General features: G+C 40.2%; 2 protein-coding genes and 1 long non-coding RNA gene across 8 annotated transcripts; 2 read left to right on the forward strand and 1 right to left on the reverse strand.

Annotated features, from left to right (window-relative positions):
• Positions 1 to 21,588: 21,588 nt before the first annotated feature.
• Positions 21,589 to 54,494, forward strand: VLDLR (very low density lipoprotein receptor). Of its 2 annotated transcripts, XM_014064493.2 has the most exons (19): positions 21,589 to 21,873; positions 35,429 to 35,548; positions 38,779 to 38,901; positions 40,080 to 40,202; positions 41,094 to 41,474; positions 43,006 to 43,128; positions 43,842 to 43,964; positions 44,185 to 44,304; positions 44,390 to 44,515; positions 44,883 to 45,054; positions 46,431 to 46,655; positions 47,292 to 47,410; positions 47,822 to 47,961; positions 48,469 to 48,610; positions 49,645 to 49,794; positions 50,589 to 50,666; positions 51,777 to 51,857; positions 52,623 to 52,792; positions 53,892 to 54,494. In XM_014064493.2, the coding sequence occupies exons 1-19, from the start codon at positions 21,795 to 21,797 to the stop codon at positions 53,925 to 53,927; spliced, it is 2,631 nt and encodes an 876-aa protein (XP_013919968.2). In that variant the 5' UTR covers positions 21,589 to 21,794; the 3' UTR covers positions 53,928 to 54,494. The 2 variants fall into 2 exon arrangements, with proteins under 2 accessions (XP_013919968.2, XP_013919969.2); XM_014064494.2 differs by lacking the exon at positions 50,589 to 50,666.
• Positions 50,662 to 90,071, reverse strand: LOC148045425 (uncharacterized). Of its 3 annotated transcripts, none has more exons than XR_015696729.1 (4): positions 89,936 to 90,071; positions 89,166 to 89,241; positions 70,805 to 70,937; positions 50,662 to 51,876 (listed from the first exon to the last, which is right to left on the reverse strand). It is a non-coding gene; the product is annotated as an uncharacterized LOC148045425 (long non-coding RNA). The 3 variants fall into 3 exon arrangements; XR_015696730.1 differs by lacking the exon at positions 50,662 to 51,876 and adding an exon at positions 59,559 to 59,745; XR_015696731.1 differs by lacking the exon at positions 50,662 to 51,876 and adding an exon at positions 59,816 to 60,215.
• Positions 90,072 to 90,293: 222 nt separating this feature from the next.
• KCNV2 (potassium voltage-gated channel modifier subfamily V member 2) lies at positions 90,294 to 102,709 on the forward strand. Of its 3 annotated transcripts, XR_015696728.1 has the most exons (3): positions 90,294 to 91,634; positions 98,102 to 99,002; positions 100,013 to 102,709. XR_015696728.1 is itself a non-coding variant. In XM_014064489.2 (2 exons), exons 1-2 carry the CDS (start codon positions 90,294 to 90,296, stop codon positions 98,381 to 98,383), a joined length of 1,623 nt encoding a protein of 540 aa, XP_013919964.2. In that variant the 3' UTR covers positions 98,384 to 102,709. The 3 variants fall into 3 exon arrangements, 2 of the variants coding, with proteins under 2 accessions (XP_013919964.2, XP_087572149.1); XM_014064489.2 differs by having other exon boundaries at positions 98,102 to 102,709; XM_087716023.1 differs by lacking the exons at positions 98,102 to 99,002; positions 100,013 to 102,709 and adding an exon at positions 95,443 to 95,545.
• Positions 102,710 to 106,162: the final 3,453 nt, after the last annotated feature.

Genomic DNA, 106,162 nt, shown 5'->3' on the forward strand with positions numbered 1-106,162 from the left:
CCTCTCTGTGGGCATATACACTGTCACCAGCTGCTCTTCATGCATGCTATCAAGCTGGTCTTCATGGCCTGAAAACGGCCCCCAAACCGGCCATTTTTTGGACTGTTTTTGGACCATTTTCAGACTGTTTTTCAACCATTTTTGGCCCATTCTTCGGGCTGTTTTCAGGGTGTTTTGGGAGCTGTTTTGAAGAGTGTTTAGGCTGTTTTTGGGCTGAAGAAATGTCCAAAAATTGCCTGAAAACAGCCCCAAAACGGCTTGAAAATGGCCCCCAAAACACCTGAAAATGACCCCAAAATGGCTGGAAAATGGCCTGAAAATGACCCGAGAAAGAGCCAAAAAACAAGCATGCATGCACCAGCCAGCTGATCTTTTGAGTTTCTGGCTGGATATTCCCCACCCGTTCTTATTTAGAAGAGCAATGAACACCTGGCTCTTCATCCAGGCCTTTGGTAAGGGAGAGTGAGAATCCTCACTTCATTCCATCTGCTGTGTCATTCTTGCCATCTTTTATCTTTGTTTATCCTCAAATAATTAGCTCCTATGTCATCCAGAGTGTTGGGAGTCAGGAGATGTACAAGTTTAATAAATTATAATTACATAAAACCACTCAGTGTCACTAATAATTTGGATTGCATTTGCAATTAGGATGATGACTTCCATCTGATTCCTTGGCCAATTGGTAGCCACAATATTAACTTTCCATTTATGCCTGAGCAATATTTATCTTAACTCTTAAGGTGAATTCTAGTCTGTATTAATAAGAACTGTAGTTGGATTGTTTTGTTTACTGGAATTCCTGGAAGTTTAGAGGCATTATGTTTACTGCAGACAGAGTGGCCTACTTACCCAAATCAGTTATTTGCTCATTTTCCACAAGTCTGATTTGCATTCTTATTAGAGATTACAGCTTTCATAGAATGATGTGAGAATGTTTATAGTAAAACTGGGCTTTGTTTGTATTTGTAACATAGAGAGTAAAATTGGATACTAGCCAGAGCTGATTGGTGTTGCCTTTTTTATCATTGAGGAATGTTGTATGTAGCATAGATATGATTAAGCTTAGTAACCCAGTCTAGGCTTCTCCATCTTTCTGTTAAGGAAGACATAAAAGTCTCGATTGAACAAAGCCATATCAAATAGCAGAAGTCAACATATGAGGTCTGTCATTTGAAAAATTACATCTTAGACTGGAAATGAATTAGTGGATGAAATAAAGGTATATACATATGTATTTATGAAAGGATATAGCATCTGAATAGCAGAGAACTGCTCTTATGGAGGTATAAGCTTGAATGAATGAATGAAAGGGCTGGAATAGTATGGAAGTCAATATGTTTCTCTGTAGAATGAACTCTACCACCCAAGAAGTAAATCCATGCTTCTCCTGGGTCCTTGGAGCAGCTAGAAAGGGATTACAGCATAGAGGAATTTCACTCCAAGCAGATGGGCCTTGGTTTCTATTACAATGGAGTTAATGGGTTACATAGCTTGCTGATATTGGGAAGGGGCAAGTGTAGCTTCTTTGAAAACGTAGCCCAATCTTATGCAGTGAGCAACATAAAACACTGAGATTCAGCAGCTATAAAGCTTTATTGATTTCAACATTTGAGAAGATCAACTGCATGTTCATTCACTCATACCACTTACATGTCTCCTGCTTGTAGGTGAATTAACCAGCTCAACCTGGGTTAAAGGGTGGGAAAAAGGACAGATTTATAGTTCAGGTGGAAGGTGTGGAGTCTTCCAAAAGGAACGGTACAGGTTATTTTTGTAGTTTAACTCACCTGTGTGTGTGCGTGTGTGTGCGTGTGTGTGTGTGTCTTACTGCTTCAGATTTTTTTTAATCTGTTAAGGTTAAATCTGATTAGCTGCATGTCAGGTAACTTGTTCTTATCTCTGGTTACTGTCCTCTTGTCTCAATTGTATGAGTGTACAACTAATGTGCCCAGCTAGAGACCCCATTATTCCATTCCCAGATAGTGATAACATTGAGATTTTTGGCTTATTACTTTAACTATCACACTTGCAATCTCTGGCAGCTTAGTCATTGTAGTTCAAATGGGGAAAATTGAAAGTGTAGACCAAAAATATTTGGGTTTAGTTGTGACCTCAATCTCCCCCCCCCTTTTGTATTTTGGTTCAGAATTAGGTTATATCAACATCATGTATTTTGGATGCAGACATCAAATCTAGCTTGAACCTTCTACTCTTGGTCAGTTTCTTGCATCCTTTCCCACTGGGAAATAAATTTAACTTAACCTATTAAGTGGTGGTGGTGGGGGAAATCTACTGTGATGCATTCATTTGTTACTGTGCCGAACAATTTTGAACAAATTCCAAGAATTGTAGTAAGCTAAGAACTAAAGCTCAAAGCGCATTTTGTCCACTCTAGCATCATAAGTTGATTAGTACTGAAATGACCTTGTCCAGTTGCGGGTCAGTGCTTATGTGAAAACAGTAGACTGTCATTTTTCTGTAGTTTCTATATACATTGTTGAGCAGTGTTGTGTTTTATATAAAGTCAGTATAGAGAAGTTGTGATTTATAATAGAAGATACCCATTTGCCTATCTGTATTACAATGATGAAAGCAACATGCAGTGCTTTTCTTCCTGTAAGAAACCTAAGTCATTTTTTGTTCCTTTGTACTTCAGAATGCACCCAACCACTAAGCAGGCCTGCATGTCACAATCTGTTAACCTTGGAGAGCTATAGAATTCTTCAGTCTGCTGCAAGATACTAATCCAGCTTTTGTACTGAAAATCATCACTGACAGTGGAATACAACAGGCTTCTTAGTGTTACAGAGGAGCGAACCTGGAGTTTGCATCTAGTATTTTTATTGACCTCTCCATGGCATTGTGGCCGAAGAAGTCTTCCTGTATTACAAAAGGTAGCAAAACTAGAATCTTGGCAAGTTTGTTTATATTTATATAATGGACCAACTTTTGAAACTTTGACTCTGGGCAATATATATCAGGTAAAAAAACAACACAGAAGAATATAATTGCAAATAAAAGACCATACAAAAGTAGAAAGAAAATCCATAAAAAAACACAGAAAATTGGGTCAACCAAAAACATGTTCCATTTTCAAAGATGGGCTCATATATTATCTTAATCTAATACTTGGAGGAAAGTACTAGGTGTTTAAACTTTCAGGAAGGCTAAGAGTTGGCACCAGCCAAGTATTTAGGAATGAGTGGGGAGGAATCTCTCTTAAAGGGCAGGAGCTGCCACAGAAAAGACATTCTTTCAGATGATATTGTATCAAAGTAGGGATCTGGAACATGTCCATCCCATGGGATCGGCAGAGATAGGTACTCCTGCAAATAACCTGTTCTTGTGCCATGTGGGTCTTTATAGGTGACAATCAGTATGTTGAGTTGCAATGAAAAGCCTTTTAGAAGTTCATAAAATAATGGTGTTATTTTACACAACCTGGTGCACCCAGGACTAAGTGCATGAACCAACTAGCAGCTGAAGCTGTCACAGTTGTCTGAGGATTTATGGCAGTTGAGGTCCAGATGTTTTAAAATTGCCAAGTTAAGAACTTCTGCTCCAGACACTAAAAGGGGGGCTTTGATAGCATCACTTGGTTAGCAAAAGGCAATGATGTACAACCAAATATTAACTGATACTTCAGTGCACATAGATTTAACACATGAAGATTCAATTTCATGTGGATGTTTTAAAAAAAAGTGTGAGCCTTTAAGCATCCCCAGAAACAGGGATCCAGGCTAAACTTTTCTGCCAACACTAATTCCTGTCCAGGGGAATTGACTGCAGCCAATTCCAGAGGAAAAACACTATGCCTCCCATTCTAAACCCTGCCAGAAGGATGCCATAACTGATGTATCAAAGATCGCTCAGAAATCAAGGAAGATAAGGATAGATGTACTGCCCTATCTCAAGCTTCCCCCACCCCCATAGGCTATCAACAAGTGAGACCAGTGCTACCTGCGTACCATATCCTGGTCTGAACTCAGACTAAAAGAAGGCAAATCATCCATTTCCTCCAGGATGCAATAAACACACAACTCAATTATCTGCTTTCTCCATTGATTAAATCATTTCCCCTCTTAAAACCATATGGTTGTTTTAAAAAGTGATAATTAAGTTGTTTAGCTAGCTAATATAGGGGATATCTGTAAACTGGCCATTCCATTCCTTTATAGGAAATACCATTACACTCTGAAGCATTCCCACCACAGGACAGCTCTTTCAGTGCCATCTGGGTGTCCCTCAGAATATCTTTGTTTTGCACACCAGTCTGTCTGCTGGAAATGCCAGCTTCTCCTCTTGTAACGTACCATTTAGTCACAAGTATAAAACCTCCCCTTAACCAGCAATTCAACTGTCTGCTGAAGAATCTGTTGGGTGATTCCTATCACTTTGGTTCCTGCTCAGACCTCAATAATTTACTTAGTGTTCTAACTTACATTTTCACTTCCTTTTTCTTCTACTGTCTATCTTGCTAGAGTCTGTCAAAATATTTCTTCAGATGGTGTACTTTAGTTTCTCTACTGTACAGATGTATCATTATACCACCATCTTTTTTAACTGATGTATCCATTCTTGCTAAATAAGTTTCACTTCCTGCTTTTTTTGTTATTCTACTAGTTCATTTCCTTAAAGCAGAGGCATGTATTGGTCTTCTGCTGTCATTGAATCTATTGCTTAGATCTGCTCCAGTTTGGTTCTTATTAAGGAAGCCAAATGATGAATTCCCATCTAACTGATGCCTAGGGTTTTTCTCTGCCATATAAGCTTTATCTTATTTTATAGATTTTGGCATCAGATAAATTTATAAAATAAGATAAAGTAAGACTTTTGCTTCATAAATATATAACAGCAAAGAACATATGTAATAGTGCTTTCAGAAGCTAGGATCTGTCATCTAGGATCACAATAAATTGGCTGCCACTGAATTGTGGACTTGAAAGGGCATTTAAATTTGGTCTCCTTTCCTAGCATTACATGCTAATTCTACTCTGAAAAATATTCATCATTCTCTTTGTCTTTATATTCATCATTCTCTTTGTCTTAATCTTATATTCCCATTCAGAGTTCATGGCAGAATTTTTTTTCTTTCTCTCCCCTTGATCCATTATTAACATTTCTATGCTTAGGCTTCTTTGAGATGCAGCAAGTGGAATACAAATTAAATGAATGCAATAACTTTTAAAAATTGTAAATTACAAGCATGAGCCATGCAAACTGTTCTCACCCAAAGATCTTAAAGAAAACAAATAACAAACTTGGATGGGCACTCTTTGGCCACAGAGCTTTCTCATGGAGCCATTTTGAAGCAAGAATGAACAAAACCTCCCTAAAATTGACTTACTGTACTTTACAAATTAAAGAACTGTCCAAAATCTAGAGAAGTAGACTGAAATTCCTGTATCACCTATCATATGCTCTGATTGTTTTTCATCCTTACTTTGTCCTTTGCAGGCTTAGCCTTGCTCACAAATATCAGAGCCCCAGTTTTTCCACTTGGAGGAAACTGATTGTCACCTGCTGTAATTTGGTTATGATAGGACAAGGCTACTGAAGTTATCCTCATAGCTACATCTTCTGTTGCTGTTCTAGTGAATTCCTAGTAAAATGAAAAGAGCTGGTGCGGAAGGTAGTTTCAAAGGTATTGTTGTTACTACTAATCATATACCACAGTTCTGTATATGGTAGAATGGACATAGACAAAGAATACAAATATAACTTACGCAGAAGTATAGATGTTAAAAATGGGATATTTCAACTAAATGGTTAATATAAATGAAAAACACGGTTGCTTTTATTATATGAGGATGGGTTGGAAGAGGCCTGTATATTTTCATGGCTAATGTAGGATAATTCTGGAGGGAATCCTGATGAATTAGAAGAGGATTGTTGCAGTGTGGCTCTCCACCTTTAGGCAGCTTCTTGAGCAGAAAGTTTCTCCTTGTTGGTGGAAGTAAGTAAGGGAGGGGGGAGCCTTTGCAATCCACCTGTTTCCTTCACAAAAAAATGGCAGGAAATGATACTTCTTGGAAAACCCCAATCAATACTTTAAAAGTCATATTTGGCAGCCAGGATATCATACATGTATGGCTCTTATCTGGCATGCAGACATCAAAAAGGCAAACATGTTAGTAATCCCATAAGAGAAAAAGGTATGTCATGTCAATTTTGTAAGCAAAAGGAGCCACTCTCCAGGATTCTCAAGGGACTAGTAACTCTGCAAGGTCGTTCTTCAATATTATTATTTGATACCAACTGGGAGAAAGTTTTTTTCAGTCATCTTGGCCAGATCCTTCTGCCTGATAGGTCTAAAGTTGGTAAACTAGTTTCAATTGATGTTAGTAGGAGGGTGGATTTTATTTAAATCAACTCGATTTAAATCACAATTCTAAAAGAGCAACTGTCAAATCTGTCCTGCAGCAGCTCCTCTGACCCACTGTTGACTCACAGACAATCCCATTCACTTTAATGGTACGGCTGGTGATGCGGCAGTGACACAACAAGGTGAAGGATGTGACGGGCAACAGGTGAATGGATGCCTGTTAACGAGCTGCAATGATGGATCCTAAATGACAGGTGCTCTTTAAATGTAAAGACTCATTCTTGCCGGTAGTTAGAATTTTTATTATTGTTTCCAAACAAAATGAAGGTTTCCTATTTGGCTTGCACAGCTTGGATTCATTGAATGAGTTTATAACAATTATAACAATGTATACATGTATATTAGATTGATGATACTAATAATGGAAAAAACATGGAATTGAAAATTATTAGAGAATGTTATCAATGCTAAAATAATAGAATGACTTAGAATAGGATATAAAAAAATTACTTATTATTGGATATATTGAAGATGATATAATGAATCATAAATGGATACATATTTAGAATACCTTGTTTAAAATGGAGAAACAATAGTGATAATCTAACAAATGAAGTATAATAATAATGTATAAAAAGATATTTGATTGACAATATGTGATTTTTGATAAAGCTCAAGTGATGACTATGGAAAGGATGCAGAAAGACCTTGTAACCAATCGACACATATGCAGTTGAAGAGGTTTTATGTTATATGTTTTGTGTGTTTGTGTTTGTCTGAAAATAAAATTTTCATTTAAAAAAAAAGAAACTCCACTGGTTTCAAGTGGGGCCAATGGGGTGTTGGGGGCAAGGCATTCAGTTTATAGGCTAGATACCAATATTGTAATAGTCATATTTTTTGTTTTCAATCCCAAAGGCTTGACTTTAAATTTCAAAGCCTTAAATAGGTTGGAACTAAGTTACTTGAAGGAATATCCTCACCTGGCCAGATTTTTAAATGGCCTCTTTTCATTTATTGCTGTGAGCAGGGCAGATTAGCAAATATAATGGAGGTGGCCTATTCCACACACCTTGTGTGGGCTGTTGTATGGGGCCAGGTTGACTCCATTGTTATAGGCTTTAGGTAACCATCTCAATAACTCTTGTTGGGTCATTTCTTAAAACATGCACTTGGTTTTTACCTGCAATTTTGAGTTTACATTTTAGTTTTATCTGCTGTGGATCCTTCTTACTATTACCTCTGTTTATTTATTTGAAGAATCTGTTATGACAACTTTTTTTCTATGAAGCTGAGCTAGAAACACCTAAATAAATCAAACTTTTTTTAGACAGTAGGGTAAACTTTTATAAGCTTCAACTATTGCTGGGAAGTTTTGTATCTTTACACTTTCATGCTGCAACTTTTTATGTTAATTCCTGGATTTCCATTGTTTGAGGGTGGTGGTGAAACAACTTTTTTTTGGGGGGGGGGGCTCTGTTTAGTCTCAATGCTGGCAAAACTGTAGCTTCCTTCTTAATGGTGGCTAGCAATCAGTGACATCCCTGGTGCTAAGCAGTGAATTTGTCCTACAAATCCTTGCCAATAAAAAGGGATAAAAATTCCAGTACGCATTGGGAGTACTGGGGATGTCAAGCCTGGAACAGCTGCTGTTATTAAGTCATTGCTCATCAGTAATCTGCTAATTAACCTTCTAAAAATAGAAACATTTTTGCTTAGTGGGAAATAATTTTCCAGTCATTGTAATGACACACTTGGGAACAGGACTGACATCATTACAAATTTCAATCATTCAGTGTTTAATTGTAGCAGAGTATTTCAAGTTATAAGCTTCTCTTGAGTAATATTATTTGGCTTTCGCCAATCTAACCCACTTGACATATGTACAGAGTGTGACCTCCATAAAGTGAACTATACTCGTGGAAGACATTCACAGCAAACTTAACTGAAATGTATTCAGTGCTCATGGTGTTGTACTGCAACTACAGTTCTATATACATTGCTGGGTTCAATCTGATCTTCAATTTGAAAGCTACTTTTTTTAAAAAGGAGGTAAACATTTGTATATGCCTGTATATAATTAATTTATTAATGGCAGTTTTGTGTAGTTATTAAGGCATAAGGTTACACACCAGGAGACTGCGTTCTACTTCCACCTTAGGCTTAAAGCCAGCTGGGTGACCTTGGGCAAGTCAGTTTCTCTCAGTCATAGGAAGGAGGTAATGATACTCCTTCTAAACCACTTCTAAAAAACCTTGCCAAGAAAATTGCAGGGACTTGTCCAGACAGTCTCCAAGAACCACACACAATTGAACAGAAGGGGGGGGGAAATCTCCAAGCAGGTCAAAGTGTCATTGTTCTTCCTGCAATGTTAAATTTATCACTGTTTTAAATTTTAATTGTTGCAAATCACAAATAGCAATCACTTTGAGTTCATGTGAGCTGATAAACCACTGGTAACATTCCAAAAAACTGAACAGTGGAAAAACCATGGGCAACAGAGGTGAGAGTAATATGATAAAGATGTAGCCCATTAATTGGGGGTGGGGGGTATTAGAAGTGGAGGGGGTGTATCATGTAAATAATACATTGTTGGTGCAAATGATCAGGTGAGCTTTGTGTTTGGGTGATAGTATGAATCCCACACAGACTCTTAATGAAAACATTACAAAAGAGTAAAAGATAGCATTACAGTGACTACAAGCATCAGATTTTGAACATATAATTTATATATCTCCCCTTTGAAGAATTCTGGCATTCAGCCTCAACACATACTAATTCAACTTGAAACCTGAAATATAGTTGACGTTTAGCTAGAGAAAAGTACTACAATTGTATTTTGCAAAGCCTTGTTTATAAATTAAATGCATTCGTATGTTGTGTACCTGTGTGATATTTTATCTCACAATTTCTAATGTTGCTAAGATGGAACTAGATCATTTAGTCTATGTCAGGGGTCAGCAACCTTAAACACTCAAAGTGCCATTTGGACCTGTTTCCCACAGAAAAGATAACACCGGTCTGGGAGCCACAAATCCTTCTGGTGCCTGACTATTTCCTGAGCGGCCACAAAACTAGCATATGTAGATGAATTAAACATTCTGTTTTCTTCTGAAACTTAAAAAAAATTATCCATGGCTGGCTACCGGTTGAAAAGCTCAATAAATTGCATGCCGGTGGGTGTCGCACATTGGGAGTTATGACGCATATTTTGAGCAACCGAGAGCCGCAGCAGAGGGATGAAAAAGCCACATGTGGCTCCACAGCCGCGGGTTGCTAACCCTTAGTCTATGTAATCCAGTATCTTCTACTCCGATTGCAAGCAGCTTTGTATGTTTTTGAGTAGGGACCTCTTCCATCATTTTGGCTACTGTAATGTGCTCTACATGGGGCTGCCTCTGAAAAATAGAATCTTCGATTGGTCCAAAAAGGTGACCCACATGGTTTTGTGCAAGCCTAGATTTGCACATGTACCACCTTTCTTGTGGCTGCCAGTTTGCTTCCAGGTTCAACTCAAGGTGCTGATTGTCTTATTTAAAGCCCTCCCTGGCCTGGGGCCAGATTATTTGAAGGACTATTTTCCCCTAGTTATATCTACCCAATCCACCAGAGCCAGGGAGAGAAGGGATGTTATGGGTCTCCTCTCCTAAGGAGATCCATGTAATGGAACCAACAAGGTTCCCTGTGGTGGCTCACTCCCTGTGAAACTTTATCCTTGCAGAAATAAAATTTCCCCCCACTTGATCCTTTTTTGAAATGCTCTAAAAACATGGTTTTGCCAGGTGGCCTGAGGACTCCAAGATGATGTGTAGCCCATCAAGTGATTGGATGTTGTTGCTAAGGGAGGTGAGGGGGGGGGGTTATTGAGTCTTGTATTGGGGTTTTATTTTTGAAAGACCCCTGGGACCACAATTACTTAGGTGGGCAGCTATATAAATTTCCTTAATAAAAAATCATCTACATCTCAGCATTTAACTTCAGAGGTTGTCTGGATCTTTGGTTTATATGCAGTGGCTGCACCAATATGAAACACACATACAATATGCAAGAGCTCAATTTGGACCTTATGTACCATGGTACATAACTCCTGATGCTTCGGTAAGAAAGAGCAAGACATATGAGAGAAAAGGCTTTCCCACCGTTTGCATTAGATGTCATCTATTAACAAGCCATGACAAAATTGAAATGATGGCTTATATCTCGATGTCATGTTATGTAATTTGTCTTATGAAGTCTCAAGTACATGAAGTATTGGCATGATGTTACAAGACACATGTCATCTTTTACTCCCCTTTGGACTCCCATGCTTCACAACAACTCCATCTATCACACAGCTGGCAGGAATTACTTGACACAGCCATTGATGGAAAATAACTTTCCCCCTTTGATTGAACTAGATTGCAAAAAGTGAACTTAGGACCTTCGGCATGTAAAAATGCTATCAGAGCTAGGCTCAAACAATTAGCATTACTAATGTCTTGTGTTTGCTCCTTCCCCTTGTTGCTTTTTTACAAACACGGGAAAGGTGCTGTGCATGTATTTTTTAATTACAAATTTTATTAGTTTATTGAAATATAAAATACAAAGAAAAATTAAATAATGGAAAAATAGGGAAGGAAAAAAGAAAGAGGAAAAAGTGGGTAAAACAGGAAAGAAAAGCATTGACTTCGAACTCTTAGTGCAATAGAATAAGGTAATAATATACCTCAATGTTTTACTTATGCATAGTAATATATACTAGTCAATTCTATAACAACAAACCTATTTAATCAGCAAAACCCAAAATCAAAGTCTTATTTTTTTCCACCTCAAGCACAGAGTCCGAAAGTGGTTTTCAAGTAAAAGCAAAGTGAATTATCTTCTTTAATTAAAGAGTCTGTTTAAATGACACCATCATTTTTGCAGCCAATTCTCCATTGTGCAGTGCCTGTACTTCTGATGTCAATCCAAGTAAGTCCAATGATCCAAAGCATATGAGAGGAAGTGGGGTTTCTGATGCTGAGCAATTTCCATACTAGTGAATCAATATCCCGAGGAAATGAAGTCATTGTGTGAGGACTGGATGTCAAAGACTGGTGAGAACGCTACATCACCTTTGTGCATATGGAGGAATGTGTATCCAAGATAAGCATTCCTCTAGATGACTGCATTGTATCTTAGCAGTTTTATACCAGAGTCATTTTAACATTTTGGATTCTGGTTATAAATTTCAAAAGTAAAAAAAAAAAAGCATTCAATTTCTCTTTCGTTTGTAGGAGTTAGATCCAGGATCGAAGTTCAACTCTTTTTCCATGTGATCCTATTGTTTTCCTTTGTTTTAATTTATAACAACTAGTTCTGGAACATCTCTCTTGACAGACAGAATAATTGAAAAACTGTTCTTTAAATTCCCTTTCCTCTTAATTATTAATATAACCTGTAATTATGTTTGTGCTCTTGAAAAACAGTAAAGTTTAAATCTTAGCAAAAATGAAAGATAGCCTATGATCCTTTAAGACTTCCTTCTGGGAGATATATGGCTGCTTCTGGGATATATATGGCTGGCCACATAGGTGACTAAAGGTTTTAGAAACTCATCTGTTCTCTCTGCATTTTAATTGAAAAAATGTATTGTATTTGCTGATGACAGGCATTCCAAGGTTGTGTTTTATTGCAACAGGCTGCACTTGAAACTGTTTACAATTAATATCACTGAAGTAGTTTTATGATCTTACCTGCCCTGAAAAGATGCTGATTTTGAAAATAAATCTAAAATAAATACATAGCATCAAATAAAAATATACCCAACAGGGAAATTTGCGGTCAGATTGCTTCTGCTGAAGCAACACATAAGGATGATGTTGAATTGTCTATAAGTCATAAAAGCTTTACTACTGAATATGTAAAGCAAATGAGAGACAAGTCTCAAGCAAATCAAACATAGTGGGAGATGTCTGTGCTCCTATTTTTCATGTAGGAAACATATTAAATACTTATGACTGCTTGACCATATATTCTTTAATATGGGACACACCTTTGATCAATTTATCAAACTGATAAGTAAGTGAAGCTATAAAACAGGCTAAAACAGAAAAGGTGCCTGGACCAAAGAGTTTATTGGCTTCTTATTACAAATGTTTTGAGGGTCAACTCTTAAAAGCTTTACAAAATTTAATGCATTCTATTTTACAAAGGGGAAAGATGCTGGATAGATGAATAGAGGCTAATGAGGCATTAACACTTAAGGGGGTCAAACTTTGACCTAAAAAAATCCCCTATCACCAGATATCATTATTGAATAAAGTTTATAAATTGTTTTAAATAATTGTGGCTATTTTTGAAAATAAAAGAATTTGACATGCTAGCAGATTTTAAGATTAATAATCAGAAGACAGATGTTAAGAAACATAAAAATAGATGATTAACTAGAGCTGGTGGATTAAACTGGTTTTAAGATTGAGAAAGAGTAAAATATTGGTATTGTTATGACAAATATTAATCATATGTTATTTCAACATAATTATGTTAAGACATGGAATGAAATTTAAAAGACATGCTAAGATGGGAGAAACCACAATTGTCACTGTTGGGGGAGAATCTCTGTGGTAAAAATGGGTGTTTTGTATGGAAAGGAAAAATATAACATATACAAGATGCAAGAAAAAGAACTGGTTTACCTGATGTGAAATAAGTTTTCCCAGCTTGTTGTCTGGTTTGGATGAGAGGACGGATATTGCTAAGAAATAAAAGACTGTTAGAATTAAAGGAGCATAATCTGAGATTAAATTAACTATAGCTACATTTCAAATGTCTAATTTATTTGTATTCTTCCTTTATTATTTTTACAAATAACTCAAAGCAGCAAACACACCTTCTTCCTCCTATTTTCCCCACAACAACAACCCTGTGAGGTGAGTGACAGTACCAAAGTCACTCTCAAAGTTGGCTTTCGTGGCTATGGCATGACTGGAACTCATTATCTCCTGCCGTCTAGCCTGCTGTCTTAACCACTAAACCAAACTCTCTCTCATGAAATCTAGTGTAATACTTCTAAGAATCCAGAATGGAAACTGCTAAACAAATATAACAATTATAATGCATTTTATTTTAGAACTTTCAAACAATTATTAAACACTCTCATCAAAGTCTTTGAATAATATTTGTTACACCCCCCAAAAAAACTTAATGCTTAATTAAGTAGCCTCTCCTGTGTACTATTTTTTTTTCACCAAAAAATGTCACCTGAATTGCCTTGTGAGTTTGCTTAATTCATCTTAAGTGAAACTCCCCTAACAGATAATAGCAGTTTTGCTTCTTTCATGTGGAAAATTCTGTATAGGGTTAAGGTTCTGTTTCTATATTTATATGCCTAACCATCTTTCTATACTTGGATGTAAGAATTCAAAAAGCAAAGTGAAAAATAATTATGCATTTCTCAGATGATGCAATATTCCTCCCCCATCCCCATTAATTTCCAAACTGTTTTCTCTGCCCAACAGGTCCATCTTGTTCTTTGTCGATTTCATCTTCTATGATCTGCAAAAAGGTTTTATTAAACATCTAAAAGAAAAGATGGATCATTCATAATGCCAAATTATACTTTAAAAACCCATCAACTTCTGTAGACTAGGAACAAGGAAAATTCTGAACCCTTGATGATTTGGCATGTCAGTTCAGAGATTTTGCATGATGCTTGCTGACAGTTCTTTCTCAACACATACACACATACAAAAGTTGTCTCTGCTAGGATAAAAAGCATACTAACAACTAACATCACATTTTACCTCCAATTGAACAACTGTTTTTTAAGGAGGAAGGAATGCCCTAGACCAGTGATGGGCAACCTTTTTGGCGTGGTGTGTCAAAAATCGGCAAAAAATCGAGCATAACTCGTGTTGTGTGTCACTTCGACAAAAACATAATTTTGCGCAATTTATAGTTTAAACTACAAAAATGTATAATTGCAATATATAATTGTATTTAATAAACCAAAAACAAATTATTTAACATACCTGCTTAGTAACTTCTTTGTTAAGCACTTTTGCATGCTGAGCTATGGAGTGAGCAATGCTCAAACTTGCAGAATTTAAATTTGTAGAGCCTTTCATAAATTTAAGGATGGATTTAGATTGGCTCTTATAAAGGTGTAGCTTCCTGGAAATGTATTCCCTCCTTTCATCCTCACTTTTTTCCAAGATCTGGGAATGATTAGTTTCAAAATGTCTATTTATATTCCACGTTCTGCTTACTACCGTTTCAGTACATAGAACGCAAAATGATCTGCCATTTTTTTCTATAATGCCATACATCTCGCTCCATGTCTCTTGAAAGGGTCGGCCACTGCCACTACCACTCCCTTTACTTAACCTTTGTTTTTTATTTTTTGGGTGCTCCATCAGTGGGCCAGTGACAGCAGATAGAATTATAGATAGCCAATTAGGGGTTAACTAGCCTAACAAGCTAACACAACCTCCCCCTCACTTATCTCAGTTATTGTGGGCAATTACAAGTCCATGGCACCCCAATAGTTGCTGCTAATGGCGCTCACAGTTCCCGTTGGCACTCCGCTGTTCCCTGCTGTGGTGCGGTCATAACCGACAGTCCCAGGAGTAGACTCTCTGTGCCGGCCTGACTGGAGAGAGGTGCGCACTGTTCCCGCGCTCCTCTCCTGCGGGTCCTCCCTCGCCGTGCTGATGACGTGTGTGCGCATGGCACGCACGCCTTACCAGCAGCCCCTGCGCTCAGAAAGGGGCGGCGGCGATACAGTAAGTGAGTGTGGGCGGGGGAGATCACACGTCCCGCCCCCCCGTTCCTCCAGCACAGATTCTTTCATCCTCGGCGGCCGTGCAGGAGCCGAGGATGAATCGCATGATATCCTGTGCATGTCACCCCAAATGGCTACGCGTGTCAGCACTGACACGCGTGTCATAGGTTCGCCATCACTGCCCTAGACTAATTGACAAACACTTGTTTAGCTGAAAATACTTATTTGACTTCTGTAGCCACTCATGTCAACAAATGTCTCTGGGTGCCAAACAGGTAATCCTTGACTTACAACCATTTGTTTAGTGGATGCTTGAAGTTACAACGGCACTGAAAAAGACATATGACCGTCTTTCACACGACCATTGCAACATCCCCATGGTCATGTGATCAAAATTTGGTTGCTTGGCAACTGGCATGCAATTATGATGGTTGCACTGTCCTGGGGTCATGTGGGGTCATTTATAATTTTCCCAGCTGGTTTCCAAAAAGCAAAGTCAATGGGGGAAGCCAGATTCCCTTAATGAGCGCATGCTTCGTTTAACAGCTACAGTGATTCACTTAACGACTGTGGCAAAAAGGTAGTAAAATGGGACAAAATTCACTTAACCGCCTTGCTTAGCAATGGGAATTTTGGATTCAATTACGCTTTTAAGACAAGGATTACCTGTACATTCTAAAATGTAAAAAAACAACAATTAAAAACAATAAAAAATAAATACCTATGGCTGCCAAATACACCTATTGCCATAGATGTTAATATATGCATGAAATAGTGTCCTTAATACATTTGTGGTGCCAGGCCTGAGTACATAACCAAGTCTTCACAGCCTTATGGAAGTCCAGCAGGGTCATCGTGATCTCCGAAGGGAGAATATCCAATGGCGGTGGCTATGGCAAAGAAGGCACATCTCCTGGTCCCCTTCAGCCAACATTTCTTGAATGACAGGGCCTGCAACATGTCCAAGTTGTCAGACTGTATTGGACAGGTAGAAACGACTGGGAGAAGATAGTCCCTTAGATAACCTGCCCCCAAGACATGAAGGTCTTAGAAAGCTTAATTAAAACTAATTAAGAAAACTTAATTAAGAAAATATTTTGTTTATATATCTAATTGTTAGCTACCACCAAACTGGCTCTGTGTTTAATGCTAACATCTAATTGTTAGCATTATTCTGCGAATGGAAAGCTTTTATATTTTATCTACATTTGTCCCCAAAAGAATGTGTGTCACAGAGCTAGAACAAAAGTGTAAACAAACTGCAAGACAATACCCTTTCCTGCCTCTCTCCACATCAAGCAGTCTTATGTAGGAATGTTGTTGTTATACCATCCTATGAAACATAAAAGTCTGGGCTCAAAAAAAATCTCTGCAGAAGGCAGAGTTGGTGTTAACTTTAGGCAAAGTGAAAAAAAGTCTCAGTAATAAGTGAGTTGCTCTCTCTGAGTGGCATCAGAGAAGACAGCTGTGTATCACAGGCCTTCCCTGAATCTACACTATATTGTCAAAAGTATTCGCTCACCCATCCAAATAATCAGAATCAGGTGTTCCAATCACTTCCATGGCCACAGGTGTATAAAAGCAAGTACCTAGGCATGCAGACTGTTTTGACAAACATTTGGGAAAGAAAGGGTCACTCTCAGGAGCTCAGTGAATTCCAGCATGGAACTGTGATAGGATGCCACCTGTGCAACAAATCCAGCCGTGAAATTTTCCCGCTCCTAAATATTCCACAGTCAACTGTCAGCTATATTATAAGAACGTGGAAGTGTTTGGGAACGACAGCAACTCAGCCACGAAGTGGTAGGCCACATAAACTCGTCCAACATCAGTGTGTGACCTCACAAATGCGCTTCTGGAAGAATGGTCACAAATTCCCATAAACATACTCCTAAACCTTGTGGACAGCCTTCCCAGAAGAGCTGAAAAGGGTGGACCGACGTCATGTTGAACCCTATGGATTAGGAATGGGATGTCACTTACAGTAAGTTCATATGCGAGTAAAGGCAAATACTTTTGGCAATATAGTGTAAGTTAGCTACTGCCTTCAAATGCAGAAACTTGCCAGGGCTGTGTTGTGTGTGTATCCACCCGCTTCCCACCCATCCAAGTACCCCCCCCCCCCGTTAATGCAGAAAGAAAGCTGAATTGTTAGTCTAGTGATGGCGAACCTTTCGGCACCAAGTGCCCAAACCGGAACATACATGCGTGTGCACTGGCGCACCATAAACCTGAAGACCAGCTACCCAGTGCAAACATGCCTGGGGTTTTTTGGCCATTTTCCGGGCCCCTTTTTGGCCCCTTTTCAGGCCAAAAACGGCCCACAAACCACCCTAGAAAACAGCATGAAAACGGCCCAGAAAACAGTCTGTTTTGGGGACATTTACAGGCCATTTTCTGGTGCTCCGGTGGCCGGAAACCAGAAGAGACGGTCTGTTGCCACCTTTGTCACATGTGCCATAGGTTCTCCATCACGGTGCTAGTCTATTGGCTTTTGTGACTTGGAGGATCTGTCAAGCAACAATTTGTTATGGACGAGGCCTAGCAGCCAGATGTTCATCCATTAAGTAATGAATTCAGAATTCTTGTTTGCTCTGGCACCAAAATGCTCCCCTGTCCATTGGGTGAGGATGTGAACAAGAATGGTGTCCTCAAACTATTCTAGGCCACCACGAAGTTCCTCTTATTTCCATGCATTTCAGAAAACAGATTTTTCCAGAATGGCCAGTACAAGTCACGTTTCATAAGCTCCAGCAATTAATTCTTGCTATGGAGACTGAAGAAAAGAGTTTCTTTCTAAAGATATCTCTACTTATACATGATAGTACCAAAATGACATGTCACGACATCACAATGCAAATTTTAATCATTTATTTAATGCATTTCCCCCCCCCCTCCATTTCATTATAGTTTGGTTCTCTGACACTACCTGGACAAGTCCCTGCAGGTTTTGTGGAAAGGTTTTTCAGAAGTTTGCCACTGCCTCTTCTCTGGGGTTGAAGCAAAGTGACTAGTCCAAAATTATTCCGTTTCTTCAGGCTAAAGCGGGATTAGAACTCACAGTATCCCAATTTCTAGCCTGATGCTTTAACCACCAGACCTGAGGAGAGGGGGGTGCAGCCGGTACATTGTTCCGTGGCCCATGGAGCCCAAAGGGAGCCCATGAAGGGGAAATTTAAAAAAAAATAGAAAACCAATTTTTTAAAAAGAAAAACAATATTGGATATATACTTTATACTCTATACTTTGTGTATAGCAAAACCGCTTTGCAGCCTTGTTTGACATAACCTTTATTAAATTCATTGCTTATATATATTGTTTTATTATTGTTTATATACTAATGTGTATTATAGTTCTTATTATATTTTACAGAAGTACCTGTCCTCTTTTTAATATATTTGCAAGTATGTTTGAATGTAATTAATAAATGTACAACTATGACCTTATTGATTTATGTGTCCATGTGTAGGTGAGGGGGGCCATATTAGTCTTGTTCCAGCACTTAATAATCCTCTCGGAGGCCCTATTAACTACTACAACCAAACTGGTTCTGTGTTTAATGGATAGGCTACTCCAATTTGTTAGGGGAATTCTGATTGTGCAGCTCACAATATGCAACAATGTAAATCATATTGTAATAAGCTTATATGCAAGTTCAAAGGACAAAGGGGCCCTTGTTGCTCTCTGAGCTTGGTTGTTTTCTAGCAGACATTTTATTACCCAAACTAGGTAACATCAGCAGAGTGCTGATGGTGTTATCTAGTTTAGGTAATGAAATGTCTTCAAGAAAACAATCAAGCTCAGAGAGCAACAAGGCCCCCTCATTTCAACCCTGAACTATAAATATTCTCCTTTACCAATATCAAAGGCCAGAGTTTATATTATGTTGAGTTTATATTATGTTGATTGGGGAAACCTTCCCCAATGTTTCTTTCATTATTCTTAGAATTTGGTCAAATTTTCTGCTTTTCCCCAAATTACTTTCCCATACGGTACAAAAATAAGCAAATTAATGTAACAACATAGAGAGGAAAGCAAATACGTGCTAATCCTGACCTCAGGATGCTTATGAATTCTCAAGCCATTTTAGATATTACATATTCTATAAGTATGCTATGCATACAATTTCCCGTTTATTATATCACAGAATGCCATTGAGGGAAATTTAATTAAAAGGAATTTTGAACTTTATGCATTGTTATGCCAATAACTGCCTTACTGATCACATCTAATTACTGGCTATAAACAAGTAAGTATAAAGTTATCTATAAACATGCAGTTAAGACAGATCGAAGGAGGTAACTGGCTATTCTTGAATTTTTGAAGATGTTTGGCTCTTTCATGTAATACATGTTTTTATTGAAGTACACTGGCACTGTAGCTCTAGCACAGAATGGCTGTGCAAGTACAGTGTGCCTCTAATTCAGAGTATAAAGGTAAAAGGTTCCCCCTGCACATATGTGCTAGTCATTCCCAACTCTAGGGGGCAGTGCTCATCTCCGCTTCAAAGCCGAAGAGCCAGTACTGTCCGAAAATGCCTCCATGACCTCGTGGCCGGCATTACTAAACGCCAAAGGCACACAGAACACTGTTACCTTTCCAACAAAGGTGGTCCCTATTTTTATACTTGCATTTATACGTACTTTCAAACTGCTAGGTTGGCAGAAGTTGGGACAAGTAACAGGAACTCACTATGTTACGCACTAGGGATTTGAACCACCGAACTGCCAATCTTTCTGACTGACAAGCTCAGGGTCTTAGCCACTGAGTCACCAAGTCACCAATTCAGAGTATAGTAGAATCTAATTCCCCCTAAAAGACCAGACTTATTCAATATAATTTAGCAAAATCACTTCAAACTTTAATTTTGTGCTTTTCTATATGCCTTAATAAAACTCAATGGTTCTTCTATTATATGCCTTAAGAGTAAGACACTAAAAATGCAATGGTAAGGCATATTCGTTCTATATTTTTCAACCCTTCCAATAAGTTCAGAATCTGCCAACACAAAATACAGTGGCTGTGTTTAAATGATATACTAAACTATAGTTTGATTAGTCATGGTTTACTACATGAGCCACAATTACTTTCACACAGTATACCAGAAATCCATTATTTTCAGACAATGGCTGGGTTCAGACAACTTGCTGATTGACAAACCTTAGAGAACAATTAACCAGTGGAACGACTTGCCTCCAGAAATTGTGAGTGCTCCATCACTGGAAGTTTTAAAGAAGAGATTGGATAGGCATGTCTGTAAGGTCTCCTGCTTAAGCAGGGAGTTGAAGACTTCAAGACACTTCCAAGTCTGATACTCTGAAAAATCACAATTTGGCATATTGTATTATGTCAAGTCAGTTAATGGAGTACAGAATAAACATGTGCCAATCTATGTCTGCAAGAAACAGTCAGCTGAAAAATTCTATCAAAAGGAGAGGGAAATTTTGCAATTTTCCATCACAGCATTTTCTCCCGAATTTCAGGCTCATGCTTAACCCATATAAGGACCTAAATTGCTGAAGTCTATAGATGACAATCAATGGCTTACCAAACTCCAGAATCTTACTCCACAGCCATACCTTGTCTAAAAGAGAACAATCCTATGAACTCCCCCCCCCCCCAAATCTAAGCTGAATTTAAGAGATTTACTACCAACAGAAAACTACCCTTTAATTTTAACGATTCAATTGCTGAGACTTGACTTTTAAGTAAGCCGCCTTCTAAGTAAACCTAAAATAGAAAAGACTTACAGGACTCCCAGTAAGGTCGCCATCGCATTCTCCGGGGGAATTACGCCCCAGTGCAGCGGGCAAGATTCTCGTCGGAGAAAATGCTCGAAGCATTTGCGTAGCAGCAATCCTGTGCAATATTCACCAGGAAGTAAAAACAAGACGGGTTGGAAATCGCTTCCCTGGAAACCCGCATCGGATCCCTCCGGCGTTGGCAGCGTTACGCCGACATTAATACCAGCGGCACATACCAGTAAGATCCTGCCCCGAGTGCCATCATGCACAGCCCCAGGAAACAGCCGCAAACAGCGCGCAGGAGGCGACAGATCAGACACCTCACCTGCGTGCCTCACCATCAATAACCTCCTCATCCTCCTCAGCTGGTCCACAGGGGCGGCGCCGCTGGTTCGGCCGAGGGATCCAGCGCAGGCAGCGTCTGGTTGCCGGGCGAAACGCTCTCCCAGCTGCGGCGGCAGGTTGCGTGGATCAGGAAATTAGGGCAGCCGGTTGGGATTGGAGGCGCTCGCGAGCCAACCAGAGGCCGCCCAGGAGTCCGTGAGTCACCGGCGCGCAAGGAGAGCGGAGCGGGGAGGCTGGTTATAAGAGCGGCGTTGAGCTGCCCTCCCCTTTGTGTACGTTCTTCTTCGGCTCTTCCTTCACCGGCACCACCGGTGTGTGCGTGCGCGGGTGCACGCGCGTCGCCTTGCCCGAAACCGCCTGGATTTCTGCTTCTACAACCCCCCCCCCGCGCCTGCAACCTTCCCTCTCCCCCCCCCCCCGCGCGCGCTTTTGCCTCGGACTGGAATTGCCTCCTCGCATCGCCGCTGCATTGTCTGCTTCTGGCCGCCCTACCTGGAGCCTTCCCCCCCTCCCGCGGAGGCTCTTTAAATTTCTCAGAAAGGGGAGGACAGCGAGGAAAGAGTCCCCCCTCCCCGCCTGCGCGTCCGCCTTCTGCCCCGAACTTATACAGTGAGGAGGCGCCGCGGGCGCTTGCACGATGGACACGTTCTGGCGGCGGGGACTGAGGCCGGGGCTGCTGCTGCTGTTGGCGCTGGGTTGCCTGCGAGGAGCGCGTGGTAAGTAAAGGGGTTGCCGTTAAGGCTTCGGAAGCTGCCGCGGCTCCCGGTTCTCTCCCCGGGGACGCCTGGCAACCGGGTGGGCGGCGGGAGGGACGCGGCACGCGAGCGAGCCGGCGCGGTGGCTTTGCCTCTGGGGAGCGGCGGACTCCCTCGGTTCTCCAGAAATGCCTCCCGAAGAGCAGGAATTGTAAACCCCCCACCCCACGCGCACACATACGCACGAACGGCTACGTGCCCTTGCGCCCGTAGTCAAAATCCCTTTTTTCTCTCTCTTGCCCGTCCGCCTTGCCGAGACGCCGGGTAGAAAGGCGGCGGCGGGCGGAGGGGGGGGGGTGTTTGGTGCTGCCGCTTTCCACTTGGTCTCGGGTGGCAGTCGTGGGAAGGCTCACAGGTGCCGGAGAGAGAGTGCGTGGTGAGAGGAGCAACCTGGCCTCCTGCGGAGGGTGTCCCGGCCTTTCTTTGTTCTGACAGCTGTTGTGGGCTCCGACGTGGCCTTGACCCTGAAGTTGAGCCCTTTTGCTCAAAGGGGAAGCTCCTCAAGTGTTCCCCTGCTCCCCCCCCCCCTTTCCCGTGGTTTGGTACATCTGAAGGGACCAAGGAATGTTGGTCGCAGAACTTTCCATCTGCCTGGGGATTGGGGGGGAGCAGGCCCTTGAAGAGTTCCTGTCGCACCATATTGAGGACACTAGTGCAAAATGTTTTTGCTTCCTCTGTGCCTCTCTATTCAGGAACTCTAAACTCTGGTTTAATGGCATTTATAACTAACTGACTTGATGGCTGGGGCGGGCACCATTGGGCTCCCAAGTGAGAGGAGGGGGTGTCAGTGGAAGTGTTACACAGAAGAGGAAGGCTGTAGTAGCAGATGCTGAGAATGCTGAAAAGTCAGTGAAGTACTCAAAAAAAATATGCAGATGGTAGATACTAGTGATAGATCCGGGGAACATAGTTTGGGCAATGTTGCATGGCCTGCAGGGACCAGAGACACACAGCGCATTGTTCTCGGCAGTATTTTAGTTGGCATATGGAGCTGGTTTTGAAGGCCAGTGATGTTTTTTAATTAATGCTTGAAGATGTGTTTGAGTGGTTTAATCATGAAATAGCTACTCCCTTAAATAATCCTGGTCTGCTTTTCTCTGCTTGCCTAACTTTCTTGAACTGCTTGAGCAGCTGGAGAAGATAAAAACTGGGAGAAACTCCTCCACACAATTAAGAACTTCCCAATCCTTCATGGTTCTGCTAGTTCCTAGTTCTGTTAAGTCTATGCAAGGAAATTATCAGGAATAGGATTGCACTTCAAGTGCTTTGGATGGTGACTTGCAATAGTTGGTGGCAAATGTTAATTTTATGGCTGGGGGAGGCCATTTAAAGCCAAGCTAAAATTCCAGGTTGTCTTAAAATAGGAACATGTAGGTGAGATTGTTCAATTTATTAGAACAAATTCTTTGGACTCAGCTACATTATGACTAGGATTATTGCAGATGGATTTGCAGTACTTGGCCACATCACTGGTTTGCTTCCTTTCTATAAGTCTAACTTGAGTAACCTTTAAACTTTAGCGCTTGGGAAGCAAAATGCCAATCCACCAAAATGGTAATCCTGCTTCCCTGCCAATTATTCTATTGTAAACATGCTGTGTGTGTATAAAACTTACAATACTTGTAAAACTTACAATACTTGACTGTGGTGTAAACATTTCTAGGCTCTAGTCTTCCATCTGATAGAGAAAGGAATGGAATCTTACATTGTATTTGTTTCCTTGTGTTTTTTTTTTTAATCCCTGCTTCACTGGAAATCAATATACATTGATAAGTTTTCTTTGTGATGTTTTTTAAATATCTACAGTTCCTACTGAAGCAAGCTTTCCTCATCATGCCACTTAAGAACTTTCTTCTTTTTCAAGCATTAGTAATTTGGCCAAGAAACTTGAGTTTCAAGATCAAGTAGTGCCAATACCAAGTTACATGTGTTTCTTCCAAAGGCATTAGAGTAGGAGTCCATATGTACTACATTGCTATCAGTGGAAAGGACAGGCAGTCCTTTTTAATTTAGTTCTAGCCCTAAAGTGGAAAACCCACAGGATTACAGTAAGCATAGATAATGATCAGAAGATAATAAGAATTATGGGTTCCTCATCTTTGTTTTTAGTGTATTTGTTAATGTAAAAGAAAATATTGGATGTGAAAATATTGGATGTGTTCAAAACTCTGTTCAAAATGGTTATTCCAGTTTTCCACAATTGTGATAGTATTTTAACCATACAAGTAATCCTTGACTTGCAACCATTTGTTTAGTACCAAAGTTACAACAGTACTGAAAAAGTGACTTTTGACCAGTTTTCACATTTGTGACCATTGCAGCATCTCCATGGTCACATGATAAAAATTTGAGTGCTTAGCAACAGGTATGTACTTATGGCAGTTATACTGTCCTGGAGTCATGTGATCACCATTTATGACCTTCCCATCTGACTTCCAGCAAAGTCAATGTGGGAAGCTTCCTTTAACAACTGCATGATTTACCGTACTTAATAATTTTGGCTAAAAAAAGTTGTAAAATGGGGCAAGCTCACTTAGTCACCTTACTTAGCAATGGAAATGTTGGAGTTCCATTGAGGTACGTTTGAGGACTATATGGTACTGGAAAGTTTCAAGACCTCAAATAGGGTGTTTTAAAGTTGGAATACCTATTGTCAGAAACAGATCATGCCAGATTAATCTTATTGCATTCTTTGACAAAGTGACAAAAATAGGTGGACCAGAGGAGTGCCGTTGATATAGTGTACTTGGACTTCAGTAAGGCATTTGCTAAGATAGACCATAACCTACTACTAGATAAAGTAGAAAAATGTGGGTTGGACAGCATCACCACCAGATGGATTCGTAACTGACTCAACGTTTAGTCCTCAATGGAACTGCATCTACATGGAGGGAGGTATACAGTGGAGTACCCCGAGGCTCTGTTTTAGGCCCAGCATTCTTCAATATCTTCACCAATGATTTGGATGAGGGAATAAATGGGGAACTCATCAAATTTGCAGATGACACCAAGCTGGCAGGAATAGACAACATTGCAGAAGACAGGCTTAAGATACAGAAGGATCTTGACAAACTTGAACATTGGGCACTATCTAATAAAATGAAATTCAATGTGAAAAGAGTAAGGTTCTACATTTAGGCAAGAAAAATGAAATGCACAGGTACAGTATAGGTGGCACCTTGCTCATTAGTAATAACTGTGAGAGGGACCTTGGAGTCCTAGTGGACAACCATTTAAATATGAGCCAGCAATGTGCAGCAGCTGCCAAAAGCCAACACAGTTCTAGGCTGCATAAACAGAGGGATGGAATCAAGATCACGTGAAGTGTTAATACCACTTTATAATGACTTGGTAAGGCCACACTTGGAATACTGCATTCAGTTTTGGTTGCCACAATGTAGAAAAGATGTGAAGGCTCTAGAAAGAGAAGAGCAACAAAGATGATTAGGGGACTGGAGACTAAAACATATGAAGAACGGTTGCAGGAACTGGGTATGTCTAGTTTAATGAAAAGAAGGACTAGGGGAGACATGATAGCAGTGTTCCAATATCTCAGGGGTTGCCACAAAGAAGAGGGAGTCAAACTATTCTCCAAGGCACTTGAGGGTAGAACAAGAAGCAATGGGTGGAAACTAATCAAGGAGAGAAGAAACTTAGAACTGAGGAGAAATTTCCTGACAGAACAATTAATCAGTGAAACAGCTTGCCTCCAGAAGTTGTGAATGCCCCAATACTGGAAGTCGTTAAGAAGATGTTGGATAGCCATTTGTCTGAAATGGTATAGGGTTTCCTGCCTAGGCGGGGGGGGTTGGACTAGAAGACCTCCAAGGTACCATCCAATTCTGCTATTGTATTGTATTGTGTTATGTTGGAGTTAAGATAGTTTTGGCACTCTTTGATAAGTGCAACACAGCCATCGTGACCAGACCTACCACCAATCACAGTAAACTAATGAAATGAAATATAGTAAGTAGGTAAAAACATATTTAAACAGCTGTCCTGCTTGTGATTAAATTTGGAATACAAGAGTTGATTGCCCTTTGCAGCATCGAATATCATGAGCTAAAGTGTCAGTTTAACATTAGATTTGGCATGAATCTTTGAATTGGGTATCAGCCATCTTTAATTTTTGTGATGTCCAAAACCATATGAGCTGCAGAAGCCTTTCATACATGTTATATGTTTGTCATGTTATTTCCTTACAAAGTAAATGATACTATAAAAAATGCTGACAGAGTAGCTAGTAAGCAAAAGAAACTAAAGGAAAAGAACAAATAAAATCTTACTAAACTATTCCATTGTGTTTATATTGCCATGTGTGACTATCATTGCTTCCACTATACCCATATACTAATGCATTGCTTTGTTCTTTAAGCTTATCTTTTGCTCTCTTTTTTTTGAGAATCATCAACTTTCTCCAATCATGACTTTCTTGATCTTTCTTTTCCTTGCAAGCCATTTTTCTTCATGTATTTGTCATCCTTATACATCTATGTACTCTAAAGGTATACATAGACAATACTTTATATAACAAGGTGAACATACACTTGTTTTCATGTATGTCTACATATTTTCAGTTCTTTCAAGTTTAATTCAATCCTCACAATAAACCATATTTTATGAGTACCTTTTTACTAGGCTTTTTCAGGATTTAGAACAATGTTTTTCAAACTTGGCAAGTTTCAGTTATGTGGCCTTCAACTCCCAGAATTCTCCATGGAGAATTGCTCAGCATGCTGGTTGGGGAATTCTGGGAGTTTGAAAAACACTGCTTAGAATCACTCCCTCATTCTCTAAAGATCTACAAATTCATCCATTTCCTTGCATTTCTGCCATTGTACTGGTAATTGTTCACTTCCCTTTTGACAGGATATTTTCAGAGAGAGAAATGAAAGCCACCTAATAGTTTCATCTCACATTGCAAGCTGTATTTATTCATAGCACTGTACTCTGAAACAAGTGAAGTTAAAGTGAGGATTGTGCATTTAGCAAAACTTTCTGTCTGCTTGTTGGGATTATTCCAATTAATTACACATTCAGAGCTTTACAGGGGAAGGAAGATCAAGACTAGGTCCTTATATGTGCTACTCAGCATATATAAACACTTATTGACTTTCTTCTAGCAGTTTTTGTAATTTAAATTTGGTTTTGACAAGCACATTCCACAAGAGTGGCATTTAAGAAAAGCTATTTAAATTGTGGAGATTAATGTATTCATTGGTTTTCTATTCAGGGAGAAGCAGAGATCTAGCGCTCAGCTTTAATAATAATCAATTTTGAAACAAGCTTATGTATTGTGACAAAAGATGTATATGCTTGTGTGAATGCCTTAACTTGAATTTTAATCACATCTACCTAATGCTTTACTCCAGAGACGTTGCCAATGTTTTAAAAGTCTAAACTTCTAATGTTTTAAAACTTTCAAAACTCCTTAATCTTGGGTGTCATGAGGTGGGATTTGTCCAGTATAACTTTCCCCAAATCTCCATCCTTCAGTTCTGGAAAATAATCACAAGTAACCCTTAACTTGCATCTTGTAACAGTTAGGGTTAGGGTTAGGGATGATGCTGAAAATTATTTTGACTAGTCCTCAACTTATGACCAAAGCAATATTCCCATGGCCATGTGATCAAAATATGAACATTTGATAATGGACACATACTTACAATGGTTGCAACGTCCTGGGATCACATGATTGCCATTTGCAAGATTCCCAGTTGGCTTTTGCACAAGGAATGTCAATGGGAACAGCTGGATTTGCTTAAGGACTCTGTGATTCATTTAAGGTCCACAGTGATTCGCTTATGGACCATTGCAAAAAAGGTCACAAAATTGGACACAACTGCATCATTCTATAATGGAAGTTCTGGTCCCCAATTATGGTCACAAATTGAGGACTACCTGTACAATGTATGTTGACCTTTTGTTAAATACTTGGTGTGCAAGAAAAGTAGAACAACCTTAAGCTGGACCTTGCCAAAAATTCGCTTAAAGACAACTTGTTGTTTTAGTGAGTGCTAAAAATAAATGCAGCCTTGATAACCTTCAGGTGAAAAAAGTAAATATCTACATGATGCAACAAATTAGGAAAGGCTTGCATCATGCTGTGTACTTCCTTGGGCTTTAAAATATTAAATGTCAAGGAATTCCAGACAGATAAACCTGACTGTGAAAACCATGCCTTACTGTATTTCATTCAGATCATCTTAATAGGGGATGAGGTATGGTACAATGGTTCTTACTTATGCCCTGGGTGTAGAAAGCCCAAGCACAAATCCATCCTAAGTTTCACTGTATTCAAAAATAATATTTTTTATTATGGTTAGTTAGTTGCCCAGTGAACCAGAGGTTTAGACAGGATTTGGCATTTGTACTTAATTTCCAATTTCCAATTTTAATAGATTTGTATGCCGCCCAATCCCAAAGGACTCCGGGCGGCTTACATAAAAACAGTTTAAAAGTATTTTAAAAAGTTAAAATACAAGACAGAAACAAATTAAAAGAAGGACACAACATGCACTCGATCTTAATGGGGCTGAAGGTCAATCCAGATCAACAGCCCCAGGCCTGCCAGAACAGCCAGGTCTTAACAGACTTACAGAAGGCCAAGAGAGTGAGGAGGGTCCGGATCTCAGGGGGTAGATCGTCCCAAAGGGCCAGGGCAGCTACAGAGAAGGCTCTCCCTCGAGGAGCCGCCAGACAACACTGTGTAGTCGACGGTACTCGGAGAAGGCCCGCCCTGTGCGATCTTATTGGGCGCTGGGAGGTATCTTGCAGGAGGTGGTCACGGAGATATCCAGGTCCTAGGCCATGTAGGGCTTTAAAGGTAATAACCAGCACCTTGAAGAATGTTTGGAGACCAATAGGGAGCCAGTGCAGCTCGCGGAGGATAGGTGTAATGTGGGTGTACCTAGGTACATCCAGTATCCCTCGCGCAGCTGCATTCTGGACCAATTGTAGTCTCCGAACACTCTTCAGGGGCAGCCCCATGTAGAGCGTGTTATAGTAGTCGAGCCTTGAGGTGACGAGGGCATGAGTGATCATTTGGAGTGCCTCCTGGTCCAGTTAGGGCCGCAACTGGTGCACCAGGCAAACCTGGGCAAAAGCTCCCCTGGTCACAGCTGACAAATGATGTTCTAATGTCAGCTGCGGGTCCGGGAGAACACCCAAGTTGCGGGCCCTCTCTGAGGGGTGTAAGATTTCACCCCCCAGGTTTAAAGATGGAATGTCTGGACTATTTTTGGGAGGCAGCATCCAAAGCCACTCAGTCTCATCAGGGTTGAGCGCAAGCTTGTTCATTCCCATCCAGACCCTGACAGCTTCCAGGCACTGGCGCATTATTTCTACCGCTTTACTGAGTTGGCACGGGGCGGACAGATACAGTTGGGTATCGTCTGCATACTGGTGGCATTTAATCCCGTACTGACGAATGATCTCACCCAGCGGCTTCATGTAGATGTTAAATAGGAGGGGGGACAGGACCAAGCCCTGTGGCACCCCGTATTCCAGGGGCCTAGGGGTCGACCTCTGTCCTCCGACCAACACCGACTGCGACCTGCCAGAGAGGTAAGAGGAGAACCATCATAAAACGGTGCCTCCCGCTCCCACCTCTTCCAGCTGCCGCAGAAGGATACCATGGTCGATGGTATCAAAGGCCGCTGAGAGGTCAAGAAGCACCAGGATAGAGGAATGCCCTCTATCCCTGGCTCACCAGAGATCATCGGTCAGTGCGACCAAAGCGGTTTTGGTGCAGTAACCAGGCCTGAAACCAGACTGAAAGGGATCTAGATAATCCGCTTCATCCAAGGTCCGCTGGAGTTGGGAGCCACCATCTTCTCAACAACCTTCCCCAGGAATGGGAGGTTGGAGACTGGATGGTAGTTTTTAAGGACAGCTGGGTCCAGAGCAGGCTTCTTAAGGAGGGGTCTTACCACCACTTCCTTCAAAGGTTGCGGGAAAGACCCCTCCCGAAGCGAGGTGTTTACAATCCTCTGGATCCAGCCTCTTGTCACCTCTCTGCTGGTCGAAACCAACCAGGAGGGACAGGGGTCCAGTAGACAGGTGGTGGTACTCATCCCTCCATTGGCCTTGTCCACTTCCTCAGGAGTGGCAAGCTGGAACTCACTCCACAAAATTTGATCAAGGCTCTCCCTCGGCATCTCTACTGGTACTGTCCAAATGGAGTCCACGTCCGTCCGAGTCTGAGTGACTTTGTCCGACAGAAACTGAACAAATTCCTCAGCTCTTCCCTGTAAGGGTTCACTCGCATCCCTCCCTTTCAGAAGGGAGCGAGTTATCCTAAACAGGGCAGCCGGGCGAGATTCTGCAGACGCAATAAGGGCGGGAAAATGGGCACATTTTGCCGCCCGTATCGCCACTAAATAAGACCTAATAAAGGTTCTCAGTAGTGTTCGATCGGATTCGGAGTTACTAGCCCTCCAGCGTCGCTCTAGGCATCTCTTTTGGCACTTCATCTCCCGGAGTTCCTCGGTAAACCAAGGCGCCCTCGATCCAGTGCCGTGGAGAAGCTGCAAAGGCGCAATCCGATCTAGTGCCCTAGCCGCTGCAGTATTCCATGCAGCGACCAAGGGCTCAGTCGAATTGTGGACAAGGGAGTCAGGTATCTCCCCAAGCTCCGTCTGAAATCCCAATGGGTCCATCAGGTGCCTGGGACGGAACCATTTAATCGGCTCCACCTCCCTGCAGTGGGGGAATAGCTTCTGGAAATCAAGCCTCAACAGGAAGTGATCTGTCCATGACAAGGGCGAGATCTCAATCCCCTTTAATTCCAGATCACGTCTCCACTGCTCCGAGAGAAACACAAGGCCAAGCGTGTGTCCCGCCACATGAGTCGGACCCTGAATTACCTGGGTCAAGTCCATGGTTGCCATGGAAGCCATGAACTCCTGGGCCCCATCAGAGTGTTCGCCAAGAGATGGCAGATTGAAATCCCCCAGTACTATAAGTCTGGGGAACTCAACCACCAGTCCGGCTACTGACTCTAGGAGCGCAGGCAGGGCTGTTTTGACGCAGCTGGGAGGTAGGTACATCAGCAACAAGCCCACTTGACCCCCTAGGTCCAACCTCACAAGAAGGGACTCACACCCGACATTCTCTGGAGCAGGGATCCTGCGAGGAACTACCTATTGAACTTACCTATTGAACTTACCTATTGAATTCTTCCCAAGTACTTGAGATAGTCAGATGTTGGTGTTTGTTGGTGTTACAAATATTGTTGCAGTATATAAGTTGTTCCAAATACAGCTACCTTTTGCAATTGATGGTGATTTTGTCAATATCAATAGTGTTCAAGTCACGCTCCAGATATTTTGAGATTGCATCCAAGGTAAGGTACCTGTTACCATTATCTTTGCTTTCTTTTTCCATAGTTGTTCTATTTCTATTTGAAGGTTTTGTATTTTTTTTCCTCTAGTTATTTCTCTTCTCTTCTGCGGCCTGCGAGAACTGCCATGTCCACTATCCAGACTATTTTTTTTCTTTTTTTATTGACAGTTTGGGCAGTTGTGTGGCAGGTGCTCATCTACTTGAATTGTAATATTGTTTGTCGCACAGCCAGCCAGATGTTTAGACTGGGTTTGACATTTTTATCCACCTATCAAGGCCTTCCCAAGGTGGTGGTATTTCACTTTTTATGGATTACACAATAGGTAGCTCTTTTTCTGCCAGTGCTGTATAGGTAAGATATGAGCAAGCAGTAGCTCTTCCGCCCCAAGGAAATGAAACTCGTAATTTTGCTATATTGGAAGGACTGTTGCCTCCATGGTGGATACATGCTTCAATTTTATCTGTGAGATGTCTCAATTTAATCTCTGGTATCTTCATATGGGATGGGAACTTTTGTCATAAGAGATTCTGTAAAACTGCTGCCAGTTTGAGATCACTAATCAGTGATCTAAAATTGCTAAGGCAATTTTCTCTTATTCTTATGTATGATGAAACAACAAGCTTGTGTTATGGCAGATATCAAGCACCCATGTGCTATGGAATTGTGTCCTTAATAAATTTATTGCTCTTATTAACAGAATAACAGAGTTGGAAGGGACCTTGGAGATCTTCTTGTTCAATCACTGCTCAGGCAGGAAACTATATACCATTTCAGACAAATGGTTGTCCAATTTCTTCTTTAAATCCTTCAGTGTTAGAGCACTCACAACTTCTGGAGGCAACTCATTCCATTGATTTAATTGTTCTGTCAAGAAATTTCTCCTTAGTTTTAGATTGGTTTTCTTCTTGATTAGTTTCCATCCTTTGCTTCTTGTTATACTTTCAGGTGCTTTGGAGAATAGGTTAATGCCCTCTTCTTTGTGGCAGCCCTTCAGATATTAGAACACTGCTATCATGTCACCCCTTGTCCTTCTTTTCATTAAACGATATGCCCAGTTGCTTCGACTGTTCTTCCTATATTTTAGCCTCCAGTTCTCTAACTTTTTCTTTTCTCTTTTTTGCACTCTTTCTGGAGTCTCACCATCTTTTTTATATCATGGCAACCAAAACTGTATGCAATATTGCAAGTGTGATCTTTTCAAGTCTTATCAAGGCATTATAAAGTGGTACTAACACTTCACATGATCTTGATCTTAGCCATCTGTTAATGCAGCCTAGGATTGCATTGGTTTTTTTGGCAGCTTCTGGCTCATATTTAAGTGATTGTCCACCAAGACTCCAAGATCCCTCTTGCAGTTGCTAGTATTGAGCCAAGTAACATCTACTATACCTGTGTGTTTGTTTTTTCTTGCCTAAATGTAGAACCATACTTTTTTACCATTAAATTTCGTTTTGTTAGATAGGGCTCAGCATTCAAGTCTGTCAAGATCCGTCTGTATCTTAAGCCTATCTTCTGGAGTGTTGACTATTCCTCCTAGTTTGGCTTCTTCTGCAAATTTGATGAGTTCCCATCTATCCCCTCATCTAAATTATTGATGAAGCTATTGGAGTACTGGGCCTAAGGCAGAGCCTTGGGGTACTCCACTGTATACTTCCCTTGATATAGATGAAGTTCCATTAAGGATTACATGTTGAGTGCTGTTTGTCACCAGTCTGGTGGTGATACTGTCTAATCCGCATTATCCTATCTTATCAAGTAGTAGGTTGTGGTCTATTTTATCAAATGCCTTTCTTACTTTCTGAAGGCCAAGTAAACTGTATCCACAACATTTATCTGGTTCGCTGATTTTGTCACTTTGTCAAAGAATGCAATAGACTTGTTTGGCATGGTTTTTTTTTTTTTTGCAAATCCATATTGGCTTCTGGTTATGACTTTCTTTGCCACTAGGTGTTTGCAGATTTGTTCTTGATTTTCTTTTTCCAGAATCTTCCCAGGTATTGATGTCAGGCTGATAGGTCTGTAGTTTCCTGGATCCATTTTTTTTCTTTTTTGAAGATGGGAACTACATCAGTCCTTTTCCAGTTCTTTTATTATTCTATCATACCTTATGAATAATAGTATTTGGTTTTTTCCCTATAGTAGTAATTTATATGTGCATGTTATATATTTATTAAACTTATAGCCCATCCATTTCCCTGATAAGGCATTTTTATCATAATATCCTATGCTTCCTATTATAACCCTCTTCCATATCCTTCTATAGCATAGACCATGTTTTTATAGAAAGTGGTAAAATACAAAGGACAATCTTCACTTTAACCAATACCTTACATGTACATCTCATTTTGTTAGTTTTATGGTGATAATATGAAGTTGGATTTTATTTAGATTCCCCATGAGCTTGTATCCAAGGTGTTGGGATATTTTTGGAGGTGAGTGATGAGGGAAAGAGAGGAGTTAGTAGTTCTTACACTAAAGCAAAGTTTCTAAAAACCAGTCTGTCAAATACTGTAAGTGCTATCAACCCCAAAACGTAATGCCAGAATAAGCAAGTCGTTGGTGCCTCTCATAAGTGCTATGCATCTTCCATATCTAGACATATATGAAGGATGCATTTGTTTCCTTTGTATTTTCATGAGTTTCTAGGTCTAAGATAGATAGTATGTGGATATCTCTGTAATTAAAATCTGAAAAAGGGGGGAAAACATCTCTTTCAAGATCGAAGAAGGGAACAGTTCTTAAGTGTGCCAAGACAATATATTTGATGTCCAATTTATATTTGCACCACAGTGTTGCAGCTATTTTTTTTTCCCTCCAGTGTAGTGTGCTTTCAGCATCAAAAGATAAGTTCTTAAATACTTTTCTGTTTAATCTTTCAAAATGACCTTTAGTTTTTAGTACTTCCTGCTAGAGTACACTTGAAGTACAATTTTGCAAAACAGTTTCTCCATTTTTGTACCAATCACTGACAAATTATGTTACTGGATTCCTTACTTGGCTCAACTTTCTTTCCCATTGCTGAGGAAAGAAAAAACTAGTTTTTTTTAAACCCTTCAATAATTTGTTATCTTCATCAGGATGAATGGGGTACTTTATAAAATATAAATCTTCTTAAAACCCAGGAGTAGGCAGAAGATATATTTAGATTTGCTATTTGTCCTTTGGATGATGCTTTGGTTTATGTTCTGAAATAGCTTTTTCTTGATTGATGTGGAAATGAATGATTTAACTTGAATATCTGAATAAGACTGATTTTCTGAATAAGATCAATTTTCCAAATTGAAATAAAGATTATTTGAATCAGATTTTGCTTGATTCAGATGGTTCATTCATAATTAACTCTAATTTTCTTCTCTTACGCGAATGTTGTTTACAGTATTTTCAGATATTCTCTGCATTTTTTACAAATCCATAATTGTAATGTTTATTTGGTCAATGATCAACCAAATACAACTATGTTTTATAAAGTTTCTCCAAAGAAATTAAAACCTTTCCCCTTAAATGACATGTCACTTTCTCAGCCCTGGGAGTTTTATCAAGTTTTGAGACTGGGTGCTAAGCGTTCCTTGCACTGTATATACAAGTTTAGAATTTAGAAAGGAAATAGTATTTGATTTGGAAAAAACTAAGCTACTTCTCTAAATATTCCATAGATTTCTTCCCCAGTGTTGCGTGTAAGATTCCTTAATAGATTAATACCTCACCTAATTCATTTTTAAAGTATTTAGGTATCTTCTCTTGGAAATGGGGTGATATAGAATTTCTGTATAGATAAATAAATAGAAGTATGTACATATGCCTCCATATGTGATGCTGTTTTATAAAAAAATATTAAAAAGTAAGTCTCTCCAAATTTCCTTATATTATCTCACTAATTATTTGCCCAACATATTGATTCTACTAACTTTTAGAAATAGCTATGTCAATCTTAGCCTAAATCAAGTTTAATAAATAATAGTAATAAATAATGTATCAGAGCTGCTCCTTTTTTAAAACTGCAGTATTAACTGAGATGCATGAAGAATGGCATTTTAGGAGCAATCACTTCATAATCACTTGAAAAACTTTACTTTAGTTCCTAGATGACTGGAATTGTCATTCTTAAACTTTGACATGTTCTGCTGCTTCAAAATCTATTGGATCTAATTGTAATCTGTTTCTTAATTCAAGGTACAAGGGTAACATGTGATGAATCACAATTTCAATGTCACAATGGCCGCTGCATAACTCTGGTGTGGCGATGTGATGGGGATGAAGATTGCTCTGATGGCAGTGATGAACTAGCATGCGGTAAGTTTAACATGGCCACTGACCCAGTCTGTTAGTAGTAGGGTTTGGTTTTTTATATGTATTTGAGTCATCTTAACTCCGATGACTTCCTGGACAAGTCCCTGCAGTTTTCTTGGCAAGGTTTTTCAGAAGTGGTTTGCCATTTCCTCCTTCCTAGGATTGAGAGAGAGAGAGTGACTGACCCAAGGTCACTCAGCTGGCTTTGTGCCTGAGGTGGGACTATGACTCACACTAATCACTACACTGAACTGGCTCAATGCTACTAGCAAGGTATTCTTATAAATAATTCAGCATGGCTCTGACAGCCAACCAGAAAGAACAACAATTATAAAACAACAACAATAGTGGTTCAAATTTTAAGAAGGGTTATCAAAGCATCCAACCATGTAAAGCAACTGTGAGAATAGTAGCCATAATCTGAATAGTTTAGGATAGGAATGCTAGTTATATCAAGTTTCATATTGACCTTGGTATTGAAGCCTACAAGCAGAACTGGGCTTCTTGCAATGCCATTTCTTTGACCTGAGTTAGACAGAAAGAGCAGACATCTAAAAATCTACTCCCAATTGCTAGAAAAACGTCTTTACTTCTTAGTGTCTTTGCTTCTCAGATTTCAGACCTAATTAAAAAGGGTTCTTGTGTAGTGAGTTGAGGCTATCTTAGTTCTGCTCTTACCATTTTCCAGGATGCGGCTGGAAATGCAGGATATTGAAAGAGTATGATTTCCTTCTCATTGTAGATAGAAGAATTGAACATGCATCTCCTTTTTAAAAAGGGTCATAGATGTTCCTATTCTGCATGGTTGCTTTTCCATGATGCTGCTAGACTCTTGTTATATTATTATCTAATATCTAGCATACACAACTCTGGCTGTGTTATCTAAACACTGAAGGAGAATAATTATATTAGTCTATAGGAGCTAAAAACTAGATTTTGACAATGCCTTTTCCAATTAACAAATAATATTTAAAGGTATAACCTCATTTAGCAACAATATTGAGTGAAAATTTGCTGTACTTGTTGCCTACTTGTAGGCAACAAAGGTTTCAGGCTAGTGCTAAAAGTCTCAACAAAGAATGGGCTTTGAATAAATTGTTATTGGAAAAGGCACATACAAACTATATTGCCAAAAGAATTCGCACATACACACTATATTGCCAAAAGTGAAACATAAAAGTCTGGGCTCAAAGAAACCTCTGCAGAAGGCAGAGTTGGTATTAACTTTAGGCAAAGTGAAAGAAAGTCCTAGTAATAAGCGAGTTGCTCTCTCTGAATGGCATCAGAGAAGACAGCTGTGTATCACAGGCCTTCCCTGAATCTACACTATATTGTCAAAAGTATTCGCTCACCCATCCAAATAACCAGAATCAGGTGTTCCAATCATTTTCATGGCCACAGGTGTATGAAATCAAGTACCTAGGCATGCATACTGTTTTTACAAACATTTGTGAAAGAATGGGCCACTCTCAGGAGCTCAGTGAATTCCAGCGTGGAACTGTGATAGGATGCCACCTGTGCAACAAATCCAGTCGTGAAATTTCCTTGCTCCTAAATATTCCACAGTCAACTGTCAGCTATATTATAAGAATGTGGAAGTGTTTGGGAACGACAGCAACTTAGCTATGAAGTGGTAGGTCACATAAACTGATGGAGTGGGGTCAGCGGATGCTGAGGTGCATAGTGTGAAGAGGTCGCCAACTTTCTGCAGTCAATCGCTACAGACCTCCAAACGTCATGTGGCCTTCAGATTAGCTCAAGAGAGCTTCATGGAATGGGTTTCCATGGCCGAGCAGCTACATCCAAGCCATACATCACCTAGTCCAATGAAAAGCATTGGATGCAGTGGTGTAAAGCACGCTGCCACTGGACTCTAGAGCAGTGGAGATGCGTTCTCTGGAGTGATGAATCACTTCTCCATTTGGCAATCTGATGGACGAGTCTGGGTTCAGCGGTTTCCAGGAGAACGGTATTTTTCTGACTGCATTGTGCCAACTGTAACATTTGGTGGAGGGGGGGATTATGGTGTGGGGTTGTTTGTCAGGAGCTGGGCTTGGACCCTTAGTTCCAGTGAAAGGAACTCTGAATGCTTCAGCATACCAAGACATTTTGGACAATTCCATGCTCCCAACTTTGTGGGAGCAGTTTGAAGCTGGCCCCTTCCTCTTCCAACATGACTGTGCACCAGTGCACAAAGCAAGGTCCATAAAGACATGGGTGACAGAGTCTCGTGTGGAGGAACTTGACTGGCCTGCAGAGAGTCCTGACCTCAACCCAATAGACCACCTTTGGGATGAATTAGAGCGAAGACTGAGAGCCAGGCCTTCTCGTCCAACCTCAGTGTGTGACCTCACAAATGCGCTTCTGGAAGAATGGTCACAATTTCCCATAAACACACTCCTAAACCTTGTGGACAGCCTTCCCAGAAGAGCTGAAAAGGGTGGACCGACGTCATGTTGAACCCTATGGATTAGGAATGGGATGTCACTTACAGTAAGTTCATATGCGAGTAAAGGCAGGTGAGCGAATACTTTTGGCAATATAGTGTATCTGTCTCATGTTTATTTTTATCCTGCCTTTATTATTTTTTTACAAATAACTTCAAGGCAGTGAATATATCCAACATATTTTTCTCCTATTTGTCCCACAACAACAGTCCTCTGAGGTGAGTTGGGCTGAAACAGAGTGGCTGACTCAAAGTCATCTAGTTTGCTTTTATGACTACGGCAGGACTAGAACTCACAATCTCATAATGTCTAGACTGGTGCCTTAACAACTACGCCAAACCAACTTTCATATGTAATCTGTATCTTCATAACCAATCTGTGCTCCGTAACTCGCCCTCGTTTAAATCCTACATCAGTTTAGCCATTCTGTAAATCTGATGGTGTAAATTTTAGCTCATAGAAACTTATGCCTTTTAATAATAATATCTGTTGAAAGTCTTAAATCTGTTTTAAAAAGTGCTTTCAGGCTCCTGTGTAGTAACTAGGATAAAATTGGCTACGTGTCTTTCTGAGAAATGAAGCTGTTCCAGCAATTAATTAAAAAAAAAACCTGGCTGTTACTTGTTTTCAGAGTCGTAGGTCTGCTATGCTATCAAATAGGGGTGAGGCTTTGAACAATTCTGGAAGGGAAAATTCGAAATAACTTTTAAGCAGAGCACTTGAAACTATGCAGCAGAGTTTTTCCTATATTTTAGGCAAATTTAACAAAATATTACTCTTATACAGTGAAGAAGACATGTTCTGCAACAGATTTTGTTTGCCAGAATGGGCAGTGTATACCAAACAGGTGGCAGTGTGATGGAGATCCTGACTGTGAAGATGGCTCTGATGAAGGATCTGAGATTTGCTGTGAGTAGGCTGACATCTATGCTGCAGGTCGACTGCACCATCTTCCCTTCTAAAGACAGAACTAAACTGCCTATGCATCAATACATAATTCATCTGTATAAAGGAGGCCGTCAGTAAAGATCTGTTGTTAGATTTATGTCCCTCCTGTCCTTCAGAATTCACACATGCCTTTTCCACCCCATAATGTTCTTCAGATTGAGCTGGCCCATAGATAACAGATAAGTAGGCCCGAAATAATTTCAGGTTCAAGCTTCTATGGCATTATTCAGTCAAAATACTTTCTTTCAATTGAAAGTACAGCTTCACCATTCTAATGTTTTTCAGATTACTTGGTTATGCAAATTTTGTTTGTTTATTTCACTATCAAACTTCCAGACCACCCATCTCATTCACAGAATTGGAAGGGACTAGGCTAAAAGTAGTATATGAGAACTTTCAACTTAATGGGAGAGGCCATAGCAACATGATATTTTGTTTTATGATAGAGATAAAAACAACCACTAAATTTAGATTATATATAAACCTTAATAACAAACTGACTGGTCCCGAAGAGAATCTCTACTTGGTATAATTAGTTCTGATAGCTTATTTTTTAAAATGTCTATAGAGTATTTACACATTTCAAATAGATCCATATAATATTGTATTAAATGAAGATATGTCCTCACTATAGAGATTATTCCCAAAGTATCCTGAAATAGTTAGTATAATGCTACATGGCTTATTTGCCTCTGGATGGGCAATTCCTGCACTTCTGTAGCAGATAATATGCACGTCATTGTGTAGCTTTGCTTTCATGCTAAAACTGTAAAAAAGATGCAAACATCACCATCTAAATGAAGGAGGGGAAACCTTTTGGGGATTGAAGATAACATTTAATACTTTGGAGGTAGACTAATAGGACAAAATGTGTGGGGATGGAATATACAAAGATTGAGGTAAATTTGGGGACTCTACTAAACATTTTAGGTATATTTTACGGGTATGTTGGGCCCCAGAATTGTGAGAAGCTGCTGCAACTTCCAAACAGTTGTGGCAGATGGGGCTCTAGGGAGATTGAGAAAAGGTTTTATGGCTTTTGCATATAGGTCACCCTTGATTTGAAGAAATGTCCTGACTCTTCAGACTGAACTGTCTTCAAAAAGCATCTAAGCAAACCCTTAATCACTTTTCTATAGATAAAAGAAAATGTACGATAGGTGAAATCAGCTGTGGTCCTCTATCAACTCAATGCATTCCTGTATCCTGGAAATGTGATGGAGAAAATGACTGTGGTGATGGTACCGATGAAGAAGGCTGTGGTAAGCCATAGTTACTGGGCATGAAAGGGTTTTAGCTAACTAGGCTGTGCCATAATTTCCCCATAAAAATTAGAAAGTGTTTCATTATACTAATAAGATTCTGAACAGAGATATTATTCCCCCTTCTCTAGTTCCTGTAACTCCTAAAAGTAAATGTTGCTTTGGTTCCCTTGTTAGTGTTAACTCTTGAACTAGGCCTTGCAGTTTACTCGGCAATATTTCAGAAGTGATTTGTCACTACTTCCTTCCTAGGACTGAAAGAGAATGACTGGCTCATAGTCAGCCAGCTGGTTCTGTGCTTAAGGCAGTGGGACTAGAACTCAGCCTCTCAGTTTTTAGCCTCTTGCCTTAACCACTACATAAACTAGCTAAGAGTGTAATTAGGGCTTGCCAAAGTCCCATTATTGTTTTGAGGAACTGGGACATCTTAAGGAGATATGACATTAATTTTAAGCATTAGTGCCTAATATAGCAAGGACATTAGCTTAAATATTATGTAAAAATTGGGCCTTCTGTAATGAGGCCTAAATCACTTGAAAGAAAACTAAAACAATGCTATATCCATTAGAAATAGTTCTTTCAAAATGCTATTTTATAGTAGATTAAGATGTCCTAAAAACAGACATTTTCACTGTATAGGACAGATCATAAATTAGGCAGTTTCATCAGTCATGCAGTTTCTGTGTTGCATACAGTTCTTCCAGTATCCAGCAGCCTGAACCTTGCTAAGCCCTGATTGCCGAAATGTTAGAATGCTAGATTAAATGGCAGTTTGGGCACAGACCTAGAAATTAATCTCACCAGGATAGCAACATTCTGTTTACATTTCTTACTGGCTTCCCAAGAAGCAGCACTGTTTGCTAAATCAAATTATTTCAACTGTTCCTTTAGCCAACATAACATGTAACCCTGAAGAATTCACATGTGCTAATGGGCAGTGCATCTCAAAATACTTTGCCTGTAATGGGCAGGAGGACTGCAGTGATGGGACCGATGAGGAGGGCTGCGCCACTTCTACCTGTGGATCAGGGGACTTCCAGTGCACAAGCGAAAGCGACATCTGCATCCCAATTAACTGGGTGTGCGATGGGGAAGCCGACTGCACTGACAGGTCAGATGAATCTCCGGAACAGTGTGGCCATCAACCTATCCAAACGGCGAAGTGTGGGGACAGTGAAATGCTTTGCGATTCGGGGGATGAGTGTTTTCACAAGAAATGGCGCTGCGATGGCGATACAGACTGTAAGGATGGAAGCGATGAAATCAATTGCCGTAAGTAAGAAGCTGTCACTTGGCAACAGAAGTTTTATTGGAAACCAAAAATGATTGTTAAAAATTTATTAGACTTGTTTCCTACTTTTCCTTCAGAAGCGTAAGGCAAAGTACACAGCGTCTTTTTTGACCTGCAACAACCTTGTAAGATCATCTGGGTAGGGATAGTAATTTGTTTAAGAGTTCCTTACAAACTTTTATGGAGACAGAACTATGATTAAGGACTTTCCAGCCAGATCCTTAGATAGTGTTCACTATTTTCACCCTAAAACAGAGTTTAAACAAAAAAGTAAACAGTGACAGAATCATAAAGCTCTGAATAAAAATGTTGTTGCTTCTATACATTGATCTTGAGATGTACAAACATTTAAAATATCTCTCCTCAATGTTTTGGTACAGAATGGATTTCTACAGAAAGCCCCAAAAACCTATTGGGGCAAAAAAATTCAATGGATCCACAGAGTTATACTTTGAATGTATTTATTGTAGTTTTCAGAAGTCTTTGTAAATATCACTGACTGTATTTTAATTTTCCAGAGTTTTGTGATAATAAACCTAGTAGCTAATACCAGGAATTGTGTAAGTTCATATGTAAAATCAATTTATGTCATTGAAGTACAGTTTAAAAGCAGCATGAATCATTATTGGTGGTTTTTCCAGTTAAATAAAAAGACTTGACTAATTTGGTTTTATCATTAAAGATGGAAAAGTATAATAATTTGCTTGCCTTTTGGTTAATACTATCTGGAATAGTACAATTTATGTTGTGTAATTATAGGACTGGTGTTACCTATCAAAAATCTCCATAATCAGTTCTGATTATCATAAAACATTTAAAATGAATTCTGGGATGAGATTCATCGCATTCATATATATTTGAAAACCTAAACTTTAAAGATGTTTTGTGATATTTATCAGTCCAACAATTATGGTTATATCTCTGTTTGTGGGGTATAGCTAAAAGTATGTATTTTCTCATATTTTGTAGTTCTCTAAAAAAAAAGATTAATTTTAAGAAAGGTTCCTTTCTTAGTAAAAATTAAGTAGAGATGTACTATTCAAATTTTCTTAATAATTTGAATTGAAGAGACATAGTTATTTTATGAAGGAATGATCAAACCTGGCCTATTTGGAACTCAGTTGGTATTGATAATCATTCTTTTTGAAAAATATATTTAGTAGGTTTTCACTTATTGTTTTAATTCCACAAAATTAATTCTCTTCCCATTGTGTGTAGTGAATATCCTTGTCCTTAAAATTCAAGTCCTTGGAAAAGGAGATAAAAAACCAGACACTGGTGTTTATACGATTTCCAAGGTTCTGCAGAATGATGGAACATTTTTAAATGTGCACTTGGGATAATAGATATTAATTTCTTAAGTCAGATATAAATGCCACTCTGATCCTAAGGAATTTCACATTAGCACATAGTAGATATTTAATTTTCTAATGAATAAATTGTTTCAGTTAAAACTATTGGCATGAATAGCTGATAGAAGCGTTGTCCTTAAATGGTATCTCCTCTATTCAGCTTCTCGGACCTGCAGACCTGACCAATTCAGATGTGAGGATGGCAACTGTATTCATGGAACCAGACAGTGTAATGGTGTACGAGATTGTATAGATGGGACTGATGAAGTGAACTGTCATGCTGGTAAGCAACAAGAACTTTAAGAGTTTGCAGATGTCAGTATGTAACCTGAATATGTAGGAGCCATATTCCTTATGCCATGTTCTAGAGAACCTTGTGGTAATTTCCATGAAAGATTTCTTCAGTTGGTTATATTTGCTCCTTGGATCATGCCCTTTGAGACTTTTATATTACTGCAGCTGAGTATTACAACTTTCCTGATTTATCATAAAATACCATATTTTTCAGAGTATAAAAAAGAGGGTGAAAATCTGGGTGTGTCTTATACACTGAATACAGCATTTTTGGCCTCCCAAAACTCAGTCCCTTCACCAAAATGGCCGTGCATAGCCTTTAGGAGGCTTCCAGAGTGGTCCTGGGGGCTGGGGAGGGCAAAAATGAGCGAAAAACATGCCATTTTTTGCTCATGTTTACCCCCCCCCCCCCCAGCCTCAGGAGCACTCTACAAGCCTCCTAAAGGCATACCCTTTTGTTTGGAAAAAATGGGCCCATTTTCGCAAAAAACGGGCTGTTTTTGTGAGGTCTGCAGAGTGCAAAAACTTTTTAAATTTGCCTCTTCAAAATCTTGGTGCATCTTATCCTCCAGTACGTCTTATACTCTGAAAAATATGGTGGTATTGATTCCCTGAAATGGATAATTGAGTTATGCCACAAGGAGGCATTAAGTTGAGCATGGAGCTATTTATTTAATTGTGGCTTTTCTTTCCATCCTCCAGTTAATCAGTGCACTGGACCTGGAAAATTCTTGTGTAGTAGTGGTGAGTGCATAGATTTCAACAAAGTGTGCAACCAGAAACAGGACTGCAGGGACTGGAGTGATGAGCCTCTCAACGAATGCCGTAAGTTGTAATTAAGAAAGCCAACTATAAGTAAAAGTAATGAAACAATTTCTCATCTCAAGGAATAATGTAGCACCTATTGTCAAAGGACCCAATTCCAATCCGGAAGCTCTATAGTTGCACAGAGTTTTACAGTTTTCCCTCTTTGAAATATTTGCATTGCTGATTCATCCAAATAAATAACAACTTGAATGGCATTACTAATTCTTCTCCTTTTCAGATGTAAATGAATGTTTGTTGAACAATGGAGGCTGCTCTCACATCTGCAGAGATCTGGTTTTAAGTTACGAATGTGATTGTCCAGCTGGCTTTGAGTTGATAGACAGAAAAACATGTGGAGGTAAAGATCCTGAAAAAGAAAACATTTCTGAAGTTACCCTTTGTTTATAGTACGTTGCAGCTATGAGTATCTTTTTCCCTCCTAGACATTGATGAATGCCAGAATCCAGGTATCTGCAGTCAGATTTGTGTCAATACCAAACTGGGCTATAAATGTGAATGTAGTCGGGGCTACCGAATGGATCCACAAACAGGAGTATGCAAAGCAATTGGTAAGTAATTGGAAACAAATACCCAACTCAAATTCTGTCATAGAGTCTTAGAAAGGCATGACTAACACTTCTTATACTGATAACTGTTGATCAAATAGGTCTGTTTGTCCAGTCTAAATCTATTGAAATTTGAGAGTCCCATCCAGGCTATCATGTTAAATTTGCATTGCTGACTCCCTCTGGAGCGTTATCAGCATTTGGACTCTTGAATACGCAGTTCCAGTTAAGGTGGCTGAATACATGGATGGTTAAGCCCATGCCTGCATGAGGCTTGCAACTTTATTTCAAGAGCTTTGGGGAAGAGCTGTTTCTTCAGCAATTGACTGTAGGTTTTTATGCCTAGCTTTACACAAATTTACTCTTGCAGGAGGAGAACCAAGCCTGCTTTTTACAAATCGTTGGAACATCAGGCAGTTTGCTCTCGAAAGACAGGACTACACTCAGCTCATAGGAGACCTAAGAAATGTGGTTGCTCTGGATGCCGACATGGCTGACCACAAAATCTTTTGGGCTGACGTTGGACCAAATGCAATCCTCAGGTAAACTAACTGTGTAAGCTCTTTCTGTGTGATGGTGAAAACGTAACGTATCTGCCATATCTTACAAACCAATCTGTGAGTGTCAGTTCTTTATGATAAAAATGCTTCTGATTCATGGTTAACATATACAGCCTTCTTGCTTCCTTTGGGCTAACCTTTGGACTTCCCCAAGCTCATCCTACTGAAATTTAGTAACACGTTTTCAATCTTTGCAGCACAATTGTTCTTTTTAAAAGGGAATAATGTTCATAAAAGTAAGCATATCAAACTTCCAATAGCTTAAAGCACCTATTTTGAGTAGAGGGAGTAAGTCAAAGCTCCCCTCCCAATTTAAAAAGGACTAAAGAAATTGACCCTTCCACCTTCACTGCTTTGCCTTGGAATACCTTTCTTAATTCAGTCTCTAAACGGGAGCGAATTCCTGCCAGTCTTTAAAGATTTATGGCTTTTCTTAGAGACACTGTACAACATCTGATCTGTACCTGGGTCTTGTCAGTAGTCTGAAGTGGCCTATGTATTTCATTTATAGCTCTAGTTTTTATAGGTCCAAGCAGAGAGGGTAACGTTTTGGTTTCTTCTTGGCAGTGGAGTGAAGGCAGCTGCTAATGGTGGGACAGGATCTAAATAGTTCTGTGGGAAATGACATGCTTGGCTCTTGTCTGCTAGCAGTTGGGTTAATCTAAATCAGGCATGTTCAGCCTTTTGGCTTGCCTGAGCTGCATTGAGTAAAGACGAATTGTCTTGGGCTGCATATAATAAAACATGTAATATAGTTAATGGATATAAATGCACAAAATATTGTTAAAGGTTTATGATCTTGTGGGGCCATATTACTAACTGTCTAGGGTCACATGCCTCCTGAGGTTTGGAGGTTGGACACACCTGATCTAAATAGAAACATCTGCAATGTTCTCCTTGCTTTCTCCCAAAATCTTGCTTTCTACCCTGCCAAATGTCTTTTGCATTAACCAGCCATCACTAAAATAAAAATTAACAATATGCCTTGTTTCAACTGCTGTTATAATTGATGAGCTTTTTACGCTGATCTAGGAGAACTCTAGCTGTAATAATTGGCCAGGTAAACTTTGAAAGCACCATAGAAGCTCTTGGCCAACTATATATTCTTGACAGATTTTATCCTAAAAAGCCTTGTTTGAACACAACTATCTGAATGTTGTAGGAAGCAGTTTTGGTGGAAAAACATTTAAAAAGGTAGATAAAAATTGAACAGTAGCTGAAGCTAAACTTCAAGGGAAGATCTAGGATTAGCTTAGAACCAGACATGACCTGTTCTTTGTGCCTTTGCCATATGCTTACATATGCTTAAATATAGGCTGTTCCTTGGTGACTGCATTTAATGAAATGTTTCTCCCTAGTGCCTCAATTACTTCTAGTAACAAACCAGTGCGACATCGCCGGATTGTAGACAATGTACTAAGTCCTGGAGGAATCGCTGTTGATTGGATTTATAAGAACATCTATTGGACCGATTCCTCCCTAAAGTCCGTTTTGGTGGCCAGCCTTGATGGCATTAAAAGGAAAGTCTTATTTAACACTGACTTAAGGGAGCCAGCGTGTGTGGCTGTCGATCCACTTTCTGGGTAAGCCCATATTTACATACTTAATATGGAAGTATCTGAGCATTAATTCTGAGAACCTTTAAGCCTCTTTAGTAGAATTGTCCTTCACTAATAGGCAGCCTCCTGAAATTAAACACTCCTGGATTCCTGTGAGTCCTGAATCACATAATTTGAGGAGTGATATTGGAGGGTCTTCTAGGGGAGGGCCCATGCAGTTCAGAAGAAATCCTAAAGTGATTGTAATTTCACTTCAGAATCTCTTTCACAGCTGTGCTAACACCAGAAGCAATGTTGACAAAGATATAGCAGGAGGTGGCATAGCAAGAATTGCTAGTTTGTAATATTAGATACTTGCCAGTGATGCTTACACATCTTACTTGAGTGTCTCTATTAATAGCTGCTGAGAAAGCATTGTGTTTCTTCAGAACATAGAACAATGCACCCACACAATAGAAAGCCTTAAGAGAAGTGAACTTTGTCATTCAGTTTCTATAAGTGACATTTGAGCTCTAAGGATAAATAATATATTGGAGGGGGAGGTGGCTCAAATTTAAGATTCAGTTGAAGAAGAAACATGCTTGGAAGGAGACGGTAGAAATAAAATAACTGTCTCACAAGAGTAGACTGATGACAGCTCTTACCTGGTTTCTCTTACAGCTTCATGTATTGGTCTGATTGGGGTGAACCAGCCAAAATTGAGAAAGCAGGGATGAATGGACTTGACAGGCAGCAACTTGTGACAACAGATATTGAAAGGCCCAATGGGATTGCACTAGGTATATTAATGTTATTCATACCACGTTGGAGTTCCTTTCTTAAGGAATTCTTGGAGTTATTGGTTAAATTAGACTAGTATATTAAGGGTTGAAGGCAAGTGACCTTCTGTAATGAAATTCCATGTTAAAATGTTCTCTTTTCTTCCCACCCAAAATATCACTAATGCCTAGCTAGGTGGTATTGACCTACCTATATCTTGGCTTTTGAATGGCCGTGGCCATCTTCTTCTGGCTGTGATAAGAATTCTTTCAATCACTGTTTGTCATGGCTTTTATTTACCCATTGTGTAGTCAGGAATGCTACTTCATAACTTCCCTAGACCTCCAGGTTTAAAGAGAGTTGAAGCAAGTAAGGAAGTTGCTAAATCATGGTTCTTCGGTTCTTCTAATTACTGACGTGTTTTTGTTTAGATCGCGTAAAAAATCGCGTTTACTGGGTTGACTCCAAACTGCATAAACTTTCCAGCGTGGATATGAATGGGCAAGACCGCAGGATTATATTTGCATCCCACGAATTTCTTGCTCATCCTCTTAGTTTGACAATATTTGAGGTAAGAATCAATGTTTGCAGATATGTATTTTGAGAGGTTGCAAGATCTAGTTCTTTTGAGGGGTGGGGAAATTGCATTGCTAAAATTTAATAGACATATGTGAAATCCTTGCATCATCTTACCTTTTTTTCACATAAGAATTTCAATGAAAAGAAGTTGGAGAAGCTAGACTTAGTATTTTTTTAAAAAAAACGCACCCAAAAATATAGCCTTCTGTCCTGTCTCTTTTTATGGTATTACTGCTGTATTTCCTGCAACCTTTAGGGTTGGTCTGGGTGGGGCAGGAAACAAAGGGAGACAAAGAATGACCCTGGTCACAAAAAGGTAGCAAATGTATAAGAAAGATGAGTTCATTTGGAAGAGATTTCTTTTTTTAACCTATAACTTTTTTTAACCTATAACTTAAAGTAATGAAATGCATGCTCTTTAGTGTACTTTCCACTACTAAAATATGAGGAAGTTAAAAAATAATCCTTCAGTTTGGAATAATCGCTCTTTTCTTCCTAGGACACGGTTTACTGGACAGACTGGGAAAACGAAGCCGTCTACAGCGCCAACAAATTTACAGGATCTGAGCTGCAAACAGTAGTAAACAATCTCTATGATGCTCGAGACATCATTGTATATCATGAACTTGTTCAGCAGTCAGGTAATAGCAGGGGCACAGGTGTAAAATTCCAAGCAAAAACTCTTTGAGTTCTCAAGTACAGGTGGGATAAAAACACAGTACAGATAGTCCTCCATAGGGATTACGACCATAGCTGAGCCTGGAATTATGGTTGTAAATCATGTCTGTCTTAAGTGGATCACCAGCTTCTGATTTTATGACTTTTTTATGGTGATCATAAAATGCCACAGTTTTTAAGTGAATCCATTGTCTTCAATGGATGTTTTTTGCTAGTAATCAGAAGGAAACACTGGTTTCCAACAAAAATGCATATATATATAAATCAAAGTTACATGACTGCAGGATGCTGCAAACAGCCATACATGTGGTCACAGGACTGAGGGTGGCCATTAGAAGTTCACATCCAGATCATAAATGGGATGTCCATTGTAACTTTGGTTGTTAAGCAACCAATCATAAGCCAAGGATTGTCTATATTGTTTAGGCCTCCCTGAGGAGTAAAACGTTTGGATGATTTCAATCTGTCCATTCCTTTTGACTTTTTGGTGGTATCATTTCAAAATGCCTTGCAAATGCCATCTAGTATTGAGAATAGAAATAGTGCCTTTAGGTGTGCAGCTATGGCAACTTGAAGTCCATAAGTCAGAAATTTGCCATAGTTTCCCCCTCCTGCTTTGTAACATAAAAGATTGGGTAACTCAGCTTGTGCACTGGATATCCTGGAAGGGGTAGTGGGTACAGCACTCCTGTAGCACCTTCTCAGTGGTGGGTTTCAAAAATTTTTGGAACCTCTTCTGTAGGTGTGGCCTGCTTTCCGGGGCCACTGGTGGAACCTCTTCTAACCGGTTCGGTAGATTTGACGAACCGGTTCTACCGAACTAGTGCGAACCGGTAAGAACCCACCTCTGCACCTTTTCAACCTGATCTGAAGTGGAAAGCCAAGTAAGACATTGTAATTGTTTCAAATAGTAAGTAGGCTGCAACCTTTGCTGCTTCGTTAGAAATCGTGGTCTTCCATCCTAGAAGACCTATGTTAAAAACTTTTCTACCCACAGGGAAAAACTGGTGCGAAGATGAGAACATGACAAATGGAGGCTGTGAATACCTTTGCCTGCCTGCACCCCAGATAAACAGTCGTTCCCCAAAGTATACTTGCATGTGTCCCGATGGAGATGCCCTGCAAGACAATGGCTTGAAATGCAAAGGTATATTCTGTGACTCATTGTGGTTGTATAGGAAGCGCTTCCGTCCTGCCATCTCATGCATACAACTCCTGCTAAAGTATTAAGTTTGGCCATTAAACAGCATCCCGACTGCCTGGCTTCTGCATTTCATGGATACTGCATGCTGTGTAGAACATTAAATCTGAACATCGGCCTGATTTAATTATCAGCCGTGATGTACCTGGATACAAGCCATAAAAAGCTGCTTCTCTGCCAGGGGTTCATAAGCTCCTTGCCTCAAACTCCGATTGGCAATATATAATTGTAATCTATAAAGAGGCAAGATGTTTTGAATAATTCAAATTTTATGTAAATACTAATCCAGGGTCTTGGATTGCATAATTGCAGTTGGCATTCTGATTTGGATATAAAAGCACAATAATATGCAAGTCAGTTAAGGTACGCTAAAGGACACTTGTGTGCTGGTGGTGATAGATTTGCAGCTTGATTCAAACAAACTTGACTGAGTAGATCTTTTCATTCTGTTGAATTGAAACTGCAATATTTGCTTTGTTTTCCGCGATGATTCTGCTTACCCGAACTGGCTAAAGAAGTGATTCCTAGCATTATGATATCTGACCATAATGATATCCTTGCCTGTTGGCTGCATCTTCATAGCACAATAAATCTAACACCTTTCAGGGCCAGATTAACTAAGCCTGCATGACCATACTCATCTGCTGTGGGTATTCCACATCCACCCCAAAAATGGGGAGAAAAATGAAAAAAAAAAAAAGCCAATGCAGAGCTTCAAAATTACCGATCTGTAATTTCAGGTACAGGAACTGCTGTGGCTTTCACTGAGACAAAAGAGAGCAGCAGAACAGACAAACCACCTGGACCACTTTCTGGAGGTATTGGTCCTGATCCAAGGCAGCTCAAAAGAGTTGGTGGTAAAACAGGATAAATTAAGCCAAAGCTTTGACTGCGTAAGCAGGAATGAACAGCTGTTAGTCTTGCTGGGATTATTTCGAAGAATGTGGAGCTAGAGTGACTTGGCTTGATTTGGCAAACCATTTAAGTTCTTAAAGAATACCTAGTGAAACTTCTGGTAAAGTTGTACCTTAAGCCTTGTTTGCAGCGTTCTTCACTGCCTAGGTAAAACATTCAAAGCAACTAGTTAAAAGGAACCATTTTAGCAATCCAAGAGGAACAAAAAGCAGGAGGGCAAAAATAAGTTCGACTCCTGCAGAAAAAGGCCCCGAGTAAGAATCAACAGTTTTTTTAACTAAAGCAGACCAATTTCAGTAGGAAGTTTTAATACCTTGGAAGCAAAGTCACATCTAGTTAGACTTCCTTCAGCCATGGGATGCAGAGCAATGCTTGGCTAGATCTTTGCAAGGAGTTGAGCAGCTTTATGGTCCTAAGTATTTCGTCCTTCAGATTTAAAAGCAAAACCCAACTTGAGCTCTGAAACAAATGAGCAATGCAGCTGCTGAATTACCTGTACACAGTTCAGGTAGAGCTGCTATGATTCTGTGAGTCATATAATAGCTATGTGGGCACTCCAAGTTCTGATAATCCAAAAACAAGGCTGGATCTAAAAATAATCTCAGGGTGCAAACATAAGATGATCCTTCAGTCATGTCAAAGGCTCATTACTTACTGCTGAGACTAGAACATCCAATTTCATATTGTCTGGGATTTCAGTTCTTTTTAACAGTATTTGTGAATGCTCATTGGGTGGAGCTTAGCTGTCCCGCAATGTCCGTCCATCTCTGTTGGTCCAATCTGTTGTTGTTATAGCAAGGAAGATGGTCATGTCAGAAGAGTGATGAAATATTTTTGAACAGATAATGAAGTGATTGTGAACTGAGCTGATATAAATCATGGCCATTTCTTGATATATGTAGTTTCTTTACTGGGCAGTGTTTTAGATAACAAACTTGATCAGACTATCCTTAATGATAAATGTACTGTAAGTCGTACATTGTAAATTTATTGTGATTGTTTTCTTTCCTTAGGTCAAAATCAGAGCAGTCCAGTATCAGAAGAACTGGCTTCCTCCAGAAGTACGTCAGCAGCATGGGCTATTCTTCCTATCTGTAAGTATGAGGCAGTGCCCTGAAATCAGGAGAAAAGAACATTTTCAGCATAGGTTTTTTTTTTCCACTTCCACCATGTTTTCCTTTGGGATATAAAATTCTTTTTGAAAAAAGCAATATATAGAGGTAACAGGAAGGGCATAGTGGTCAGAAGACTGAAAAACAGGGGTGGGTTGCTGGGGGTTTGCAAGGGTTTGGGAGAACCTTTAGCTAAGATTCTGTGCAATTTGAAGAACCCCCAAATCCCACTCCAGGCTGGCCCCGCCCACCCCTCCCAGGAGTACCCATATGGCCTGTTCGGGATGCAGGTAAGTGCTAGGCTCGCGCAGAGGCTCAGGGAGAGAGAAATATGGGCCTACTGGAAGTTCAGAGTGCCTCCGGAGCCTGGGGAGGGCAAAAATGCCCCCGCCATGGTGCAGGCGGCTGACTGGGCCACACCCACCATGGCCTCGCCCACCCAGCAACTGGGCAGAGAACCCTTGCTAAAAATTTTGAAGCCCATCCCTGCCCAAATAACGTTGGAAGAAACCACATCTAGATCCTGACTTGGTAGTAATGCCCAATGGGTAGTCTCCCCCTCATCTCCCTTTCTCAGCCTAACTTGCCTCGCATGATTATTCTGAAGAAACAAAATAGAAGGGGAGACCATCATGAGATTCTTGAGGAAAAGGCATAATACAAGCAATGAAGTCTTAGTCTTTAAGTCCTACTTAAAACCGAATAGGCACTCCAGCTGAGTTTTTAAAATCTCACAATTTCTCATAGTACTGTTAGTAACAGCAGCAGCAGGAGGCTACTTCATGTGGCGCAACTGGCAACAGAAGAATATGAAAAGCATGAACTTTGACAACCCAGTGTATCTGAAAACCACAGAGGAAGATATCTCTATAGATATTGGAAGACACAGCAACACAGTTGGGCACACGTATCCAGCAGTAAGTGAACTACTATTTTCTATCAAGTCACTGATAGAGGTAAAACAGGCGATTCTACTTGGTACCCAAAATATAAAGAATGATTTTTGGAAAATCATGAAAAGCTTTTCACAATTCTTATGGCATCTGATTAGGGATCCCAACAACTGTTGTAGTCTGTATTTATTCCAGGATATGGATTTTTAAAGATTAAGCCAAATCTCAAATAGGTCCTGACACTTGGGATAGATTGTCATGGAGAAGATCTATCTATGGTGGTCACTAAGAATCAACAATGAGCCTATAATCAGTCAATAAGTTTCAAAATCCTGACCAGTTTCTGCCAAGAACTAGCAATAGCAATAGCAGTTAGACTTATATACCGCTTCATAGGGCTTTCAGCCCTCTCTAAGTGGTTTACAGAGTCCGCATATTGCCCCCAACAACAATCCGGGTCCTCATTTTACCCACCTCGGAAGGATGGAAGGCTGAGTCAACCTTGAGCCGGTGAAATTTGAACAGCCGAACTGCAGTCAGCTGAAGTAGCCTGCAGTTCTGCACTCTAACCACTGCACCACCTCAGCTCTCTCTGCTTTTCAATTGAAGGCTTTAGGGCACTTAATCAACATATTAGAATTTACATGTTTAAAGCTTAACAATGGCAGTTGATGTAAAACTATCAGAGCTTCAGCAGTTACTCCTTGGTTAAAAGGATATATGGGGGGGGGAGGTGTGTGTGTGAATGAGAACTGATGGCACAGACAAGCTTGTGTTCCTATAGTCTGCAGGTGTTGAGTGGAGGAGAGATTCCCAGTGGTATGGGCCACATTTCACATTTGGAAGAAAGTGAGCAGACCGTGCAGTTTTGGATAGGGAATGTTTTTTTTCCTGTGAATATGTTGCAGCACTGGGTGGTCTGGTCAATTTGTTAACCAAGTTGCATTTAGAAAGCAGTTTTTAGGTGCTTTTGTCTTCAAATGAAGGGATGCACATTACTGAAATGTAATGGAAAGCTTGGAGGTTTCAGTTTACCCTCAGCAATAAACAGCTGATCCCTAAACCTTACCTGCCTGAAACACAGGTGCATTCATTTTGAATATAACTTTCCTTTTCTCTACAGATATCAGTTGTAAGCACAGAGGATGATTTATCATGAATCTAGTCTACACTTGCATTCTACACTTTTGCATGGTAGCCAGAGAGTGGCTGAAGAGATCCTTGATGAATGAAGGCACAGGTGGAACAAGTTCACAAAAAACAAACAAACACCACTTTCATACAAAGTTATAAAGATCTGTGTTCACTATCAACTTTCAATGGTTCTTACTTACCTGTAACCCTTGAATAAACTTAAGTATTCCCACCACTGGCTATGTATAAAGCACCTTCCGAGAAGCCATATTATAGTAAGTGCTTCAGAAGTACTAGCTGTAAATAATTGTACAGGCCCAATTGTAAATCATCCGGGGAGGAGATAGTTTATTAAGCACCTTGGAATAACATTTCAATGTAAATTATTGTATAATTTTTTTCAATGTTTGGAAAATGGCAATAGGATAAAACGGGTTACTCAAGATTAATTGCCAAAAATTTGTAAACTAACTTTTGTATGAATTGTGAATTTGTCCTCCCTGAACCACCTACAGGGGTGTGCAGAGGACAACTGCTCTGTATCAGATATCACTGTAAATTTCAACACTGAAATGAAAGAGGCAAAACTCTGTATTATGACTTGACTCATTCTTCTTAAGATCGCTTGGTACATGGGTGGAACTTCAGTTGAGCTGATCTAAGCAGCAAGGCAAAATTAAACTCCATTCCCATAACGGACTCTGATATATCTATACCCGACTTTTAAGTATCATATCTAACTTCTTAAAGAAATGGTCTCCATATCACTAATCAGTCACCAAACCTTATATACACTGGTACCCTGTAGGATGGTACTCAATTGGTTTGAAACACATCCAAATTGGTATTCAACACATTTTGACACAAAAATTATGTCCCGGTACTCATCATTTGTTTGGTGCTCAGTGCACAAGCTAGAACTTGTCATTTTGTCTGCTGCCTTGTGACTCGTTACATTATTCCATATGGGAATAATTTGGTACTCATTTTTTTGCATCTACCAGAACCAATTAACAATGGATAGTAAGGTACCATGGTAATGAGAAAAGGTGCTTGAAATCTTAACTTTAGTAATTTCATTATTATTAAGGGATTGCCCACTGTTGCATTTGACTTCAAATATAAAGATGTTCTGCTATTTGGAGGATGCAGAGATTTTTAGTGTACATGTTATCTGCCTGCTAACCTTTTTGACAGGTTAACACAAAAAATCACTCTCAGCATTTTGTCTTGTGAAAAACCTCAACAGGAAACTTACAATGCTTCCAGAAGGCAGGCAAACAAACAAACAAACATACTGAACATTGAGTGCTTGAACTCAGTTAATATTTTTACACAAAGTTACAAAGAGCATAACTGAGCAAACAACTCCTGCAATAAAACACTGCAGTGTAAACACATTTATCTTGCTCCAAACAGGTGAAAAGATAAGATACTTGATAGTAGAAAAGAGATAGAAAACTCGTTATTGTTCCCTGGTGTTGTGTAAATATTCTTTAGACAAATTAATATGGGGTTAATCCTCGGACATTGTTCATGCCTATAAGCAGATGCTTATATAAATTGGTTTAAGTATGAGTGGGTAGTGAAAAGGCGTTGACAAAGCAATAATTTTTTCAGACTTGATGCCTTCTAGATCTTCAGCTATTCTGACTAACAGTCACCTAGCACTGATGTTACCTAATCAGGTAATGAAATGTCTGAAAGAATACAACCAGGCTCAGAGAGCACTAAGGATCCTAACAGTTTCATGCTGACCATTGATGGAAACTGCATCTGATGGGCATCAGAATGGGAATTGCTCAAGGGGTGCTGCAGAAAAACATTTAGCAGCAGGCCCATCCAAGAAGCCCATAGGGAGATAATTGAAAAGTTTGCTTTGCTTTTCTGGATTCAGATTAACAGAGTTGGAAGGGACTTTTTTCTGATTCAATTACTGGTACCCACATAATCTAAACCAGATCTCCATATCTATTTTCCCCAGGGCTTTTTTCTTCATCTTTGATGGTATGCTGTAGAGTAGCAATCTCAAATCTAACCCAGAAGAAAAAAAATTGATTTCCTTTCACATTTAATTAAAATTTAAAATGGGCAATCTCATTGTTTTCCAGTCATTTAATGTTTTCAGCGACATTAAAATTTATAATTTGGCAAAAATTATAAAGGATTTCTACCTTTAGTCAGGCTATCCTTCCCCAGCATGTAACCCAGGAGTGTCTAACCATGGCAACTTTCAAGACTTGTGGACTTCAACTCCAAAAACGTGTGGCTTGGAATTCAGATTGGAAGCCTCTGCCCCTGGGCTCCCAGTTTCTTACCAACTTTTGGTTTAATTGAGCATTTTTCTTTTATAAAACTGATACTGGAAAATATTATACCTGTGGAATTATTTGATTATAATGAATCTTTTTCAATTAAATTGATTTATTTATATTGAATATTTTTCTTAAATAATTGGGTGACTTTCGAGCCAAATAATAGATAATTAACCTTCCATTAATTGTTACTTAGATAACATGCATATCTTGTTCACAAAAGTATTAAGTAGTTATTCTCAAAATAGTATGCATATATAGAAAATGCCATTCTGTTGTGAAGCCTGCCTTGGTGAATTGCAGTGTTTCAATTCCAATGAAAAGTGGTATTTGTTTTAGGTCTGTAATTGAAAGGTGAGTCAGTCAATTCAGGATTTACTCTACAAAATACCAGAAAAGTGTTTAGAGAGAACAAGACGTTCCAGGATTGCAAATTAGATGCGCTCTGCTTGTCTTTCTCCTCTAGCTTGAATTCTCTTCCTCAATGTGGTGTGCCATTAACACAAGTACATGTGGCATGTCAGGCCATGCTCCCCAGCATGTAATACAGGGATGTCCTGCCTTGGCAACTTTAAGACTTGTGGACTTTAAAACTTGAGGACTTGTGGAGCAAAGCTGGCTGGGGAATTCTGGAACTTGAAGTCCACAAGTCATAAAGTTGCCAAAGTTGGATACCCCTCATGGATAATCTCAAAAACAGCCAGCTTGGAGATAGATTTATGACTCAGAAGCTAATTCTAAGAACATAAGACAGGTGAATGACTGCAGATGAATCTTCCCTGTTTGTTTTTTTCACTTGTGTTTTTCCTCCTTGGCTGAGTTCAAATATTAAGTGGCTACAGCTGAATGAAAAAAAAAAGGAGCATCGAGAACATGAGTCATTCTCAAGGATTCTTTGATGCAGTGCATCGATTTCCTTTTGGCTTTTAAAAACCAGGGGCCCCTGCTAATTCCTTTGTGAATGAAGCATTCATTCAGCTAAACCTACAGAAAAGCTATTGTCGTATTTGCCTAAGTATAAGAAATATATTTTGAGTCAACAAAGCCTCGTATTAGTAAGGGTTTTTAAAACTTGCTGTTTAGACACAAAAAAAGGAATATCCTGTTACATGTGTATATTTTCAGGATGGTTGGTAAACTCAAAGACTCTCAACCTTCAAAACTCTCTCTTGCCATGTATTCATAGCCTGGCATTAGGTGACAATTTCTTAGTCTGTCAGGAAATAAGAATACCGTGGTGTTAGCTTTCAATCACTTCATACCAGTGTTTGACTTGTTGAAAGCATAAGCAGTAATGGCAAGATATATAAAAGCAAAGATGCCTTCAAATCCCATTTAACTCCTTTGACTGTCCCGACTTTGGCAACCATAGTAGTATTTTGCTTCTTTCCCAATTTTATTTCAACTCCCAATCTAGCCTACAGTCTCACGTCCAAGAATTCACCAGGTCTAACTCTGCATCAGTTGGCCCAAGTAAAAAAAAAATAGTGGAAGTATTCTAAATTCAAGCATTAGACTGAAATTCTTTGGCCTTACGAGATCGTATTATTTACCTTAAACAGGATTGAAGTCTTTTTATCAATAAATTCCATCAAATTTATATTCTTCGAAACAAGTGTACAAAAGTTCTACCAGATTTAGAAAATATACATCTTTGAGCCAACCCCAAAAGCTGCAGGATGACTAAAACTCACAATCCCCTGTTTCTGAGAACAGTCCAGAAGCAACTCCCTGCAATCAGATGGGACCCCTGCAAACATATGAGGCACCCCTGCAAAGCAGTCAACAACTGTGATAGGGTGTGTGAGTTGGGAGAGGGGGGGATATATTTGCTAGCCTTACAAATAAGAGTTATGGAATGTGCTCCCTCTGGAGTTGTGCTCAAGTCTCATTCTCTCCTTTTCATGAACAAAGAGCCCAGACCTTCCTCTTTAACTGGGTTTTTAGTTTAAATCAACGATTGCTTGGACTGGGTTTAATCGGATCTTAACTGTCTAAGCTTTATTGCTTGCTATTCGCTGCGTCAAGTCTAAGTTGAATAAATAGGAACAGTGGGCAAGATACCTAGTAGAGGGTAGCATTCATCTCCTTCTCCCTGGGTGAACAGATGCTTACAGCAAATTCATTTCTCACCACAAAATGATCCAGATGGCATGTTCTAGGTGGATAGTTTCATTGGTCGTTCCAAAGGAAAATGAGCTTGAAAGGTACAGAACCAACACTGGAGATTCGACAGATGTTTGTTCAGCTCTGTACCCTCCTAAGTTTCACACCCTCCAGCCACAGGCAGGGGTACCTAGATTAAAGCAAAGGCCACTAGAGAGAGTAAAACACACCCGCCTGAATTTAAGATTATTTTGGATTTAGCATGAGATTAAAAAACTGGGAGACAGATCATTGACTTAACATTAACGTAAAGCCACAATGTTTCTGTGTGATGCAGCAGGATAAATGGATTTTTATCTTTCTCACCATCTGTTTATTATTGTCACTAGTACTATCAGTCAGCAGTGTGTCCCAAAATACCTAAAGTACGTCATTTTTGTTAGTTTGGGGCTAAGACCATTTCGGCAAAGTAGTGATGCAAAGGAAGGTCAGGAAGGCACTATTATATCAGTACAGTTTTTATTGAGAATTCCAATGAAACAATTATTGGGGTTAAAAACCATGCATTCTTTTCACATTGATTTTACGACTCCATTGTTGAGAATTCTACTTTGTACCTGTATGCTGCACAATCTAACATTCTTTCTTTCAATATAAAACTACAAGTGTGCTCTAAAAGGGAGCATTTTAAAGTGCGCAAAGGTTGTCAGAAAAGCATTTTAATGAATCTAGTTGATTTCTGTATAACCTCCTCCCCTTCCACAGGGGTCTCTTCTGTTCACTCACTCTCAATTTTTAAAACACTGCAGTTAATATGGAGCTAAATGTAGAAATAGCAACTTGGTTTATTGTGATTAACACTGACAAAAAAGCAGTTTTTCATTGCCATATCTACCCACCCCACTTCTATTTATAAATTCAGACTTTGGTATGATCTGCTGCTGTAAAGTCTCTTCTGTTTATTCTCAGGCTTCCAATTAAATAAAATGTTTAGGGATGCTCTTGGAAATGTTCTGAGGGAATGTTGCATTGAACATTTGAATATTTTTTTAAAAATCTACCCTGTTTCCCCCAAAATAAGACCTTCCCAGGTAATAAGCCCAATCGTGCTTTTGAGCACATGCGCTAAAATAAGCCCTCCCTGAAAATATTGCAACACAGTAGCAGGCATGAGGTGACCATGCTTGCCGCCTCCTGCACCTCAAAAATAATCAGACCTCCCCGAAAATAAGGTCTTATTTCGGGGGTCAAAAGAAAATAAGACCCTGTCTTATTTTTGGGGAAACACGGTACCTACCTTCCTTCCTTCCTCTCTACCTCCATCCCTGCCTCCTTCCTTTTTTCTTTCATTTTTTCTCTTCTTTCTTTTTCTTTCTTTCTTGTTTCTGTCCTTTCTTTCTTTCTTTCTTTCTCTTTTTTAATCTGAAAAAAGAAAAAAGAAACACGGCATGAGCATTTCAACCTCATTTTGAACCTAGGGCTGTCAGAACCAGGTTGTGAAAATCTAAACCACATTAGAGAGAGCAAAGAGTTCTAGATTTCTGCAACACATATAGCTCATAATTATATGGATCCACCTATGTGGGTTTATTGTTTGAAAGCTGTAATATTAGATATGCCTGCATGAGAAAAAATATGCTTTTTATTGGAGTCCCCAACATCATTCACAGAGAATGTTAAATAATTTTTGATTCTGCTTCTAACCTGATTTGTTTTTATGTTCCCTATTGAAAAATTAATTTCAGCATCAGAATCTGTTGGTGTTTTTAAAGGCCGACTGAAGGAATATTTTTATTTAATTAGTTAAAAGCTTCCTTTTGTCATATTCACTCCTTTTTCATCAGTAGCGCTCCTTTACTGATTTTTCATTACCCTTCCTCCATCGTTTCTTCCTGAGAAAGAAAATCAATAATAAAAATATTGAACGGCTTAGTTACTGCTTTTCTCTATATTCTCTTTACAGCAAAAAGCTACTATTTTGTTACAACACAAAAAGACGGGGAAGTTAAAAAGTAATTAAATTCTTTATGGCAATGAAAACTGCTTAAGGATGATGTAATGATAATATCCCAGTTGGACTTAACAGGAAACAATAAAGAGTCAAAACCTTTAAGCAGGAAGCTACTAATTAGAAATGTACGGGACCTTTGATAAATTACATTTGTAAATAACCATTATAAAGAAATCATTGAAAATGCTTTACAGGATAATACTGTATTATATTAAGTGTTGTTTGAAGCCACTGTTTTAATAATCAACAGACATGCTCTTGACAGTATAATTAGAGTGCAATTTATCATTCATTCAATTAGGAACTTAACATAATATTAGGCATGACTACTATACAGCTATAGATTGCATCATAATTGCATTAATATATTTAGGGCTAATTTAAGGCCTGAGCTCAGCAGGAATAGGTTACATGAATCAAGATAATACACTGATCACTATTATTATTTCAATTAAATTAAGTCAAATTTTTGCAATAAAACATTTCAATGTATTTCCTTGTGGGCATATCACTTAGAGACTTTGATAGAAGAGAATATTTGCATCTCATGGTTGAACTCTTGAGTTTGAATGTTTCCTTGCAGACATTTCATTAACAAACTTGGTAACAACATCAATGTTAAAAGGTAGTGGGATTTGCTCTTATTTTTATATACTAGTTGCCAGTATTGGTGGAGTGTATCTTGGTGGTTCCTTGATTAGGCAGTTGTTTACTGTTTGTTAGTCTGCATTGGTAGTTTCTTCGTTGGGATATTTGTTGACTTGATTTCTTATTAAGTGTTAGTCTCTGTTCATTGCTGGTGAGGATGGGTTTTGGTCTTTTTGTTTGCTCTTGGGCTTTTTGATTATCTCTTTTGAGTGGTATGTAGATGTTGTTTATCTCTATGTGCCTATTGATGGCCAATTTGTCTGAGTGCCGTCTTTGACATTCTTGGACTTGGCTTGCTTCTAGGATGTTCACAGTTTCCCAGTTGAAATGATAAATTCAGTCCTCCACAGATTTAGTTTGCCTACTTTGGTAATGAAATGCCTATAAAAAAACCCACAGAGCTCAGAGAACACCAACAACCAGTTAACTGGCCAGCTGAAATATTAAAGGTTCTTTATCTAAACCCTAATTCAAGAAATTTCATCCAGCAGTTGAATAGCATGGGTGAGGGAACAGCATTTCCAGTAAAAAGAACCAGTCTAGATGGACTAAAGGTTTAATTAACCCTTAAGCTGCATATTTGTGGCACATTTGCATTCTCAGATTTATCTAGGCCATGATGAGTGTGCAGCCCTGTGATACGATATGAAGCTGTTCAATATTTTATCAAATGCTGCTTATTTTTCCGTCAGCCTACCCTGGACAAAGAAGCAAGACATTTTCAAGTATTTCAAGCAAGTAGATGTACTCTACCATTAAGAGTGACTCATCCATTTCTCTAAGAAATCTTTTCCGGAGAGGTGGAGGATTAAAGGAGTGAACAACTTGGTTGGGATTGCAGGGTAAAGAAAATTTGGCACAAGTTGCCTCCCTGCCTTTTTACTAAATCCTATTGCATCTGTAGAAGGACCAAACTACATCATAGCCTTTTGCTGACACACACACACCGCACCCTAAAATGCTCTCTCACCTGACAGTTGTTAATTTTATATACATATTGATGCTTAATTGTTTGATAGATGATAGACAGACAGACAGACAGACAGAGAGACAATGATAGATGGTAAACAAATGATGGTAGATGAGAGATAAAAAGGATAGATAGATAAATAGGAGAGAGAGAGAGAGAGAGAGAGAGAGAGAGGGAGGGAGGGAGAGAGAGAGAGAGAGAGAGAGACTACCAGCTTACATGGAGATATGCTTAAATTAAGGTGACCAGATTTTCAGTAAAGAGGGACACCTTTGACTGGGGGTGGGGGCTTGATTAAAAATTTTATACGGAGCAACAAAAATTTTCATACAACGCAAAAATAGTATTGTAATATTTTTTTTTATTTCAACTTAACTACAATTTACAAATATAAATTGTAACTGTTGCCAAACATCAAAATTTTGATCACGTGACCATGAGGATTCTGCAACGGTCGCTAAGTGTGAAAATGGTTGTTAAGTGTGAAAAATCATCATCAATCACTTTTTTCAATGCCATTATAACTTTGGTCACTATACCACCTTTCTTGCCACAGTTCTTAAGTGAATAACTGCAGCTGATAAGTTAGTAACATAAGTGAATCTGGTTTCCCCATTTGACTTTGTCAAAAGGTGATTATATGACCCCAGGACACTAAAACCATCATAAATATGAATCTGTTGCCAAACATCAAAATTTTGATCGCGTGACCATGAGGATGCTGCAACTGTCGCTAAGTGTGAAAAATGGTAATCAGTCACTTTTTTCAATGCCATTGTAACTTTGGTCACTATACCACCTTTCTTGCCACAGTTCTTAAGTGAATAACTGCAGCTGGTATTTTGTATTTTGGATAGAATCTTTTTTTAAATAGTCTAAGACAATTTAAAAAAAGAATCCACACAGAATAAATTGAAGTAAAACATTTCAAACTATTCCACACAGAATAAATTGAAGTAAAACTATTTTTAAAAATTCTATGCACAATATATTTCAAAGTATTGTGCATAGAATTTTTAAAAATGGTTTCACTTCAATTTATTTTGGATAGAATCTTTTTTTAAATTGTCTTAGACAATTGTTGTAAGTTGAGGACAGCTAATATTTACAGGACCAATATATATTCTAGAAACAAACTTCAAAAACTTAATCTCTTTTGGTATACTGCAGATTTAATAATATATTTTAGGATTTTATGCTGAATATTGATATTACACAGGTCTTTCTTTCCTTCTTTTTCCTTCTTTCTCCACCCCACCGCCCCCTTTTCTGCTTTTTCCCATTATTGTGAGATATGGTTATTTTACTGTACAGTCACTGATGTATTTTCATTTATTTAGTATACATCGATCATAAAAATATATATCTAAAACAAAACAACTGAGCACCAAGAGGAATATAACCATTCAATCTGTCTGTGGCATTGGTACTCCAGCCACTAATTAAGTTACCGGTAATCTTTTTTCTTGCATAATCAGGGCCTGATTACCTCCCAATAGTGTATTGTAAAACCATAAAGATATTGATAAAATGAGTCTGGGCAGTGTTTTTATCTTTCCTGTATATACCCATTTTTACACTAGTTCAGGAAATGGAGCTATAATCTAATCAACCCTAGCCTATCACTCCAATTCCTGAAATGGTGTAAAATGTGTACGCGCACGCGCGCACACACACACGTATGATCGTTTTTCACACTTGTGACCGTTGCAGAATCCCCATGGTCAGGTGATCAAGATTCAGAAGCTGGTTAACTGACCCACATTTATTACAGTCACAATGTCCTGAGGTCCCGTGATCACCTTTTGCATCCTTCTGACAAGTAACATTGATAAGGAAGCCAGATTCACTTTACAATTGTGCTACTGACTTAACAAGACCAGTGATTCACTTAACAACTGTGGCAAGAAAGGCTGCAAAATAGAGCAAAAATCACTTAACAACTGTCTTGCTTAGCAACAAATGTTGGGCTTAATTGTGGTCATAAGTTGAGGACTACCTATGTGTTATGTATATGTACATGTATGTACACACCAGGGGTGCGTACCTGCCAGTTCTAACCTCTTCTACAGAAGAGGTTCCACAAATCTACAGTGCCATTTAGAACCGGTTCCAACTCCCTCCCCCCGCCCATCTGCACATCATCAAGATGAAGAGCGAGAGGGAGGAGAAGCCAACGTTGCGACGGCACATCATGCGGACTCGACTGTCCGAGCCCGGCGATGACACTTTTGCCCTTGGACGGTCTGGGAGGACCTAAACCATCCAGAAGAGACAGTGACTGGGAAGACAAAACCTTGCTGGTCGCAGGGACACCACAAAGTCCCTGATCGACCCAAGGGTAGCGCTTCCAACGGTGGCAAACAGGCAGTCCCTAGGCTGATATAGTCGGAGACGGCTCCCAAAGGAAGAGAAAGTGAAAGTGTTCCATCTGATGAGGTTTTTTTTTTCTTTCTCAAGATTGCCCTAAGAAACCCTTTAAAAAAATTAATCCTCTAAGCAAGAATAAAGCGGAGAATTTAATCCCTATTGGGCTGCCTTAAAAAGTTTTTTGTTCCTGCTTGTAACAATGTTTTGTGGATTGAAGTGATTGCAACATTTCCTGTTTATCCGCTTGAAGTGTATGGACTGATCTTTTTTCCTCTATTTTTTTTCTACCAGCTTAACTGTTTCTCTTGGTTTAAACTAATTTTTTTCCTACTTTAACAAATTCTATTTGTTATAAAATCACACTAAAGATACTTAAGGAAAAAGCATAAGGAAAAAATAATTGAATCTGCCATTTGAAAGCCTGAGCTTGAAGTTTTCTCCTGTCTTGAAACAATGTATCCTTTGTTCTTTTCTATTTGACTTCACTGACTTTGCAAGGGAAGGGTTTGGAACTTGTTTATAAAACCTGATAAAGACTCAAGGGCATGAACAGTGTTTTGCTGGTGCTCATGGAAACTATTTTGGCAAGAGAAGGAAAAGGAAAAAAAGAGATAAGAACCCTTCTGCTTTGAAAACCACAAAAGAACTTGTGCTTAAGATTGGAAATAAATATATACAGGCTAGAGTGGCAGATTCCTCTCTCTCCTTTTCTTTTTCTTTACATTCATTTGCATTCTGAAAAATGGATCAATATTCAGATGAAGAAAACTTAATAATCCAAAACATCCTGGCTGGTCTCCAAAACATTTCAGAAGAATTTGAGAGATTTGACAAGAAATGGGACAGACTATGGGGTGCCACAATAAAAGAGGAGCGGGTTGGAGCTCCAGAGATTAAAGAAGAGAATGAAAATACAGAAAACAAGGACAAGACCTTAGATTAACCCATTAATGGAATAAATGTGAGTGAAAGTGAAAAGAATGGAAATTGGAAAAGTGACTTTGACAATTTGGAGCTTTTTCCCAAATTCCAAGATGCAGTAGAAAATAAAAGAGCGAAAAGGATGGAATTAAGAAGACAAATTCATCCAGAAATAAATTTGATAACCAAAGTTAAGCCTACGTTAATAACAATTCAAGGGCAATAAAACTACATGAGACATCCTTCAAGCCACAAAGTGCAGAGAGAAGTTCTAAACTCTGAAAAGGTGCTAAAAAGAGAATTGACACAACAGCTGGCGAGAGAGAAAGGACCATTTTGCTACTGGAAAGACACTGGTTGATAATGGCACTCGATGATAAAAATTAGCTAACTTTTGATGATTAATAAGTAGGTATTTTAGTACTTGATAGACTGTTTTAGATCATCATTGAATTTTATTCGTTAACATATAATTTACTATGATATTAATAATGAAACTATAACTTTAATTAGGATAAATAACCGGGCCATAAATTATAAATTGAGATCTGGTGAAAAGACTTATAAACTTTATATTTTTTTTGTTTAGATCTTGTCATGAAGGTATAAATAATTTGGATTAGAAGAGAGGAGATGTGATATAAACTAGCAAACAATTGGGTTTTTTCTCAAGTATAATAAAGAGAAAGAAATGTTAATGTATACTTTTGGTGACTATTAACTAGAAATGTCAACACTTTTCAGATTGTCATAGATTTTAAATGGTTATTTTGTTAACACTTATTAATAAATTTCTGTTCAGAGATGGCTATAAAGGTAAATCGCTCTTGGGCCTGTGGAGAGGAGAGGTGAGAAAAATAGTAAAAAAAAATTAGCTAACTACAATAACAATAAAGAAATATTAATGGACAATATTTAATGATATATACAGATGTGTTGTACTGGTAAAAGTAAAACGGACAGAAGTGTTAATTTTGAGTTTTAGAGGGGGGGAAAGGAGGGAGAATGTTAGATATTCTTTTAATCGACTTTCTTTTAGAATATGGTATAAAGATGTAAAGTTATGGCAGATTCATTGAGACTGGGGGGGGGGGGAATGCCAGTAGGTGGTTGTGTCCTTAAAACCCTAATTCAATGAAAATTGTAGTATAGTGATAGTAAAATATATAAATTCTATAATGTACAACCCAAACTGAATGAAATATATGTAATGATTGTGGAAGAAACGCACGAAATATACCTGTAACCAATGGATATGCTTTCTACAAGATATAACAAATGATGGTTTTTTCTTTTGTGTTTCTTTTTAATAAAAACAATAAAAAAATTATTAAAAAAAAGATGAAGAGCGAGAGGAGGAATTCTGGGAGATGAAGTCCACAAGTCTTAAAGCTGTCAAGTTTGAACTCCCCTGGGATTTTTTTTTTCAAAAGGGTTAGGGGTGCAAGGGTCTTGTAACTTGACAACTTTAAGACTTGCATGGTTCAAACGCCAGAGTTTCTGAGCCAACATTTTGGTTGCTAAGCAAGAGCGTTGTTAAGTGTGTTTCACCACATTTTACAAATTGGCCACGCCCACCCAGTCACATGACTGGCAAGCCACTCTGACCCAGTCACATGGCCGGCAAGCCACTCCCACAAAACAGGCCATACTTACAGAAGAGGTTCTAAAAAAAATTGAAACTCACCACTGGTACACAAACACAAATTTTGCAGAGTGATTGCTTCAGCAGTTTATCCTGGCATTAAGTTTCCAGCAGAGAACAAAATGGGTTAATGAAACCTATTTTCCAAGGTTTAACTGTGGTCGGAGGAATATAAAAACAGGAAATTTTCCACCAGTCTCTTTTTGCTAACCACAACTTGCACATATTCAATGTTCCTTTTTTTGGGGGGGGGAGCAAGTTAGAAGATTTCTGGGGCAAACCTTTACTGCTGACAGAGCAGCATCCACATCAATGACATAATGAAAGATATAAAGTGAAAGCATGCATTAGGGAATAGCAAATGAATAGATGTGAGCAGAGAATAATGAAAAGGTTAAGAATGGCTATTACTGGATTAGAACGGTAGCTCTTAGAATATTGCTAGAGTGGTGGTTGGAAAATTAATGTATAGGACAGTGATGACTAACCTTTTTCTCCTCACGTGCTGAAATCGCGCGTGCCCATACCCATAATGCAATGCACCCTCCCCCCTGCCCATGTGTGCATGATCCTATCATGCTCCCACCCTCACATGCATGCAACCCACATGCCCCGTTTTTGCCCTAGCAGGCCTCCCTGAAGCCTCCTGGAACCAAAAATGGCGCATGAGGGTGCACTGCACCCCCATGCTCCCCAGTCCCCCACACGTGCAGGGATGATCCTCCCACTCCCTGTGCATGCACCTGCATCTCCCACATGCACGGCGGAGACCCAAAAATCAACTGGCCGGCGGAAGGCCCAAATGCATGCGTGGTAGAGCTGAGCTGGGCAACGGCTCGCTTGCCCAAAGAAAGGGCACTGCGTGCCACAGGTTCTCCATCACAGGTATAGGAATTGTATTTATATCTAATTTATATCAATGAATCTGCCATAACTTTACATCTTTATACCATATTCTAAAAGAAAGTCAATTAAAAGGATATCTAACATTCTCTCTCCTTCCCCCCCTCCAAAACTCACAAATTAACACTTCTGTCCGTTTTACTTTTACCAGTACAACACACCTGTATATATCATTAAATATTGTCCATTAATATTTCTTTATTGTTATTGTAGTTAGCTAATTTTTTTTTACTATTTTTCTCACCTCTCCTCTCCACAGAAAGATAAGAAGCATCCTTAAAGTTGCTTGTTTGATATTTTGGGATGTAGCTCTCTGTTCTCCATCATTTTCTCACGCCTCCTGAGTTCACTGCAGTTCTATATCCAGGTTCAAGAATAAGAGCCTTTTCTGCTGTGGCCCCATCCTTGGCCCCAACTTTGTGCAACCCTCCACCACCAGAGGTGAGAAATGGCCCTGCCCTTCGGACCTTCAGGAAAGGTATTAAAATTTGGCTCTGCCAGTTGGCTTGGAGTCTCAAGGGGGACACTCAATGCTGGAAGGGGCTTACAGGGTCAGAAGACCTTGTGTCATCTGTCTCTTAGTGTTGGTGTTTTTTGTAGTTTTACATTATTAATTTACATTTTAATAATTCATATTTTGATTATTAAGGCCCAGAGTCGCCTAAAAAGGGAGATGGGCAGCATAAAAACTTAATAAACAAATAATTATTTGTTCACAAACGCAGTATGCTTTTCTATACCATTTGCATCTATAGGGTTTGCTCCAAAACCCACCTAATAATGGCAACACTTTTCTTGTAAATGTGTATTTCCACCTACTTGCTGGCCATCAAATGGAACAATTTGTTCAGCAACTACAACAACCTTCCCATTGAAGCTTGAAGTCTCCTTCCTTTAACCCCACCTACTTGTATTCTTCTGGGAGTTGATTGCAGAGAGAATTTTCTGGAAAATTTCTGGACTATGTCAGGTGAAGGGGATGCACTCAAGGGGAAAGTTTATAGCCAGCATGACTCCAATCCAGGTGTTCTTGAGGGCATCCCTTTTCCCAGGCTAAACTCAATCCGTCAACTGTTAACGCTTCCCACAAACTTCTCAGCATCAATCATTCTCACAACTGGGGTTCTTCCCTTCAAGAGTCCTACAGATATCAAATAAAATCCTGCAGCCAAAACTACTCAGGTGTTTTTCTGTGGACTCCCACAATGGCACCTTTTCTTGTAGCCATTTTATTCTGGGGCATCCTTTACCCGCTTGGTGTGTGTGTTTGCTTTGCTCGCAGCAAAATCCGCAAAAGGTCGGTTGAGATTGCTCAAACTTGACCTCAGCATTGTGACTTTTGACCCATGATAACTCTTTGGAGTACCAAAACAGGGATTTCTTCCCTCTTCCCTTCTTTCTCTCCCTCCCTCTCTCCCTCTCCCTCTCTCCCTCCTCTCTCCCCCTGTCTCTCCATCTCTCCCTTTCCCTCCCTCCCTTTCCCTCCCCCCCTCTCTCTCCTGATCTGTCTTCCGAGGGAGTAAGCTTCATGTGTTGAACAAGGTGTACAGAAGAGATAAACTGAATAACAAAATAAATAGGAAGGGACCTTGAAGAGGAGACTCTATAACATTTGGGACAAGGAAAAAAGCACTGCTCAATTGTTATAAAAGGGGAAAAATTCAAACACACAAATAGCATGGATGAAACCGAGTTGAGGTAGCTGGAAGGGGAGAAGGCTGTGCATAAAAATCTGGTTGTGGTTCAGAATATCACCTAGAGATATGATGCTGATTGGCTGAAATAATCTGGGATCCAGAGATGTACCCAGTCTACTCAAAATGTAGATAATCAGCTTCAGCTGATTTTACTTTTGTTCCTATCTCTCTCTCATTGTTTACAAGAACTTTGGAATGCAGTGATAAGCAATTCAGTAAGCGCTATCAGATCTTCCTCCTTCTGCCTGTGACCAAATTGAACAGGAAGATTGCCGCCATTATCCCTATATATATATCACATGCAAATTGTGCAATATTTGGGTGGAGGAAGTACAATGAAACAAGATCAAATTAACTTGTCAGAGGCTTGATTTAATCATTCAGTTGTTCATTCACAACCCAGTGATTAAAACAATTGACACAGAGCAGTTTATTATAATTTCCTGCCTCTCTCATTCCATCCAGTTATGCCTACATGGGCTAACATCCTGCTAGATTTGTTAACCCATTGATGTTCTTACTTTTGGACGGAGTATTTCATATCAGGTGCTGAGGGGTTATACACGTAGTCTTAGACTTAACCACCATTCTTTTAGTAACAGTTTGAAGTTACAACAACACTGAAAAAAGTGGCAAGGGATCTGTCTGTGGAGCTTCTCAGTCATCCAGCCATCTTTCATGCCGAAGGCGGGACTAAAACTCACAATCTTCCAGTTTCTAGCCTGGTGCCTTAACCACTAGATCAAACTGGCTTTTTAAAAAAGAAAAAAACTTTTAAAAACTTTCTAATAAAACATGGAACATGTGGATTTTGCATAAGCTAAAAAAAATTGCAGCACAAAATTGGCAAATATTCTCCAATATATGTGTAGGGTTATATAGCCCCTACACTATTTGAGCTCTTCATACATTTGAGTCTCCAAATCTTGACTGTACATCATCACTAGATGGCACAACCTGGTTTGTTTTATCTGATCACTGCTAATTCTTCATGAAATTATTATATTGTATGTATCATACGGATTACTTAAACTTCAATTTTTAAATCTGAGGTGGCCTGAGAGTTTACTGAAGACCAGTTTAATGAAAGGATTGGCAGCTAGTTCTTCAAACCAACTCATGAAAGAAATATCACTGAATTCTGAGATTTGCTGTGATGCAAACCTATAATTTTCTCTCCACACTAATTTGACTGTAACAACAAGAATACCTTCTGTCATTTCAAGTGGGAGAAAATTTAAACTAGGGATAAAAGTCTTCTTATAATACGATATGGCAAAGAATGAAAAGATTTAGGATCCTTCTTGAATTCTTACCTGCTTGCTTTATTTGGATATCTTCAGAATATCCCGATTCCAAAGAGCTCCTGTTGACATGCTACCAGAGATCAGAGAAGAGGGATCCAGTGTTGGATTCTGGTTTCACCCCTCTGTGTTCAAATATCTGCGTCTGGAAGGGAAATGCAGAGAAATTGTATAAATGTATTTATTTATTCAATTTCTACAGCCGCCAATCTCAAAGAAGTGACTCTGGGTAGAGAACAATTATGAAACAATTAAAAACAGTTGCAACATAGTACAACATTAAATATATATGACAGCCATGAAAAAATGTAATCACAGTTGCCAATATAGCCTTGAAGCGGGGTCCTTCGCGCATACAGGGGTGCAGGCCTAGGCGCAAAGCCAAGTCTTCAAGGCCTTACAACAGAGGTGTCAAACTTGATTTCATTGAGGGCCACATCAGGGTTGTCTTTGACCTCGAGAAATGAGGTGGGGGGCATGGCTGGGGAGGGGATGTGTCAGCTCGACATCAATCATGTTGGTCCCTGTGGTGGCCTGAGTGCTATGCCAGTGAAAATGGAGCTGCAAAAGGCCGTGCGTGGCCCTCCCGAGCTCCATTTTTGCTGGCAGAGGCACCCCGGGGTGGTCCTTCACTGTTTCCAGGGCAGCCCCGTGGGCCAGATCCAAGCACCCTGTGGGCCTTAAAAGAAGCCAATGGACTTAGAATCAACCTGAATTCTGAGGCAAGAATGTTCCAGAGGGCAGAGAAGGCATATCTTCTAGTCTTCACCTGCCAATACTCTGTGGCTTATGGAACCCATAACATGTTCAGCTTGCTGGACCAAATGAGATGGGTAGCAACCATTGGGATAAGACATTAAGAATGCTATTTTTGAAGCTAGGTCTGGCGGGCATTCATGCTTTGCAGTGTTTTAGATAGGATTTCAAAAAGGCATTTCAAAATACCAAAATGCAATTATAGCACCGCACCTCACTACAATCCCTTAAAAAGCAACCACATCTTTTTTCAAGATCAAATGCAGAGGCACCAGTAGAATCCCTGCTTTAAGATTCAGCTGCTTTAACAGATTGCAGATCATGCTTCTAGGTGTTTCAAAACCCTTTTCTAAATTATTCTGAAGTGCTGCAAAGCTCTATTCGCTTCATTTGAACCTTATAGTAGCTGTTACTTGAGTGAATGGCAGCAAACTTGACCATCCGCTCAAGTAAGGCAGCACTGTGTAATAGCTACTACATTTTTGTGTTTAGGATCTGTAGGGTTAGGCTTAGAACAATACTTTTTTTTTGTAGATGGATAACTGGTTCACTAAGCCAGGTGGAAATTATAGCTTTTAAGCTTGGTGGAAATTATAGCTTTTTCACAGGAGGAGAAGGTGAAGCATGCTACATTAGATGAAAGAAAATAAATCATCATCTAACTAATGATTATCCAGCTGTCTTCTCTCATATCCAAAAATAGGATATAAAGGCTGTTGGTTCCTGATATTTACAGATTCTGAAGATAGAATGATTAGCTGTGAAATTGTCTATTCTGTAGAAGCCATATTCACCCAATATGTGCTTATCAAATAAATAGGAAAAATGGATGTAATATTCTCAATTTATGAACATTCAACCCAACTGCAGAATCGAATCTATGCATATATCACATAAATGAGAAGTGACCAGAAATCCAGGACGTAGGCAAAATGTATGGAAATAAGTTTGGTAATGCTGATTTCCCCTTTTTGCAAATCTGGTATCCCATACCAGATTCACCTGGAAAAATCTCAGACCTTCTGTCAATTTATCCTAAAATTCTTTGACATTTTCTTCCTTTCATCAGGAGAAACCACCAGTACTTTTCATACCTGAATACAAGATGTAAACAAGCATATTAGGCAGTGCGGGTTTTTAAATCATGTAGAAAATGTTCTGAATAAACCCTATTTAATTTCAACAACAAAGTGAATCTTTAAAGAGTCATTTCAGGCTTCAGATGTGTTTTCTGACCCTTCAGCAATTAAACAGCAAACTTACAAAAACATAAGCAGCAACTTACTGCATCTGCTTACAGCAGCTAATTCTAAATTTATTTGAGAGTGTTTTTTTTTTTAATGAAATGTCACTTTGGGGTCCTTGGTGCTCTCTGAGCTTTGTTATTTTCTTGCAGACATTTTATTAGCAAACTAGGTAATGAAAGGTCTGCAAGAAAACCACCATGCACAGAGGGCACCAAGGATCCCACAGTTCAACCTTGAGCTACAAATATTCTCTTCTATCCGTAAACAGCACTTTTGCATTTGCTGTCAATTCTATGATGAGACTAAGTTATAATACTGAAAGAATAGAATGTGGTTCTATATATTCTATTCTCCTTTCATTATTCTTTTCTTAAAACCATAATCATTTTGGTCATTCGTTTGCATCTGTTTAAGCTCTGGCTCATCACATGATCAGATACAGATTAACAGAGTTGGATGGGACCTTGTAGGTCATCTAGTCCAACCCCCACCCAAGCAGGAGATCCTACACAATTTCTGAAAGATGGCAGTCCAGCCTCTTCTTGAAAACTTCCAGTGACAAAGTTCCCACAATTTCTGAAGGCAAGCTTTCCATTGGTTAATTGCTCTATGTAATATTTATGTATTGATTACTGATAATACCTCCCAAGAATAAGTTTTCAAAAGTGGCTTATTTGTTTACATACTCCAAATTTCCTTCCTGGATTCCCAGAGCTATTTCAGATCTCAACTCTAAGTATATGAAGCTGTGATTTTTCTTGCCCCAATTAGTGTTAACTTATGCTGTACTTAAGTTGCCATTATACTTATTTAATATCACTTCTGCTGACCTCAGTATTGAGCATAAGAATCAAGAAACACCATTTCATCACTGCCTTTCTCTAAGTTGCTAGAGGTCTTGGAGCGATGAGAATTCCTCACCCATATTTTACACAAAGGGACATAAAATAGCTTACACATGCACCATCCACATTTTTACTTCATGTCTTTGTCTAGCCATCTTCAAAAAACTCACCATTTATGATGGGACTCTCCCTAAGATGCTCTCTTAAAAGAGATCCTAGGTAGTTGAAATAATACTATTCTGTTTGAGAGGGGGGAGGGAGAAAGGAAAAGGGAGAATGGAAAAGGAAGAAAGGAGAAAGGAAAAGGAAGAGGGAGGGAGGAAGGGAGAGAAAGGAGGCTAGAATTCTGACAAATGCCCACAAGCTCCACAGAACTTCAGCATTTCAAACAAACCTTGAAATTTTGTTCTGTTTTCAAACATCTGACATCTGCACTTGAAATAAATTGGCTGAGCTGGTAAACCCTAGAGGAGATGAGATCACACAGATGTGGATCTAAGTCCGAAGAAGTATGAAAATCCTGTGTAGAAGGATCACTTCATTCAGAGGGATCTTCTTGAAGTTTCATTCATCATCCTGAATTATTTAGCGCCAATCACAATTTTATTTCTTCCCTAACCCAGGTTTGATCTTTTGTAGTCTGGTGCCCTATGGAAGTGCTAAATAGCTAGGAGGGTGCCTGGTTGGAATATTTGGGGTAACTTATATGTGAATAAACTGAACAATGCAGTCCTGCCAAGCTATATTGCATATAAAGCATTGCTTTTTCTGGCTTCTTTTAAGCCTTCACTTAAAAGGAGCATTTGCTGAGCTTCTTCCCTTCTCTTTGCATAAACCTCTCCAGTTCATTAAATTCTAACAATCTCAGTGTTATAGCCACGAGAGCAGACATCCATTTGGTGTCTCTCAACAGGGGGCGTGCCGGGAAAGCATTTCATTTGGGAGTCAATTCTTCAACGCTTCCAGAAAAGTGGGGCATCCTTTTGATCTGAAAAGCATCGTTCAGTTTCTAAAGCAATCAAGAACCGAGCTGAACAAACTTCCACGTAGGTGTTAGTTAGATTAACTAACAGGTATTTTGACATGTGGAATGAGAGGTAGATCCTGAGAATTTGCCTCTGCTGAATTCAGAATGCTGCGATTCAAAGATGACGGTGCCATTTGTCACTGCATATATCCTAAGGGATGCAGAACATATCCCATTTTCTTCAAATGTTCCTCAGAAGCCGCTGTAGCATGTCTATGCCATCTGGCTTCAGATTATATCTGCTGCCTGTTCCATATTCAGCAACTTTGTTTGTCATAACAGATATTTCAACAATTCTAGAGAAATGGATTCTTCATTTAAATAATGATCAAATGGAAAATAAGATGGAGATGCTTAGACTTCAGTGGCTTGGCTACATATAGTTGTTGTTGTTTGTTGCAAAGTTGTGTCCAATCCATCGCGACGCCATGGACAATGTTCCTCCAGGTCTTCCTGTCCTTTACCATCCTCCGGAGTCCATTTAAGCTCATACCTATTGCTTCGGTGACTCCATCCAGCCACCTCATTCTCTGTCGTCCTTTTCTTTTGCCTTCAATCGTTCCCAGCATTAGGCTCTTCTCCAGCAAGTCCTTCCTTCTCATTAGGTGGCCAAAGTCTTTGAGTTTCATCTTCAGGATCTGGCCTTCTAAAGAGCAGTCAGGGTTGACCTCTTCTAGGACTGAGCGGTTTGATCACCTTGCAATCCAAGGGACTTGCAAGAGTCTTCTCCAGCACCATAGTTCAAGGCCTCAATTCTTTGGAGCTCAGCCTTTCTTATGGTCCAACTTTCACAGCCATACATTGCAACTGAGAAAAACATAGCCTGATACCTTTAGATAAACAGCAGACCAATTTGTAAGTCTGAAATATCAGTGACAATGAAACAAGAGGCATATTTCAAGTAGGCCCATCAGAAAATGCCTTATGCTGAGCCAGGTCATGGGCCAATCTGACTCCAGAAGAATAACATTAACTCTAAGGCAACATGGCTGGCTCAGGAATTCTGGGAGTTGAAGTCCTAAGGTTGTAAAATAGTTGCCCACCCTTGCTCTAGGGTCTAAGGTGGGGCTGAATCTGATAGCTTCTGTGTGCCAAAACCATATAAATAGAGGGATGACACCATACGTTGACTTAGGTTGGAAGTTCAAGAAAAGCATTTAACATTTTCCAAGGTGTACAATTCTAGAATATTCCTCCACCCCTAAAAAAATTTATTGTGAGGAATCAGAATCTACTTTCATTTACCTCAAGCCTGAATAGATCCACAAATATTCTCAGTTGTGATTTTTCTCCATTTTTTCTTGCAGGGTTTGCACCAGAGGTAGCCTCGCTTCATATAGAACTAGGTGGTAGTTCTGGTGCTCAAAATTGGGCCATTCACTCTGCTCAAATAAAATTAACAGAGCCAAGAAACCATCTAGAGAGAATTTGCTATCAAACAATGATGTTTGGTAAGCCCTTGGTTACTGGTCAGGCCATTGTAGTGGTCTCCTCTTTAGAAAATGGCTATGATAATAATGCATTTATTAATCATTTGTACGAGAGGAAGAAGAGGAAGGAAGCAGAGGGAAGCAAGAAAAAAGAGAATAACAGAAATCAGCTATGATAATAATGCTGATTTATAGGTAGTCCTTGACGGCAATTGAACCCAACATTCCTGTGACTAAGCAAGACAGTTATTAAGTGAATTTTGCCCCATTTTACAACCTTTTGTGCGACAGTTGTTAAGTGAATCACTGTAGTTGTTAAGTTAGTAACACGGTTGTTAAGTGAATCTGGATTTCCCGTTGACTTTGCTCATCAGGAGGTCTGCAAAAGGTTGATTCCATGGCCTTGGGACACTGCAACCATCACAAATACCGTATTTTTCGGAGTATAAGATGCACCTCTTCCCCTCAAAATAGAGGGTGAAAATCTGGGTGTGTCTTATACACTGAATACAGCATTTCTGGCCTCCTGAAACCCCACCCCCTTTGCAAAAATGGCCGTGCATAGCCTTTATGAGGCTTCCAGAGTGTTCCTGGGGGCTGGGGAGGGCAAAAATGAGCAAAAATGGGCTGTTTGGGGGAGGTCTGCAGGGTGCAAATACTTTGTTTTTAATTTGCCTTTTCAAAATCTTGGTGCATCTTATATGCCGAAAAATCTGGTACATGTCAGTTGCCAAACATCCAAATATTGATCACGTAACCATGGGGATGCTGCAATGGTTATAAGTTTGAAAAATAGTCATAAGTCACTTTTTCAATGCCATTGTATCTTCAAACAGTTACTAAAGAGATACCAGTAAATTGTAAGTCAGGGACTATGAGTACGGATTTACTCCAAAGGTTTTAAAACTCTAAAGCAGGGGCCATTCTAACATTTTAAACCGCAAGTGGTATTTTAAAGTAGAATTTCCCCATTGCTCTCCTCCTCCCATTCCATCCTGCCCCTCAAAACTAGGAACATTTCAATTCCCCACCCGATTAATTCCTCTCACCACATTTACTCAGTCAACCTGGGTGAGAAAAAAGCTGTTGGGTCTCATCAGCACATTAAGTGTTTCATTCCTCTTTGTACAGTATAATTCTAGGGTGATTAATTAGCTGGAGTACTTCAGATCTCAGAAACAGAGCAAACCGTTAAAGTAATTGAATTTTACAGTCGGCACAACAAATTAAGAGAGAGAAGCAACCCACCACATAACAACTTTTTTTCCTTTTTTTGCAGTTCATTAGCAAAGGCATAAATACTCCTAAACACAAGGTGGCCAAATAGATTTTCCTTCTGAAATGGAGCAATGCTGCCTTTTCATGGGACACTTCAGATAAGTGTAACAGTATATCTCGATCACTTGTTTCTCCCGGGTTAAAGCCATTCCTAGATTTATTTCCTCTTAGGGTTATTTTTTTGTCTTCCCACGTATATTATTTTGAAGGTGAGACTTGTGTTAGGAATCAGTCAGGTCAAGGAAGAGTTAGTAGGCTATTTGGAGAATGTCTTCTTAGAGGATTAGCTGTTTGTTTGAGTTAATAAGAAAAGGGAAAGTATCAGATGGGGTTGTTACCGGAAGAAGGGAGCCACGTTAGTGGCAAAATTATCTGGACAAATTTGGTAGGACCTTTTTCAACTAATGCATTTTATTACAAAGGACCAGCTTTTTCCTACACAATCTGATTAAGTGAACTACAACTCACAAAAACTTATGCCTTTTAGGAAAAGAACTGCCAAATTCCTCTTGATTGCTTATCAGTTGAGGGGCAGCTTCTAGACCAGGGGGTGTCAAACTCAAGGACTGCAGGCTAGATCTGATCCACTGGGTGCTTAGATCTGGCCCGTGGGCCTCCCCTGCAAACAACAAAGAAGCAGCCGACGGTGCCCCTGCCAATGTGGCCCACCCAAGCTCCGTTTTCACTGGCAGAGGGCTGCAGGAGGCCATCATGACCAAAAATGAAGTCTTGATGAGTGACGTCAAGTTGACCATGCCCCCTGGCCACGCCAAAGAAAATCCCCCTGAGGTCAAACACAACTCTGATGTGGTCCTCAATGAAATTGAGTTTGACACCCCTGTTCTAGAATAATACATTGAGCATTGCCAGCATACCTATGAAATTCTTTTGAAGTGTATGAAGGTGTAGAGTGGGGCTGGATGATATTTTGGAGACCATTCTGTACCATTGCTATGGTCTATAAATACCATTAATTAAAAAATTAAAACTAAACAAGTACAAGGGAAGACAAACTTTCTTAACTTTCCAATTTTATTCAATAGATCAGTGTTAGTTTATAATGCCTTGGTAAGACCACACTGGGAATATTGCATCCAGGTTTAGTCACCACAGTATAAAAAAGATGTTGACACTCTAGAAAAAGTGCAGAGAAGAGCAACCAAGAACTAAGGAGACATTTCCTGACAGTGAGAACAATTAACTAGTGGAACAGCTTGCCTCCAGAAGTCGTAGGTGCTCCATCACTGGAGTTTTAAGGAAGAGACTAGATAGACATTTGCCCTGAGTGATATAAGGTCCCCTGCTTGAGCAGGAGGTTGAACTAGACTTCCAACTCTGTTATTATGTTATCAGAATAACATTTTGCTTCTTCTAAGAGTCTTCATGCACTCACTCTCGGCTACTCCTTTCTTCCCGTCAGTCATCTTGGTCATTCTTGCTAGTTCCCTTGGAGATAAATCTGATGGCCGCATGAATTCTTGCAAAGAGCAATGTACAGTATGTTTCCCTGCTGTAAAATATCAGCAGGACTTCCTTCATTCCAAATCCTGCTTACCCGCATTGAATATTGCAATAAAAGTATTAGCTATACTGGTTATCAAGGATATTGTAGCTTGAAGGAACAGGAGAAAATATTTTTAGTTGATTAAAAAAACAGCTTCGATACAAATTGATTTCCGTACTGTGGCTCAATCAATACATGTGACTTTAAGAAAGTTCTATTGATTTTAATAGGTCTTGTTTCTCAGTAAATGAGCTCAGGATTGTAGCCCTTCAGTCCTTCTTAAGGAAATAACCTTCTTAACCACGAGAACTTTGAATCAAATTATTTTTGCCAGCAAAAATTTGCTGCCTTTTCTTGCATCATCTCATATAGAAAGCCTTTGTATATGCACTTCTGTGTATTAGGGACTCAATTGTTTTGAAATTTAGCAGATGATCGGAGTGGGCTGGTATGCTGCTCACATGTTTCCTAATTAATTGAATATGAACAGTACTGCAGAAATGTGTTTGAGTTAGTTTATTATCTCAGAGGATGACTACATTCTAGTTGAATGTAGTAAGCCGCTCCAATCTCTATAGCAGAAAATATGACAACAGAGTGGTCAATGGCTGGAATGCACTACCCGACTCTGTTGCTACATTCTCAAATCCCCACAACTTTAACCTTAAACTGTCTAGCGTGGACCTCACCCCTTTCCTAAGAGGTTTGCAAGGGGGTGTGCATAAGCGCACCAGCGTGCCTATCGTCCCTGTCCTATTGTCCCCATTTATTCGTATCCATTTCCTGTGTTCATATCCATGTTTATACTTATACCTGTTATCTCATACATGTTTGACAAACTAAATAAATAAAATGTATTCAAAATGTCCTGGCCACCAAACATTGCTTAAACATTGTTAGAGTTTTTTAGAAGGATTCCTGAAGCTATAACTGAGCCAAAAAGAGGACTTCAATGAATGCCTTTCTAATTTTATATGGAGATGTGTTAGGCCAAGGATGTATGATTATTAATAACTTACCACTAGGTAAGTGCGTAGAGGATTGCAGAATAAATTACGCTCATTAGCTTTGCAGACTAACCTACTTGGTGAAATATAATCAAGAGTGTATAACATGAAGTCCCAGGACCTACCATGTGAAAAGTGTTGTACATTAACAATTATTGGTGCTATGCATTAACGAGTACAGCTTCTGATTCTGATGTGTAAATTTTAGGAGCAACTCTTGATATTGCTTCATGCAATTTGTCACCTTCTGTTTTGCTGTTTGTGTATCGTTGCCTTTCTCTCTTAATTGTGCTTGTCTTGTTGAGGACATTTCCCTGGACAGATTTTCCATTTTAGATCTGTCTAACGCAGCTTGCCCAATCCAAGCACAGGAAAACTGTCTAATCCAAACCATTTCTTTTTATGCAAAGCACCCTACAGCTGTGGGAAGGCAGTTGAACAATATTCTCCCACCAGCTTTTCCAATGCTATAGGGCAGTGGAGAGGTCAAACTCAATTTCATTGAGGGCCACATCAGGGTTGTGTTTGAACTCATGGGGTCAGGGTGGGCGTGGCCAGGGTGGGCGTAACCAGCTCAATGTCACTCATATCGGGGGTGCCTGTGGTGGCCCAAGTGCTCTGCCAGCGAAAATGGGCTCCTGGCTGCGTTTTCACTGGCAGAAGCACTGCAGGCCAGTCCTTTGCTGTTTCCAGGGTGGCCTCGTGGGTCAGATCTAAGTACCCTGCAGGCGGGATCTGGCCCCCAGGTCTTGAGATTGAGACCTCTACTATAGGGTCTCCAGCTTGAGCCAAGGGTTGGACTAGAAGACCTTCAAGATCCCTTACAATTCTGTTAGTCTGTATTCTATTCTGTACACAGGTGGTTCATGGCTTACAACTATTCACTTAATGACCATTGGATGGCACTGAAAAAAGTGACTTATGACCAAAATTTTGGGCTCAGCTGTGGGTTGTAAGTCAAGGGCTACCTGTACCATCTTCCTATTCTTTGATACCAGAAAGATCTTCCCAATCAGCCCAACTTTATCTCACATGCGTTCACTTTTCTTTCTTGCCTTTTGAAGAGATGCTGGCTTAGATGGGCTTTCTATTCTCCTGTATTCTTTTACATACCATTATTCCTAACTTAATGGAATTTGGTCAGCGTATTTTCTATCGACCCACAGCTGCCTGATATCTCTCTTTAGACAGCTTATTTTCCTTACTCTCAGAAAGCAACAAGCTCCGCTTCAAAATATAGCTCTCAGTTCTGTTAACAGTTAAGGTAGTTCATATCCCGATAGAATTCTTTACTCTTCCTGCTTATTCAGACAGACACCCACATACTAATAAAAGGGAAGAGAAAATGTAGAACATCCCCTGCATATCAAGTCTTTAATGCAATATCTGTGTAAAATAAGAGAGTGGAATTGATTAAAGCTTGAACTGGAAAAGAGTTAATCCAAGGCCAACATAGGGTAGTAGTTAATATGTTTGATTAGCAAGCTTTAAATTTCACTCCTTTGCAGGCCTATCTAGATGACCTTGGCCTATTTGCTAGTGTTTAGGCTAGCCTAGCTGTAAGGTAAGGGTGGGTTACTATGGCAACTTAACCACCTGTGGACTTCAACTCCCAGAATTCTGGGAGTTAAAGTCCACAGGTCATATACTTGCCATTCTGCTCTAAGGGTTGTTATGAAGATGAAGAAGAGAGGCAAATGTTTTGTATCTTCATCTGCTGAAAGAAAGCTGAGAAAGACGCATACTGCACAAAGCATTTGCTCTGAGTTCATCAGGAAAAGATTCCAATGTTTGCTTTCATGAAAACTTCTGATTGGGGATTTCACTGACATGTCCCTGTAGTTTTTTTGGTTCAGGATTAGCCCTCAACTCTGATAGGTCTCGATAGTCTCCTAAACAAGTCCAAACCTGCTTAATTTTCTGATATCAGTCAAAATACAGCATAAATACTCTATATGTCATGCTACTTATTAAATGTGGCTGGAGTTTCCATTGTCTTGTCATGGTTGCCACTTCAACTATTTCTGCTAACCTTTTTGGTGCCTCCTCCTACAATTATTCCTATCCCATTATCTATTAAAGAAAAGAAAGATTAGGGGTCACATGGTAACAGTATCCAATATCTCAGAGGTTTGCCACAAAAAGAGGGAGTCGAGCTATTCACTAAAGCACCTGAAGGCAGGAGAAGAAGCAATGGATGGAAACTATTCAAGGAGAGAAGCAACGTAGAACTAAGGAGCAATTTCTTGACAGTTAGAACAATTAACCAGTGGAACAATTTGCCTTCAGAAGTCGTGAATTATCCAACACTGGAAATTTTAAAGAAGAGATTGGACAACCATTTGTCTTAAATGGTATAGGGTTTCCTGCCTGAGCAGGTTGGACCAGAAGACCTCCAAGGTCCCTTCCAACTCTGTTATTCTATTCTATTCCATTCCATTCCATTCCATTCCATTCCATTCTTAAGTCAGACACTAAACAGCAAAATTGCGAAACTAGGTCTCACTTACTTTGGCCATGTCATGCGGGGAAATTCACTGGAGAAAGCAATTATATTTGGTGACTGGATACCATCAAAACTGAATCTCCAGGAATCGGACACGACTGAATGGATGACTTCATCATCATTATATCTATTAAAGAAATAAAAATAAATAAGACGACTTATTGGGGTGGGATTTTAAAGCTTTTCCAAGGTTGATTTGCTTCATATCATAATATTTGTCTTCTGGTAGATTGCTCTTGCTTTGGTGACATATATTAGCTACTGGATTAGGGAAATTCAAACGCAGGTCCTGATTAACCATGGAACCTGCTGTTATGGATAAGTGGAGCTGACAGCAGACTCAGGCAATGAGGAGGTTGGGGAGGAATGTGGGCCAGTTCTAGAGTCTGGAGAAGGTTCTGATGGATGCTCTGCATCAGACACAGAGATAAAGCCAGGGCTTTCCCAGCCACCGGAGAGGCAGCTGCCTGGAGGCTGACATGAGTGATGAGGAAGGACAGCTGGGCCTGTTCTAGGTGCACCTGTGTGCAGAGCAGTTAGGAGAGGTGAACAATGGAGGACAAGAAGTCATCTCGAGAAGCAAAGCACATGTGGACACTCAATGGCCCCTCCCTAGCTGGGGAACAAATAGAAGGGAAGGTGAGTGGTTGTTGTAGGAGACAACAGTTCGTATCCCTGAAGATTTTGCTCATTGTGTTTCGTGCCTTATCGCAAAGAACTGATAAGATCTGTTACTCCTTGAAAGATATTGCCTGGACATTTTGGTGGGTGAATGCAATTAATTCATAAGAGGTAAATAAAGAGAGGGTTTCATAACAAGGAGTTTGTTTCTTGTTTCTGCTAAGGCTGAGTCAGCCTACTTGTTGTGGGATTTGTGGATTTCAACTCAACCTAACACCGTCCCCCGAGAGGGTATAAATGCAATGCAATCCATGCATGCATGAATGGATGGATGGATGAATGAATGAATGAAAGAAAGAAAGAAAGAAATTCTATTTATTAGACAGCCACTTGGGGATTTTTTGCCATTAAAAGTGATGTAATTTAAAACTCAAGATCTGAACTTCTAGGCGGATCCTAGAAGATACTGTATCTCTCTCAAAATGAGATCCCAAAGTCTTTATTGCTTATTCGATACAATCAGCCCAAATTCTCTGGACCTCAAATAAAGAACTGCCTTCAACCTTTCTACTATGCAGATATTTGCACTTTCCTGATTTGACTTTTAAAATCGGAGTTCTTACTCAGTTGATCTTTCTGCATTTACCTGACATTTTCCAATGATCCTATTTTAAACCCAGAGATGTACATTCAGAAACCAGTATTGGCATTTGTGGATTTAGTAGTTAATCCTCCCCTGATAAGAGCATTCTGTAATTTTCAGCTGACTGGCAACCCTGGAATGTCCCATTAACTCTCAGCCTTAATTTAGAAAGAGCCACGAGTTTCTTCCTTGCTTTTCTCCCAAGTGGTCCTTGGCTCTTTCTTCTGATTTGTTGGCCATTTGTTTTGCGTCACTATGCAGACAGCCAACATTCTCGGGGATCTCTCATGCAGTGAATGATAGATTACAGCTTCCTGACGAGGCTCGTTTAAGACACACACTTTCTCTCTCCCCAGGGCCTTAGCTGGTTGTGTCTACCGAAATACCTGCAGTGTTTAAAAATAAAATATTTGAAAATAAGAGGGAAATTATTACAGGGGTAATTAAATGGCATTGTGTCTGGAGAAATGGGCAGGCTCTCTCTTTGGTACTGGGCTTTACATAGCAAGCAAGGAACTAATTTCTACAAATCTTTTCTCCTTTCATAGTGGTGGAACTGATATGGTCACCATATGTGCACATTATTCGATTTTTTAATGATGTTTTGCTGTACTGAAAGGTTCTGTTAAGCTGTTGCCTAAACAACAAATCTATTGTTATTGCAGTGAGTCCTGGACTCAAAGCCACAACTGAACCCAAAATTTCTGTTGTTAAGGGTGACATAAGTGAGTTTTATTCCATTTTACGACTTTTCTTGCCACAGTTGTTAAGTGAATCACTCCAGTGGATAAGTTAGTAACACAATTGTTAAGTGAATTTGGCTTCCCCCTGGACTGGCAAAAAGAGATCACATGACCTTGGGACCCAACAATGGTCATAAATATGAGCCTGAATTTTAATTCAGGATAGAATAGAATAACAGAGTTGGAAGGGACCTTGAAGGTCTTCTAGTCCAAACCCCTGCTTAGGAAGGAAGCCCTACACCCAGAGGTCGATTTCTGTTAGTTCGAGCGAACCGGTAGTGGTGGTGGCAGGAGGCTCTGCCCACACACCTGGATACTTCTGCGCATGCGCAGAAGTACCGTGAGCGTGCACACAAGCATGCACGAGCAAACCGGTAATAAAAAAAATGACAACCCACCACTGCCTACACCACTTCAGACAGATGATTATCCAACATCTTCTTAAAAACTTCCAGTATTGGCACATTCACAACTTCTGGAGGCAAGTTGTTCCTCTGATTAATTGTTCCAACTGTAAGGAAATTGCTCCTTAGTTCTAGGCTGCTTCTCTCCTTGATTAGTTTCCACCCATTGCTTCTTGTCCTACCCTCAGGTACCTTGGAGAATAGTTTGACTCCCTCTTCCTTGTGGCAACCCCTGAGATATTGGAACACTGCTATCATGTCTCCCCTAGTCCTTTTTTTCATTAAACTAGACATACCCAGTTCCTGCAACCGTTCTTCATATGTTTTAGTCTCCAGTCCCCTAAGAATCTTTGTTGCTCTTCTCTGCACTCTTTCTAGAGTCTCCGCATCTTTTCTACATCGTGGCGACCAAAACTTGATGCAGTATTCCAAGTGTGGCCTTACCAAAGATGATGCAAAGGTCCTAACTGTGAAAAATGGTCATGTCACTTTTTTCTATGCGGTCGTAACTTTAAACGATCAGGAAATGAACTGTTGTAACTCAAGGACTACCTGTACTAAAGTTCTGCTCATTTTAAGGCAGCATAGATGGACTTTGCTTGGACAGAATTTTGTGGATGGTGATGTTTGACCTGCTGAGAATTACCCTGCCAAAATGGGTGGGGCCAAAAATGGAGGTGGCCTAACCAGAGAAAAACATACCCCATTCCAAAATTATATGTATTGTGACATATTTTTAAATCAATTAATTTCCTTAAATGGTTAATCGATTTCTTGAAATCTTGTTCTTTTTATACACCCACTAGCTGATAACCTGGCTTTGCCCGGGTATGTATTTATCATAATCCTGTATTAGGCAGGAAAAGTCCTGATTTTGGCAACAATTAAATTAGTTACAAATGTTTTCCCCATGCCCCAGTAATGTTTAATTGATCATGGCCATACATTTGTCCTCAAAGATAATCAAAACCTTCTTGATACTGTCTGGACCAGAAATAATTTCTAATGTTGGATTTCCCCCCTCACCTCCTTGTGGAGTACTGTGAAGCTGTTACCATGGCAACTCCACTGCACTGTACAGTAGAAGCCATTTTACGGCAGTACTGAAGAAGCCATTTTAAGGCACAACAGGCTGTATCTTAACAGAACACACACCCCAAGGATGTTAGGGGTGTCTTATCCCCACATTATTTATTTCCAAAGAGTAAATCATCTATGTACCACGTTTGGTTGGAATTGTTCTAGGCATTCCAGAGTTATGCTGGAACATTTATACACACATATATACATACACAGAGAGAGAGAGAGCCATTTTTATATAGAAAGCTTATTTTTTTAAAAAAAAATTCATTTCATTTCATTTCATTTTAATTTATTTGTATGCCGCCCTTTTCCCTAAAGGGACTCAGGGCGGCTCACAACTCAAAGGGAGGGAAAAACAAACAAAGTTACAAAAAACATAAAACCATACATGGTTAAAAAACACAACAATCATACCATTCGAAGTGGGGCAGCGAGTCTTTAGCCCCAGGCCTGTCGGAACAGCCAGATTTTAAGGGCCGTGCGGAAGGCCTGGAGGGTGGTGAGGGTTCGAATCTCCACGGGGAGTTCGTTCCAGAGGGTCGGAGCAGCCACAGAGAAGGCCCTCCTCCGGGTAGTCGCCAGTCGACACTGGCCGGCTGATGGAATTCGGAGGAGGCCTAGTCTGTGGGATCTAATTGGTCTAGTGGAGGTAATTGGCAGCAGGCGGTCTCTCAAGTACCCAGATCCAATACCCAGATTCAAATCTATCATCTGGCCCTAAAAGAGCCCAAAGAGAGCCTTCCCCCTTAATATCTTGTATATTAAACACACACACACACACACACACACACACACACACACACACTCTCTCAAATAATATAAAATGCTTTCCCATCATTGACTGATGTCATTTTACAATGACAAGTGAAGTGGCACCTGGAACTGGCAGTGACATAATTTGCAGTCAACCTCTGGCACCAGCCTCAGGACAGAGGCACCACATTTCATGATGTTCAGAGCCTAGAAAAGCTAGTTAAGATCCATGGCCTATTTCCATCTTCTCAAAGCACATCTGATTGTGCCTAAATATCTTATTCCCGGTATCAGCAAGTCATGCATTAGCCCCTCTAGCCAAATATTGCTTATCTATAGGCATTATAATTATTACAGAGACATCGGAAGCATGGCAAAAGAAGCGATCCCTTTACCAATCCACCTTTCAATCCTAATTCCATGCCAAAAGCAAAGATCATCCCAGGAAGAGTTTTCATCTGAATGGGAAAGAAACATCCCGCAAATTAATTGCAAGACAGAATTCAAAGCCTGCGTACCAGGGGCGGCGGGGGGGGGGGGGGAGGAATTAAACAAAAAGGTCAGGTGATCAAAATCTTATTAAGTTCTCTGTTGTTTATTCATGGCAAGCGTTCAGGAGTTTGTGCCAATACATATTTGACATTCAGTCCAACTCGTAAGTCAGATTTAAGCTGTTGGACAGCCTAATACGCATCAAGCAGCTGTGGAAATACATGGGGGGGAGGGAGGGAAAGAGAAAACCTGTATGTGACATACAAATATGGGGCTTTATCTAGGGAACATGCCACTGAAATAAATGGGTCTTTAAAAAAACACTTCCACATGACACTCTTACAAAGTTCCCATCAGCTGCAGAACGATGTTCATAAAGAGATGAACAAGATGCTTTCTTCCCTTTGAGGAAAGACAAAACAAAACACAAAACAAAACATGGTTGCTGCAATGTAGAAAAGATGTGGAGACTCTAGAAAGAGTGCCAAGAAGAGCAACAAAGATGATTAGGGGACTGGAGACTAAAACATATGAAGAACAGTTGCAGGAACTGGGTATGTCTAGTTTAATGAAAAAAAGGACTAGGGGAGACATGATAGCAGTGTTCCAATATCTCAGGGGTTGCCACAAAGAAAAGGGAGTCAAACTATTCTCCAAGGCACCTGAGAGTAGAAGAAGCAGCAATGGGTGGAAACTAATCAAGGAGAAAAGCAACTTAGAACTGAGGAGAAATTTCCTGACAGTTGGAACAATTAATCAGTGGAACAGCTTGCCTCCAGAAGTTCTGAATGCCCCAACACTGGAAGTCTTTAAGAAGATGTTGGATAGCCATTTGTCTGAAGTAGTGTAGGGTTTCCTGCTAAGCAGGGGGTTGGACTAGAAGACCTCCATGGTCCTTTCCAACTCTGTTATTTTATATTCTAAAAATTATCAATGTAAATCATGGCCATACGCCATACATATGTGGTTTTTAAATCTCTGGGATCTCTACTTAAAATAAGCCCAGGAACAGAAGCAGAAAAATTCCTATCTTGAGTCTTTAAAGTAGAGGTGGGAAATCTGTTACGTTCTAGGTACGGGTGAACTTCAACTGCCAGCAATCCAGTTGATGTGACCAGTGGGCAACAAGAAAGTCCAGTTGCTTCCTGAAAAAAGCATCTTTGGGACAACCATGACATGGATGACTGAGAAGGTCTACAGACTTTTAACTATACAATTTGGGATGAACACTCTTTGAATGGTGTGGGAGTAGGAATGGATTTCCAGAGGAAAAATTGCAGACTACAGGAACCAATAGAACTACTCAGGTGACCCTGAGGACACAGATAAACCTCCAAGTGCTTCAACGACCCTCTAAAAGGATGCAGATGACCAGCTGTCTGCAAGGAATATAAATCCTTTCATTCCCCACTATCCTGTCAGAGCTGAAGAAGCTTCTTGGATGAGAAGTGAAACATCTTCAGAATAAAAACAAGAAAGTCCAGTTGCCTCCCGAAAAGGCACCTTAGGGACAACCATGACCTGGATGACTGAGAATCTCTACAGACATTTCAGTGGTGAGTCATTCAACATCTGGAGAGCTACGGGTGTTTCTCTTTTACAGATACAATTTGCAGGCATTGAAACACACTAATGGACTGTAATATTTTGGTGGTTGCAAGTCTAAAGGCACCTACATCAACATTTGTGAAAAATGTTGCTTCACTAAAGATTAAACTACTACAACTGGGGTGAGAAACATATTTTGCTCTGACAGCTACATTTTGCCTGAGCAAATACAGCAATGACCACCAGATGACAATGATTGGGGTCAAAGGCAAACGGAAGGGTCATCTCACTTACTACAATAAACCATTCCATATTCTGTTCCCAAAGGCAACTGGTTAGTAATTGTACAAATGAAGCTGGCATGCATATTATATTGTATTTTGCCTAACATGTTCTCTCTTTATTAAAGCAACAAGCAAAAAAACAACAACTATGCAGAGCACCAGAGTCCATTACATTGAATCAGGTACTGAAAGCTTGACATACTTGACTTCTAGCTTTTTGAGGTCTGACCAGACATAAGCCACCTTCTGCCTTCATGGATGTAGGGACCAGTATCTGGCTTTGAAACAAAAACAATGGTAAGACTTCCAAATTAAGGTTCAGCATCCAGGGCCCCTTTCTCTGTGTCCAGTGATAAGGTACCCTGTTTCCCCAATAATAAGACCTCCCCAGAAAATAAGCCCAACTGGGCTTTTGAACACATGAGCTAAAATAAGCCCTCCCCCGAAAAAAAGCCCTCCCAAAAATACTGCAACACAGTAGCAGCCATGAGGTGACCATGCTCGCCGCCTCTTACATTTCAAAAATAATTTTAAAAAACCCAAAAATAAGACCAAGCACTTATTTCGGGGGTAAAAAAAAATAAGACACTGGTGTGTTTTCAGGGAAACACAGTGTATGTGGCACAGTTACATTTATATTCTGGGTCAGTGTTTCTCAAACCTGGGAACTTTAGGATGGGTGAATTTGAACTCGAAGAATTCTCCTTCCATCTTAAAGTAGCTAACTTTGAGAAACTTTTCTCTGAATGAACCTGAATGTCTGCACCACCACAGCACTGACAATTCAGAGCATTTATAAAAATTGGCGTTAGCTTTTGGATGGATCCCACTTTGAGGAGCGGCAGAGGAAAACCAAGGGCAAGATGAACGTTTGAAAGGAGGTATTTCATGGGAGAAACCGTCGGCTCTCCTTCATTCTGGAAACATGCCGAGAGGATCCTAAGAGTGATATATTGATTTTGGTATACTTGCATTTTGAAAAAATTATGATCCAAAGATTATTGGCTCTGGAGACCTTCACGTCACAGATAAAGGGAGCCGAAGCTAAAATAGGATAATAGCCTTTAAATCCCCTTCTGTAACTACTCAGTTCTTCCCTGTCAGCAAGATTAACGCGATCAACAGCAGTGTCTCCTTCCCTGCCCCTCTTTTCCATGCCTGCATCCCATCCTGAGTTTTAGCAACAACTGGAGTGAGTGAAGAGTGACTGGAGTGAAATGTGAGGCTGCAGCTCGAGTCGCGAATGCTCCGGGCAAGAAGAAGCAGAGCCAGAAAGCCGCGGCAAGAAACACTTCAGAAAACCTGGGTAGTGGGGTAGAGAGTGTCACCCATGAGAAATTTCAATCAAAAGAAGCAACTTTCCATCTCGGATGAAAAAGCACCTAAAACTCCACTGGAGTCTTCCGCAGAATGCAAGGCAGCTGAGTGCATAGACACCCAAACGACTATTCCCTATGGATTGCAGCTGTCCCAGGAAACTGAGAAGTACTTGGGTGAGGAAGAGGAAGATGAGGAGGAAGAGCAGAAGAGACTCCTTTCGATACTTGCATTTGATCCCTCTTTTGCTTCTGGAACATTAGCTTCCTCCTCGGTGCTCAACATTAATGTTGGTGGCCGAACCTACCATCTCACGTACCAGGCAGTGGCCACCTATCCCAACACCCGCCTTGGACGCTTGGTTACTTCCACCGATCGCCATCGCCAGCTAGGCCTCTGTGATGACTACGCAGCTCAGGGGGATGAGTATTTCTTCGACCGAGACCCTGCGGTTTTCCAGCTGGTCTACAACTTCTACGCTTCTGGGGTGTTACAGGTACAAAATGAGCTGTGCCCCCACAGCTTCTTGGAAGAGTTGAGCTACTGGGGAGTCCGTCTCAAATACACGCCCCGCTGCTGCCGGATCTGCTTTGAAGAGAGATGCGATGAGCTGAATGACCAACTAAAAGTTCAGGAGGAGCTCCGTGCTCAGGCGGCTGTCCAGGAGAGCGAGGCCCTCTTCTGCCACATGCGCTATGCCACGCAACGGTGGCGCCTTTGGAACCTCATGGAGAAGCCCTTCTCTTCCCCCATGGCCAAAGTGGTGGGGGTTGCCTCCAGTTTTTTTGTTCTCATATCCGTGGTGGCCCTTGCTCTCAACACAGTCGAGGAGTTGCAGCAGAAGGACAAAGCCACTGGAGAGATGCGGCCAGTGTTGGAACATGTGGAGACCTTCTGCGTGGCCTTCTTCACTCTAGAGTACATACTGCGGCTGCTCTCTACCCCTGACTTACAGCGCTTTGCTAGTAGCGCTCTCAATGCTGTGGACCTCATTGCTGTCTTGCCCCTCTACCTTCAGCTGTTGCTAGAGCTTTTCATCGATGAGATCCACACTGGTGGGCATGGGTCCCAGCATGAACATGAGATTGAGAAAGTGGGCCGAGTGGGCAAAGTAGGGCAAGTGCTACGCATCATGCGCCTGATGCGCATTTTCCGCATCCTGAAGCTAGCCCGCCATTCCACAGGGCTCCGAGCCTTTGGCTTCACTCTGCGCCAGTGTTACCAGCAGGTGGGTTGTCTCCTGCTCTTCATCATCCTGGGCATCTCTGCCTTCTCAGCCATGGTCTACACCGTGGAGCATGACGTCGTTAGCACAAACTTCACCAGCATTCCTCAGGCCTGGTGGTGGGCTGCCGTAAGTACCCGCTGTACTCTTTGGAGACCTGACCCCCTCACTTCTTGCTATTTATTTATAAAAAAAGCTGCTTGTTATGAAAGCAGCAGGATATGCCCAGATTTTGAACATCTGTTCTGAGTCTTTGGTTTTAGAGGAGCTGTAAATGCAGACACACCACCCCACTTCCCACTGTAAGCTTTAGTACATCTGTTTCAGTAGATCAGTCTGTAATCAGTGAAGCTCAGATGGAACTGGATGTCTTTTTATGGCAGCGTTCTGCACGGGTGGGCTTCTTCATGCAGCTCTCAAGGGCTACTGCATGAGAAAGAAGAGGAAAGTAGAGAAGGGAAAACATATTGGAAGCCTGAAATTTGCAGAGGTTTCTGTATGCTTTTAAAAAAGGATCAGAGGTTTCTATATGCCAACTGACATCCAGCTATTACTTATTTACAGAGGTAGTAAGGATGGCTTCACGTAATGTCCCAAGAATAAGTGAGATATGTAGAACTTACAGGTGGAGCTTCCCTTTGTCTCTGTAAAATCAAGAGATGGGCAGATGCCAGAGGGAATCATCAGATGACAGACACAGAGGCTCCCAAAACAACATGGACAAAAGACCAGAGCATTAGATGAGCTTTCTTTTTTATTATTTTTATTAAGCCAGTAACAATGGCCAAAAATAACAAAATGGGAGAGCTGGCTGGGTCACTGGATTGTAATGTGATATGGACTTTATAATGTAGAGACCTGTTGTTGAAATACAATAGAGGCTGCCACTAGTGATGGATGAAAATTGTATTCCCAATAAATCTGTTGTCTTGGATAAACAACAACTGGACAAAGGTGTGTCCGGCAAATGTCTCCCTCATCCTTTTGCTCAGCTGTTCTTTGCTAAGTTGCCAAGGTTAATCAAAAATGGAAACTGGAATTACCATCTTACGTCAAGAGATGGCTGGCTGGATATTCTGCCGTATATCCAGTTTTGGCTTTGCTCCATGTGGTGCAATATGCATGCATCATCCCATGGGATAGATTCTGCATTGGGGTATATACAGCTTTCTACATGTACTTCCCAGGAGGGGGAAAATGCCTTGTGTTACCTTGATTTACCCCTTGAATTGAAAAATAAGACTACCCTTTAAGAAAGTTCAGAAACACGAATATTGTCCAATAGGAAATGTAAATGGTTCTGCAAACAGCTGCATCCAAGGTGATCATAAAATTGGAGTGGCTCTAGCATCTTCTCCAGAAGTTGTCAAGCTAATTTAGGAATACATAGCATGCTACGACACATCTCCACTAATGCTAGAGGACTTTGAAGCTAGAGGACAACAGTCAAAGTATACACCATCGTTAGCATTTTACTCAGATGAATGTGGGCTGACTACATGTTTATGAGCATCCATAATCTGCTTAATAATATCACCCAGAATCAGGGTACTAACTAATAGAATGCAAAGTATCCTCATGAATAAATCCTGAAGTTGAATGGGTTTTGCTCAATTCTAATACTCGCTGGTGATATTAAATAACACATCTGTGACATAACTTTATTCTGCATAGGGGTGATATATGCAAGCAATTCTTCCTCCAGTAATCCTGCTAAATAGCCAGGAGTAGCGGCTGAAGACAAGATCCTTCACTGACCACAACATGCCATTGTTTTGAACTTCATTCAAATGAACCTGGACAACACTAGTTGTGACTTGTTAGACAACTGAGCTGAGCTGTGACTCCTTTCATAGGTTCCTCTAGTCCCGTGTTTATCAACCTTGGCAACTTGAAGATGGGTGGACTTCAAGTGCCAGAATGCTCCAGCCAGCCAATTTTGAGAGTTGAATTCCACTCATCTTCAAGTGGCCAAGGTTGAGAAACACTGATGAATGAATCAGACAGATTCATTCTCTGTAACCCTGAGGTGGGGAACCTGTAGTTCTCCATACATTACTAAAATTGCAACTTGCACAAAATCAAGCTACTATGCAGAGCAATAGTGTTAAGTGGTATCTGAGCAGCAACTAGAAACCCTGGGCTTCTCAGCCTTGCTTCAATGCAAGTCCATACAGCTTCATAGGCCTTCAGTGGAAGCCATGACAGGTCCCATAAGTCATGACATGCCATCATACAAACGATTCCAATTACATAATGGTTCAGTTGTGATGTGGAAGATGCCAATTACATAATGTATGTCATTAAAATGGTGATGTCACAACATCTATGGTGTCACCTCCCTCCTGTAGACTTTATGTGCATAGAAATAGCAGAAGAACGTATGCAGGAATAATTGCACATACCAGTAATTTTTTACCACAATTGATTTGTGCCTGGCTGATTGAGATGAGAAATATAGTGCAGAAAATAATACTGCATTTTTTTCTTTACCAGTTCACAGTCAATTGAGGTGAAGAAGAATGTATATTCAAATTAGTTTTCCAAGAAAAAGTGGGGCTTAAGTGAAATGTTTATGTTGTGTTCCTGTGTGACCTAAAGGTGCTTTCTCAAGAGGCAACTGGACTTTCTGGTTTTTCTTTGAAGACATTTGGCTTCTTATCCAAGCTCTGAGAGCTGAAGAAGCTTCGTGGATGAGAAGCGAAACGTCTTCAAAGAAAAACCAGAAAGTCCAGTTGCCTCTTGAAAAAGCACCTTTGGGACAACCATGACCTGGGTCAGAGATGGTATCAGCCAGTTCTGACCAGTTCTGGAGAACCGGTACTGGAAATTTTGAGTAGTTCGGAGAACCAGCAAATACCACCTCTGACTGGCCCCAGAGTGGGGTGGGAATGGAGATTTTGCAATATCCTTCCCCTGCCACTGTCACCAAGCCATGCCCATAGAACTGGTAGTAAAAAAAAATGAATTTCATCACTGAAAGACAGGTACATAAATTGAAACCACATGCAGTAGCACCGAGGACAATTCTACACTCAAAGGTGCTTTTTCCAAAAGTCAAGTGGACTTACTTTCTTTCTTTTTCTTTCTTTTCTTTTCTTTCTTTCTTTCTTTCTTTCTTTCTTTCTTTCTTTCTTTCTTTCTTTCTTTCTTTCCCTCTCTCTCTTTCTTTCTTTCTTTCTTTCTTTCTTTTTCTTTGAAAATGTTTTACTTCTCATCCAAGAAACCTCTTTAATGAGAAGCGAAATGACTTCAAAAATTTTTTTTGGGGGGGGAGCACATGACCTGGATGACTGAGAATCTCCATAGATCAGGGATCCCCAACCTAGTTTGTGGACCGACACCAGGCTGTGACAGCCAGAAACTGGGCTGTGCAAACAAGTGAAGCCCCATCTGGGATGCAGGCAGCATGTGAAACCATGCTCCCACCCACTCCAGTTCACGGAAAAAAACCTCTCTCTATAGAACCAGTCCCTGGTACCCAAAAGATTGGGGGCCACTGCCATAGATAACTATCACTAATCAAAATAAAAATTTTCCCAAATTCCTAAAAAGGGAGAAGGAGAACAAAGAACGGCCTTTGATCTGTGGCAAGGCACAGTTGACTAGCTTTAGACTAACTAGCCAGACTGGCATAGGGGCTGTCCTTGTTCTCGCATTTCCATACACGAAGCACTGAGGAACAGAAAGAAACTTCCACCCCAGAGTACGTACAAAATATAATTACATGTATAATTCAGAGCAGCATTTTTCTCGATGATCCGCTTTTCTATCCCGGCTGTACATAAGATGAAAGACGATGAAATCACACCAAGAACAACGCAGAGCTACTTTACTATGCTCTCCAGGAAATCACAAGAGTGAAAAATGCTGTTCTGTAACCGCTGGCTATTGTCAATAACACGTCTCTCCCTTTCATCTTGTTGTTTATTTTCAGAGCAATTTCTCCGCCATTTACATTCAATTCCTGTGAGCCAATTTCCATTGGAGCCCCAGACTAATCACATTTCTCTCAGGTGCGCCCTACGAACCAATTCCCCCGGCTCTGCATCTGAAAAGTCAGACTGGTTATCAAGCATAGCAACAATCCCAACAATTAAAAAAAAAATAGATAGGATTTTCCCGATTTGCATTTCCCCTTAAATCTACATGCAAATCACCTCTGTGAGAGGATGCTCAGCAAGCTTCTGAAAGGCCACAAAGCTGTCATGGTTTGGCACAATAAAAACAGAATTTGGTCTCACCAGGAAAGCAGATGATCATTCAAAAAACGATTACAGGAAAAGTATGCAATGAATTGTGAGTTTTGCTTTTGTGAGTGTAGGTCGGACAATTTCTCCTGAGGCCTAACTAAAGATTAGCTCAGCCCTGAATTGATTCTTAAACAAAATGAACATGTACAGATGGTCCTCGACTTAGAATAGTTCATTTAGTGGCCGTTCAAAGTTACAACGGCACTGAAAAAATGATTTACGATGGTTTTTCACACTCACAACCGTTGCAGCATTTGATCATGTGGTCAAAATTCGGAGGTTTGGCAACTGATTCATATTTATGATGGTTGCAGCATCCCAGGGTCATGTGGTCAACTTTTGCGACCTTCTGACAAGCAAAGACAATGGGGAAGCCATCAGAGGTGGTATTCACTTACCTTCTCTATCGGTTTGCAAATGTGAGGGTGCATCAGAGGTGGTATTCAGCAGGTTCTGACCAGTTCTGGAGAACCGGTAGTGGAAATCTTGAGTAGTTCAGAGAACTGGTAAATACCACCTCTGACTGGCCCCGCCCCCCTCTATTCTCTGCCTCCCGAGTCCCAGCTGATCGGGAGGGAATGGGGATCTTCCCTGGAATGGGGTGGGAATGGAGATTTTACAGTATCCTTCCTCTGCCACACCCATCAAGCAACGCCCACAAAACCTGTAGTAAAAATTTGGAATCCCACCACTGGCACGCACGCATGCGCTCAGCCTTCCACGTATGCGCTTTTGGCAAATAAAAGGGGCCTAAATGTGATGCCCTAGAGCCGAGGTGGGTGAATGGGGCCACCTGATATTTCCGCTACCAGTTCAGCCGAACCAGTCCAAACCAGTAGAATGCCACCTCTGAAAGCCAGACTCATTTAACAACCATGTTACTAACTTAACAACTGCAGTGATTCACTTAACTGTAGCAAGAAAGGTTGTAAAATGGAATATACAAATGTTTCACTTAGCAACTTAAATTGTGTTCGGTTGTGGTCATAAGTCAAGGCTTACCTGTATTTAGGGCACCAAGAGAAAGGGGACACTCCAGCAATCATGCCCTTAACCCTTTCATCGCTACACTCAATTTTCAGCACTGACTGAGTTTTAGTCTCAGGTAAGTAATGGAACAGCTGAGGGGCACCATTGCTGGCCCATGCTCAGAGCATCAGTGAGCCTTTTTCCCAGCTGAGAGCTGCATTTTCTTATTAAGATTCAGCTACCAAGCCCTTCAGGGGACTAGATGTATCCCTTTTAGTGATATGTTCTTTTCAGGAAAGGCTGATTTTTGTCCTTTATCCTGGCTTCTGGCTGAGATGTATTTAAAAGCTTAATGCAAGAGATGTAATGATTTGTGTACATAGTTTAAAAACGAAGCAAGCTGCTGGATATCAGGTTTTTTATGCCAAATTTTGTGGGCAAAGGTTGAGGTGCGGGGTACGAGAGCTTCAAAAGCCAGGAGGGAGCTAGTGGCACCATTCCTGTCCTTAAAAAATACTAGATAATTACATTTGTCTCAGGAACTGGCATCAGGCAGAGCCCAGGGCTGAAGCCCACCCCTGGGACTTGCTATCTAATAAGATGGGCTACCCCTGCAGATGAATTAAGAGTCTGTTTTAGCAGGCTTTTATAGAGATTATTGTAGAAGATTACTAATGCAACAATGTGGGACCCCTTTTTATTATTTTGACAATCTAAAACAGTGGTTCTCAACCTTTTCTTAACCACCGACCAGTGTGGGATTCAGCCGGTTCGCATTGGTTTGGGAGAACCAGTTGTTAAATTACTATCAAAGTGGATCCCGGGCGCTGTGCTGCAATGGAAAAAGGGGCAACGGAACAGCTGGCGCAAGGGAAGGAGAAGGCCATTTTTCCTCTTTCTTCTCCCTGCTCCTCCTCCTTCCCTCATGCTGGCTACTCCAGCGTCTCTTTCGCCATTGCAGTGCAGCGCTCCAGATCCACTTTGTTAGTGTGTGGGGGGAGTAATTTCACAACTGGTTCACCCAGGGTCAGGTTGGCCGTCGCGGGAGGCTCGTCCTGCATATGTAGCAGAGCTGGAGGATGGGGCTGGACCACGCCTCCCACAACAGCCAACCTGACCTTGGGCGAACTGACCCACCACTGTCACCGACCCCTTTTAAATATCTTTTGTGGTCACGGATTATGGCCACGGACCCCTAAGATTTGAATCATAACATTTCTTCAAGGTTCGTGGACTTCCTGTGACAACATCGTAGGCTGCCCTCCCAAGGGTCTGCACACCAAAGGTTGAGAACCACTGATGTATGATCCTCTGTCTAAAAGTCCACTTCTTGCTCTTCTGAATGATTTCCCCCGCTCCTTTATTTACCTAAAGGTAAGCCTTTCTACTGTGGGATATGGAGACATGTACCCGGAGACCCACCTGGGACGGGTGTTTGCGTTCCTCTGCATCGCTTTTGGGATCATCCTGAACGGCATGCCCATCTCCGTCCTCTACAATAAATTCTCGGATTACTACGGCAAGCTGAAAGCGTATGAATACACGGCTATACAGAAAGACCGGGGGAAAGTGGAATTTGTGCAACGGGCCATGAAGAAGATGTCGGAGTGCTACAGAAAGCAATCAGCTCCATCCCCAAGCCACAGATACAATTAATACAGGTGGTCCTTGACTTACAACTGTTCATTTAGTGACCATTCAAAGTTACGACCGTGAAAAAAGTAACTTACAACCGTTTTCATACTTACGATTGTGGCAGCATCTCTATGGTCATGTGATCAAACTTCAGACACTTGGCAATTGACTCATATTTGTGACGGTTGTCCCAGGGTTAGGTGATGATTTTGGGTGATCTTCTGACAAAGTCCATGGGAAAGCCAGATTCACTTAAGAACTTAACAACTGCAGTGATTCGCTTAACAACTGTGGCAAGAAAGGTTATAAAATGGAGCAAAAGTCACTTAATGTTTGACTCGCTTAGCAACAGAAAGTTTGGGTTCAATTGTGGTCGTAGGTCAAGGAATACCTGTACTCTGGAAAGAGCAAGAGGAGGAGGAAGAGGAGGATGGACTTAGAAATGACACTTCATTTAAAAAGAGAAATTTGTATTGAGTTCCTCCAACAATGAGCCAAGGAAGATGATGATAAGAGCCAGGATAAATAGGGTGCAATGTCAGGTATTTGGTCTGCAGATACCTTCAAAGGAGTACAGATAGTCCTTGAGTTATGACAGACCATTTAGTGAGCCTTTGAAGTTACAATGGCACAGAAAAAAGTGACTTATGACTGTTTTTCACACTTTTGACTGTTGCAGCATCCCCATGGTGACATGATCAAAATTCAGCCGCTTGACAACTGATTGATACCGTATGTATGACAATTGCAGTGTCCCAGGGTCAAGGGGTCCTCTTTTGCGACCATCTGACAAGCAAGGTCAATGGGGAAGCTGGATTCGCTTAAGAACTGCAGTGATTCTCTTAGCAACTATGGCAAGAAAGGTCATAAAATAAGGCAAAATTCACAACAGCTGTCTCAGAAATTTTGGGCTCAATTGTCGTAAGTTGAGGACTACTTTTATTGACATCTCTACTGGCGTGGTAGATGTTTTGGAGACTATCCTGCAGAAATGTGTCCATTTTACTACATAATTTTGATTGCGAGGAACAGTTGGAAATACTTTTCTTCCAGTTTTCCATGGTCCAATTTATCTGAAAAGCACAAAGTTGAAGATTTGTTTAAATGAATAAGGAATGCCAAAATCTTCCAGACGTTCAAATTCACACGTTTTATGTAGCCACATTCATAACAATAATATTAGGGTCAGACAGTTACTTCATTTTTCTTTAGGATTTTCTTCATCTCTCTTTAACTGTTTTCTGAATCTAGGGCTCATGAAATTAGGATTAGGTTGCCAGGGTAACTTTTAAAAATAGTTTTCTAAGTAATAAAATACCAGGGTTTGCTAATTGATGCCCATATATAACTTAAAGAGTGATACAGGAGTAGGGAGAGAGTGATATAACAGCATAGGAAGTGCCAAATCAAATGTCCAGTTGAAATGTAAAGAGCTAAAACGTGTTATTTAGTAATCCAAATGCATAATCCATCTAGCTTCCAATATAATAACTGTAGCATAATTCACTTTAATTTTTTGGTTTGTTTGGTTATAATGGTTCCTTGGCTCTATATAATATTACAGAGGAATCAAACTTTCCCTAGTTGGCACCTCTGCTTTTTTTAACCATAAGACCCAAAATTCCTAGCTAGCTTGATGTTTGGAAAAAGGGCAAATTGAGCATCTTGTAGAGCAAGGCTGCTAAAGAGCGAGCTCACGCCAGGAAGGCTGTTGACTTCCTTGCATGTATTGTGCAGGGATAGCAAGTGAGCCTGGTGGCACCTTCTGGAATGGAAGAAATTCTCCACACCTTTAGTAAGGTCAGTGCTGTAACCTTCAAGAACAGCTTTAGCCTCACAGTCGAGTCTGAGAGTGAATACTCTCACATCAGACTGAAGTCATTAATTCTGTTGAGACAATTTTAGATAGATAAATAGATGATACATATACAGATGATAGATGATGATAGAGATAGATGATGATGGTAGATAGATAGATGATAGATTAATTGATAGATAGATAGTTGGATAGATAGATTGATAAAAGAAAGATGATATATTAGATAGATAGATAGATAGATAGATAGATAGATAGATAGATAGATAGATGATATATAGATAGATAATATTCTATTTAAGATTAGGAAAGGGAAGTTCTTGTTAACTGTGGATAGTTCATCTATGACAAGCTTCAGTAGGTAGGACAAAAGCAATAAGTTAAAAATTTATCCCATTATTTTTGGATGGTGGGAGTGATGTAGTACATTCTGCCTGCCTGACTCCCTCCCTGCCTTCCTATTTACCTTCCTACCTACCTACCCCATTTCCCTGAAAATATGACCTCCCTGGATAATAAGCCCAATTGGGCTTTTGAGCACATGCGATAAAATAAGCCCTCCCCCAAAAATAAGCCCTCCCCCAAAATATTGCAAAACAGCAGCAGCCATGAGGTGACCACACTCACCACCTCCTGCACCTCAAAAATAATAAGACCTCCCCAAAAATAAGCCCAAGTGCTTATTTGGGGGGGGTCAAAAGAAAATAAGACCCTGTCTTATTTTTGGGGAAACACGGTACCTACCTCCCTTCCTTCCTCTCTGCCTCCATCCCTGCCTCCTTCCCTGCCTCCTTCCTTCCTTTTTTCTTTCATTTTTTCTCTTCTTTCTTTCTTTTTCTTTCTTTCTTGTTTCTGTCCTTTCTTTCTTTCTCTCTTTTAATCTGTTTAAAGATTTACAGTAAATACATCTACTTCCTGCTTCAAAATATTGTGTAACTACAATATCCCTTTTCGGCAATGCAGATGGTTTGAGGATCATTAAAAGGGAACTAAGGCTCATTCCTGGTAGGAAAGATCCAATTTTGGAGTTACTACTAAAGGAAATAATTTGGGCCATTCTCTCCTAGCTTTGTATAAACATTGCATCCAGACTCTTGTCCGGATAAACCACCAGGGAAGAATTACACGTACATTGCAGTTACTGCCAGTGCACTTCCAAGATCAATTCAAAGCACCGCTTGTTATCCTTAAAGCCCTAAATGATGCTGCACCGGTTTGCATCAGGAAATGCTTCAGGAAACCTGAATCTGCTTCTCCAGGCTGATCATTTGTAGAATGCCTGGGGAAAGTCTCCTCATTTCATGGGAATTAAATTGCAGACTCTCTCTGTGTTAGTCCCTACTTTGTAGAATAGCCCCCCTGCCTCCCTCAGAATTGAGACAAGAAATATTTTGGAAATAACCCAAAGCGGTTCTACTCCAGTGAACCTTCGGCCTTTTGATCATGCTTTTATTGTGACTTGGGTTCTTTTTGGCTTGGTTTTTTTCATTATATGCCACCCAGAGTCTTTTGGGATCGGGGTGCATTACAAGTACCAGTGAAGAAGCGAATTCATCCAATAGTCCTCTCAGTAGATGCACAGGGTTTACTTCTTTGGGGTCTCTACTGGCCAGATCCAGGTTATCTATTCTGGAAGGCCGCTACAATGCAATCTGAAACCGAACCCTCTAAATGAAGGGTGTCAAACTCTATTTCATTGAGGGGCACTTCACGGCTGTGTTTGATCTCGGGGGCCGGGATGGGCATGGCCAGCTTGACGTTACTTGTGTCAGGGGCATTTGTGGTGGCCCGAGTGCTCTGCCGGCAAAAACAGGCTTTGAAGCTCCGTTTTCAGCCATGATGGCCTTTTGCCGCCCTTTGCCAACAAAAATGGAGCTCGGGGAGGGGGAGCGCATGAGCTCCATTTTTGCTGCAGAGGGTGACCAGAGGCTGTCACTGCTGAAAACGGAGCCCGGGAGGGATGTTTGGCCCTCTTGAATTTCATTTTTACTGGCAGAAGCACCACAGGCCGGTTCTTTGCTGTTTCTAGGGCCGCCCATGGGCCAGATCTAAGCAACCTACAGGCCAGATCGGTCCCTTGGGCCTTGAGTATGACACCCTTGCTCTAAATATTCTGAGGTATCACGTTAGAGCTCAGCAGGTACCCTTGTTAACATGCAGGAAAGAAATAACAAAGTAGGAAGATAAAGACCCCAATTTTCATACGAATCACATACTCAAATGTTATTATGGAGATTGCCGTATATCAGAGAAGGGTTTCGTGTCTGACTATGAGTTTCCCCCTGCCTGCTGTTCTTCAGATGCACGAGGCTCTTTTCATCTGCAACCAGCGTGGTCTCTGGGCCTCAAGTCTTGAATGATAGATCAACAAGTCAGGAAAGGCTTTGTTAGACAACTGGGAATATAAGGAATGTGGTGAGGATTCAGCAAACACACATTTTATTCCCAGATGCTATCTCAGCCTTAGATTAGTTGTAAGACAGATGTCTTGTTTTGCTGAACATTCATTTTTTAATAAAGTAAATACTGTATGTCCTGTGCTTGCTGGTTACTACTGAATTATGAAAATGACCAAATCCTCTGCTGACAATCTTTTCACGGGTGTAGGTATGCTGGTCTTGTTGTACGGGAAAAGACCCGATTTTGGGCACAACAATACAACAAGACCAGCATACCTACAACTGTGAAAATCTACAAAAACATATGTGTGTGTGTATATATGTATATATGTATTTGTGTATGTGTGTATATGTGCATATATGCATATATGTATATATGTATTGTGTCACAGGTTCGATTCCCAGTAAGGGTATGGCTAGCTGATGAGAGCTAAATAGGTTGAAATAGATCTATACTAGTATCCATTTATTTATCAGCACAATTGTGTATACACACACACACACACACACACACACACACACACACACACACACAAATATATTTGCCTGGTTCAGGCAAACTGGTAGTTCCGGTGTCTGCTGGTCTTTTTGTACTCGGGTCTTTTCCTGTGTAAGATTGAGATTGTCTTGACAATGTTTCAGCGAGATCTCACTCACTGAAACATTTCTAAGACAATCTCAATCTTACACAGGAAAAGACATGAATACAACACGACCAGAATACCTACACCCGTGAAATCTACGAAAAGATGTATATGTGTGCATATGTATGTATATATATATGTGTGTGTGTGTGTGTGTGTGTGTGTGTGTGTATGTATGTATGTATGTATGTATGTATGTATGTATGTATGTATGTGTATATATATATATATATATATACATACACCATCCATATAAATTGTTTTATACCAAAGTTTGCATGAACCCAGCAGAACACTTCAAATGCAAATACAGTTGTTTATTGGTCAAAGAAGCAAGATGGGTACAGTCCCAAAAGTCAGCTTGGGGCCACAAAAGTTCCAACAAAGCTGTGACAGTTCGTTTGAAGCAACGCGCATTAAAAAATGAGAGGAACTTTAATCATATCATTGTGTCATCGATTTCACCTTTTAAACCACCACTAGTTCTTTTGTTAGATTTCTTTCTCGTTACTCAGAAGGCAACATTTCTGGAATTCGTTGAAATGGTTTACCGTTCTATTTTAAATCCCTAACTAACAGAATAACAGAGTTGGAAGAGACCTTGGACGTCTTCTAATCCAATTCCCTGCTCAAGTAGGAAACTCTACACCAGGGGTGTCAAATTTGCAGCCCACAGGCAGGATGCATCATGCGCTGGCCACTCCCACCTCTGTTTTAGCAAAGTGGGGGGAGTCGTGATACGTCACCTGACAATGCAATGACATGAATTTGACACCCCTGCTCTACAATATTTCACACAGATCTCTTCTTAAAAACTTTCAGTGTTGGAGCTTTCACAACTTCTGGAGGCAAGATTAATTGTCTGATTAATTGTTCTCACTGTCAGGAAATTCCTCCTTAGTTCTAGGTTGCTTCTCTCCTTGACTAATTTCCATCCATTGCTTGTAAATTCTAAATTCTATTTTAACCTTAGGGCAAAAACAAGAGGTTCAATACACATTCTACTACAACATAATTTACTACCAAGAACATTATTGTGAAACCAGAGTATTTTGACAGCAAAGGGAAAAAAACATAGTGACTAGAAAAAGAGAGGTACTGATTACCATCTCCCAATAAGGGGCAGGAAAGGGAGAGAAAGAGAGCTCAAAATCTACTATCCAAAACGTATCTCATAAGCAACCATTATTTTGCATATTTGCAATATCCATCAGGATAAATACCTACGAAGGTGACATTGAGATCCATTGGTATGAATAGGATGCTAACAATGGGTGAAAGGCAAAAAATAGATCCCAACTTCAATGGGCTTGGGAACGGGATGTTGGGAGTTGATGGAAACCCTCCAGAGTCATGAATGGGAGGGGAGGGGGAGGCTGTCTACTGGGCAGAGGCTGTGCTGTTGGCGTCTATTAATAAGCCCAGCGACAGGACCTTTTCCAGCCACAGAGCCTGGGCGGTCCCGAAACACATCCAGTGATTTGGAGCTACTACAGCTCTGTTATCACATTCTCGAGATGAGTGTGAAATACAATTGGGAAGCTAGCCAAGGATGGGGGTGGCGGGAGGAGAGGGGAGAAGCTGTTTTCCAGCAAACTAGCTAGGGGACAGAAATATCTACAGAATCTACTTTGTTGGCAGCCTCAGGAGATTATGCTTATCTATCAATGGAAAGCAATAAATTCAGCTAGCGCTTTTCTCTCTCTCTCTCTCTCTCTATGCCAGAGAGGACCATCTGTTGTTTTTCACTTCAGAAACTGAAGCGCACACCATGTTCGATAGAAAGAGTCGGAGGGAATCTCTCTGACAGACGGGAATCTAAGGATGTTTGTGGCTCTTACAGTGATAAATCAACTGTATTTACCTAAAAGGAAGAGGATATTGAAGTCGCAACAGCCTTCCGGGGGAATGCCCAGCATCTCCAACTTATCAACCTAGGTTTGCCAACTGCAGTCGATACCAGTCCTGGAGTGTTCCTTCTGCCCATCAGTGTTTGCATTTGTCACACACTTGTGCGTGCGTGTAAATATATCTGCGAGAAGCAAAAAAAAAACCAAAAATGAGCAAAGCCAGGGGAGAACAAGAGACACTGATTAATATTAACTGCGTGTAAAATAAGGTACTGGTTTTAAATGAATTGCTCCTCCATCTGCATAGGCCAACTGGTCCTCCTTCACACAACGAAACACCACAGCACATGCACACAGTTTCTTCTTCCTCCCATTCTTAGCGTAAGAAAAAGTGATGGTGGAGAGACAGCTAAAGAGGTGGTTGCACTGCCGAGGGGGAAAAAAGAGGGGAGGGAAGTGGATAGACAGAGGCATCTGTCAGGTGCAGTCAAAAAAGTCAAGATGGCAGCCACAAAGTGCGATCAAAGCCCTGACTGAATTATTATGTGGCCAGTATCTTCACATTTTTGACCATACCCTCCAGAAAAATTCCGCAGATAGATATCAAATGATGGGAAGAGATAATTGGGTGGGAAAGGAAAAGAGAGGGAAGCTCCCTTTAGGGGTTACTTTAGCACAACATTCATCAGGGAACAAAGGAATTATTAATTTTCAAGCAAGCCTTCCAAGTCTTTTCTTCTTTTTTCTAAGCAGCATTTCCACTCTCATTTAACCTAATTTGCTGACATTTCTTTTCAGCAATTGTCAGGAAATGCCTAGCTATATACTGGGAAGCAAAACTTGATTGCATAAATTGTGGGCTATTCCCTGGTGCGGTAGCTCAGTGGCTAAGATGCTGAGCTTGTCAATCAGAAAGTTTGGCAATTCAGCGGTTCGAATCCCTAGTGCCACCTAATGGAGTGAACTCCTGTTACTTGTCCCAGTTTCTGCCAACATAGCAGTTTGAAAGCACGTAAAAATGCAAGTAGAAAAATAGGAACCATCTTTAGTGGGAAGGTAACAGTGCTCTGTGCACCTTTGGCGTTTAGTCA

Source organism: Thamnophis sirtalis, unplaced genomic scaffold (genome assembly GCF_051295495.1).
Source record: "Thamnophis sirtalis isolate CommonGarterSnake01/CBP01778 unplaced genomic scaffold, rThaSir2_p1.2 scaffold_5, whole genome shotgun sequence".
Taxonomy (NCBI): domain Eukaryota; kingdom Metazoa; phylum Chordata; class Lepidosauria; order Squamata; family Natricidae; genus Thamnophis; species Thamnophis sirtalis.

Excerpts from the sequence above, each read along its gene's own strand:
- VLDLR (XM_014064493.2), top strand. The coding sequence starts at position 21,795 with ATGGACACGTTCTGGCGGCGGGGACTGAGGCCGGGGCTGCTGCTGCTG. Across the intron at positions 41,475-43,005 it reads AAGCGATGAAATCAATTGCC|CTTCTCGGACCTGCAGACCT; the intron begins GTAAGTAAGAAG and ends TCCTCTATTCAG. Across the intron at positions 44,305-44,389 it reads AGACAGAAAAACATGTGGAG|ACATTGATGAATGCCAGAAT; the intron begins GTAAAGATCCTG and ends TTTCCCTCCTAG.
- KCNV2 (XM_014064489.2), top strand. The coding sequence starts at position 90,294 with ATGAGAAATTTCAATCAAAAGAAGCAACTTTCCATCTCGGATGAAAAA. Across the intron at positions 91,635-98,101 it reads AGGCCTGGTGGTGGGCTGCC|GTAAGCCTTTCTACTGTGGG; the intron begins GTAAGTACCCGC and ends ATTTACCTAAAG.